The sequence below is a fragment of the Eubalaena glacialis genome, chromosome 15 (assembly GCF_028564815.1).
Source record: "Eubalaena glacialis isolate mEubGla1 chromosome 15, mEubGla1.1.hap2.+ XY, whole genome shotgun sequence".
Lineage (NCBI taxonomy): Eukaryota > Metazoa > Chordata > Mammalia > Artiodactyla > Balaenidae > Eubalaena > Eubalaena glacialis.
Window position 1 is genome coordinate 56,101,808 of NC_083730.1, and position 144,179 is coordinate 56,245,986.

Here is a 144,179-nt window from a genome sequence, read left to right on the forward strand (position 1 = left end):
CCCAAACTGAGCCTAGCAGCCTTACTGACTTGAGAAGACTAATATTAGTGTTTGAGGAGGCCAACGTGGCTATAATTTGAGAGGCAGAAAACAGAAGGATCTCTTCTAATCTTTGGCTGAGTGTGGGTATGTGTGGATATGCACATGAATGAGAGGAAACTATTCAAATTTGAGGAAAGTCACCAGAAAGGAATAGGCAAAAAAATTATTGGAGGTTGCACAAGGTAGGGAATGGTACCTATTCCTGCCAGCCAGAGTGAGAAGATTTAGTAATACATGGGGCATCAGGTAGAATCCTCAATGGGGTATTGGCTTACTGGCAGAAAAAGTCTCATAAGACTAAAGATTGTTTTGGATCTAACAGAGCTTGAATGCAAAACTTGGAAGGATTCAACTGATTGCAAGTTAAGAGTAGATAAAATAATACCTGGAGTTTCCACAGGGCTTAAAATAGTTCCTGTCCCCACGAGCCAGGGTAGAAAGTGTACATGAATCAAAATTCAACATTATTTAAAGGAATGCCCCCCCTCCAAATTCTAGCAACCAAAAATTACAATTTATAGTGTCGAGCATCTAATCAAATTTACGAGGCATATATAAAAGCGGGAACATATAGCCCATGAACAAGATAAAGGTCAATGAATAGAAACAGACCCAACAGTCCTAAAATTCAGACAAGGACCGTCAAGATGGAAACTACAAGCATAAGGAGGAGAGGTATGAAAGATACAAAAAAGAAAAAAATGAAAGCTACAATTTCTAAGATTAAAAAAATACACTGTATGGGATTATAAGCAGAAAAGACACTGCAAAAGAAAAGATTAGTGAATATGAAGACAGAGCGAAAGAAAGTATCCATAATGAAGCAAAAAGAAGGACTAAACGCAAAAAGAATAGAACAGAGCATCACTGACCTGTGAGACAATAGTAAATGGCCCAATAGACACGTACAGTTCCAGAAGTGAATACAGAAAACAAACTGAAAAATAATGGCCCCAAATTTCCAACTTTCATGAAAACTATAATCCACTGAATCAAGCATCTCAAACTCTAAGTAGAATAACCTTTAAGAAAGTCATGTGAAGGTACATCATAAATAAATTGCTGAAAACCAGGAATAAAAGGCTATTTTTAAAACATTCTGGAAAAAAAAAAAAAGACACTACATTTAAAGAAATAAAATTGAGGACAATAGAAGACTTTTTGTCAGGAATAATGCAAGTTAGAATACAGTGAAGAGACATCTATAAAGTACTAAAGGGAAAAAAGAAAACCCTGTCAACCTAGAATTCTTAACTGAACTAAAACATTTCAAAAAGGAAGTCAAATAAAAACTTTTAAAATGCAGTACTATCAGACCTGTGCAACAAGAAATATTAAAGGAAGCACTTCATGGAGAAGGAAAACGATATCAGAAGAAATCTGGATCTATGCAAAGGAATATTACCAAGGATAAAGGGAAATATTTAATAATGATAAAGGAGTCAATTCGTCCTGTGACACAATAATCATAAATGTATATGCACCTAATAAGAGTTACACAACACATGAAACAAAAAAGATAGAATTAAAAGGAGAAACAGAAAAATCTACAATTATAGTTGAGGATTTCAACATTCCTCTTTCAGTAATTGATAGGAAAAGCCAACAGAAAAGCAATAAGAATATAGAAGACTGAGCAATACTATCAATTAATTTGACCAAACTGACATTTCTAGAACACTCTAGCTGACAAAAGCAGGATGCATATTATTTTCAAGTACAAACAGAACATACATCAAGGTAGACATATTCTGGGCCATAAAACAGAGTTTGAATACAGTTATACATTTGAGAGGATTGAAATTATACAAAATATGTTCTCTGGCCAAAACAGAAATAAACTAGAATAAAAGAGAGATATCTGGAAAATCCCCAAATAATTAACAATTAAATAGCAAACATATAAATAAGCCATGAGTCAAAAAAGAACTCAGAAGGGAAATTAGAAAATATTTTGATATGATAAGAACATATCAAAATATGTGGAATGCAGTTAAAGTAGTATTTAGAGGGAAATTTATAACATTAAATGTTTGCATTAGAAAAGAAGGAAAGTCTCAAATCAATGATCTGACCTTCCACCTTAAAAAAAAGCTAGAAAAAGAAGAGTAAACTCCAAAATGACAGAGCAAATAAAACCCAAAAGGATGATATAAGTGAAGACAGGAAATCAGTGAAACAGAACACACATGCACATGGGTGATTGTGCACACATGCACACATACACACACATAAATACATGCATATAGAGCAAATCAATGAAACCAAAAGCTAGTTCTTTGAGACAAATCACTAAAATTGATAAACCACTAGCCAGACTAATGAGGAAAAAAAAGGAGAGAAGACACAAATTACCAAGATTACAAATAAAAGTGGAGGCAGCACTACAGATCCTACAAACACTAAACAATAATAAGGGAAGATTATGTACAAACCACCAAAGTTCATTCAAGAAGAAATAGATAAATAATCCTATAACTATTACAAAATTTAATAATTTAATTCAAAGTGAAAAATTTTCCCTCAAAGTAAATTCCAGGCCATCTCAGCTTCACTGTTTACCAAACATTTATGAAACAATAGCAATTCTATGTAAACTCCTCAAGAAAATATGAGGGAACATTTCCCAGCTTTTAAATAAAGAGGTTAGTATTACCCTGATACTAAAACAAAGATATTATAAGAAAACAAAACTGCAGAACAATATCACTCATGAACATATACACAAAAATCTTTTTAAAAAATAGCAAATCTGACACTAGCACTATATAAAAAAGACAAAACATCATGACTGGGTAAGATTTATCCCAGTAATGCAAGGTTAGTTTAGCATTCAAAAATCATTAATGTAATTATTCTTCTTAATAATAGACTAAAAAAGAGAAACTATATGATCTTCATACAGACTGAAGAAGTATTTGACAAAATTCAACAATGATTCATGATTAAAAAAAAAAAATCTCTTAGCAAAGTAGCAAAAGAAGAAACTTCTTCAACCTGATAAAGGACATTTGGAAAAAACTATTGCCACCATCTCACTTTATAGTAGAAAATTAATGCTTTCCCCCTAAGATTAGAAACAAGGCAAGGATATCTGCTTTCACCACTTCTATTCAACATAGTTCTGAAAGTCCTAGTTAGTGTAATATAGCAAGAAAAAGAAACAAAAAGCATATTGGAAAGAATAAAGTAAGCCTCTTTATTCTTGGATGACATGATTGATGGTCTCTGTAGAAAATCAACTTTGACTCACAGACATAGAGAACAAACTTACCGTTACCAAAGGGGAAAGTGGGGGTGGGGGGGAGGGATAAATGAGGAGTTTGGGATTAGCAGATACAAACTACTATATATAAAACAGATAAGCAACAAAGTCCTACTGTATGGTACAGGGAACTCTATTCAATATCTTGTAATAACCTATAACAAAAAAGAATATGAAAAAGTATATATATATATATATGTATAACTGAATCACTTTGCTGTATACCAGAAACTAACACAACATTGTAAATCAACTATACGCCAATAAAACTTTAAAAAAGAAAATCAACTTTGTAGAATTTACCAAAAAAGCTACTAGAATTAATGAGTTTAGCAAGTTTTAGGATTCAAGGTCAATTTAAAATCAATTAGGGACTTCCCTGGTGGTCCAGCAGTTAAAACTCCACGCTCCCAATGCAGGGGGCCCTGGTTCAATCCCTGGTCAGTGAACTAGCTCCTGCATGCCGCAACTAAAATAGCCTGCATGTCACAACGAAGATCCCGCATGCTGCAACTAAGACCCAGTGAAGCCAAATAAATAAATTAATTAAATATTAAAAATATAAAATAAAATCAATTACATTTAATATAACTAAAAACTGGAAATTAAAAAACAATACCTCTTTGTATTAAAAGTCTGGAATACTTAGACACAAATTAAACAACGACAACAACAACAAAAAAGCAAGATCTATACACTGAAAACTTAAGACCTAAATGTACAGAAAGTTCATAATCTTGGATTGGAAAATTCAATATTGTTGAGATATCAGTTCTTCCCAAATTGAACTACTGATTTGATGCAATCTAATCAGAATTCCAGCAGGATTTTTTGTAGCTATTAAGGACTTGATTCTAAAATCCCCATGGAAACTTAAAGAACCAGAATAGCCAAAATAATCTTGAAAAGAAGAACAAAGCCAAACAATTTAAACTACTTGATTTTAAGACTTAACTATTATAAAAGCCACACTAATTAAGACAATGTGATATTGGCATAATGATACATGTATATCAATGAAACAAGAGTCCTGAAATAGACCCACACATATACAGTCAACTGATTTGAAGAAGATGCCAAGGAAATTCAATGGGTAGAAGTCTTTGCAACAAATGGTGCTGGAACAAATGGATATTTGTATGGAAAAACAAACAAAACACCACCCTTGGCCTTTACCTTATATCATATACAAAAGTTATCTTGGAAGATGTAAACATAAGAGCTAGAATTATAAAACTTCTGTAGAAGACAATGGAGAAAATCTTTGTGAACTTGGGTAAGGCAAATTTTCTTAAGATACAAAGAGCATAAATCATAAAAGGAAAAACAATGATAAATTGCACTTCATCAAGATTGAAAATGTTTTCTCTTCAACAGACACCATTAAGGACATGAAAATGAAAGGTGCAGAATGGGAGAAAACTATTTGTAAAACATGTGTCTGGTAAAGTACTTGTATCCAGAATACTGAAAGAATTACAACTCAGTAATAAGACAAACAACTTGGTATCAAAAGATGGGCAAAACAGACCCTCCACCAGAGAAGATATATGAATTTGAAATAAGCTTATGAAAAGACTCTTTTTTAATATAGCAGCCTTATTCATGATAGTCCCAAACATCCAACACTTCGTAATTGGACAAAACCAAATTGTGGTACATTCATACAAGGGGAAATTTCTAAGCCATAAAAAGATGAATCTCAAAAGCATGTGCTAAGTGAAAGATGCCAGACACAAGTGACTACATATTGTGTGATTCCATTTATGTGAAAACCTAGAAATGTAGAACTGGAGTGGCAGAAGGCCCTCAGTGGTTGCCACGGGTCAGGAGTGAATGGAGAGGACTGACTGTAAAGGGGCATGAGGGAACTTTTTGGAAAGACGAAAAAGTTCTAGATCATGATTCTGGTAGCGGTTTCATGACTGTATACGTTTGTCAAGACTCATCTAATTGTACACTTAAAATGGTGAATTTTATTTTATGCAATTATACCTCAATAAAACAAACAAAAAAATGTTGCTCTAGGGCTCCCTCCTCCTCTTTTTATTTGTTGATTTTGAGTTTGAATTCTCTGAAATTGCACTTAAAACTCTCCAAGAATTTTCTCTTGTATTTATTTTGGACTGGGTTTCTTCTGGTTCCAGGAGTTTCTCAAAATTTCTGGATTGATGTCATCTTTCTAATTTTCTAGCAGTGGTAAGGATTACGAAAACAGACAAACCAACAACCCAAGATCTTTGATCCTTTCAAAGGGTTTGGGATCGGGAGACGTAAAAGCATACATGTAGTTTGCTAATTCCACAGTATATTCTCTCAATGTTTTAGGAGACCAAGGCTGTCCTTGAAAACAGTAATTATAAATAGTAATTGTAAGTAAAAGGACTCTCATAACATTTAAGGGACACACCACTTTAAATAATTCAGTTTTTCTATTAGGATCACTGTCACTCCTGGCCAACTGCAAAGTTGTTTCTTTTTATTTCTCTTGTCCCTATTACCACTTGGGCTGGAGGCAATTTTTTACTTCAGATTCTCGAAGTCCTCCAGCTTTCTCATGCTAACCTGACCTTTAAGATGTGAGTGAAGCTGTACTGAACTGCTCCCCTGTGTATGTGGGAAACCTAGTGTCTGTCCCTCCCAGTGTCTCTGAAGTGCTTGGCGGACTTTTATTTCATCACAACATTTAAACTCTTACGTGTGAAATCCACCCCTCCCCGTTTTTGTACCTTGTCAACCCTCTGGACATTCCCCTAATCCTTTCACTTCCCTAAATGCCACCCACCCAGGGTGTGTAGCAGAGTTGAAGGAAAGTTTGTGGTAACAGAGGAGAGCTGATCAAGCATCTTAGACATCTTGTTTCTTGAAGGTCTGTGGACCTTTCCTGCTACTGTGGGGTCCTCACACCATTTAACTTGGCTTTTATTGCTTTACTAATTTTCTGGGTACCTCCTTTTTCTTCCATTTCCTCTTTTTCTTAGGTCAGCACTCCCACCCCCTCATTCCTATTCATCTTTCATTCTACTCATGAATTGAATGATTCATTCATTCTTGAATTGGAGTGTTACATCTAACTAGTCTGTTCAATGGAGTTTTAATATATATGGCTACCAATTTTTGAAAAATAGAAATTTAACTGAAAAATTCTTAAAGGTTCCAATTTAGAAATTAAGAGTTTTGAATATGCTCAACATTTGGTATGTTCTCTCCACTTAATAAGGTCTTACGGTAACTTTACATTTAACAGAATATTGTATATTGCTACTGTACCAAAAATGTTACTGTTTTGTATTAACTCTCACTTTGACACATAACATAAGAGTTTCCAGTTTTCTACTGATACATCTAGTGGTGGCATGATGGGCATCAGTCAGGGTCCCAGCTGGAATCAAATGGCACACTCGAATTAAGATAATCAAGGATATTTACAAAGAGGGGGGCAGGATAAGGGAACCACAAGAATTAATGCAGCAACCCACATTAACAGAAGCACCCCTAAGGCAGAAAAGATAGGGGATGGGAGGTCCCCCAAAGGAGAGGAGGTCCCTTCAGTTGGAGGACATAGCCAGCCCAACCTCACGGGGAGTGAACCAGGGGAATAAATACCTTGACCTCTCTTTCAGGTTTCCTCCGGTCTTCTGCTAGAGCTCCTCGTTGGCTCAGCCCAAGAGGAATCCAGAGCGAGAGAACCCACTGGTGAGTACAGGTCAGCCTTCCAGCAGAGTATGGCTGTGGAAGGACAAATGGAAGATACCGGGCACACATTGCTTATTTTAATCAGAAATATTCCTTTCTGTATTGACAATTTGAATGTTAATTAATCGGGACTCTGATTGCTGTTGAAGGAAACTCAACTTGATGTCTTAAAAAAAAAAAAAAGTAAAGATAGAAAGAAAATGGAAGAAAGGCAGGGGAGGAGCTGATTTTAGGGAAATAAATGCTGTTCGGGCACACACTCTCCTCCTCATCTCTGCATATGCTTGTTTGTTTTGTATCCAAGTGGAGACCTGGACTCCAAGAGCATTGGGGTAGATCTTTAGAGCAGTATAATCAGACAAAGGATGACTCATCTTCCAACTCCATGGAGAAAAGTCTCAGAGAACTTTACTAGGAGATTTAAATCTTGATTAAAAGAATAAATCAAGGGATGAATAAACATTTGAATAGACGGGATGGGAAGACTGATTGGAAAGGTGTTATTTCTTACAAATTAACTTATAAACATAATGTAATCCTAACCAAAATCTCACTTGAACTTTTTTGGAGTATGAAAAATAAAGTCTAAACTTCGTCAAGAATTTGCCAGAATACCAAGATGAAGAAAAAAAAAAAAGGAATCGCAAAGGCAACTTGCTTAATTATTAAAATGCATTATCAAGTGATTAGTCATTGAAAGTATTATACTGACGTCAGAATGGCCAGTTAACTGGACAAAACCAATGCAGTGGGCATGGATTAACCAATAATTGGTGCTGGGAAAATTAACTGTATGGGAAACAATCATGCTAGACTCGTAAGTCACATTTTATACCCAAATAACTTCCAAATGAATTAAAAAGTGATGTAAAACACAAAAGCATAAAATGTAACAGATGAGATGAATATTTAATCTTGGGATGCAAAGGACTGTTTAGGCATAAAAAAGATTTGACAACATACAAATGTACAACTTAAATGTCAAAAAAATTACATGCAAACTTAAAAGGCAAACAGCAAACTAGGAAAACATTCTTAAGTTGAGAAACTTACTATACTGTATAAAAATATTTAATAAATGTTTACTAAATGATGTGTTTGTTGATTAAATGTTACTTTTCTGAAATCATTAGGGAAAAACAAAGCTAATAATTTTGATAATATAACAGTAAACGGCAATTAATATTATTACCTTATTGAAAATAACAAATGCTTTTGATTGGCCATTCATAATTTAGTATCTTATTTTCATTAAACCTATAATAGAAGTGTAAAACACACACAGAAATAAGGCTCACATATTTTTCATTTTTAGATAATTGAATCCCTTATGATCAAAAGTAGTTATTCTATCTTATACCCTTCACACAGATTCTTCTGTGAATAGCTTCACTTGAATCACTTAGGTTTCTCTGTACAATACATTAAAACTGTAGTTGCTGATATAATTAAAAAAAAAAAAAAAAACCTGTAAAAATAATGTCACTCACCTGACATGGAAAATTAACCACACAGAATGAGTTCAATAATGTTCTGAATTTAATAAAGAATTGATTTAACTCTGCTCAAGAGTCATAACTCAACACTTTTTTTCCCCAATGGAAGAAGAAACAGAATATACTTTGCTTTAAATACCAATTCTTAAAAAACTGATGAGAAAGTATGAGTAGTGGCTAAAAAGAGAAATGGGTGCATTCAATTAAAATTTTTATTTCAATTATCCACAAAACAATATAATAACACTTTATAAAAATATTAAGTTTTAGGCTACCATTATTCATTTAAAAAAGTGTGCTAGAAGGCTGTTTTTGCCAACTTCCTCTTTTGGTAAGGAAAACACATTAAGAGGTTGAAGAAGAAAAGCTGTTGGAAAAAATCTTCAAATGTACAAAGTTCTTTATTTTTCTCAGCAATTTAAAAATACATAACCATTTAAACTGAATACACATTAAGTTAGTGTTTTATTTCCTAACTATACAATTGATATTATAAAGAACTGCTCCATTCAGTTAAAACCTAATGAATACCATCAACTTTTTCTGGCCTATTTTTCTGAAGAGAATTAGTACATAAACATATAATTTTATCCTTTTTAAAATGCTTAGAAAAATTGTAATATCATAGTTCACACAAAGCCCTTTAAAACTCTGATGTCACAGGTTGTAGACGTTAAAGGTAAGTGATGACAGGAGTCTTCTTGGGAAAATCCTCTTGGAAGAGGGATTCAATACTAAGCAGGTTACGTAAACATAAGAAAGCCACCACAATTTTTAGTACCAGAACTGTTGCCAACCTGCATGAAGTTCATCTGCCACATTTTAAAATGGTCTGAATCTCAACATAGATACCACAGCACAGAATTTTAAATTTAATGATCAAATCAGGTATGTGATGGTAGTCAGTAATAATATTCCTAAAATACTGGGACCTGATGTGTTGCTTTATTTAAAGTGTGACTATAAAAGAGAGTATTTTAAAACGTAAATACCAGACTTTCATTTGTCAGATTCAGTCCCTTTGCTAGGCACTTAAACTAGTGATGCTGCTATTCAAATTCGTATTTTGGAATTTTCTTTTTGAGTTAGTCATAAAAATCAGTATTATTCTGTACGTTTCACTTCTGTCCTTTAAATAGGCAAAATCTGTCCCCCTCTTTTCACCACTGCTATTATTCCGAATATGTTTTCCTCCTCAAATCAACTAAATTCTAGAAGGGAAAAAATGATAATCATTAAGTATATTTAAAAAGTGAATGTAGATTCAAACACGGATTTGAAAACTGGAGTTCTAAAAATGTTTTACATAAAAGCTGTATCACTGGAATTAGTGGGAAGCCTTAACTATTTTGAGGTTATAGCACTCATTTAGTATTTATGTTAAGAAAGATTAGCTTTATAGTCATACCTTATAACTCTTAAAATCTCAGAAAATAAGTGAGGAGCTTTGAGTGCCAGCAAAGCCATTTTGTCACTCTGTAACGTCAACATTAAACATTACATTCCATCTCTCTATCTGTAAAACTTTCACATTTTCTTTTCTCATATTTCTTTAAATACATTTTCCTCTCTGTTAGTCTATATTCAATAAGACCAAAAGTGCATTCAAGTCCCTGATCTAGTGATATTTTATATTTGTGGCACCCATCATCATAAGTACATATTAGCAATCTCACAGTACCAGTCTGTTTTTCAAAAAGGACTGTTTAAATGCTGGGTTTATTTTTTTTCATGCTATCTAAAGATTAAAAGATTTCCCCTTTGATTGGATAGTATGATTTCAATTATATATTGCATTTAAAAAAATCAGTGCAACCTTATAAAAGATTAACCCATATTCTAGTTACCTTCATTATTTTAAACTGAGCTATTCAGAAATGATTAAAGTGAAAATTTTCTTCTACTTTCCAGTTCCATGAGTATACTGAGTATTAACATAGTGCATTATACTTTCAAATTCCACTGCTGTTGTCTAACATTTAATCAAGTTTTAGATGCTGTTTATATTCCTTTTTGCTTCTAAAAACCTGGCCCCCCCCCCCAAAAAAAAAAACCTGGCCCACTTCCATGCAAACAGAGGCATATATTAAGGTTGCATATTAACTGTTCAACTTAGAAAAAACTTTTAAGAATAATAAATGCAAGAAATTTTTAAAAATTGGAATGGAATTGTTTGGTCCCATGAAGTTCTGTAATTCTAGATTTTATTATGGTATAACTTTTTAATCTCCCAAGTTTTGTCTATACTGATTGATAAATTTCTCTTAATTATGCATTTGGGGAATAAAAGAAAGGTAGTGATTCATAAACAGTAGCCTTGTTGCTCTTCATTGTCACGCTATCACTCACACAGTCATCAATATCTTAACTATACTTTCTTTGGACCCTGAAATAAGCTGAAAAATTCATCATTGGTACTTCAGAGTTTAACACTTGGGAAAAAAAAAGTGGTTTTGTGCAACCACATCTGTAATTCCAGTTTACCATCAAAAACATGCAGGGTGAAGAAGATTTTCTTCTTTTGATTCCTGTACGTAAGTGAGGAAGTCTACACAAGTTCTTTACATTTTGGCAGATTTGTGCATATAAAATTGGCTTCTTGGATTATAAATTTTCTCCTGGCTGGTACTGTGGCTCTGTAGCAGTGAAGTAGTCTTCCAAGAAGGACTGGATATATTCAAACGTTGGTCTTTCATCAGGGTCCTTCTTCCAACAAAGATTCATCAATTCATGTAGGGACTCTGGACAGCCCTGTGGGCACGGCATCCTGTACCCTCGTTCCACCTGTTCCAGCACCTCGCGGTTTACCATACCTATCACGCAAGATTCAAACACCAAAAAACAGTGACGCCAAACACCACTAGCAAAAAGAACAAATTCCCTAACCACTAACTAATTGGAGGTATATTCGAGTGAGTTTATTTAGTGAAACGATTCTTTCAACAAAGAAATAAATTTTAAATGTCAAAGTACATCAACAAGAGCTTACAAAATGCTAATCTGTTTCAACATATCTTTTTTCATTCCACCTAAAATCTGGCTTTTAATACTAATGCCTTCAAAATTAATGAGAATTGAGAGTGCTACTCTGAGGTACTGATACTTTCTGATACTAACAGTTAATAATGACCAAACTTGGGCTAATGAGGAACAGTGGCAAGACAGTGTCTGAAAGAACTTTCAAACAGGAATTCAGAAGAAACAGTGCTAGTCCTGGTTTTTGCCAAATATACTAATTATGTTATTTTATATCAAGTCACTTCCTTGAAACAGTTTCCTTATCAACTGTCACCTGTTTGACTTACCTCAAGTTATTACACAGTTCCTTTCTTGTATTCCTCTGTAATCCCCACCAACCCCAACAGCAGTGCACCCTGTGTTATCACAGGGTAAGCATACCCTCAATTACCTGGGGAAGGAGAGGACTAGGATATATTTATGTTCATCTCCTAAGAGAACAGTAGAGCGAAAAGGCCCTTTTAGAAAATGCCCTAATGGGAGAAAACTGCGCACACCTTACCCTATATCTCAAGGATTGTGGCTCTCATAGACTGCTCCCCATCCAATGACCAAAAAAAAAAAAAAAGAGAGACAGATAGAGAGAGAAATATAAAGGTCTCCCCAACCCCTTACACTTTTGCTCGTAATAAACTCCAGTTACATGAAATGCAAACTTACCTGGATATGGCACTCTGCCCTTTGTTACCAGTTCCGTCTGTAGAATTCCAAATGACCATACATCAGACTTTATTGTAAATCGACCATATAGTGCAGCCTCAGGAGCTGTCCATTTGATTGGAAATTTTGCACCTAAAACAGTATTGACAAGCTTGCTTCAGTAACTTTTTTTTTTCTATTTGTGTAAATATGGCATAAGCAAGGTTAATTTTTTGTCATTATCCCTACTGTACATGTCATCAGTGTCAAATTCTTCAAAAGTACAAGATACATGGGAAAATTTTCTTTAATACTATTTAAAATTTGCATTAATAAAAATCGCATTTCTTTCTGATAACATATTCAGTGACAGAATGGCTGGTGGGGATAGAAAATCATTCAAGAAAACAGAGGTGGGGGCTTCCCTGGTGGCGCAGTGGTTAAGAATCCGCTTGCCAATGCAGGGGACACGGGTTCAAACCCTGGTCCAGGAAGATCCCACATGCCATGGAGCAACTAAGCCCGTGTGCCACAACTACTGAGCCTGCGCTCTAGAGCCCGCGAGCCACAACTACTGAAGCCCATGCGCCTAGAGCCCGTGCTCCGCAACAAGAGAAGCCACTGCAATGAGAAGCCCGTGCACCTCAACGAAGAGTAGCCCGTGCGCAGCAACGAAGACCCAATGCAGCCAAAAATAAATTAATTAATTAAAAAAAAAAAAAAAGAGAGGTAAAAACTCTAGTAAGAAGCAACCAAATACATGGGTTATAGGATCTATAACTTTTAAGTCAGTCTAGCTCCTAGTAGTTCTAACTGTTAGTTGCCAAGAACCTATTCTATCGGTTCTAACGTCTTCTGGTTTTCGACCACAATCTCCTTTCTAAATATTTTATGATATCTCTCGGGAAAATTTTATTGTACTATCATTTTTAAAAGCCTAAAAGACTAAAAAATATTTAGTCAAATACTTAGTGTATACTTACTTTTTATGCACAAGACATTATGCTAATTGTTATAGGAGACACAAAAACATAGCCTTTGTGATGTTTATACACTTACAGTGAAAATGAGATTATAGGTGTCTTAAATACTTGAAGTTGCTTATATATGTATATAATGTTGTAAAACAGTTCTTTAGATGTTCAAACAGAAGATCAATTTTCATTAGCACAATCACAAAAGGTTTCATTTAAAAAGTGGAGGCTAAGTTTAGCCTTAAAGAATGCTTAGAATTTTTGCAGGTAAAGATTAAAAAGAATAGGAAGATATTTCAGCTGAAGGGAACAGCACAAACGTATGGAGATTGAAAAGAAAGCACTGTGTTGAAGACAGGGTTTCTCAACCTGGGGACTACTGGCATTTGGGGCTGGATAATTCTCTGCTTGGTCGGGGCTAGCTTGTACTTTGCAGGGTGTTTAGTGGTATGCTGGGCCGCCCCCAGTAGATGCCAGTAGCAGCCTCCCAGTTGTAACAACTAAAAATGTCTAAAGGGACTTCTCTGGCGGTCTAGTGGGTAAGACTCCGCACTTCCACTGCAGGGGGCACGGGTTCGATCCCTGATCGGAGAACTAAGATCCCTCATGGTGCGTGGCGTGGCCAAAAAAATAAATAATAAAATAAAAATGTCTCAAGACGTTGCCAAATGTCCCTTGGGGAGCAGTACCACCACCCCTGGTTGAGAACTGTGATTTAGGGAACAGTTCCCAGTGGTTTGTGTACCAATATGGTCAGTGACAAAAAGATACAGTCCAATGAAAAAAAGAGACGAAAGATCACATATCAATTCATAAAGCTAAAATCATTAATTTATAGGTATATCCTTTATTCTGAGATTACATTCTTCCCGCTTGTGTAGTGTTAAAATGCTCTTTGTTTTATGAAATGATGGTAATAGTGGATAGCCGAAAAAAGTTTTTTTGGGTATATCTACTAAATAAATCTTCGCTAACCTTTACGTTGGTCTTACTAGTTTGTATTGAAATAGTTTGTTTATAATTCAGCTGCAGACAGACATTAGTCAGTGAGCTCCTTGACAGCAGAAATCATGCCTCTTACAGCTGTGCCCTCACGTCCAGCACGTGGAAGGACTCAAATGTTTGTTAAAGACAAGCTGGAACTAGACAGTAGGAGATGCTGAATGCCAAGGCATCTTTTTTATAGGTGTGGAGGCCTGAAGGTTTCATCAGGATGAACAACCTATGTGCTGATCTGCACTCGACCTTACTTACTCTCTGCCTGTCAAAGTTACACTCTTTCTTTGCATAGTGGACTGAGCGTCCACTATGTTAGGTAATGTCAGGCACTCTACATCTATTAATTCATTAAGTTTCACAACAATCTTGAAAAGTAAGTATTACCATCTAATATTTATAAGTGAGGAGACTGAGGCCCAGTCAAAAAGGCTAGGTAACTTGGGTGAAATCTCTGGGCTAACAGGAGATGGAACTGGAACTCAAAAACCCATACTCTTCCTGTATGCATTTATTTTGTCCTTTAAATGTGTACTGAATGAGAGCTCAGAGAGATAGACACCAAATAAAAGAACTGACCTGTGTTAATATCTGTAAGCTCCCCTCCCTCACTGTTTACAGTGTCAATCTTATAAGTGTTTTTATTTACTACAATTTTATATATAATAAAGAATTATTGAAAATCTGGCACGGAAATGGTTTCCAAAGCCTTTATAAAATTGTATGCTATTTCTTAAGATATCAGCTCCTAGTCCTTAGTGTAGTAAAAACTGGATGGTTCTGAAGTTTGTTACAAAAGTTATTTTAAAATGTTTCTTATTTGTTGGCATGCCAAAGGAAGTGTGAAGAGGAGAATACTGCTTGCTATATTTATAATGCAAAGAACACCCACAGTCAGATTCTTCCTTTGGGGAAATAACTATCAGAAAGCCACAGTACTATGCACCGTGTATAATTTTATGAATAAAAATCAATGTTTTTATGACTCTTTTTTTTTTCTTTTCCTTTCTTTTTTATTGGAGTACAGTTGCTAATGTTTCTATGACTCTTCTGAGCAGACCGAGAGCTGTTCTTCTTATTCTGTAAAACCCTGTATATTCAAAAGAATGGTAAGAAATACCCATCGAAAATGAGGTTACAAGCGTTTATTAAAAAGTCATTTTACCTTGTCTAGCTGTATACTCATTGTCTTCAATTAACCTTGCTAAGCCAAAATCTGCTATTTTGCACACAAGGTTTTCTCCTACAAGAATGTTAGCAGCCCGAAGATCTCGATGAATATAGTTCATTCTTTCAATATATGCCATACCATCAGCAATCTTGGGAAGAAAAAAAACATATATGATACAAAGGGAAGGAGGGAGAGGACAATTCTGGTTAATGTTAAGTCAGATCGCTGAAGAATCATATATCTTCAAAAGAGATGATGGTAACAGGGCATAGTCTAGCAGATAATAATAAGAACAGAAAACCTTTTAATGGAGGGGGAGGGAGAGAGGGAGAGAGGGAGAGAGGGAGAGAGGGAGAGAGGGAGAGAGGGAGAGAGGGAGAGAGGGAGAGAGAAGGAAGGAGAGAAGGAGAGGGGATAGGGGAGTAGGAGAAAGGCCCACAAAGCCTGAACCATTTACCTGGCCCTTTCCAGAAACAGTTTGCGGGCCCCTAGTATAGAGGGGCTCAGAGCCTTGAGCTCAGGTGTGTGGACGAGGCTTGACATATGCCAAAGTCTCACAGGTACGGTTTCTTGGTATAAAGTTCCTCTACATTGCTAGATCCCATGGACATCTGGACACTCACTGAGAGAGGAGTCTTAGACCCAATGTGTCAACCAAAGCCAATAAAAGGCCCCTTGAATACCTACCACACATCTGAATATAACTTTTAATAGTTTTCATTTATATTTAAAAACAAAAATCCAGAATAGTAAAACTAACCCATCTTTAACTGTATACTGCCATCTTAATTCTTGTTTTGGACTATATTAAATAAGAAATTCAGCATATACTTTATCTTTATTTATTTATTTAAAGACCAATATTATTAATTATTTTAGGTATATTACTTTCCAACCTTCTATCCTGGTAGGATCAGTATGATTCTATGTTGCTTAATATCTGCCTATCTACGGCACCCCACTCCCAGCTTTGTTCAGGGCCTTTTGCAGCACACACTTTAGATTTCTAATATTTTCTTTGGAATAGCGATCATTCATTGTCTTAAAATTTATCTACTGAAATATAAATACATATAGATTTTATATTTGTGGATGCATATGTTTCTGAAAGGCCATATGATACAGGACAGCACTGTACTGGGAGTTACTCACCTGATTCTAATACTAATAAGTTACATGACTTTTAGATACCTGGGTCCTCAAGATACTACAGTATCTGTAACATACAGAGATCAGACCGGATTATCTGTAATGTTCCTCCCAGCTCTAAAATTCCATGATTTCACTATTTGAACAATAGTCTCTACTAAGATTAGTTTACATTTTTAATGTACACTTGCAATTCAAATGGACACATGTATAAACACACAAGTACCTGAGCAGCCATGTCAACCAGTTGTGGGAGCTTCAAGTACTTTCCATCTCCCTCCTTCAGGAAATCTAATAAGCTCCCTGTAACAGACAGCAAGACATTCATGAAAAATAAGCAAATCTTAAATCAGAATTGCAACAAACATTCCCCTACCTCCAAACAAATCATATCACAATACAAAACTTCAGCTTTTTATTCTTCAATATTTTTTGCAGCTTTGGAATTTCTGAATAATTATCTTTAAGATTCTAGAAGAGGGCCCTAAACTGAATTTTTTAAAACTTCTGATAACATGAAAAAAAAAGGGAAAATGCAATCATCTCACCAGATTATAGACATTCTTTCCTTGTTTGCTTTGATCAAAATCAGTCCAATTTTTAGTCAAAAAGTAGTATTAGATACTTATATTTTTAAGTCAATCTGTAACAAGAGCTCAGACAACTTGAGGACATCTTGGGGTACTTGAAACTAAAGCTAGGTGGCTAAATAAAAGAGTTGATGTGAAGTGTTAGTACAACCAACTTCTCTCAATTTTAGCAGAAGATACCATGCAACAGCAAAGTACTATGCATTACAGCAGAGATAAAGGCTGGAAAGAAAACGTCTAATTGCTATTCTATTACAGGTTAAAAACTTACCATGTACCTGAATTTAATCAAGAGAAAATATCAGACAAACCCAAATTAAGGCACATTTTATAAAACAACTTTGTTCTCTTAAAAAAAATAACAATGTTATGAAAGACAAGAAAAGCTAAGGACTGCTCCAGATTAAAGGAGACTAAAGAGATGGATGACTAAAAGCAACGCATGCCCACGAGCTGGATATCAGATCGGGGGGAAATTGCTATAATCATCACCGGGACGATCGGTGAAATCTGAATATGAACTGTATTTTAGGCAACAAAATTGTATCCATGTTACATTTCTTGAATTTGATCATTGTACTGTGGTTATGTAAGACAATGTTCTTGTCTTTAGTAGACAAACTGAAGTATTTAGAGGTAAAGCGAGCATAACGTCTGCAATGTACTCTCAAATGGTTCGGGAAAAAACCCTCACATTTATTCATACATATATATAGCAATTGGCGAATCTGGCTGAAACATACATGGGAATTCTTTGTATTATTTTTGCAACTTTTCTATAAGTTTAAAAGTACTTCAAAATAAAAGTAAAATAAAACAAAAAACTAGGCAAGGCAAAGAAAGCCCTTTCCGTGTTGACAGGACTGTGAAGCAAGGCATAGTCATGACTTAGTCTCTTCATTTATAGAGATTCAAAGTCAGGGAATATCTCTTTTCCTCTGGTCCGTCTATGGCAGGGAGGACATGTTACTGTGTTTGTCCATTTATCTGCCCTTTCAAATATTTACTGAGGGTCTACTACATGTGAGGCACTGTAAAATGCATAGAAGATACAAAGATAAATAAGATCTTAAAATACTATACGAAAGTATAGTATATAGATCTAGAAACTATATGCACACAAATAAATATTGTCCAGTAGGTGTTATAAAAGTTACTGTAAAAACTACAGTGGAGACACGATGGATCTGGTTAATTCTATGGAGAAATCAGGAAAGGCTTCACAGAGGAGATGCATCTTGAAGAAGAATGGGAGCAGATAGGGAATTCCAGGAAGAGAGAATAACAAGTACAAAGGCAGTAATTCATGAAACGGCACAGTAAGTTCAAGGAACTGAAAACGGTCCTTCCTATGCAAGAACATGGGCACAAAGATGGGAACTGATGAGAAAGAGGCTGCAGGAGTCAGAACACAGAAGGCAATGCATAAATGGACTTTATCTTTTTTATATGAAGTTTTATACTGAGAAGCAATATGATCAGATTTATGTTGAAAAGCAATTACTCCGATTGGATGAATGAAATTGGACTAAAACTGCATAAAAGGAGTAAGTTTAAAAGTTCCTGCAATAGTCTAGGAAAGAATGAGAAGAGGAACATTTCCAGAGACATTTAATAAATGGAATTAACAGCACGCAATGGACTATTATTACATAAGGGGGTGGGAAAGTGAAGACTGCGGGGCCTCATTGCCAGAGTCTGTGTTTCTAACAAGTGTCCAGGTGATGCTACTGCTGCCGCACCCAATGTTCCAGAGTCTCTTTCCCCTTTCCAAAAACGGCAAGTACAAGAATATTCACTGCAGCACTGTCTGTGATGGTGCAAACTAAAAGCAACCTAAATGTTCACTGGGAAAGGAATGAATAAACAATGGAATACTCATACAGAATTTCATTCAATAGTTAAAAGTACACAAATGAGATCTTCCCTTATCCACATGAATAAATCTCAAGCACGTACTGTTGAACGAAAATAAAGCTGGTTAAATTTATGTAATTTAAAAACATACAAATACTGTTAATAGGTAACTATATATTAGTAAAAGTATATCAACATGAAAAACAGAGATGGGAAAAGCAACAACTTCAAAACTGAGGTTACCTCTGAAGGGAATGGGCTCAAGGAGGGGTAAAAACAAGGATTCAGTTAGATCTTTAATGTGTTGTTTTCTTAGTAGAAAGATCTGAAGCAAATATGGCAAAATGTAAACATTAGTTAAATTTGGATGGTAGGGACACGGGTGTTATGGTATTCTTTGTATGTTTGAAATATTCTGTAATTTAAAAAGAGTAAAATGGCTAGTTAGGAAGTAAAGATGTAATATTGTCTGTTCTTTAAAGAATCTTGGGGCTTCCCTGGTGGTGCAGTGGTTAAGAATCCACCTGCCAACGCAGGGGGACAGGGGTTCAAGCCCTGGTCCCGGAAGATCCCACATGCCGCACAGCAACTAAGCCCATGCACCACAACTACTGAGCCTGCACTCTAGAGCCCACGAGCCACAACTACTGAAGCCCACGCGCCTAGAGCCTGCGCTCCCCAACAAGAGAAGCCACCACAATGAGAAGCCCACGCACCGCAACAAAGAGTAGCCCTCACTCGCCGCAACTAGAGAAAGCCCACGCACAGCAACGAAGACCCAATGCAGCCCAAAATAAATAAATAAAATAAATAAATTAAAAAAAAAAAAAAAGAATCTTGGCTGTGAAGGGAAGCAAAAGGTGAAGAGAAGTCGGTGAAAAGCAGATGTTGGGACCAAGAGAGGGTTTTCTTTTTCAATGAAAGGAAGGATTTAACTGTCCTTAAACAGAGGAAGGAACACTTCTTTTTCTTAGCCTGCAAGACAGACTGATGTTATATAAATACTCTGCATGACAATGCTGAATATACAGAAAGAAGTAAAAGCTACAGTTCTTTGTTTCGGGATTTAGAATCTAGATAAGGAGCCATGATCAATCCACTATGTAAAACATCATTCAGTGTAATGATAATTGCTAAAACAGTGCAAAGGCTGCAGAGCACAGAAATCCAGGACTGGAATGTGTGTTATTTTGACAATTCTTTTTTTCTGATCTTTAACTAATTACAACAAATCCCCCCTCCCTTAAAAGTTTCTTATATCCATTTATCAGAGCATTTTGGATCATTATCAGTGGGTCCTTAACCTTTTTTTGGTCATGGGTTATTTTGAGAATCTGATGAATGAGAGAGTCTATGGACTCTCTCTCTAGAAAAAATTTTGCACATAACTGTGCAAAAATTGACAGAGAACTTCAGAGGAAGTTCACTGACCCTCTGAAGCTCATTCATGGCAGAGAGAGCATGTACTTGATAAGTAATTATGAAACCAATTCAGAGCAGTCCTTAAGTTTGTCTCATATACCTCTCTGGCCTTATTTCCAACCAGTTACCTTCTATACTTTCCACTACCCATGGTTTTGTTCCCCATTTCCTCATAGCTCTGCAGAAAAACACTGGTACCCTTCACTTTACTTGTTCGTGTCCTTCATATTAAAGGGTAGTTCAAGGCTTGTCTTTTCTACTGATATTTCTCATTTTGTTCCAACCTATGTTATCTCTTCAATTTCTATGTTACTTACTGAATGTGTCAAAACACCTAGAAATCCATTATGCTTTGAACTTGTTTGTTTATAGCGAGCTGTTATTTACTTTTATACTGAAAATTAACTCATCGGGTTAGGTCTTTTCTCTCCTAATTCAATGTAAGTTAGTTAGATGGCTTTATTTCTTTGATACCTTGTAATACTGGCACACTGTTTATATATTAGAAGCATTCAATACATTTTAACTGTTAACAATTTCTAGAGTATTCTGATTATAAAGAGAACACACGAGGCAATGAGTTTGGATAGATTATGGAGGGCCAAGTTCTAAGTGCCTGAATAGCAAGATGGGGAATTACAGAGTTTAAAACTAGAAGGGCCTCTCCTTCGCCTCCTTGCTTCTAAGATGACCAAGAAAGGAAGGAATAATGGTCGTCCCAAAAAGGGCCGCAGCCAAGTGCAGCCTATTCGCTGCACCAACTGTGCCCGATGCGTGCCCAAGGATAAGGCCATTTAAGAAGCTCGCCATTCGGAACATTGTAGAGGCCGCAGCCGTCAGGGACATTTCCGAAGCAAGTGTGTTCGACGCCTGTGTGCTTCCCAAGCTGTGAAACTGCATTACTGCGTGAGTTGTGCCATTCACAGCAAGGTAGTCAGGAATCGGTTCTCAGGAAGCCCAGAAGGAACGAACACCTCCACCCCGATTTAGACCTGCGGGTGCTGCCCCATGACCTCCGCCAAAGCCCATGTAAGATGCCAAGTCCTTAAAGACTAAAGAAATACTGTCCCCTGGAAAGACAATAAAATGGAAATTATACTTTAAAAAAAATTAAAAAATAAACTAGAAGGGGCATTTGTGATCTTGTATTCTAAACCTCCCATCTAGAAATAATCCTAACCCAGCAATCTGACAACATAGACTTCTACCATATTCCACAATTAAATACTTCTTGAAATCAATATACAAAGCTAAACAGACCATTAGCTTTTATCTCCACTATATTCTTATGCTATCAATATCCTGATTTAAACTTTCTCCTTGTCCCTTTTCTCCCTTCTAGTTCATCTAATATACTCTGACATGGAATATTTGGCAGTTGTTTGAAGTAGAGATTCTTTGCCAAAAGTGCCATGTGCTTTGGGAGCTTTACGTAATGTTCTGGCTCTCAATCAGTAGGCTAGTCAATTCTTAACTTTTGGTTTTTCTGTTTCTGTTGAGGGGGAATATTTTCTTATGGTCAATGTGTAGCTTGTAGTTGGTCCTGTCACCACAAGATGGAACTACATCACTGACCAAGATGGACAAATGGTGAGGGATGACTCCATCAGTGGCTTTAACTGCAGATTAGTGACTCATTAAGACTAAAAAAAGGAGATAAAATTCAAGAGGATAAAAAGCAGGCCTGTCAGCAAGCATATTTGGTGACTTACTAGTTCCTCTTCTAATGCATCATCAGCAAAGGGAAAAAGAAGAGCGACAGCCTTCCCTTCTCCTTTCCCTGGCCCTAACCAACCCTGTTACTGAAGATCCCACACCTTGGGGTCTGGGGTCTGGGGTCTGGGGTTTGGGGAAACGGAGAAATTTCAGTAGTGGAAAAAAGCAGTTTCTAGGACTCCTGAGTGAGATTATATTAAAACTAGATAAAGTTAATTTTCTTAACTTTACCTGATTTCTTTGCTTTAGTACTAAAGATATAAATAGCTTTCTGATTGCATTATTTTAAATCAACTAGTGTGAATACTTTCTTTCTTTTTCACCTTCCCAGCTATTCCACTGCCTTTAGTCAAATGCAATGAAGGACTATTTACTTTCAAAATAAATTCAGTGCCTTATTTCCTTTTTAAACTCTGTACTATCCTTTGGAATAACTGGAGCTAATTTCAATTAAACAAAATGTCAGGTTTTCTCTTTTCACATGTCTACATAAAAAATCTTAAGTTAGAAAATACAGTAAAAATCTGAATGCATAAAAATAGAGATGAAGACTTAAAATTTATTAATAACATGAATACCCCATGAGATACTAACATACACATACCTTTTGACATAAATTCAGTGACAATGTAAATTGGCTCTTCAGAAACAACAGCATATAGTGGAACAAGTTTATCATGTCTTAACTTTTTCATTATCTGAGCCTCTTGAAGAAAAGCTTCTGGCATCATTGTACCTGGTTTTAGTGTTTTGATTGCTACTTTTGTGGTTCCATTCCATGTTCCTAGAGAAACAACCCACATTTCACTATTTTAACCTATATTTTAAGAGATTTACAACAAACTTCAATGAGCAGCAGTAACCTTAAATATTTCAACATATCTTATCATAAACTGGGGCATTTTAATCTATGGCTAAACAATGACAAAAAACAAAAGTTCAGGCTCCTTACCCATCCATACTTCACCAAAACATCCTTGTCCTAGTTTAACCTCCAGTCGCAAAGATTCTCGAGGGATTTCCCAAGCATCTTTTGCTAGACCTTGAGTCTGGGGTTTCACAGTTGGACACACAGTTGTTAACTTATGGCATAAACCATCAGCATGTTCTAGATAAATGAATAAACTATACTGTAAAATGAATAACTTACAAAAATTAAGGTACATATAGTTGTACCAGTGTTTTTAAAAGTTTAAGTTATAGGAAATAAAAACAATGTTCTATCAGTTTTATTACAAAAGCATAAACACAAAAAGGGAGTTGCATAAAAGAAACAAAACATACAAGAAGTGAAACATTTTATTAAGTACATTTTAAAAGTTATTATTTATTCTTCCCAAAGAGAATGTTACCATTAATTGTTATTTCTAAAAACCACAAGCGAGGGACTTCCCTGGTGGCGCAGTGGTTAAGAATCCGCCTGTCAATGCAGGCGACACGCGTTCGATCCCTGGTCCGGGAAGATCCCACATGCTGTGGGGCAACTAAGCCCATGCACCACAACTACTGAGCCTGCACTCTAGAGCCCGCTCTAGAGAAGCCACCACAATGAGAAGCCCGCACACCACAATGAAGAGTAGCCCCTGCTCGCCGCAACTAGAGAAAGCCCACGTGCAGCAACGAAGACCCAACGCAGCCAAAAAAAAAAGAACCCAACTCAATAGTAAGTATTATCTGTTCCTCATTTTAAAACTAAAATACATTGGGCACATACTGTGTATAAAGTAGCATGCTAGACCGTAAGAGACATGAAGACATGAATGCTGTCCTCATAAAATTGAACATGAGGAAATAATTTTCACCTCTGAAATATTCACGTACCTGTATAGTGTTTTACCAATTTCTGCAGAGTATCAAATTGTGCTCTGGTTGTGATATAGTATCCACCATTGTCAAGTTTCCTAATTTTGTAGTGTTTCACATTGTCACCCCTTACCTCATCCCAATCACGAATAGAGAGGGAATAAGCACCTAGAAGGGAAAATGAACACTTCTACTATACCTTTCTTAAAATACTGCCCAAGAAAATTTTTATACTTATATTAACAATATTCATACCTTTAGTAGTTTCACTCTCTCTTACTAAGAAAATACCTCGTTGATTCCCAGGATTCAGAAGTAATCTTTCAGCATCTTTTCTCCCCATTTTGCCAAAATACCATCTGGAAAAAAAAAATGAGTAGTGTTCTGAGTTAGAAGGGTGTAATAAGCATCAGAAAAATTATACATAGATATTAGTAAGAATGGAGTGGGATAGGGAGGATGGCAAAGAATAGAACAGAGCTTTAAAATACAGTAAAACAGAATAAAAGATCTTTCTTAAATAAGAATATTACAAGTATTACTATCAGAATATATTCTGTCATAGTATTTTCATGTATTAACTACTCAACATGTCTCTTAAACTCCACCTGGCAGTCACAGGAACCGTAAATACAGAAAGAAAGGCAACAATGACAGCCTTTTAGTCAATGACAGATGAAAATATTAAGATTATAGTAGGAAGAGTAAAAGTGGTTCTCTGGCAACAGTGTGATCATTTGTATTCAGTAAGATGCAAGTAAACCATATCCAAATTATTAGGGACTCTAAATTAGTGTGGGTTTATTTAATACAGTTTTGTGAATAAAAAAGCGATTTTTGCTGAGGGGGACCCACAGAATAGTGGAGAAGAAAGACCAAAGGACAAAATGGAAAGTACCAAGTGCCAAAGCAGAACAGAGTTATGAAGACAAATTACACATCACTAATAAAAAAGCAAACAAATATTGATAGAGCACCTACTATGTGCAAGATGCTGGGTTAAGTGCCGTGATATGAAGATGATGTATTATTTATGGATCCCAGATAAACCTGCTTTGACATAAAAGTACACGCATACCTCATTTTATTGTGTCTTGCTTTATTGAGTCTTTTTAAAAATTGTAGGTTTGTGGCAACCCTGGTCAAGCAAGTCTATCAGAGTTATTTTTCCAATAGCATTTGCTAATAACTTCACGTCTCTGTGTCACATTTTGCTAAGTCTTGCAGTATTTCATTTTCTTCCACATAAGACAGCAAACTTAACTGATAAATGTTGTGTGTGATCTGACTGCTCCACCAACTGGCTGTTTCCCCAACTCCCTCTCCTCATGCTTCCCAACTCCCTGAGATACACAATGTTGAAATTAGGCCAAGTAATAACCCTACAGTGGTCTCTAAGTGTTCCTTTCTCTGAGTCAAAGGAAGAGTCGATCAATGTGGCAAACTTCGTTGTTGATTTATTTTAAGAAACTGCCACGGCCACCCCAGCCTTCAGCAGCCACCAATCCGATCAGCAGCCACCAACATGGAGGCAGGACCCTCTACAGCAAAACAATTATGGCTTGCTGAACGCTCAGACAACGGTTAGCATTTTTTAGCAATAAAGTATTTTTAGTTAAGGTAGGTACATTGTTTTTTTAGACACAGACTGTTGCACACTTAATAGACTACAGTGTAGTGTAACCATAACTTTTATATGCACTGGGAAACCAACTCACTTTACTGCAATATTTGCTTTATTATGGCTGTCTAGAACCAAATCCACAATATCTCCGAGTATGCCTGTAATATGTCACTGAAGGTGAACTTTAACTTTTTGAAAGTTGTAAGAATGGTACATAGAACTCCCATATACCCTCCACCCAGGTTTCCTGTTAATTTTCATTTGTCTTATTCTCTCTTTCCCTGTGTGTGTGTATGTTTGTGTGGGTGTGTGTATTTCCTTCTGAACTGAATGATAGTTGCAAATATGCTGAATCATTACCTCTAAATGCTTCAGTGTGTACATCCTAAAAGACAAAGATACTCTCTCTCCATAGCCATGGAGCAAGCACCTAAGTCAAGAAGTTAACACTGATACAATAACATCAACGGAGGATAAATTTTTGAAGTGAAAGGGTCTGCAGAATATAAAAAGGGTTAATGCAATTATTTTAAAGTGAAAAAATAAAGGCTAGGGACTAGGCATAATGCAGTATTATAAATGCAGATTCATTTATGATCCTACTGTAAGCAAATACTATGGCATTAATTATTAATTTTCAAGTAACATCTCCTATTAATACGATACATTGGCTGTATTAAGACTGGTATGTAATTGTGCGTGTGTAAAGTTGTGGCTAAGTAGAATGTGCATTAAGACATTTTAAAAATTAAAATAATTAATAAAATATGAAGCAGTGCCATACTCTTCTGCCTGAATGGAATCTGCAGGGGCTACATAATTGCTAGGGATATAGCCATTCTTTCCTGTAGCAATTGATCTTGCTTCCCACCAGTCTCCTTCCCTGCAACACATAAAACAACAATTACCACAAGGTAGACCACAGCTCAGGACACGATCTATTGCAGTGCCATCTTGTATCTGAAATAGACAAGAAGTATTACTTCCATTTTTATTTATGCATTCATTTGATCAAGAATTAAACTCGAAGAATAATATTAAAAAAATAGGTTACAGCACATCCCTGGTGGCGCAGTGGTTAAGAATCCACCTGCCAATGCAGGGGACATGGGTTTAATCCCTGGTCCAGGAAGGTCCCACATGTCGTGGAGCAACTAAGCCCGTGCGCCATGACTACTGAGCCTGCGCTCTAGAACCGCGAGCCACAACTCCTGAGCCCGTGTGCTGCAACTACTGAAGCCCGCGTGCCTAGAGCCTGTGCTTGGCAACAAGAGAAGCCACCGCAATGAGAAGCCTGCACACCACCACGAAGAGTAGCCCCTGCTCGCCGCAACTAGAGGAAGCCCGCGCGCAGCAACAAAGACCCAACGCAGCCAAAAAAAAAAAAAAAATAGGTTACATGAATTAAGGGAATAAGGCCAAGCAAAATCACAATTGCATTATTTCTGCTTCAAACCAAAAATCAAAACAAAAACCCTGAAAAATAAACAAAAAAACCCACTTTAATTTTAGTTATAAAATCTCTTTTTTACGTAACCTAACCTTTCAACCTAAGACAATAAACTATGCTGAATAAAACAATTTGGGAAGCAAATCTTTCAGATTACTCAGTTTCAATGAAATGTTTTCTCATTTAAAAGCTTTACTGAGATAAAATTTGTATACCATAAAATTCCCCCATTGAAGATTTTTTAAGAGTTTTGCAGCCATTACCACTATCAATTTTAGAACATTTTCATCACCCCCAAAAGAAACCCTGTACCCATTAAGAGTTACTTCCCATCCCACCCCTCCCCCACCATTTCCAACCACTAATCTGCTTTCTGTTTCTATGGATATGCCCATTGTGGGGGCATTTCATATAAATGGAACGATACAATATGTGGTCTTTTTGACTGGCTTACTTCACTCAGCATAATTTTTTCAGCATTTATCAGTTGCTCATTCTTTTTTTATTGTTAAATGATTTTCTTTTTTTTTTTTAAATTTTTTTATTCTTTTTTTTTTTTTTTTGGCTGCATTGGGTCTTCGTTGCTGCGCGAGGGTGTTCTCTAGTTGTGGTGAGTGGTAGCTGCGGCGAGTAGGGGCTACTCTTTGTTGCAGTGTGCGTGCTTCTCATTGCAGTGGCTTCTCTTGTTGCGGTGCACGGGCTTCAGCAGTTGTGGCTCGCGAGCTCAGTAGTTGTGACTTGCAGGCTGTAGAGCACAGGCTCAGTAGTTGTGACTCACGGGCTTAGTTGCTCCCCGGCATGTGGGATCTTCCCAGATCAGGGATCGAACCCGTGTCCCCTGCACTGGCAGGCAGATTCTTAACCACTGTGCCACCAGGGAAGTCCCAATGATTTTCTTTTTAACAATGCATAAAATTACATTGTTTCTTTCTATCATATTAGGAGAAAAAATTCAGATGCCCTAGAACTACTGTAACCAAAATATTAGCAATGAGCAATAATAAAAAAATTTAATTCCTGGAATAAAGTATATTTACAAGAATGTTACCCATGAATATCCAAATAAGACTAAAATCAATTCAGAACATGAGAACTACATGTAGTTTGTAATAGATAAGCCTTGACTTTTCCAAAAGTAATGTGAAAGGAGAGTATATTATCAATCTGCAATGAGGAAGACATATGGGTTCTGCTACTACAGATTAAATGCATGTTTTGCTTTACCAGAGATAAGTATTGAAAATATTTTGTCTACATTGAAATTTTATAAATGCTTGAGGTGAATTTGATCTTTAAAAAATGAAATGGAAAATCCTTTCGTAATTCAAATGTTTACAAACTCATATACTTGGCTTGTAGCTTCCTAGTATACATTAAGTACTTTCAGATATACAAACTGAAAACTTTGATCCTGATAATCATTCACTGATTCATTCAAACATTCACTGAATATCTTTTAAGTAACAGACCTTACAATAGGGTGTGCTAGAAACAGGTAAAAAGTCCTTATCCTCAAGTAACTCCATCTAGAGCAGGATTTCTCAACCTCGGCACTACGGACACTTCGGGCTGGACGATGCTTTGTGGTGGGGCGGGGGGGGGCTGTCCTGTGCACTGCAGGATGCTGAGCAGCATCCCTGGCCTCCACCCACTAGATGCCAGTTGTAGCACCATGGATGTAACAACCAAAAATGTCTCCAGACATGGTCAAATGTCCCCTGGGTGATTCTGCCCCCATGCTGAGAACCACTGGTCTAAAAGGATGATAGGCAAGTGATAAATTATAATTCAAAACTGTGATGGCAGCTATAACTGAGGTTTGCACAGGTTGCTATGTAAACATGTAAGAGAGACACCAAATCCAGCAGGAGGTGGGGACTGGGCCAGGCAGGAAAGGTGAAAGAATATCAAAAGAGGCTTCCTTGAGAAAGGACACAGGAATACACACTTTGACGGATGCATAGAGTTGGCCAGATGAAGGAAGGAAAGTGGAGGGACAAGAAGTTACATTCCAGAAAAAAGAAATCGCATGTGTGAAAGCATAGAGAAGGGGAGAACCCCCAGTGTATTCAGAATCATAAATAAGTAATTCAGTCTGGCTGGGCAGTGGAGTGAGAAAGGGGAAGAAGCTCAATGAATGATGCCTGCTCTTATTGCTGTTTTATCTTGACAGCAGCCAGTAGCTATTGAAGGATTTTAAAGCCGAGAGACAGAATCATATTTCATGTTCTCAAAAGATAACTGGTAGCAAGTGGGAACAAGGATGGAAGGAAACATGACTGGACGCAAAGAGACCATAAATGTCTATTCTGAGAAGTTACAAAGTGGTCGCTGTGCCTGCTAATGAAATTATGGGATCTATTTTCCGTAACAAGCACTGAATTTTCTATGGTGGCCCACTAAATGACAAGAAGTCTGAGAGTCACATAAGGAAACAGCAACGTAACATGGTCAGTTTGGGACTGCAGGAGTTCCCTAGCCTTTCTAGTTTGTTTTTTTAAGAGAAAGAGATTAAGATCTTTAAATCATCTAGTACTTAGATAAATGGGATCATAGAAATATCTTTATAAAGGTTTTTTTTAAGTAAGGTACTTATTTACATATACTCCCTCAATCCTCACTCTTAAATCTCTACTGTTTATGGCAGAACCACAGTAACACAATTTGTAGAAATCATAACTTCTGGCTCCGGCAGTAGTATTATGCCGTGTGTCTAAAGAAACCAAATGTATCATCCAATCCAGTGGGCAGAGACCCACGCCCCACTACTCTCGTCTCTGAATCATCAACCAGCTCAGTGGTTTCAGTGTAAAGTAGGCTGCCATTGGTACTTCACCTTCGTAAAATGTTCATAACACTTACGTATTGTTAATTATTTGAAATCTTTCACCCTTCTTAAATGAAAGGTCTTCTGTAGTTCTAGCTTCATAATCATATAAGGCCACAAATACAGTAACACCACCTATTGGGGGAAAAAAAGACCAAGGTAAATTATATAGACAAATTAACAACAGAGAAATTTAAAAACATTGCCAACAACAACAAAAAATCTTAAGCATAGTTCTTTTCCTGGTCTCCAGAATCTATTTTTAAAAGTTGGAGATTTGGGTCACTGAAGTTTTCAAGTTATTAAGATGCTATCTTAAGGCCTTCCATGAGACTACTGTACTCTACAAATTCTAAAATTCTATAGACCCAGAGAGACATTTTTAATCTTGATTCATAGCTGCAACATCTCTAGCTTGAAAAGACAAAGTTCAAATCAATTCTTTGGCAGAAAAAGCATTAACGAGTATTATAAACTACTAGCATTGATCATCTCAATTTCTTAAAAACAATAAGTGAACATTTCCATCCTTAAGACTAATCATTCACTGTATAGCACAGGGAACTCTACTCAATACTCTGTAATGACCTATATGGGAATAGAATCTAAAAAAAGAGTGGATATATGTATATGTATAACTGATTCACTTTGCTGTACAGCAGAACACAACATTGTAAATCAACTATACTCCAATAAAAATTAATTTTAAAAAAGACTAATTAACAGTAATAACTAGGGTTTTATTAAGATTATTTATTATATTTAACACAAAGATAAAAACAGCATGTTTTTCTTAGAAATTAAATGGTATGGCTGATATGGATTATAAATTCCAAAAATAATTGTGTCATATAAAGCACTGTATGTAGTTGCTTAAGACATAAGCAACTTAAATAGCCAAACTATTATCTGCAAGCGAAAGAACAGAATCTCATTTATCTGGCTTCTCCCCTGAGGCCCGGTCATATATTAACTACCTATTTGACATCTCAAATGTCTATCAAGCATTTAAAATTTATTAGGTACAAAACAAAGGTGTTGACTTTTCTCCTCTAACCTGAAGTATTACTGAAGTCTTCCCTACCTCAGCGAACACTACCAGTCAGGTATTCAAGCCAAGTCCATTACCAGCACTGTCAGTTCTACCTCTAAAGTACCTTATCTACTTCCTTTTCATTTTCAGCGCTTCCACCCTAATCCAAGTCCCTGTCACCTCTTACTGGGAAAGTAATAGCCTAACTCACTTCTATATCTGGTTCCCTACGTCCACCCTTCACACAGCTGCCAGAGGGAAGTTTTTAGAAAGGGAATTCAATCGTGCAAATTCTTTACTGAAATCTCTTCAATAACTTCCTTCTAGCTTTGAATAAAACTCATACTTCTTACTATAGTCTATGAGGTCCTGAGAAATCCTGACTCTTCAACTGTGTATCATGTAATTCTACCCTCTGCCCACACTAGTCCTCAAACCTGCCAAGTCCATCTGTACCTCCTAAAGTGCATTTGTTATTCTCTCTTCCCAGAAAGCTCTTTTCCCATTTATGCACATATTTAGGTCATTCTCATCAATCAAACCTCAGCTCAAACGATTTCATCTCAAGATGGCTTTCCTTGATCATTTAAAGGGCCTTTGCCAATCATTCTAGTTAGTTCCTTCATAGTATTTATGAACCATTAATCATCCTGTTCAGTTGTTTCTATAATTATTATCCAACCCTCATTATAATGTAAACTCCATTAGGGCAGAAATCTTGTTTCTCTTGCTTACAACTCTCTATACCTGGCACACAGACACTCATCAATAAATTAATACCCATGAATGGACTATTTCCCGTAAATAAACTGCTTTAGGTAACTCAAGCATGTCTTCTCAACATTTAATCATTTTGGATTACTATCTTTCCAGAACATATAATCCTGAAAATAAACATTTACTGGTGACTGAGAAATACCATCACGACCAACTATTACTGAAGTATTTAGAGTTAGGGGGCTGGAATTAAGACTATAATTGACTCTTTGATGTCCATAACTTCTCAAATGAACAGTCTAACAGAATTAGTGTATGACATTCTCTGGTCACTATTTTTGGTCTGGAGGTGAGCAGAGTGAAGGGACACATTTATAGTCCATGCTTATAGAAGAGATTCTTCTTTTGTCCCCTCATGTTGCTCAATTTGGTGCTGGCAGCTGTTTTGCCAAGCCTAAGGATAAAGTGGACACTCCAAGGGCTGCAAGAGAGACACCAAAGAAACTCGAGTCCTTGATGACATCAAGGAACTGCTGGATCAAGGAATCCTGGAGCTCACCCTACCTTTTAAAGCCAGTTGTGCTTTGTTACTCAAGGGAAAAGCATCCCGATAGGGGACCCTTCACAAAAGAACCATCTCTCTTTTTAAAGTTTCTGACTACGTTTTTAGAGCATTTCTGCCTCCATAAAAGGTTGTTGGCCATCACTTCTTGCTGTTCTCTGAAAGGATATTGTAGGGTAATAAATGAAGTTCTAGAATAGAGCATTAAATCTGTGCCCTCCTGCTTATTATCTGTGACTCTGAAAAAAAAATCATTTAAACACTGAGCCTCAGGATTTTTCTTTTTTCAGTCAGTAGTATCTAATAGAAACACTGTATTACCATCACGAAACTGCCATTTACCTAACATTTATCAAGTAACTACTATAATACTTGAATAATGGCTAGCACTTTACAATCCTCAGAAGTTGTAACATTCTAGAGGGAGGGGTATACGTTTTTCGGGGTTGTTCTTTTTTGGCCGTGCTGCACGGCATGTGGGATCCTAGTTCCCCAAGCAGGGGTCGAACCTACGCCCACTGGACTGCCAGGGAAGTCCCCAGGAGGGAGGGGTATACGTTTTTTTAAAAATAGATCTTTATTGGAGTATAATTGCTTCACAATACTGTCTTCATTTCTGTTGTACAACAAAGTGAATCAGCCATATCCCCATATCCCCTCCCTCTTGAGCCTCCCTCTCACCCTCCCTATCCCACCCCTCTAGGTCATCACAAAGCACCGAGCTGATCTCCCTGTGCTATGCTGCTGCTTCCCACTAGCTATCTATTTTACATTTGGTAGTGTGTATATGTCCATGCCACTCTCACCTCGACCCATCTTCCCCCTCCCCCACCGGTCCCCAAGTCCATTCTCTATGGCTACATCTTTATTCCTGCCCTGCAACTAGGTTCATCAGTACCTTTTTTTTTTTTTTTTTTTTAAGATTCCATATATATGTGTTAGCATACAGTATTTTTCTCTCTCTGAGTTACTTCACTCTGTATGACAGACTCTAGGTCCATCCCCCTCACTACAAATAACTCAATTTTGTTCCTTTTTATGGCTGAGTAATATTCCATTGTATATATGTGCCACATCTTCTTTATCCATTCTTCTGTCGATGGACACTTAGGTTGCTTCCATGTCCTGGCTGTTGTAAAATAGTGCTGCAATGAACATTTTGGTACATGACTCTTTTTTTTTTTTTTTAATGAAAGTTTCTTTCTTTCTTTCTTTATTTTTGGCTGTGTTGGGTCTTCGTTTCTGTGCGAGGGCTTTCTCTAGTTGCAGCGAGCGGGTGCCACTCTTCATCGCGGTGCACGGGCCTCTCACTGTCGCGGCCTCTCTTGTTGCAGAGCACAAGCTCCAGACGCGCAGGCTCAGCAATTGTGGCTCACGGGCCCAGTTGCTCTGCGGCATTTGGGATCTTCCCAGACCAGGGCTCGAACCCGTGTCCCCTGCACTGGCAGGCAGATTCTCAACCACTGCGCCACCAGGGAAGCCCCATGACTCTTTTTGAATTATGGTTTTCTCAGGGTATATGCCCAGTGGTGGGATTGCTGGGTCATATGGTAGTTCTATTTTTAGTTTTTTAAGGACCCTCCATACTGTTCTCCATAGTGGCTGTATCAATTTACATTCCCACCAACAGTGTAGGAGGGTTCCCTCTGGGGTATACGTTTTTAATCTTTGTATTTCCAGTGCCTGCCAGTCAGCACTCAATAATTATTTGAAAAATGAATTAGTGAATAATTAATTATATAACCCAGTACATAATCACCATCAGATTACTACCAAATTTCCCAGAATAATATCCATGTATACAATAAGACTTGAATTTATGTTGGAGACTTTACTTTTCACATAAACTTATTTTAATAGTCCCCCAGTAAGTTATTTCTCTTACAGCAGGCAAACTTTATGTATGTATTGCCCAAGGTCACATTCTCAAACCAACAACAGGATTGTCCATTTAAATCTCACCTGTTAAACCAGCAGGATATGAACTTGGCACCACTGAAAATGAGGAAGATGCTCCTCCAAAAGGTGTCACCCCTGAGGATCCTCCAAATGGTGTCATGGAAAGGGTGCTGAAATTAACAGATGTGCTCTTTGTGGAGGATGTGGGTGCCACTGCAGTGTGCTCTGCTCCATAATGGCTGACACTCGTACTGACCGGTTCTGGAGTGTTTTCTGGTCTGTATTTAATGGCCGGACTTTTGTTCTCTTTACTTTTAATGCAGCCCATTATCAAATCTACAAAGGTGATAAGGCAAATTTTGAGAAGCAGTTAACATAAAGCATACTTCAAAAGGTGCAATTCAATAGTTGACTTTAAACGAGGCATTTTTCCCCTGCAAATAAGTTAACAATAACAAAACAAACCAAAAAGAACCTAGACAGCTGCAAATAAAGTCTCTCCACCTCATTTATCTTTATTACAATTCTGCTAACGTATCATTCCAATCATGTCATTCTCCAGCTCAATCTCCTTTAATGGTTCAATGACAACATGCCACAGTGTATTGGGAAAACCATGGGCTCTGATGCCAGAGACCAGAGTTTGAATCCTAGCTTCCTACTTCCTAGTGCAGTGACTGCAGGTATGTTACTTAACTTCTCTGCACCTCAGTTACTTGAAAAAGGAGAACAATAATATCACCTACTTCATAAGGTTTTCTATAAGGATTAAATTTCTTACAACTTCTAGACAATCTCTGGTTCTACATAGCGGGTACTAGCAAATTCTGGTTGCTTTCCTTCTACCTATACCAGCACTGTGTAACAGAAATATAATCTGAGCCATGCATATAATTCTAAATTTTCTAGTAAATACATTTTAAAAATAAAAACAGGTAAAATTAATTTTAATAATATATTTGATTTGACTCAATAAATCTAAAATATAATTATTTCAACATGTCATCAATATGAAAATTTTTAATGAGATGTTTTATATTCCCTTGTACTAAATCTTAGAAATCTGGTGTGCATTTTAAACTTACAGTACATCTCAATTTGGACCAAGCACATTTTAAGTGCTCAACAGCTGCATGTGGCTAGTGGCTACTACACAGGACAATGCATCTCTACATCTTTTCCCTTCCCTACCAATGGACACACTCCCAATGCCAAATTGGACTTCAATTTATCTTTCCCACTTTATCATTTCCTCACTTATCTTATGCACACATGGAGAAAAAAATTCCTGTTTCCCCAATACATATGCCCTGTGCTTTCCCATTTTTGCGTTTTCCCTCCTAAAAGTGCCTCTGTCAGTAATACTCTCCTCACATCTCTACCTGCTAAAATTTATCCATTCACTGAGGGTCATTACAAATGTTACTTTACCATTCAGGCTGTCTCCATAACTGGTAAAATACCTTCTTCCTTAAAACTTCTAATGTACTTTTGGAGAGATTTCTGTACGAGACTCTCACTTGCATCTTGTTTTTTGCTAATTCCCAGCCTACCCTCAAGTCACTGGCAACACACTTCTTAAAAAGCAAGTTTCTCACCTCTTATACACTGTACAGCCTACATAACTGGTAAAATACCTTCTTCCTTAAAACTTGTAACGTACTTTTGGAGAGATTTTTGTATGAGACTCTCACTTGCATCCTGTTTTTTGCCAATTCCCAGCCTACCCTCAAGTCACTGGCAACACACTTTTTAAAAAGCAAGAGTTTCTCACCTCTTATATACTGTACAGCCTACCAACATGACTTGCATATAGTATGTTTACTGATATTACAAAATTTGCATTATTCCATTCACTTCCTGCAGAAGAACTAATGGTGATTTCATTAATTCACTTTTTTTTTTCCCCTGGCTGTGACGCGTGGCATGCGGGATCTTAGTTTCCCAACCAGGGATTGAACCCGCACCCCCTTCAGTGGAAGTGCAGAGTCCTAACCACTGAACTGCCAGGGAATTCCCCTAATTCACTTACTTTTTACAGTATTTCCCTTCTTCTACAGCATTCAAAAGGAAGTAGGTGAGTGATAAGATGACTGCTTCATCAATTCTGAAAGACTGAACATTTTTACAAACTCAACTACATAATATTGATTTAAAATGTAGCTATAAATATTAAAAGAGAAACAGTCTCAGAAACTCAAAGTTGGAAGGTTTTCACATCGATCTTAAAACAGGTATATTCTGAAGACGTGACAATAAAGCACAGGATTGGAACATGACTGGGACTGGAAACTTAAATATCTACTGAAAACACTATGAGAGAATAATAAGCTAAATATATAAAAGGCGGTCTTCTAACTAAATGTGTTAGAAAAAACTAAAGGTAAGCTGTTTCATAATCTAGCAGTTGGAAAAGCCTTTAAAGCGTAAAAGTAGAAACCTTAAAGGAAAAGACTAAGAGATATATGATTAAGTTGGGGGGGGCAGATGTGGACACAGAAACTCTGAAGTGACACTAAAGACATGAGAAGTAGGGAGGATATCTTTGCACTTGCTCATGCTCTTACTTGCTCTCTCAACACATAAATGTACTCATATGAATACTGGTTGACGTTCTTAACACAAACAACTCTTACACATTAAAAAACATATATATAAGCCCCTTAGAAAAATAGGAAAGCCTACCAACAGGCAATTCACAAAGGAAATATGAAAGGCCAATTAGCATACGAAGATATGTCCAATCATCCCAGTCTTCTAATAAATGCAAATTTTTAGGGAATTCCCTGGGGGTCCAGTGGTTAGGACTCCGCACTCTCACTGCTGAGGGCCTGGGTTTCATCCCTGGTCGGGGAACTAAAATCCCAAAAGCCGCGCGGCACGACAATCAATCAATGAATCAATAAATGCAAAATTTTAAAGGTATCCTTTTTGCTTATGAGATTGGCAAATTTTGGCTCAATACTCAAGGCTGAAGGGTGAATTTTAATCAACAATCAATATATACCCACAAAATATGTTAAATTGCAAACATATTTTAAAATCTATACAAGACGTTCACTATTACCTATATCCAAAGTCTAAATATTAAAAAAATATTTTAACAATTACATAGACTTTGAAAGAACAGTAGCTGTATGACAGAGAAAAAATTATGAAAGCCAGTAACGGTGCTAACAATTTAAATTTGATAACAGACCAACTGAAATACATCAATTCATAACCGAGGTTACTATAACTATTTACCCACCCTCACTTCTATTTCCAGCTTCCTTAATGTCTCGTTTTCACCTTTTTCTTCACTCAGGATCTTTGCTAAGGTCTTTTCTCCCCATAAGACATCACTCCTAACTTAACTCCTCTTCCTTCAAAAGTCATATCTTTTTTCCCTCACTCTACCAGTTTTTCATTACTACTGTCCTCCAGTCTCTTTTTCTTAAACAGAGTCTTTGGTCCAGCTCCTCACATCTATCCACTCATTCTTTTCAATAGCTCCAGGACAGAACATCATCTTCAGTCCAGTTCCAATAGCACCCAGTATCAATACACAGGAGCCATCACTGCTGCCCATCTCCTTTAGAAACATTAATATATATGTATGTATATAAGTGTGTGTATATATATAATAAATGTATATTGGCCACACTGCGTTGCTTGTAGGATCTTAGTTCCCCGACCAGGGATTAAACCCGGGCCCCTGGCAGTGAGAGTGCCGAGTCCTAACTACTGGACTGCCAGGGAATTCCCTAGCAACATTATTATACATGTAGGATGTGATTTACATTTTTAAGGAAACTTCAGGTGCAATGAGTTATACAGATTTTAATGGACTGTCTTAGAAACATAACATTATTTAAAATATTTACATGGGAAAAGCCTCTTTCAAGTTCCAAGCTACTAACTTACAGATACATATTTATTAACAACATATATTTATTAGACACTATAAAGGGAGCTAAGGATGGCAAGAATGGTTCTTTTTCTTTAAAAAGGTCACAAATAAATGCAGGAAAAAAATACAGTATTGTAAAATTTGAAAAATGCCAGAGTGAAAAAAAACGCTAGAGCAGAGGTACATACAGAACATCATGGGAATACAACAGAAGTTATCAGCTCTGCCTTGAGTGCTTGGGAAAGAAAACTTTGCAGAAAATGGCATCTGAGCTAGGTCTTGAAGAGTTGGCAATTTAGGGAAGAAGAACTAGGATATCCCAGGAAGAATGAAGTGGGAAGAATGGTTCAGATGTTTGGAAAAGCATGGTGTATTTGGGGAACAGAAAACCCTGTGGCAGGGGTGTTTTTGAGAATGGTGGGACAGATGGCTAGTGTTAGAGGAGAATTTACACACAAAGAGGATTATTTGCTAAGCAATAACTTTTAGATTTATCCAGGGAGCATTGGAAAGTTAAGATTCTTAAAAAGGTGAATAGCAGAAAATATGTGTTTTAGAATAACTGTGGTGAAAGGACAAATTATAGAGTGGAAAGAAAGAAAGAATGGCGGCAGTTAGTCAAGTTACAAAACTACTGCCATGACCCATGTGAGGCAGGACAAAAGCAGGAATACTGGGGCCGAAGATGAGGGGAAATGAGAGGTACACACCAAGTAAAATAATCAACTCTAGGTGATCAGCTGGGTATGGACGGAGGAGACATTAAAAAGGAGTCATTTACTCAGTCCCTACAATTTACCGAACACTTTAAAAAGTAGTTACTATGTGTGTGCTAGGGGCTGGATGACTCCAAAGTTTCTAGTTTGAACTGAGTGGAAAGTAACACCATGAGGTAGAGAAAAGAGAAACAGGTTTTTCTGGACCAACGAGTTCAGTTTCAGATGTTAGTTTTAGGGGTCTGTGGGGCATGATGTTGAGAAGTCTAGTGGGGAATGACAGTAAGTGTAAAGCTCAGAAAGAGGTAGAAACCAGAGAAAAGTTAAAAATTTTTTCACAGTGTAACCACACTTTTGGAGATAATAAAACTCACCCAAGGCACAGATTTGGAGGGGTGTGAAAAATTAATACAGTGTTGCAGGACACCTACAGATAAGGGAACAGATAAGGGATAGATGGGCAAGGAAATTAGGAAGCAGCAATTAAGAGTTGGGAGCGCTTTCATAAATACAAAAACACAATCGGAAAGGATAATCATTAACTTCAAGATAGTGGAAAGGGTTGGGGAAGAGTTTCAACTGTATCCGTGGCACTTTTTTTTTTCTTAAAAGATATATGAAGCAAATAGAGAAAAATGTTAATGTGTTAAACGTAGGTAATAGATTTAATTCTTTTTGTTAGTTTGGAGTATTTAATACATTTTTAACAAGTAGAATAATACAGTGGGAATAGAGAAATAGACTTTCAAGAAGAAAATGACTAATAATGGTAAAGACCAACATGAAATCAAGTGGCATTTAAACTGATTTTAAAAGGCCAGCTGATTAGTAATTAGGAGCTCACTGATGACTTTCACAAGAGCATTTCTTAGCATCATGAAGATAAAAGTTAGAGCTCAGTTAAGTTGAATAATAAATTAATGACTAGGCCATGAAAATATGGTGAATTCTGGAATGCAACATCTTCATAAGCTGGGAACATATACTTTGTATCAAAACGTTTTCTATGATTTCTTTGTCTACTTCACAGATCCTTTCCTTCACAGTCTTGGCATAATCTAATTCGGCAGACACTTGGTTACTCAACAGCCATCCTGCTTTGATAAAAGAACCCTGATTTTGTTCACCTTCCTTCATTTGTCCAGCCCCAGGGAGTAAATAATGACTGATTTAAGCCACTCTTGGTCATATCCCTTTGCCATTAACTGTGTAAGCCATGACCCATGGGCTTCTAGGAAGTTTTCCTCACTTGTAAAAAGGAATACAAGACAGAAATATTCCATTTTCATTCCCTAGATGTTATTGTTGTTGATGCCTAAATCTGAGATTACAAAGCACCCATGTGAAAGGAGGACACAAACATAATGAGAAGGGGAGGGCAGAAAGATGAAAGGAACTTGGGTCCCTGAAGCTGCTGCTCAGTTACTGAACTATATAACCCTATAATAACCCGAGAACACAATTTAGCTCCAGAAATCTTACTATGTGAGATAAATATCTACTGTAAAAGTCAATTTTCTTGTTTGGTTTTCAGTTACTTGCAGCTGAAAGGATCTTAAATAATAAACTATTCAAATCACATGACAATGGTTAATATATTAAATCCCTTTTCAACATATCAAGATTCAACAGCTTAACAAAAATAGATCTTCTCTCAAAGTATTTACATAAATCTGAGCTATCCTTAAGACTGTAAAATTTATAGTCTATAAAAGTAAAATTCAATTTTTAAGCAAATGATTTCATACAGATATTTGCTTGAGTATAAGGTGCATGAATATTTGCTGAAAAACAAGGTTTTACTTCAATTTGAATATTACTGTTACTTTAAGATTTTCTGAGAAATATGAATTTAAAATTTAGATTACAGAAACTTCTTCCCTTAGACACTATCAGATATTCTTTCCTAAAATGTTCTTTTTAAAAAAAATTAGCTTCGGGACTTCCCTGGTGGCGCAGTGGTTAAGAATCCGCCTGCCAATGCAGAGGACACAGGTTCGATCCCTGGCCCAGGAAGATCCTGCATGCCGTGAGGCAACTAAGCTCGTGCGCCACAACTACCGAGCCTTCGCTCTAGAGCCCGCGAGCCACAACTACTGAAGCCCGTGCGCCTAGAGCCCATGCTCGGCAACAAGAGAAGCCACCACAATGAGAAGCACGTGCGCTGTAACTAGAGCAAGCCTGCATGCAGCAACGAAGACCCAACGAAGCCAAAAAAAAAAAAAAAAAAAAATCAACTTTGAGGTATAATTTACATACAATAAAATGCACCCATTTAAAGTGTACAGTTCAATGAGTTTCGGCAAATGTCTGTAACTGTGCAACCAATACTATAATTACAATATAGAAGATTCCAATCACCCCCAGAAGATTCTGTTGTACCCTTTTCCCAATAGGGAAAATCCCCAACCCCAGCCCTAAGAAATCACTGATTTGTTTTCTCTAACTATGGATTTATCTCTTCTAGAGTTTCATATAAATAGAATAATACTATAGTCTTTTTTGTGTCTGGCTTTTTTTTTTTTTAAATTAGGCATTGTGTACCTGAGATACTTCCATATTGTTGCATATGTAGGTAGTTCATTAATTTTTATTGCTAAGTAGAACCCCATCATATACCATAATTGTTCATCCATTCACTTGTTGATGGGTATTTGGGTTGTTCCAGTTTGGGGCTATTATAAATAAAACAGCTACAAACATCCCCATACAAGTCTTCGGGTGGGTAGATATGTGCCTCTCCCCCCTCTCCCCATAAATACCTAAGGAATGGAACTGCTTGGTCATATAAGGTTAAGTTACTGTAATAAGCTGCTAAACTGGTTTCCATAGTGACTGTACCATTTTGCATCCCCACCAGCAGTGAATGTGAATTCATTCTCCACATTCTCAACAACACTGCTAAGTCTTTCTTTCCCCTCTCAGAAACCCATCACATGTTTACTTGGGTTTGGATATGATCCAAATAGTCTACACAGCTCTTTGACTTTTTATTCTATCTAAAAAGCTTTGACAATTGAAATCTACTGATATCAAAGGTAGCTGACAATATAAAATGCGTATGGCTGAATTGATGTTACACACATTTACAACATGAGCATTACCAAAATCATTAGAACTGTTGATTAACCACTGATTTTAGTTCACTGATATAAACAATGGTCAGGACTTAGGTAACTGCCAAACACCTTTACCACCATTTAATTTGCCAATGCTATCAAGAGCATTTCAATCTCAAGCCTGCCCTCTAAAATCCAGTATTATTTCTACACTCAGATTAGATCCAATGGCAATCTAAGACTGCATGGTTACTAAGATGCAATGATGATTTTTTCATATCTTACTACATCAATAGGTCAGTTTCTCACTTTTAAAACCCTATCTTTAAAAATTAAGGCATAAATGTGTAAAATCCACTCATATTAGTGTACAGGTCTGCAAGTTTTGACACATGCATACAGTCGTGCAACTGCCACCTCAATGAAGATAAAGAACAGTTCCATCCCCACCCCCATCCCATGACACCTCCATGCACTTTTTGTAGTCAACCTCTCCCTCCAACCCCAGGCAACCATTAATCTGTTTTCTGTTCTTACAGTTTCACCTTTTCCAGATACCATAGAGCATGTAGCCTTTTGATTCTGGCTTTTTTCAGTTAGCATAATGCATTTGAGATCCACCCATGTTTTTGCAGGTATCAGTTCATTCCCCTCCCCCACCCCCCTTTTTTTAGTTCATTCCTTTTTTCTGCTGAGTGGTATGCATATACCACAGTTTGTTTATTCATTCCCCAGTTGATTTGGGTTGTTTCCAGTTTTTGAAAATCACAAATAGAGCCACTATGAACACATACACATGGGTTTTTCTGTGAACACAAGTTTTCATTTCATTTGAATAAATACTTAGGAGGGAAACTGCTGGGCTGTATGGGAAGTATAACTTTATAAAAAACTGCAAACACTTTTCCAAAGCAGCTTTAACATTCTGCACTCTCACCAACAAAATGAGAATTCCAGTTGCTCTATATCCTCATCAACACTTGTTGTCAGTTGATTTTTTTAGGTGTGTAGTGCTATTGTTAAGGTTTTAATTTATATTTTCCTAATGACTAAGCACCTGATATTAAGCATCTTTTCATGTTCTTATTTGCTACTCATATCTACTTTGGTGAAGTATCTGTTCAACTTAATTTTTTAATTGGGTTGTCTTCTTTCTAATATATTCTGGAAACAAGAATATTTACTAATATAATACTATTTATTATATTATTTAATATTCTAGAATCAAGTTCTTTGTCAAATATAATATTTTCTCTCAACCTATAGGTTGCCTTTGCATTTTTATAACAGTATCCTTGAACATGATTTTTAATTTTGATGCTCAATTAAGAAGCTTTAATTTTATGGTTTGTGCTATGTCCTAACTGAGAATTCTTCACCAGAAGAATTTCTCCTGTTTTCACCAGAAGTTTTAGCTCTTTATATCAGGCCTACTGAGCCTTTTTAAGTGGATTTTTGTATATGTTGTGAGGTCTGAGATCCCATATTTTTAACAGTTCTTTAACTGCCATTTGTTGAAAAGACTATCCATTTCCCATTGAATTATCTTGATACCTTTGTCAAAAATCAATTAGTCATAAATGCATGGGTCTGTTTCTATACTACTAGTTCCATTGTTTTATATTATATGTCTATGCTTATGTCAATTATCACACTGTCTTCATCACTATAGCTTTACAGTAAGTCTTGAAATTAGATAAAATAAGTCCTCTAGGGTTTTTTTATCTTCTCCAAAATTGTTTTGGATACTCTATGGAAGGGGGTCAACAAACTTTTTCTGGAAGGGGTCAGAGAACAGCCATTTTAAACTTTGCAAACCAAATGGTCTCTGTCACAACTACCTGACTCCACCATGATAGTGCAAAAGCATGTTAGTGCATAGAAAATACATAAGTGCTAAGTGTGGCAATGTTGTAATACAACTATTTCCAAAAACAAGCAGTGGGTCAGATTTGCCCTGAAAGTTGCAGTTTGCCTGTGCACTAGGGTCTTTCATTTCCATACAAACTGTAGAGTCAGCTTGTCAATCTCTAGAAAAATGCCTGTTGGAATGTTGACTGGGATGATATTGAATCTACAGATCAATCTGGGGAGAACCGACATCTTGAAAATATTGATCTCCTGATCCAAGAATACAGTACTCCATTTATTTAGAACTTTAAAAATTTCTCTCAGCAATGTTTTGCAACTTTCAGTGTATAGATAAGTTTAACAAAAATTGGACAAGACCTATCTCTAGGCATTTCATGGTTTTTTGTTATTACTATAAATGGCATTACTTTATTTCTATTTCTAATTGTTCATCACTTATATAAACATATATTAATATATTAATAATATATATACTTGATACTTATATATTGACCTCATATCCTGTGACCCTAATAATAATAAGTTCACATCTTAGTTCTAATAGCTTTTTTTTTAGTTCCATAGGGTTTTCTATATTCAAGGTCACGTGTACAAATAAACACTTTTATTCTCCTTTAGCACCTCTAGTACAATGCTGAATAGAAGTGAGGAGAGAGAACATCTTTGCCTCCTTCCTGATCTTAAGGGAAAAGCATTCAGTCTACCACCATTAAGTATATTAGCTGTAAGACTGTAGCTGACCTTCATTAGGCTGAAGGGCATTCTCTTCTAATTCTGTGTTTGCTGAGAGTTTTTGTCATGAATGGGTGTTAAATTTTGTCAGATATTTTTATATATCTACTCAGATGATCACATGGGTTTTCTCCTTTACTCAACTGATATGGTGGATTAAACTAATTGATTTTTCAGTATTAACCCCACCTTGGCACCTCTGCATTCTTGGAATAAAACCCATTTGGTTATGATATATTACCCTTTTAATATAGTCCTAAAGGCTAATATTTTGTTCAATGTTTTTATGTCTATAGTCAAAGAGATATCGCTGTTTAGTTTTCTTCTAATTTGTCTGTGTTTGGTATCAGGGTAATTTTGGTCTCATGAAATAAGCTGGGAAATGTTCCCTTCCTCCTCTATTATTTTAAAGAGTTAAAATTAGTATTACTTCTAAAATGTTCAAAAGAATTCACCAGTGAAGCCATCTGGGCCTTGAGTTTTCAATTACAAATTTAGTATCTTTAACATACAGGGCTACTCATATTTGATTTTTCTTGTGTTACTGTGGTAACTTTTTCAAGATTTGTCCAATTCACCCAAGTTATTAAATTTATATTAGCATAAAGTTGTTCATAATATTCCTCTATTAATCTAGTCTAGCACAACAGCCCTTTCAAGGTTTCTATTAGAAGTCCAGAGTAATCAACAAGGACTTTTTCCCCTCCAGTTGGTAAAACCTCAAATGCCTCCCAACCCTCTGTGATCTCAAAGGGCCACCAGCTCACAACAACAAACTGCTCTTTGCCTGGCTTTACAGTTTCACACTCTGCAGGTACCTTCCAGAATTCAGCAAAAAATCAGAGAGACTCCTATGCAGACTGTTAGCGTTATTTTTCTATATAGTGGTCTTTCTGCTGGAATTCTCCCCTGCAATTTCCAGCTGCCTTGGCCTCCATGAATTCTGATCTCCTCAACTTATTAAAGACCACTCTCAGGCTTCCCTGGTGGCGCAGTAGTTAAGAATCCGCCTGCCAATGCAGGGGACACAGGTTCAAGCCCTGGTCTGGGAAGATCCCACATACCGCAGAGCAACTAAGACCGTGCGCCACAACTACTGAGCCTGCGCTCTAGAGCCTGTGAGCCACAACTATTGAGCCCACGTGCCACAACTACTGAAGCCCGCGCACCTAGAGCCCGTGCTCCGCAACAAGACAAGCCACCGCAACAAAGAGCAGGCCCCGCTCGCCACAACTAGAGAAAGCCCGCGCACAGCAATGAAGACCCAATGCAGCCAAAAATAAATAAATAAAATAAACTTTTAAAAAAAGAAAAGAAAAAAAAAAGACCACTCTCCTTTGCCCAAGATCCCCCCTATCCCTGCTCTGCAATTCAGACCATGCCTCTAGAGAAAGCTAGGGTGATTAGGTGACTGTCCAGCTTACCTCATTTGTTTCCTGTCTTTCAGGGATCACAGTCTTGTATTGCTGTTGTTCCATGTCTGAAAACAATTGTTGCATATATTTTGTCCAGATTTTCAGTGTTTTGTTTTTGGGGGAGTGGTGAGGATGGTAAATCCATCATGGCCAATTTAAACGTTCTTAAAGGGGACTTCCCTGGCAGTCCAGTGGTTAAGACTCCACGCTTCCAATGCAGAGGGCGTGGGTTCGATCCCTGGTCAGGAAACTAGGGTCCCACATGCTGCGAGGCACGGCCAAAAAAAAAAAAAAAAGTTCTTAAAAGTTAATCCCTAAAAAACCATTTCATTCCTTGGTTTTAATATCATTAAAGTGCAGAGGGTATTATTTCCAAATAAATTTAAGTCAGTTTATATAACAGATAATGGACTTATTCCTTAACAATAACCACTTTCAGGGACTTCCCTGGTGGTCCAGTGGTTAAGATTCTGTGCTTCCACTGCAGGGGGTGTGGGTTCGATTCCTGGTCGGGAAACTAAGATCCCACATGTCACTCCACATGGCCAAAAAAATCATCATCACCATCATCATCATCATCATCACTTTCAAACAAATTAACATTTTAAGTGTTTTACTGTAATTGGTTAAAGTGCTCTGTGGTATTTTTATTTTAATTTCAAGAAATAATTTTTAAAGTAGCATTTATGTACCCACTTGGTAAGTCTAAAATTTATACTCAACTTAATGAGTTAGGCTCTTTTGGACTCAAGAAGGTTTTTATTCTAAACATAAAAACGGTAATAGGGAAGAGGCAAGAGTCTCATAAAAATCAGAAACTACAGAACAATCTGATCATACAGATTAATCCCAAAAGGCTGATGGTGTTCAAGTTTGAATGCAGGTCTTGATACTGGGTAATCATTGCTTTATTGTTAGGAGCTTATTGCTTCCCTTCTATAACGTGGATTCAGCATCTCTATTTCCATACCCCTGATGCTTCAACCAACTACTTCACTCTCTACTGGGGTAACAGTTCCCTACTTCTAACCCCTATTTACTCATAATTTTGATTCATTTATGGTCTATTCCAGGTTTCCTCAAACTCCCCCAGCCACTGCCTAATTCACTTATTTCTGAGTTTGCACTAGCATGAAGAAGAGTAAAAGCAAAAGAATGTAAGTTGCTATCTCATTGCCCTAACCTGCTGACCAGATTTGGCCGTCAGGTGCTCACCCCGTGGTCTCCTTACGAGATTGTGGGCCTAGAAGTTACCATAATGATTAGTCTGTTCAGCATAAGCTCTTGCTTTGGTACCTAGTAAAAATACATATATTTTAGCAAAATGTACTAAAAGTAAAAACTTTTCCAACTGAAACAAATTTCTGTGTTAGATTTTTTTTCTTTAGTGGAAAGGAAGTCAGAGATATGGAAGATTAATGTGTAATGCTGATCTAGCCCCACTAAGTCACCAGCCATTACCAGAGGGTAGAGTCAGGCGGGTTAACAAATGCAAAGTTTTACTTTGATCCCTCATCACGCCTAAACTATTGTACTTTCTCATCTTCCCTGGATAATGGGCAAGAGAAGGTACAGTGGAACTAAAAACATCAACAGAGCTTTGCTGACGGGGCAAATTCTCAAAAGCAGAGAAGTAAAATGGCCCCTTTCTATTTCTCATATGGCTGTCTTGTCATCCCCCAAAAGAACATAAATTAGAGTACTCGAAAACCTTTTGTTTCAAAATGCTATAGGAAATAAAGGATTGATAAGGTAGTGACAACAATAAGAAATGTTACCAGATATTTAAGATGGTCAGGCATTCTCTTTTCAAACCTCTGGCCTTCATAATCCTGTCCATTTCAACTTTCCCTCCTCTTTTCTCTCCACACATCCCACTTATTTTGGCAAAATTTTTTCTAACTTTCCTATGTTTCTCATACTCACTTAAAATATAATCCAAATTTTCTTGATTTCTGCCCATGCTTGCTGCTTCCACTACGTTAAAACTGCCCACTAAGGTCCCCAATTAACTTCACATTGCTAAATCAATTCAGTCCTCGTCTCACCTAACCAGTCAGCCACAGTCCACACTAGGGATCCCTCCCTTTTCCACCTAGTTTCTAGGACACACCCTCCTCACCTCCTGACATCTAAACACAGGCCTTCTCCATCTACACTCACTCCTTTGCTGGTACACCCAGTCTCATATCTTTAAATACCTGTACCATTTATACATCGACGGTTACCAAAGTCTCCTCACTTGAACTCCAGAATAGTTTTCTAAATATCTACTCAATATCCCCACTTGGATGTCTAAAAGCACCTCAAATTTAACATTTCCAAGACTCCTAATCTTTTTCCCCAAACCAGCTCCTGCAATCTTCCCCATATCAGTAACTGCTGTTCCTCCAGTCGTTCAGGACAAAAACTCTTTAGTATCCTTTAATCTCTTTATTTCACATCCTATATCCAACTCTTCAGCAAATCCCTAGGCTTTATTTTACAAATATATCCAGAATCTGAAAACTTTTCTCCACCTCCACTGCTAATCTGGTCCAAGTCACACCATCTCTCACTAATTCAACAACATGGAATTACTCCAACAGCCTAGATGGTCTCCCTGTTCCTGCTTTTGCACCCCCTCACAGGCTTTTCTCAAAGTAACAGAGCTATCCTTTTAAAACATGAATCAGGGACTTCCCTGGTGGCGCAGTGGTTAAGAATCTGCCTGCCAAAGCAGGGGACACGGGTTCGATTCCTGGTCTGGGAAGAACCCACATGCTGCGGAGCAACTAAGCCCGTGAGCCACAACTACTAAGCCTGCGCTCTAGAGCCCGCGTGCCACAACTACTGAAGCCCGTGCACTGCAACAAAGAGTAGCCCCCGCTTGCCGCAACTAGAGAAAAGCCCATGCGCAGCCACAAAGACCCAACACAGTCAAAAATAAATAAATAAATAAATAATTTATTAAATAAATAAATCACAAATCATTTCACATCACTCTGTGCCACAATCCGTCCAAGACGTTCCACTGCACTCAGAGTAAAAGCCAAAGTTCTTACAATCGCCTTCGAGATTCTACTACGGAGCCCCCATTACTTCTCTTACCTCATCTCCTACTACTGTGTCCTTATTTGCCCCATGGCCTTCTTGCTGTCCTTCAGACAGGCCAAGCAACTCCCATCTCAGGCCACTGCACCTTCTTTTCTCTGCCTGGAAAGCTCTTCTGCTACATACTGGCATGGCTCATACCCTCAGCTTCTTCGGGTCTTTGCACTATTACCACCTTCTCAATAAGAACTTCTCTGACCACCCTATATAAAGCAGCAGTACAACGATCCCTAGAGTACTGCCTATTCCCCTTTAACCTGCTTTATTTTTCTTGATAGCACTTATCACTATATAAAACATAAGCGCTGACAGCACAGACTGTTCTGTTATTTGCTTATTGGATGTACAGCACAGTGCTTAAGAACAGATTTTAGAAACAGAATGTCTGGGTTCAAAGTCTGAGTCCACCACTCAGCAGCTGTGTGAGCTTTGGCAAGTTACACAACCTTTCTGTGACTGTTTCCTCATCTGTAAAATGGGAATAATAAAAGTTAAGACTCAAGAGTTATTGTGAGGATTAAATGAGTTAATACATGTAACGCGCCTACAACAGTGCCTAGCATATAATAACCACTAATGTTTGCTATAATGGTAATGACTTTGAGGATAATGATGGCTCTCCTCTCCAGAATCTAATGGGCAAACTTTTTAAAATTTTATTGAAGTATAACACATATGCAGAAAAGTAAATATAACAAATGTACAGCTAGACGAATTAGCACAAATCAAACACCAATGTACTCACCACCCAGATTAAGAAACATACTTAACTGCCAGCAACCATCCTACTGGAAATATATCTTGCAGGAGATTTCTGGGTCACAGAATACACACTGCCGAACAGTTTTCCAGGGTGGCTGCACCAGTATATAATCCCATCAGCAGATTATAAGAGTTGCCATTGCTTCACATGTTCATCAATACTTGGTATTTTCAGTCTTTTAAAATTTATCTGTTCTGGTGGGTATGTAGTGGTCTCTCGCTGTGCTTTAAATTTTTATGTTCATAATTATTAATGAAGTGAGCACCTTTTCATATGTTTACTGGCCATTCTCTTTTGTGAAATGTCTATTCAAAACACTTATTCAGTTTTTTATAGGGTTGTCTCTTTTTCTTATTGATCTATAAGGCATTCTCTATAGTATTCCCAGAACCTAGAACAGAGCCTGGAACATAATAAGCATCAATAATATTTTTTAAATGAATGAATGCCTGCTCTGTTTTTCTTCAGATCCTAATCATCTGTTTCTGCAACTATGCTTCATAACTGGATAATTTATAGTGATTCTCAACCTGTAATCCAATCCAAGGAGGTTCTAACTTGTGAACTGCTTAATAATTTTTATAAAGGAGACCTCTGTCTAGAACACCGTCCAGGATTAAATCTTTCAGTGGCGGGCTTCCCTCGTGGCACAGTGGTTGAGAATCTGCCTGCCAATGCAGGGGACACGGGTTCGAGCCCTGGTCTGGGAAGATCCCACATGCGCGGAGCAACTAGGCCCGTGAGCCACAATTACTGAGCCTGCACGTCTGGAGCCAGTGCTCCGCAACAAGAGAGGCCGCGATAGTGAGAGGCCAGCTCACCGCGATGAAGAGTGGCCCCCGCTTGCCGCAACTGGAGAAAGCCCTCGCACAGAAACGAAGACCCAACACAGCCATAAATAAATAAATAAATAAATAAATAAAATTTAAAGGAAAAAAAAAAAAAAAGCAGCTCCCTCTTTCACAATGACATGATTTAAAAAAAAAAAAAAACATCTTTCAATGGCTTCCTACTACCTACAGAATAAGAACCCAACTCCTTAACCTGGTATTCCACGTTAACTTCCCCAATTTACCTTCCCAACCTGCTTTCCCTACCACCTGCTAATCTTCCCAAACACAGACCTGGGGTTGGGGGAGACAAAAAAGCCAATTAAACTTTAAGTATGCAAATCAGGGAGCAGAGACTGTCTTTTAGAGGCAGAGCTAGCAGGATGTGCAAAAGCCCACAGACAAGAGAGAACAAAGTGGGATTTTGAAACCATAAGTAGTTTGGTGCTGAAGTACGATGTGGAAGAGTAATAAGGGGAAAGATGAGGCCAGAAGAGACAGCAACAGGGAACAGAGCCTATACTACAAGGATCTTCTTCTGCTTAATACAAATTGCTTTAGATGCATGGGTATTCATTTAATTTTTGTTGAAAGAATAAATCAGGGACTTCCGTGGTGGTCCAGTGGTAAGACTCTGTGCTCCCAATGCAGGGGGCCTGGGTTTGCTCCCTGGTCAGGGAACTAGATCCCACATGCCGCAACTAAAAAAGGCCTCATGTTGCAACTAAAGATCCCGCATGCTGCAACTAAGCCCTGGCGCAGCCAAACAAATAAATAAATAAATAGTTAGAAAAAGAAAAAGAAAGAATAAATCACTGAATTGTAACTTGATCCTGACTTATTCTTTCCAACAACCTGCCTAACATTTGTTTCTCCCCAAAGGGCCAAGCATAGCAAGCATTCTAGAAATACTTGTAGGTTTTTCAACTATTTCCTTAACTTATCAATTCCATAAGTCAGATAAAAGTTTTTCAAATTTCTATCAGGCAGTCATATATCAGAACTGCCTATACTATATCAGAACCTGCTTTGTAACAGTATGTTTAGTAGAGCTGGAACAGATTTGAAATAATTTTTAAAATGCACTTGGCTCAATCATTAGCAAGTAACACTTCACATTGTACTCTATGTTAAGGTATTCAGTCTTAATAATATTTTACACTTTGACAGTGTTTTATGTCTCCAAAGTATTTTTTTATTATTTAATTTGACCCCATAATAATCCTAATATTACCAGGAAAAAAAAAAAAGTAGGTATAATCTCTACATCTTTTATTTGAAGAACCCGAAGTCTGGGTGGGTGAAGTCACTTGCTCAAGGAGATGAAGCTAAAAGTGAGCACAACTGGGGAACTGGGTCTGAGTTCTAGGCTGCCCTCTTTCCACTACCCATGCAGCCTCTGGGGAAGCTTGTGTATAACATTTTCTGTTCTTTGATAAGTTACTAAACATCAGCCCTTTAGAAAATGTTACAAACATGATAATACTATTGGCAGTCAGCCTCACTGCTCTACCCACAACACAAATCTACTAACTCTGAAAACAGCATCCCGCCCCTCTCCACCATAACCATGTTGTTTTATTATTAGTAATAGTGATTAAAAATTCTCAGATGACTTAACACATTTTTGAACTCTTAAAAAAATTTAAATATACATTATTTCTATAAACTAACTCTAGCAAGTTAACCAACTGTGACGTTATATGCTGTATCCAGTAAGGGGGTAAAAAGCCATAGTTTGACACAGTGCTCTATGGATCATAAACATAGTCAATGATTTTTTCTCTTAATTTCATTTTTAAATCCCTTCCCTTTAGCATAAAGCACAAAAGATAAGCAGCACCATGAAAGAATAGAAAACAGACGGAGAGGAGGAAACATCACACTACTAAAGGGCGTGCACTTTGTCTAGTAAAAGCAAACAAAGAACTTAATTTCCCAAGAGTCAAAGGAGAATAGAAAATGTGAGCAATGGAAAACTGAGCTTGCAGTCTCACTGATAGCAATTTTCTACCACCATTTTTTTCTTTTTTTGCACTTTAGATGTGCAAACAAGTGACCTTAAAGAAAAAGCCAACTCATTCTAAATTCTGGGTTGTTCCTCATGGCTTCTTTAATGAAGTCTGGCACAGGATCAGCCATAAGGACCTGATGTAAAGAACTGTAAAGAACACTTAAAATTTATTGTGTTAGGAAATATAGTAACAAATTACAAATTAATGTAAAGCCCCAAGATATTTATTACTTTTAAGTATTTATAAGCACCATTCTCTCTACAAATTCAGTCAACTCTTGAAAAAATAAGCTGATTTTATACCTATCTTAAGATTTTTTTATCGTTCTTTGTCAAGATTTTTGACCTAGAAATTATAGTAAACAATTAGTTAATACTTTCAAGTCCTATGGAAATTAAATGCTCCTCAGACACTGTATGGATTCTTCTTTCATCGTAGTTTTAAACCTTAAAAATATATCATTCAACTATTTCTATAATAATGTATATATCCTTTCTGTTTATCTCTTTAAGACTAAAGAGAAGAAATTAGATACACACACGATTTTAGAAACATCAGTTTATAAAACTGACCCAGAACTCTTTAGCTTTCTCCAAATTCCTGTAATATTTTTTTTCCACTATGCTTTTGCTGTAACAATATTTTGAGTTTCAATGCATGTTTTAGTCAACAGATATAAAACTGAGATGTTTATTTGGTAAATAAAATATACAACTGTAAACATGAAATTAATGCAGATCTGAGGAAAGGGAGCTTTGGCAACAGAAGCAACAGTAAGGAATAGTCAAATGTGTTTCAAAAATCAAAATAAATCACATGACGAGGGGCATGGCTGGAGATGAGTTTAGGGAAGCAAGGCGAGAAGCGAATCAGTTTAATCTGTTACCACTCTCAGAGACCAGGAACCTTTCTGACCTCTGATACCACTTGGTGCAGGTCTTATATTCTGTAAAATCACTAGCCTTTTATCAGGAATAAGCAGAAACTGTATCCTCGCCTCTCGAACTCAGGCTAGTATTTCTACTAGTATGAAAGAAGTTTTTAAAAACACATTTTGGGGACTTCCCTGGTGGCGCAGTGGTTTAGACTCCACCTGCCAATGCACGGGACACAGGTTCAATCCCTGGTCCGGGAAGATCCCACATGCCGCAGGGGAACTAAGCCCGCGTGCCTAGAGCCCGTGCTTCGCGACAAGAGAAGCCACCATGATGAGAAGCCCGCGCACCGCAACAAAGAGTTGCCCCCGCTCACCACAACTAGAGAAAGCCCGCACATTGCAACCAAGACCCAACGCAGCAAATAAATAAATAAATAAATAAAACATTCTGATTGGTATCCAAGAATTTAATTGTAACTGGTGCATATTATATAGGTTTAAAACCATCGTTTATTTAAAAACTACTGTGAAATAATTTTAGATGTATGGAAGAATTATAACCTTCTTTTAAAACACTGTCCTTTTTAGCTTATTTTGATAACTTCTCAAACAAGATGTCACATTATTACATGAAGTAAACAGTTTACCTTGGTTTTGTCAGAGGTTAATACAGTGTTTTAAAATGCTTGCTTCAAAATTTGAATTATCAAGTACGTTAAAAGATATTTTAATTTTAATTTTTAACTTCCACGAAGAAAGTTCTGTCCTGTCAGCAATAATTTTTTTTTTAAACTGTGGTTTTGTCATACAATATGTACTCAATAAATGTTTATTTTTCTCTTTCCTGGCACTGATTTTGAAGGAAATAAAAGCTAATATAATTCTCTGGATATCTACTAGGTAAAAGGATACATGAAGTACCAATTTTGCCTTTAAATAGGTTTGTTTTTTTCTTCTAAACATAAAAGTCTACAGAATAATGGTAATTACACAGTAGAATGGCAAAGACAAGCAATGACTTTCTAGCGATTTGCTGGAAGAGACCATGATTTTACTTTTTTAAAATTAATGGAAAAAGTCTTTCAGATCCTCTAAAATATCAAAATTCATTAGATACCTACAGGCATTGCCCTCCAGAAACATGAAGGGTGAAGATGAAAGACTAGCTCTCATTTTGTCAAAATATCCACTCTCTGCAGGAGGCTTTGTTAGCTGGGACAGCTATCTTCCAAGAACTCGAATTCATCACGTCCGAAATGGAACCTGCCATCTTTCCCCCCAAAATCCACTCTTCCTTCTCTGTCACCCAGGTGTCAGTGAATGGTGAGCACACTGCTCCAGTCCAACCCGCTGCCTCAGTCAGAAACCTGAGAGTCATTCTTAACTCATACTCCTCCCACGCTCCCACACATCCAGTCAGTCACCAGGAACTGACAATACTACCCTGTAATCTCCAACATTCTTCCACTTTTCCCTCAACTAATTACTACTTCCCTCGGTACTAATCATTTACTGTCTGGATTACTGCAAAAGCTTCCTTCGCTGACCTTCACTGCCTCTAGCATTAAGAATGTCTCCAGTCTTTTCTGGGAGTAGTGTGAAGGATGTTTGTGTTTTCTAAATAGAAAATCTGATTAGGAGCCTTCAATGGCCCTGTCCATATACTGCTCCCAATATAAGGTCTAAATTCCCTAATATGAAATAGGACACCCTGCATGATTTGTTTTATTTACCTCTCCTGGCTCACCTCTTTCCATCCATCTCCTTGCTCCCCGCATATGAATTTTTTTTAGATCCTCAAATGCACCATTTTCTTTTCATAAATGCTCAACACAACCTACCTCTTTCCTTATGCTTGGCTTATGACTACTCAACCTTCAGCTCTTAGCTTAAATGTTCAAGGCATCTTCCCTGACCTCTCATGTGCTCTTATAGCCCATTTTATTCCTTCCCCACAGCATTTACTAAATTGCCACTGCCTGTTGGTCTCTGTTGTACCTTGGCCTGGCGTCTAGCCCACAGAAGATGGTCAATAAATGTCTTTCGAGTGAATGAATAAGAACTGACTTGGGATTAGACCACATTTCAATTCTGGTTTTGTTTCTTATTAGCTACTGGGATTCTTGATCAAATTAGTTAATCTCTCCTAAACCCAGGTTCCCTCATTTTTCTGGAGGAATGTTACCTATCATGCAAGGTTGTGAGAATTAACTAATATTGTATGTAGAGCAGCTAGCAGTACCCTAACAAAAACAAGTGTTTGCTTTAGTTAAGACTATTCTGGCTACAAGGACAGAACTAACTAGAGGTAGATTAAGCAAAAAGAGGATTTTAAATAAAGGTTACAGCAGTGTCTCATGGAATCCAATCCAAGGTCATAAGAGAAAACCAGAATCAGGAGCCCAAGTCATAAAAAGTTAGTTTGTTCATTTTTCTCTCTTCCTCCTGAGTCCTCCTCTCTCTGCTCACTCCCTCCCCAACCCCCTCTTCTTTCCTCCTCTCCTCCCTGCCTATTTATCCCCCTCCCTTCTCCATTCCCTTCCTATGTTTGTCTCAGTCCCTCTCCATCTTTCACCTCTGCTACTCTGTTCATCTGTCTTATTCTTTTCTCCTGTGGGAGAATGGCTTTTTGGCTCTTGACTTCACATGGCAGAACATGGCTGTCAACAGTTCCAGAGTTATGATCTTCATTTTAGAGCCAGACAGAGGATTCTAAGTATCAATTCCAAATTCCTAAAGGACTCTGGCCCATATTGGGTCAGCTACCTGCCTCTGGGTCGGTCTCTCTAAGCCAAGAGGTAGGATCACCATCGGAAATGGCAGATCCCACTTTAACCATGAGATGGTGGTGAAGGTCCTAGAAAATGAGGGAGTCTGAGCAATCAAAACACTTGGGGTTTACTGTTCCATCAAGTGAAAGCTATTAACATTTAGAAAGAATTATTTTACTCGAGTGAATTAGCTACAATAAGAATATATTAGTAATTAGTCATGTTTTAAGTTATACTTCTTTGATTTTAAATTTTATATGAATGGAAAACTTGATAACAGCATATATAAAAAGGATTATTTTCTCTTTATTTCTAACTTCCTGAACTTCTGATCTCAAGAGCTAATGATGCAAAACAGACTACTAAGGTAAATTTATTTACTTAATTTTATTTTTTTATTGCCTCGCTGCACGGTTTGTGGGATCTTAGTTCCCGGACCAGGGATTGAACCCGGGCCCTTGGCAGTGAAAGTGCTGAGTCCTAACCACTGGAGGGCTAGGGAATTCCCAAACATTTGTTTTTTATAAAGGAAGAGGATTCAAGGATATTCTAAGAAAGTTTTAAAATTATACAGTATACTTAAGCTAGAGACCCAAAGACAAAGTTGAGAAAAGACCTCAAAAACACTTCTAAAAATTTTAACTAGCACACTCTAAATGCCTTCCCCATACCTTGTTCCAAATTGAACAGAAAAAAAAAAAACCTTAAGTGGAAAAACCATGTGGGAAAAACCATCACATAACCTTTTACAGCTCTCTACCAATAAATATGGATGCAATGTTATAACAAAATTAAATCTGAAAGCTCAATTTAGTTGATTGGAAACACTAGGAAAAAACAGTAAGAAGCGAGTTAATTTCTGCTTCTCCGCCCCTCCCAGATTTTCCTGAGCTTGTATCTCATGCTGGTCAATTTTTCACCTGATAATAATATATGTAATATACTTAGTTTTTCAGCTTTTTCCTTTATGGATAATAAAACTGGCATGATAAATTACTAAGTCTTCCAATCAAATTTCACATTGGCAAAAAAAAAGCGCCCATTTTTGAGATATATTTTGTCATACATATAGCCGAAACTTTTCTTGTAATTCTACATGTTCATAAGACACTAAATATAACTTCTAATTTCTTCTTGTAATAAAATAAAGTTTTTATTTTTCTCTTTTTAATTGTAAATTTCCTACATGCTCACCATATTAAAATTTAAATAATAGATGTATACAAAGTTAAAAGGTGTTGGATGCACTAACTTATTTAATCCAGACAATATCCATTGAAGATATGTCCTATTACCCCTGTTTTACAAATGAGGAAACTAAGGCCTGAGAGGTTAAGTAACTTGGCTCTGTATCACAAAAGGGCCAGAAGTTGAGCGTGAACTCAGAAGATCTTGTCTCAGCGTTTTCTATTTCTTTTTCTACCACAACAAATTATCCATTGATAACTTCTATGCAAATTACCTATTTCTATAACTGCCTTAACAAATTATCATAAATGTAGTGGCTTTAATTGACACAAATTTATTATCTTACAGTTTAGAAGTCTAGCTGGGCTGCTTTCCCTTCTGGAAAATCTAAGAATTGGTTTTCTCGTTCCTTCCAGCTTCTAAGGGCTGCTGCACTCCTTGGCTCATTGACTACCTTCTTCATCTTCAAAGCCAGCAGCATTGCCTCTCTCTGGCCTTGCTTCTGCCATTTACACTTCTTCCTTTGACTGTTCTGCCTTCTTCTTCCACTCTTAAAAACCCTTGTTCTTACATTGGGCCCACCTGAATAATCCAGGCTAACCTCCGTATTTTAAAACCAGTTTATTAGCAAACTTAATTCTGCCTGCAACTGTACAGTAATTCCCCTTGGCCGTGTTAACCTAATGTATTCACAGGTTCTGGGAATTAGGACATGGATCTCTCTGTGGAGCCATAATTCTGCCTGCCACAGTGCCCATACTTGTAATCAATATACTCTCAAAATCACACTGATCTGGGGGCTTCCCTGGTGGCGCAGTGGTTAAGAATCCACCTGCCAATGCAGGGGACAAGGGTTCGAGCCCTGGTCTGGGAAGATCTCATGTGCCGCGGAGCAACTAAGCCCATGCACCACAACTACTGAGCCTGCGCTCTAGAGACCACGTGCCACAACTACTGAGCCCGTGTGCCACAACTACTGAAGCCTGCACACCTACAGCCCGTGCTCCGTAACAAGAGAAGCTACCGCAATGAGAAGCCCGCGCACCGCAAGGAAGAGCAGCCCCGACTCGCCGTAACCAGAGAAAGCCCGCACACAGCAACAAAGACCCAACACAGCCCAAAAAAGAAAAAAAAAATCACACTGGTTTGTTAGGTTTCAGAGTTTATTATGATTTAAAGCTAATTCTGTACTAAGCAACATAACTTTGCTAAATTAGGAGAATGGTTGAATTTAACTAAGTAGAACAAAGTAGTTGGATCAATCATGAACAACTCATTCATTTAACTAGGTTTTACAGGGAAATAAGCCAATAAGGGTACCACCTTCCTCTTCCCTTACAAAGGGAAGTACTAGCCTTGGAGGAAGAAATAAAAACGGGCAGAGCTGGCCTGGTTCTAAGTGGCTGGAGGAGAGAGAAGCACTGTAAAAGGTCCGAGTCCTGGTAACAGGGCTGTGGTTGGCATTACAAGCAGCCTGTCTGGATGACACTCTGGACCCAACTGTTCTTTCAATGTCCCCTGAATGGGAATTCGGTAGTAAGCTGGTCTCAGCATAGCAATTACCAAAATCACAAGGACTCAAAAGATGGGGGACTAAGTGGGTGGGTGACTTCCTTGACAGCACACCACCAAACACGGAGGCATTTTCCTTTTTTCCCTCTATGCAGTGAGAGGGAGGGGTGCTTAATATAGGAGTACTGAATTTGGGTGACACATGCAGGAGAGCTAAGGAAATCTGAAATAGGACCTTTGTCTCTTGTGGTTAGCCCAGAAGATATTCTGCAACATACACTACTATAAAAATGTCATCATTAATAAATCCTCATTATCATGGATTCCATATCTGCAAAATAGCCTGCTTGTTAAGATTTATTTGTAACTCCCAAACCAATGATAACTTACGGTGTTTTAACAGACACTTGCAGACATGAGCAGAGCTGTGAAAAATGAGTTGCGAGATCCACACGTACCCAGCTCAGGGCAAGCAAGGCTCTCATACTGTAAACTAGTGTCCTTTCCACAGTCTATCCTTTCCACGGTCTATCTAGTGCCACTTTCTTTTCTTTTTTCTTTTTGTGTTTTTGTTGGTGATGTTACTGTTTAAAATAGTATCCCAGGTGTTGCTGCTGAAGCGCTGTCCTCTCTCTAAGCACAAGAAGGCTGTGGTGCACCTTATGGAGAAAATGTGTGCTGGATAAGCTTCATTCAGACACGAGTTACAGTGCTATTTGTTAGTTCAGTGTTATTGAATCAACAATACACATTAAATAAGGTGTGTTTTTAGCAGTTTTCTCCCTACTTGTTGAGCCTTCTAGGGCAGACTTAAGATGTATTACTGGAAGGAATCCTAGTTCTTTCAGGAGAGCTCAAAAAGAAGGCTAAATAACTGTAAACTTGGTGAAATCTAATTGTATTTCTCTGTTTTGCTAGATAAACTATTTGCCTCCTCCACAAAAAAAAAAATAAGGTGTGTTTTTAAATAGAAGCACACATAAAACAGATTATACATTGATCAGCTGACAAAACGTTGTAATCAGAGGCTCACAGGGACCTAACCTTGTATTTCCTCTAGGAGCAATGGTTCAGTATTCACTAAATCAGTGTTCAAGGTGACTTTCTAGAACATAACTACTGCAAATAATGAAAACTGACTGTATATAAATACTTTGATAGAAAAGATTTCCATAAGCGAGTCAATAGTTGTGCTTTTTGAAAACTGATTACATACTGCTAAATTTCCCTCTAATATATTTTTTAAAGGAAAAATCTAAAATGCTGTACTTTTAAAATGTATAGCTTTTTGTTCTGCTTTAAAATTATATCTTTAAATGTACTAAAGCCCTCCAACAATTTCTATACCACTTTTGCATTTTTAAGTGAATTAAAATTCATTCAAATGAATTGTTACATTATATTGTTTTGCTCCAAATAGAAAAGTATTGAATTTGCTAGCCATGTATTTAGTCATCAATTACTAAAACAAAAATCAATAATTTAGCAAATCAAGAACAAGCAGTTAAGACATTCTTTTTTTTGTATATCTAATATTGTGCACACCCACTACATTTCAAAATGTTTTTCTGAATAAATGAATGAGCAAAAGAAGTAATATACCCAAGGTAATATACCAAAAAGTAGTCTGATTAAGCATGTAGGGTAAAATAACTAATGAATTTAATCATAACCTAGTAATAAATATATTTCTCTTAATTAGATGACAATGATAATTTCAAAAAGAGCTAACACTTACTTAACAGTGTGTTATAGCCACTGTGCTTACCACTTAAAATGAATTATCTCATTTAATTCTCAAAACACTCTGAAAAACAATTACTGTTACTTTCTTCATTTACAGATGCAGAACCTGATACACAGAGGATTAAGTAACTTGTCCAACGTCACACAGCAAGTGAGACAGCAAGACTCCAGACCTCCAGTGGCTTACCACTGTCAAACTGAACATCTTTAAGGCTTCAAGTGGTATAAATGGGTCTCTATTTTCAATTTTTCCATACCACCTGCGTGATAATGGTCTGAGGTACTTATTACAAATGAAGATTCCTGGCTCTCAGTCCAGGTTTACTGAATTAGAATTTCTGGAAGTAGAACTCAGGAGGCTACACCTTAACAGACATCCCAGGGTGACGAGCAGGCACTCACTTTTAAGTAATGATGAGAGCCACCATTTTTAAGTACATGATTGACCCCTTATTCCTATGCTCCAAGCATACCTATTTACTATAACCAGAAAGCATCCTGCTTTCTCCATCTTCTCTGTGTCTTTGTTCCTATTACCAGCTCCCTATGGAATGTCCATTTTATTTATCCTTCAAAACCTTCTCAAATCTCACCTTCACCTGGCCTCTCCTGAATGGGCCTCTCTCTTGATCTGCCATTGAACTTTAAGACTCCAATACAATATTTCTCTCAGGTTATCTAAAGAAGTGGAATACTTAATTGATAAACAGAAAGGAGAGTTTCCTTTTTACCTCCTAAAAAGCCTTATTAATATGGTGCCTTGCCTGGAGTAGATGTAAATTTTTTTTAAGTTTGTTGAATTGAATTACAGATTCTTTTCCCCATCAATGTTTAGGGCTTGACCCAAAAGATAAATATTAGTCAACAAATTAATGTTTGAATCTGGCTTCTTTAACCAAAGGGAATGGAGATAAAAAGACTGTAGTACAAAAAAAAAAAAAAAATCATCTTAAGAAAAATAAATTTAGGGCTTCCCTGGTGGCGCAGTGGTTAAGAATCCACCTGTCAATGCAGGGGACACGGGTTCGAGCCCTGGTCTGGGAAGATCCCACATGTCGTGGAGCAACTAAGCCCATGCGCCACAACTACTGAGCCTGCACTCTAGAGCCCGCGAGCCACAACTACTGAAGCCCACACACCTAGAGCCTGTGTTCCGCAACAAGAGAAGCCACCGTAATGCGAAGCCAGGGCACTACAACGAAGAGTAGCCCCCGCTCGCCGCAACTAGAGAAAGCCTGCACGCAGCAACAAAGGCACACCGCAGCCAAAAAATAAATAATAAAAATAAAAAATAAACTTAATCCATAATAATTAACAAGATTAATTTACTAGTTATCTACATCTCCTTTAATCTGGGAAGACTAATAATGTTTATGACCTCAACAACTGCTCTAGCCTCAAAATGTCAGTATAAGGTAGGTGACAAGAAAACAGCAGCTATATGAGAAAGGCAAAATGCATGTTGACCATTTCCAGACATTTCTGACATCATCTTATCAATTCAAGGTGGCAACAACAATTGATAGTATCGGTTTTCTGTATTATTATTTAGCAACTGCTATTACTCCACTTAGAAATAGGTAGGAACGTTATAGACACTTGAGTAAATGAAAACTTATAGGAAAATAAGATTTGGTACTTATCAAAGTATTATATAGTCAAGCTCCAAGGACCATATCTGTATCATAAAATCAAACAGATCTACATGACATATTTTCTGAAGGACTTCATTCCATTTACATTTGAATTTCCAAAGAATATCAATTTGCCTGCTTTGGCTCTTGGGAGTAAAAAATTAATGTGGAAGTAGTGTGAATGGTTTTATTATAGTCCAATGGAGCTGTCACATTAAAAGGAGACATGAAGTTTTTGGCCTCTCACCTTCTGAGATGGCCCACACACTGTCTATGGAGTGTGTATATCCCTGATTAAACCTTCTTTCTTTAAAAAAAAAAAAAAAAAAGGGAGACATGAAATTTTTAATCAAAGAAGAGTTGATGTTTTCTTTCTTTCTACTTTCATACTACATGAGAAGCCTTTTACTCTGGGCTATAAACGATCACAGTCTTTAGTTCCTTAGCATGACCTAAGAATCAAAGCCAGAACCTTGGTACAATATTTCTGAACTGTTCCTTACTTCTGTGCTATACTATTGCAATCCTGAAGTCATTTTTAAAAACATGTATGTAATAACTATGTGAATATATATCAACATTTAAAACATCTTATTAAAAAGTTAAAAGACTGCATTTGATTTTTACAGTTTATCATATAAAGGAGTACAAGTTTCCAACCAGAGCCACAAAACCTGTATTAGAATAGGTTAAGATTTTTTGCAATACTGATACTATTTTGTGCTCTTACCAGAATATTACAGTAGTATTAACAGTATTTGCTTGCTTAGAGCAAGTATATAAAAAGGGTGGGTTGTATTATTATGGCCCACATTTTGTAGTATTATTTATTTGAGGAATGGGCATTTAAAATTCCATGAGACAAGTTACCTATACATGCATAAATTATTTCTGACTGGAAACCATTTTCTCCTGTTTATCATTTTTGAGTATTGACAACAGAATACTATATGCTATAAAACCTAAAGAAATGGCACACAAGAGTGTTTTTTCAAGTTTTCCTAAATAAGATGAATACATAAGATTTTTCATGATCCAATACTCTTGTGTCAAGGAGGAAATGCAAACTGAAATTATAAAATAAAAATAACAACTTCCTACCACATCAATGAGCTATAGCAAAGGTTGTATTCAGAGCAAAATTCATAGTCTTACACACCTATTACTAAAAAGAAATTAATACAAATAAAATTTAGGGAAAAACAACAAGGAAACTCAAAAAGAGGATTTTCACTTGTAAATCATACTGAGATTTCTTTTCCTGTTGTTTCTAATTAATTTTTCTTTTAATTTTCTTTTATTTCATTATTATAATGGAAAAACTTCCAATGTGATTTACAAATAAAAATCAATGAAATAGATAAATCACTAGATTTAATCTTAATCAAGAAATGAAAAGGGAGAGTACACAGTTTTAGGTGTGAAAAGAATGCTAGAGCAACAGAAGATTTGAAAAAACTATAAACGGGAACTTTAAAAAAGTTTTAACAATCAGATGAAAAGGATGACTATCTAGGCAAATGGAAATTAATAAAATTAACTCAGTTAAAAGATAGGAGACCTAAATAAATCAAAAAGCATGAAAAGGGTTTAAACCTTGTCAAAAATTCCATCAAAAATTGTTAAATATTTTATGGGTAAATTATCTGACACCTGTCAAGAATAAACTACTTCTATGCTCTTTAATCTCTTCCAAAGCATACAGAAAATAGTTTCCTTCTTATTTTTTACTGACAGCCAAATCCTGACAGTTGGTTTGGGGTCTCTACAGAGCCAAGAAGTTGGGGAAACAAGGGAAAGATCTAGTGAAGAGTTCCTGAGTCAGGTGAATCTTCACACTCTCTTGGACTGCTAGCAAATATCAGTCCCTAGCAAATGAGAGTTTTTCTGAGGAAGCAACAGCACTGAAAAGCCCTTAAAATACCCCAGCCACGAAGGACCAGCAGCAGCATGCTCCTCTAGCCCACCACGAGATGTTTGATCACTGACTTAGTATTGTTTTTTAGTTTTTTAGGTTTTTTTTTGCAGGCTTAGAGAATTTTTATTGAGAGTCTCGGACAGCCTGGAAAATGCAGTGCAAATAATAATATATATTTTCTACTTTTTAATCTCAAAATATATCTAATTTGTCTTCTGATTTTTCTAACCTTTTGATATAGATTTTTCCTAAGAGAGAAGTCCAGGCCACTTGTCTTTTAGGGATGCAATTTTCTTGGTTGTAATATTTTTTCAACAGACGTTCTGGATAATCAAGAAACCTCCTTCCCAGTCACTACCTACGTTACTCAAAAACTCTCCATATTCATTCATTCATTCAAAAAATACTTACTGAGAACCTAAGAAGTGGAGATATAGCAGTGAACAAAACAAAGTCCCAGGCCTCAGGCAGTGTGCACTCATATTGGGAATAGTAACAGACAACATTAGGCACTTACTATGTGCCAAGCACTGTTCTAAGTACTCTTGCACACATTAACCTACTCAATCTTTAAAACAACCCTGTGAGTTAAAGGCTTTTTCTTTTTACTTTTCCTTTAAAGATGAGAAAACTGAGGCATAGAGATTATGTAACTTGCCCCAAATCAAAGATAACTCCCAGGCAGCCTGGATCTAGAGCAATGCTATCCAACAAAAATATGATGTGAGTCACATATATAACTTTAAATTTTCTAGTAGCCGCATTAAAAAAGGTGAAAAATAGGGGAATTCCCTGGAGGTCCAGCGGTTGCGACTCCGCGCTTTCACTGCAGAGGACCGGGGTTCGATCCCTGGTGGGGGAACAAGGAAGGATCCCACAAGCTGCGTAGCAGGAAAAAAAAAAAAGGCAAAAAATAAACAGGTGAGATTAACTTTAACAATATCTTACTTAACCTAATATATCCAAAATATTATAATTTCAACATGTATCAACAAAAAAAGTTGAATTATTTTACATTCTTTTTATCATATTAAGTCTTCAAAATCTGGATGTATTTCACACTTACAGCACATTTCAACTGCTCAACTGTCCCATGTGGCCAGGAGCTACTTGACACATTGTGATTAACAATAAGAAATATGTATTTGGTTTTCCTCCCTATCCCTAGCCCAGAGCTCCTAAAACCCTTGGAATTTCCTGACGGATAAGAGCAATAAAGGTGAAGGAACACCTTTTGTTATTCACAAGTCCCTGAGTTTGTGTTAGTGGTAACTAGTAGAAAGCCCCTAGGGGTGAACCCACCACGTGGATTGAGTGGTTGGAACTTTCAGCCCCACCACACACTCCCACCTCAGGGGAGGGAAGAGGAGCTGGAGTTTGAACTAAACACCAATGGTCAATGGTTTAATCAGTGAAGCCTCTGTAAAGAGGCCTCCATAAAAATCCTAACTGAAGGGGTTCTGAGACCTTCCAGGTGCTGAAGAGACCTGGAGGTTCTGGGAGGGTGGCTCACCTGGAAGCCCCACACCCCTTCCCACATACCTTGCCCTGTGCATCTCTTCCATCACCTGTTTCCGAGTTGTATCCTTTTATAATAAACCAGTAACTAAGTAAATAAACTTTTCCTGAGTTGTTAGCCATTACAGCAAATTATCAAACCCAAGGAGGTGTCATGGGAAATCCCAATTTACAGCAGTTGGACAGAAGTTGTGAGTAATGTGTAGACTCACTATTTGCAACCTTGGTATTTTCATAAGTAATGAAATAGAGATAAATGAGATAGGAAATTTTAGGTGAACTCTTCAGGCATAATTATGTTTTAGGTATGTCTATTTAAAAACAGATTCTCCAAGGACTTCCCTGGTTGCCCAGTGGTTCAGACTCCACGCTTCCAACGCAGAGGGCCCGGGTTCCATCCCTGGTCAGGGAACTAAGGTCCCACATGCCACGTGGCGTGGCCAAAAATGAAAAAAATAAAATAAATAAAAATTGAAAATAAAAATAGTTTCTCCAGACTTTTGGTAACTCGAAACTTTAAAGTTTTGCTAAATTAAGTTAAATGATAGGAATTCACTGAATATCCAGGTCATTTCAAATAAGATAAAATACTGAAACATTAATTGCTAAACAAGTCTATCTACTTTTGTCTTCTTATGAGAGAAAAACTAAAGACGTTTGGGTTTATTAGACACATCCTGTACCACGTTGAGGAAAGAAACTATGTCATGAGAAACTAACATAATATTGTAAATCCACTATACTTCAATTAAAAAAAATTATGCTATGAGGAAATGTTATGTTTCTAGAGGTTATAGAATATGTTCATAAAGTTTGCCAATGGGGAAACGGTGGTATGACAAACAGTCCACAATTGCTTACTTCTTAGTTTTCATCAGAAATTCAGGTTTTTAAGAGTTGAGAATTTTAATTAATGTAATTAAAACTAAAAATTAATATGGGAAACATCTTTGTATGCAAGGAAAAAGGTATAAGGAATGGAAATGCATTTTGTTAAGGGAAAGAAAGTAGGGGACAAATTAATATGGATATAGAAAGTTGTAGAAGATTTGTAAGAGAAAATAAAGAATCCATAGAAAGGAATTCTGTGGAACTTCCCCGGTGGCAAAGTGGTTAAGAACCTGCCTGCCAATGCAGGGGACACGGGTTTGATCCCTGGTCTGGGAATATCCCACATGCCGCGGAGCAACTAAGCAGTGTGCCACAACTACTGAGCCCACGCGCTGCAACTACTGAAGCCCGCGTGCTCTAGGGCCCATGTGCTGCAACTACCGAGCCTGTGTGCTGCAACTACTGAAGCCCACGCACCGCAACGAGAAGCCACCACAATGAGAAGCCCACACACAATGAAGAGTAGCTCCCACTCGACGCAACCAGAGAAAGCCTGCATGCAGCAACGAAGACCCAACGCAGCCAAAAATTAAAATTTAAAAAAAAAAAAAAGAAAGGAATTCAATGTGTGGTCAGGATTAAGATCAGAATGAATTTAATTGAGTCAATGAATTTTCAGATTAAAGGTAATATGGTACAAAACGTGAATATGTTTTCTTTGTTAAGAGAACAAATTTTTTTGTGGGGAAAACTGAGCTGCTAACTTTACCTTTTAAATAATTTGTTCTAACTCTCTACATTTGCTTTTGAAATCTTTTACTATCACTTTGTTAAGTGAGTAAGTATTGTTTCATGGTGACCTATGATCCATTTGACCAAGTGTTTTGAAAGTTGGTATGCAACATTTCCATTCCCCAAATTGAGGCAAGAATACACCGTTTCAGCAAGAAGTAGCCAAAGCAGCTGTCGCCCCATTCCCTCAAAGATTTGGGGAAAGTTAAAACAGGAGTGGGGACTGAAACCAAATCCCCCTAAAACAAAGTTCCATTACCAAGTTTACGGTTAATATCTCTATGCAAAACTTTATCCCCTTTCTTGTCCCCTCTGACCTCAATGCAGTGCTAACTGAACACTAATCAACCAGAGTCAGATGCCTAAAACTGCTGTTGTAGATATCATCAGTAATATACAAACTCAGGTCATTTCTCCAGGGCAAGATGAGCTAACAGACCCCCGAGCCATGGACCACCTGGCTGGGAGAATCATAAACCAGAAACATCCTGAGTCCCAAAACTATGACTGAGAAATGTCACAAGACCATGGTTAATCCCAGCCTCTTTGCTCTTCCCCTTTAAGAATATCCCTAACTCAAAGACCAAGTTGGAGCGGACCTGAGGCTTGTCTCGCACTCCCTTGCATGGCACCCTGTAACAAATCCTTACTTTGCTACAAACTCCTGCTGCCAGAGTTTGGCTTTCTGCACCGCAGACACACAAGCCCTTTGCTCAGTTCCAGAGCCTGGGACATCTTACACCAAGAAAATTAAGTACTACTCAAAACATGATGTGGATATATCAAAAGTGTACGGGAACCATCTTGAAGAGGCTCTTGCTGGCTAAATATAGGATGAATTTGAGCATCAAAATGAATGACACTAATAGATTATAACCTGTTGACTAAAAAGAAAATCCAAAAATCACTCTGATATAAATAAATGAGGGAGAAGGGAAGATTTTGTTTCAGAATCCCAACTAATAAACGTAGAAGGAATTACACAATTAGAAAAGTATTACTTTGCAGCCATCATTTCAATAACCAATTCAGGCAAGACTCATTCATGGAGTCTAAAACTATTTTCCCACATATCACTTATTAATGAAAAAGAGAAAAATGCTAACTTTACAGTGGAGAAACGTGACAGATATCACCTTACCTAAGCAGAATTAATATTGCTAATAATGGGACAGACTAACAAGGTGTGCCTCCTGATGGGCTATACTAGGAACGACACAATACCCCTGATATATCAGTAGTATTCCTGCCCTAATTCATAATCTAAATCTAATCACGAGGAAGCACAGACAAATCCTCAATGAGGTACCCTGTACAAAACAAGCATTCTGATTTTTCAAAAATATCAACATCATGAAAGATAAAGGCTGAAGAACTAACTATTCAGATTAAAGGAGACTAAAGAGACATAACTAAATGCAGTGGGTTACATTCTGGATTTTTGTTATAAAGGAGACTATTAGGACAACTAGAAAAATTTTGATTATGGACTGCGACATTAACTCCTATGGGCTGCTGTTTAAAAAATAAGTAAATATGGGCTTCCCTGGTGGCGCAGTGGTTAAGAATCCGCCTGCCAATGCAGGGGACATGGGTTCGAGCCCTGGTCCGGGAAGATCCCACATGCCGCAGAGCAACTAAGCCCGTGCGCCACAACTACTGAGCCTGCACTCTAGAGCCCACGAGCCACAACCACTGAGCCTGTGTGCCACAACTACTTTAGCCCGCACGCCTAGAGCCCGTGCGTGCTCTGCAACAAGAGAAGCTACCACAATGAGAAGCCGGCGCACCACAACAAAGAGTAGCCTCCGCTCACCGCAACCAGAGAAAGCCCGCACACAGCAACCAAGACCCAATGCAGCCAAAAATAAATAAATAAATGAATAAATTTATAAAAAATAAATAAATTTTTTTAAAAAGGCTTGAAACAACAGAAATGTATTCTCTCATAGTAATGGAGGCTGGAAGTCCAAAATCAAGGTGCCAGCAGGACCATGCTCCCTCTGAAACTCTGGATAGAATCTTTCTTGCCTCCTCCTAACTTCTGGTTGTGGCTGGCAATCCTTGGGACTCCTTGGCTTGCAGCTGCATCACTCCAATCTCTGCCTCTATGTCACATGGCATTTTCCTCTTCTTATCAGTACACCAGTCATACTGGATAAGGGCCCACCCTAGTTCAGTATGACTTCATTTTAACTTGATTACATCTGCAAAGACCCTATTTCCAAATAAGGTCACATTCACAGATACTGGGGATTAGAACTTTTGGGGGAACACAATTCAACCTACAACAATTGTCTATCAGATAACTGTATTATAGTGATGTTAAAATTCCTGAATTCGATTGACTGTACTGTCGGTGTATAAGAAAATGTCCCTGATTTAGAAAATACACACTGAAGTAATTAAGGGTGATGAGAATGATGTTTGCAACTAACTTTCAAGGTGGGGATGTGGGGAGGATACCCACACACATATACAAGAAAGGAATGACAAAATCAAATGTGGCAAAATGTTAGCAACTCTTCTGAAACTTTGAAATTATTTCCAAATAACAAGTTTTTCTAAAACCACACATGAAATAATACCTATGAATAAGCTTAACAACAAATGTTCAGAGTCTATATTAAAAAAATAAAACTCTGTGGGATATAAAGAACCTTAATAAATGAAACAAACCATTTATTTTTAGACAATAAGATCCATTATTATAAAGGTGTCCATTCTTCCCTAAATAAATCTAAATAATTAACATTATCTAGATCAAAATCACAATGTTCATATGGAAAAGTAAATGCATAAGAATAGCTGAGAAATTTTTAAAAAAAGAAAAATGAGGAAATTTGTCCCACTAGTAATCACAACCTCATGGTTAAGAGTATAGGCTCTGGAGTCAGAGTTGGTGACAGTCCTAGCTTATAACTTGAATAAATATAACTTCTCAAAACCTATTTCTTCACCTGTAAAAATAAAGATATTGAGAATACTTAACTCAATTGCTTGCTTTGGCAGCACATAAACTAAAATTTGAACGATATAGAGAAGATTAGCATGGCCCTTGTGCAAGGACAGGCACATTTGTGAAGTGTTCCATATTTAAAGAAAAAAAAGAAAGAAAATCCTTTCATTAAATAAAATAGCTACCGGTCAGAACATTTAAGCCAGATTTTCAAAAGAAAAAAGAATACCTAACTCTGGGTTTTGTGAGAAATGAATCAGGTAAAATAGGTTAAAGTATTTACCACTGTGACTGGTACCCAGGTAATAATACGCATTAGCTGCTGCTCCTGCTGTTGTTATCGGGGTCATGATCATCCTCATCATCAAGCTATGAGGTACTGGCATAGGAATAAACAAGTAAATATCTGGAAAACAAAGAGTGCCCCCAAACAAGCCTGAGAGTAAAAGAATTTGTAAATGCTAAATGTGGCATTTTGAATCTGTGGAAAAAGGAGAGATTTAACAAACAGCATTGGTGAGCTCTATCATCTGAGGAAAGAAAAAAGGAATTGGATCCTTATCTCACAACATATATAAGTTTCAGAGTAAACAGTTAAATTATTTGTAACATAAAACAAAACAAAAACCTATAAATAGAATTTTAAAAATTATTGTCAGCTGTGGAAAGTATTCTTAGAACACAAAATTCAGAAGTTACAAAAGGAAAATTATTTGTAATACCTTAAGATAAAAGAAAAACATTAAACAAAATAAAGATAAGCAGAGATATGAAGTTTGTAACATAAAGGATTAATATCTATTGTACATGAAGAATCTGTAAAAATCTATAAGAAAAAGACAACCCAAGAGCAAGATTGGCAATGGTTATGAGCAAGCACAGAAAAATGCACAGTAGACTTCAACTGAAAAAGCAAATAAAAATAACTTTGAGGTATCTTTGTTCACATATATAACTAACAAAAATAAAACAATGTTCACAGACATTATGGGATAAACACACATGCTTATCCCATACTCCAGTTTAATTTTCCTTAAAAAAAAAAAATCCGGAAATACATAAAAAGAGTTTTAAACCTGTTAATATCCCTGACTCTGAATATCAAAAAGATAAAGCAAAGTCTATAGTGCCATTAGAAGACTTAATTACAGAAAGGGGAAAATAAAACAGACCCCAAAAAAAAAAAAATTGGAAAAGGAATCACTGACCCTTGCTGTTAGAAGGAAACTAAGCTTTATCAGGTCCGACCACTCACCAACACAGGAAAGTACCACTGACAGATGATCTAGAGCCAGTATTTACTCAGACTACAAAGAGGTGGTTCAACAATTCAAGAAAGCACTGCTGGACAACTAACTGTTAAAAATTACTTCTCTGTAACATTCCAATTGTTTATAAATGGTAACTGTTTAATAAACTGTTACAGAATTTTGTCCAAATTCAAAGGCAACTTTCAGTGTCTGCATTTATTAAAATTCACCTTTTAAGGCATCATTTAATCATTTTTCTTTTTTTTTGAGATGTCTGTCTCCATGATTTCTTTCTTTTTTTTAAATTTTGTTTTTATTTTTTGGCTGCATTGGGTCTTTGTTGCTGCCCGCGGGCTTTCTCTAGTTGCAGCAAGTGGGGGCTACTCTTCCTTGCGGTGCACAGGCTTCTCATTGTGGTGGCTTCTCTTTGTTGCAGAGCACGGGCTCTAGGCGCGCGGGCTTCAGTAGTTGCAGCATGCGGGCTCAACAGTTGTGGCTCGCAGGCTCTAGAGCGCAGCTCAGTAGTTGGGGCGCACAGGCTTAGCTGCTCCATGGCATGTGGGATCTTCCCGGACCAGGGATCAAACCCATGTCCCCTGCATTGGCAGGCAGATTCTTAACCACTGTGTCACCAGGGAAGTCCACCATGATTTCTTTCTATTACCAGTGGGGTCCTGGGAATATCAGAAATGTCTTTCAGAACCTTCAGATGGAATTCTTCTGGACCTAGAAGCCTGAAATCAGTCAAAGCTAGATGCCCTCTTACTATCTACTATCTAGTTTCTTATACTTTTTTCCTAGCTTTTCCATTAAAGAGCATCCTCTTGTTACACAAGTTAGGAGATTAAAAAGAAGACATGCTAGCTGTTTCTTATGATCTATCATTTCGACTTGCTTAAGTTGTGGATCTGTGGCTTCTTTCTTACTTCTGGCTGTGATTATCTCGAAGAATCGTCTACGTTGTCATTAGTTTTTCCTTCTTCTAAGCATCAATCATCCTAAAAATCCTATTCATCCTCTGACAACCCAAGAGGTTCCTGACTCTCTCTTCTACTTGACCTTTATTACGAGTTCCTCCTTCTGACTTAAAAAAAAAATCAAAAACAAAAACTAAGCCCCAGTAGGAGTGGCTTAAGGGGGTGGGGGGAAGGGGAAGTGTGAGGTGAGACTGGGGAAAGGGAGGTTTAGCTCCATCATAATTTCCACCTGCCACTATTCCCCCCCAAATTCTTTGATATGGCTAATTACTGTCTTTTCTCAATCACTAAAAGTGCTATCTAAATATATTTAGATAAAAGCCCCATTCTACTCTGACCCCCTTCCTTACCAGTGTGCTTCTCAAACTTTTCATATAAAAAAGCCTGGGGAATTCATTCCTTTAGGTGGTACATTGCCCATTAGAATCTTAAACCATCACCGTTAGTTTGCTTCTGTACTAATATTGTTGCCCGAATTAAGAAGATACCATCTGGGGGCTTCCCTGGTGGCGCAGTGGTTAAGAATCCACCTGCCAATGCAGGGGACACGGGTTCCAGCCCTGGTCTGGGAAGATCCCACATGCCACGGAGCAACTAAGCCCGTGCGCCACAACTATTGAGCCTGTGCTCTAGAGCCCGTGAGCCACAACTACTGAGCCTGCGTGCTGCAACTAATGAAGCCCAAGCGTCTAGAGCCCGTGCTCCACAACAAGAGAAGCCACCACAATGAGAAGCCTGAGCACCGCAACAAAGAGTAGCCCCTGCTCGCGGCAACTAGAGAAAGCCCGCGCGCAGCAACGAAGACCCAACGGCAGCCAAAAAAATTAAAATTAAATAAATAAATAAATAAACAAAATAAATTAAAAAAAAAAAGAAGATACCATCTGTGCCCACACCTTTCAAATAAATATTCTAATCATATTTATACAACTAAATAGTGTATTTCCATATACCTAACTCATTCAACTACTACGTTACTTCCTGTTCCCTTCTGTGGCAGAGACAGCTACTTTTCCACTAAAAATGCCTTCTTCCCTTCTATGGTGTAAAGTTGTCACTGGAAGGTAGCTGCCCTGTCAAGGACTATTTGTCTCAGTTCTACCTACAACCAGATACAAGCATATGACTCAATCAGTGTAAGGAGAACTGATGTGTGCCAGAGTTTTTAAGAAGCATGGCTGCTAAAGATAGAGATTATGATATAAAGAAAAGAAATCCACTTATTCTTACTTCTCCTTAACATTTACGAGTCACTGCTAAACCGAATCTCAGTTTCTTCATCAGACTCAAGTAGAGTGTTTATCTGAATTCATCCTGAGCATTAATGCCATTGTTTAGCACTGGGCCTGCCACTCCAAGGAGTCTTGAGGTTACTTACTGCATGAGTTTTCAGTGAGAAGCTGGCTGCTGACACTCCTTTCTCCTATGCCCATGGTAAGCAAATATTGCCAGCGAACTGCTGTACTTGCCCATACTTTAAAAATATTTAATACGTGCCTACTATGTGCTGTTGTTCTAGATACTTGGGATAACTTCAGTAAACAAAATAAAGATCCCCACCCTCGTGGAGCTTACCTAGTGGAAGTCATTCTAAGCTCATACAGTTGGTACAACAGGGTATTTTATTTATTTTTTGGCTGCGCTGCGTGGCATGCAGGATTCTAGTTCCCCCAACCAGGGATGGAACCCATGCTCCCTGCAGTGGGAGCGTGGACTCTTCACCACTGGACCACTGGGGAGTCCCTGGCACAACAGTTTAAAACCTATCTGCTAACCCTTATGTAGACTCAATAAACACAGGCAGTGATGGAACTGTTGGCAGTGATGTGTGGAGTTGTACTGCGGATATTCTGTGTGGGATAATAATGCAACAAAATCAAGCTGTATTCCCATAGAAAACAATGCTCCAGCTTATAAGAGAGAACAAAGGGTACATTCTTAGATACAACGGAAGAAATAAAAGGAAGCCAAAGAAGAAAAGGCTTCTAAGGTGGTGAAGGAAATCACTGTCAATGGAACTTGACACAGTGGCAAAAGAGTAGCAAACAAAATTTCCATTTAGAGCTTTAGATGAGACTCTTCATGCAGAAAGTGAGGAATTCATGGAACAATAAGATTTAAAGGAACAAACCAGGGCTTCCCTGGTGGCGCAGTGGTTAAGAATCCACCTGCCAATGCGGGGGACATGGGTTCGAGCCCTGGTCCGGGAAGATCCCACATGCCGCAGAGCAACTAGGCCCGTGTGCCACAACTACTGAGCCTGCGCGTGCCTAGAGCCCGTGCTCTGCAGCAAGAGAAGCCACCACAATGAGAAGCCTGCGCACCACAACGAAGAGGAGTCCCCGCTGGCCGCAACCAGAGAAAAGCCCGCGCGCAGCAACGAAGACCCAACGCAGCCAAAAAAATAAAATAAGTAATAAAAATTTTAAATAAATAAATAAAAGAACAAGCCAATGTGGAAGAATTCTACTGGATTTCCTTAAGAAGGAAATGCAGCTTTGAATGTTGGTGAGTCTGTACCAAGGTGCAGGAAACCACCATCCTACTGACAGAGCAAATCAGAAAGTGTGCTCTCTTTCTGCAGCATGTACCTGAAACATGATGGAGGACAATTTAGACAATACAGAGCTTCCATCTATTTCTACTAACTCATCTAGGAATAAATCATATACTTAGTAGAAAAGAAGGCAATATTGCACAGAAGGAAAACTGATTTGAGCATAAACTATATATATGTATATAAATATATATGGGGGGAGGCTGACTATAGACATACAGACTATATGTATACTTTACAAACCCAAACTTACAAAAGAACCACATTTACTCCAGTTGAGTTAGAGTAATAACCCACTTCTGCATGCTCCTTTGTTCCTATGATGAATTTTTTCTTTTTGGCTATGCCACACAGCTTGTGGGAGGCTTGTGGGATCTTGGTTCCCCGACCAGGGATTGAACCCAGGCCCTCGGCAGTGAAAGCGTAGAGTTCTAACCACTGGACAGCCAGGGAATTCCCTGATGAATTAAATTTAGATAGGAAAAAAACTTGATTGGAAGAACATGCAAACACTGTCTCTGTAATGTGGGCTGTAGCTACAGTTTAGTTAGTGTAATAACCCAATTTTTTAGCTCATATAATAGTTGACCTCAACACCCATTATGAAATATGCACCACAAAGCTAATTCCATTAAAAAGAAAAGTGTAAGTGTTGAAAATTCTCAGCCCAATACAAATGTACAGTTTAAGGAAGAAGGAAAAAGATAAAAAATCGCCCTTTCCATCATTGCTCCTTATCCCTAAGGAAGGTGTCTTATAGGAAACAGTCTTGCTGTCAGTTATTCAGTCACATCAACGAGTCATGTGACCTTAGCAAATTACATATACTTACTGATCCTCAGTTTCTTTGTGTGTCATAAAAGCCTATCTCCAGAGGGCTGTCGGCGCAGTAGCAGCGAGCAGCAGCGTCCGCGCGCTCCGGCGAGGGGCAGCAGGAGCTAGAGCCGAGCGCGGACCCAGCCCCGGACCCACCGCCGCCCCAGGCCGCCTAGCAGAGCCCCAGCCATGGCACACCAGCTCCTGTGCTGCGAGATGGAGACCATCCGCCGGGCGTACCCCGATGCCAACCTCCTCAACGACCGGGTGCTGCGGGCCATGCTCAAGGCGGAGGAGACCTGCGCGCCCTCGGTGTCCTACTTCAAGTGTGTGCAGAAGGAGATCCTGCCGTCCATGCGGAAGATCGTAGCCACCTGGATGCTGGAGGTCTGCGAGGAGCAGAAGTGCGAGGAAGAGGTCTTCCCGCTGGCCATGAACTACCTGGACCGCTTCCTGTCCCTGGAGCCCGTGAAAAAGAGCCGCCTGCAGCTGCTGGGGGCCACCTGCATGTTCGTCGCCTCGAAGATGAAGGAGACCATCCCCCTGACGGCCGAGAAGCTGTGCATCTACACTGACAACTCCATCCGGCCCGACGAGCTGCTGCAAATGGAGCTGGTCTTGGTGAACAAACTGAAGTGGAACCTGGCTGCCACGACCCCGCACGACTTCATTGAACACTTCCTCTCCAAAATGCCGGTGGTCGAGGAGAACAAACAGATCATCCGCAAACACGCGCAGACCTTCGTTGCCCTCTGTGCCACAGATGTGAAGTTCATTTCCAACCCGCCCTCCATGGTGGCTGCCGGGAGCGTGGTGGCCGCAGTGCAAGGCCTGCACCTGGGAAGCGCCAACAGCTTCCTGTAGTATCACCGCCTGACGCGGTTCCTCTCCAAAGTGATCAGGTGTGAGCCGGACTGCCTCCGCGCCTGCCAGGAGCAGATCGAAGCCCTCCTGGAGTCCAGCCTGCGCCAGGCCCAGCAGCAGAACTTGGACCCCAAGGCCGCGGAGGAGGAGGAGGAGGAGGAGGAGGTGGACCTGGCCTGCACGCCCACCGACGTGCGTGACGTGGACATTTGAGGGCGCCGCGGCGGGGGAGGGGCCGGCCCGGGCTCCGCGGACAGAGCCGCCCAGGCCCGGCCGCCGTCGGAAGGCAGCCTGCTCCTTAGTGTCTTGGTGTTTTCCTTTGCCCTTTCTCCCTTCTGTCTCTGAGTTAAGCAAAAGAAAAGAAACGTTCCCAAAAACCTATCTTTAAGGAGGAAAAAAAAAAAAAAAAAAAGGAGAGGAAAAAATAGAATTTGTATAACCCTGAGCTGGAGGGGGGAGGAGCGTTGTGCTACAAAAATAGAGGATGTTATAGCCCGTAATCAACTAGTTTTTATATTCACGTGTTTGTGTCTCTGTGTTATAAGGATAGGCGTTAACACAAGGAGCGAGTCTGCAGGGGAGGATTAGATTTGATTCTTCATGTGTTTCAAACAAACAAACAAAAAGCATAAAAACGTTTAAAAAACAAAATAGGAAAAAGTCCACAGCCCATTTTTAAGGTAGAAGAGGGTTTTAGATAGACCTCTACCCGTGTGCTTTTCCTAAGGGCACAGCTTTAAAGCGGTTCTAGGCATCCTGTATCTCGCTTATGCATGTAGTCACTTTATAAGTCATTTGTTTATTTTATTTCGTAGGTAGGCATGTAACCTTGACCTTGTCCATGGCTGATGTAACCTCTCGGCTAGGGTAGCGTAGAGTTCGGCATTTTCAAGGTCTGATCCTCTTTCTGCGTGTGGACCAACCACCTGAGGGGTTTGTCGGGCGCCAGCCTGCACCTCGGTGACGGAAGGCCACCTCCGACTCCTAGCGTCCGCTACTAGAAAGAGAAACCGCAATAGTGACCTAATATATTCTATTTTTATAATCTTCATATTTTTGTAGTTTCCTGTTTATGAGGTGCTGGTTTTTCACCCAACAGATCTGCAGCCTGCTCACATCCAGGTGAAATCTACAGCTGTTTTTTTGTTTTTTGTTTTTGTTTTTTTGTTCCTTCTCAATATTCCAAAACCATTCCATTTCAAAGCACTTTCAGTCTCTAGGTGACATCTCTGTGTATGTTGTGTGTGGAGGGGGCGGGGAACGGTTTCTTAATGGAATGGTTTGGGAATATTCCAGTACTTGGGTGCAGACAGGATGGCGAGGCAGGTGCTTGTCAATATGGTGTTAGCGAAAGGGAGATGATATTTTGGAGGGCTAGGTTCCGGTCCAGGAGAAGAAAACGTGCATTCATTCTCACACTGCCAGGATGATGTGTTCCTTTCCTTTTCTGTAGAGAAGTTGAAGTTTAGGGATCCTTCAGTGCCAACTGGTGTTTGAAAGTAGGGGCCTTAAAGGTTTACCTAGAGAACCAGCAGTTTCAGAGTTATCTTTAGATGTTTTGCAACGGAAGGTTTTTAAACACTAAAATATATAATTTATAGTTAAGGCTAAAAAGAATATTTATTGCAGAGGATGTTCGTAAGGCCAGTATGATTTATAAAGTAATGCAATCTCCCCTTGATTTACACACACACACACACACACACACACTCTTCTGCCTTAGATGTTGCAGGTGTAGGACAGTTTGTTAAAGTTAGGTCCTTTTATAAGAGAGGGAAAAAAATCCCGAGAAAAAAACACAAAGACGTGGATTTGGCTAATTTGGCCTGATTGGCTTTTCGCAGAGTGACCCAACTGGAGAGGTGTCAGAGTTATAAGCACAATTAGGATGCTGGAAACAAGTTCAGTTCCAAGTTCAGTTCCAATACGATCTCATCCCCGAACCCTCCTTTCAAAAAAGAAATTTAGCAACCGCTAGATAATTTGCACATCTTGGCTATGTACCTTTTTGTAATTATTCTGTAGGGAGTGTTGAAGGGAGCGAGGAGGTGAGGGAGGAAGTGTGCGGAGGGGAGGTGGGCGGGGACCACGCGAGGGACAGGCTGCGGCTCCATTTTCTTTATTCGCTGCTACCGATGACTTCCCAGTACAGTTTGGAAACAGAAAAAAAAAATAAATAAAAGCCTATCTTATGCATGATTCCTCTGTGTTTCTGGAATGCCTTTTCAAAGATTTAAGTTAAACGTGAAAATGTATATGAATGTATAGCAAAGCATCTGACATAAAACAGGCTTTCTTGGGACTTCCCTGGTGGTCCAGTGGTAAAGAATCCGCCTTCCAACGCAGGGGACGGGGGTTCAATCCCTGGTCGGGGAACTAAGATCCCACATGCTGCAGGGCAACTAAGTCCCCACACCACAACTACTGAGCTCGCGTGCCTCAATGAGAGAGTCCGTGTGCCGCAAACTACAGAGCCCACGTGCTCTGAAGCCCACACGCCACAACTAGAGAGAAGCCCGTGTGCCAAAACGAAGAGCCCACGCCGCAATGAAAGATCCCGCATGCTGCAACTAAGACCCAACGCAGCCAAAAAATTTTTTAAAAGAAAATAAATAAATAAAATCTAAAAATAAAAAATAAAACAGGCTTTCCTCCGTCTTTACCCAATACGTAACAGAAGGAGTGAATGGGTGGGAAAAAGAAAAAAGGACACAAAAAAGAAAATTATAAACTTCATACTACATCCACTTCTCATTTTTCCTCTTCTACTCTCCTCATTTTTGTTTCTCATTCCCAATCTTTTGACCTGTTTCCATTTCTCACACTGGGTCAGGGTAGGAAGCAAGTTTCACAGTGCCTAGCAAGCAGGTGGGAGGAACTAGGGAAGCTTCTGTCCTTAAATTAAGCTCAGAGTCCTAGCATCCTAATATGGAGCTCATAACAGTGATTTTTAAATAGTGAAAAGCAGGGAAGGTGGTGAGGGAGGACGACTGGCAAGGCTACAGGTTATCCACTGTATAATCAGAGCGTTTAGTAGGCCAAGTATTTCATTTGCTCAAAGAGCTCAGCAAATTAAAAAAAAAAAAAAAACACACACAAAAACACAAAACTTAAAATCAATCAGAACATATTTACCACAGAAACACTGTTGTATCTTTATGTTAGGTTTTTACAAGTAAACTCCAATGCGCTGCCCAGAAATCTAACCAAAAAGGCTAACCTTACAGAAAAGAACTTTTTCTGGGAAAAATATTCTGATTTTCCACCTTATAATTTTAGTTTCTTTTCTTTTCCTTCCTTCGCTTTCTTTCTACAAAATCTATTATGCAAACCTTAAAAAGCTAACCATTTTCAAATGCCCATGCTTATTTTGTTCTAAACGTTAACTACATGTATTAAAGGAAAATATCCAAAACAATTAGTCTGCGCTTTTGTCAATTAAAAAAGATGTTTTAATGTCAGTGACTCTTTTCCCGATACAATGCAGCAAAGCTGTCATCCAGTCATGACTACCTGTTAACTGACATCACAACTATGTGTGCCAATGAATCATTCAGTCCTTTTCTAATTTTACTGCAAAATAAATCTGAAATGTTTTTTTAAAAGCCTTGCTTTCAAATGTGTTTTCTTATAGTAAATCTTCTGTATAGGTGTTGTGGAGCCTGTGTATGTGAGTCACAAGTATCTGTAATGAAATAACATCTAGAAAAACATCAAGTCTTCCTGCCTAGAGAATTGAATCGGTTTACTTGAGGCTAAATCTATGTAGTACAAAGGGATTTATTAAAGCTTCAGATGTATCACACCCTAATACCATCAAAAACCAGAGAAGTATTCTAATGGATTATCACACTAAAAAGATCAATCTAAAAAATTTATAACAGCCTCATAATTATAGCCAGTTCCACCCAACTGTGAATTCCTAGAAGGTAGTAGTCATGCTGCAATCATTTTTATAACATCAAAACTGGCATAGTATTTGTTGCACCACAGGTTTAATAAATGTCCACTTAATGAATGGAATACACTTTATTTGCCTGAGAAAGTCCAGGGTCAAGTCTGTGGGTCAGTTTTTTATCCTAACTTTTATTTACCTGATATCTAATTGTATTTCAAATTCTAGACTCTAAAACATTTCCTTAAAATTTTATCAATATAAAAACTTCAACTGCAGTAGAGCCACATATTTAAATAAGGCTGAAAGAATATTAGAAAACATCTGGCCCAACTGTACCCCAGTTTCAAATGGTGAAACTGAGGCCTATGAAGTTCAATGAATTGACCAAGGCCACATAGCTCTTCACTGTCACAAGTGGAATTAAAATCCCGATGGTCTTCTACCTTTTAGTCTTGTCCTTATTACACCATGTTACCTTCTCTGTTCCTTTTCAAATGCCTGACTGCTATTAATTAAAAAGTATCCATAATGAGAAAATACTAATTGCATCAGAACAAATGTAAGAAATCAATAAACTTGGGACTTCCCTGGTGGCGCAGTGGTTGAGAATCCACCTGCCAATGCAGGGGACATGGGTTCGATCCCTGGTCCGGGAAGATCCCACATGCCGCGGAGCAACTAAGCCCATGTGCCGTAACTACTGAGCCTGCGCTCTAGAGCCCACGAGCCACAACTCCTGTGCCCTCGCACTGCAACTACTGAAGCCCGCGTGGCTGGAGCTCGTGCTCCGCAACAAGAGAAGCCCGCGCACCACAACGAAGAGTGGCCCCGCTCTCCACAACTGGAGAAAGCCCGCACAGCAATGAAGACCCAACACAGCCAAAAAAAAATCAATAAACTTGCCATGAAACAGTTTAAGGATTAACTTACGCAGCAAGAGCCACCAATTTTCTCCACCCCACCGCAATTTCTACTTAACGCTAAGAAACTAAAAGTTACATTAAAAAATTAGAGAAGTGACAAGCCTCTGTAATCAGTTTAAGAAAACCTAAGGTCTACATATACTGTTAGGAACAGAGGCTGAAACCAGACAATCTTTAGGTTTCAGTGGTCAGTCTTTTCCTCCCAGTACTTCCTGCCTCCACCCCCACCAATAATTCAGCAGACATACCCTATGACCTATGCATTCTTTCACAGATTACATCAAGAAAACAAGGATTTCTTTTTCTTTTTGTCCTTGGAATATACGAATATTATCACAATTATAATACTGACTGTCACTAATACCATGATAGGATACCCCCGCCAAAAAAAAAATTTTTTTTTAATTTTTGGCTGCACTGTGTGGCATCAGGATCCCCGTTCTTCGACTAGAGATCGAACCTGCACCCCCTGCAATGGAAGCGTGGAGTCATAACCATTAGACCACCAGGGAAGTCCCCCAGATGTACTTTTTTTACAATCTAGGATCTTGGGCTTTCAACATTCACTAAAATAGTAAAAAAACACTTATTTAAAATAAACCTTACTAGAAACTAGTATAACCTCAACTACAAAGAGTTTCCAGTTTATGTTAGAAATATCAAAATGACCTTTAAGTTCACATTTAAAGTTTAAACTTTTTAAACAGTTTTATAAGATCATTTTCTAGACCAAAACTTTTGAGGGTTAAAGATCTAAAGAACTTGTTTTAACATCAGCTTCTGAAAAAGTACTAAGCTACTTTTGTAAAATTTTACTACAGGTATACCTTAAAAACATGTTGTGTGTGGAGAAAGTCTGTATATATAAACTCATAAATATACACAGAACCACATCCCTGAATACAACTCAAAAGGATTTATTCTATTAGGGACTGTTCTCAAAGATTCATATAAAACAGTTCCTTGCCACAGTGAGTACTAAGTCAAGTATATCACAGTCATGGAAAGAAATAATTAGAATGCAAGGAGAAATGTGCTTTGATACCAGCGTTCTGTGGGAGCACAGAGAAGGGGGTCAACACACCACTGTCTTGTTAAGTATGTGCCACGATAACAATGTGTACTTGTTAATGTTCAAGTGGACAGTCTTCCGTACTTCTTCCTTCCTTCTGGTTATACCAGTTTGAGAGCTACTTCTCCCAATACTCTCTATTCCCCATCCCAAATTAGCCAAATCCTGAACCACTAAATTCCAAAGCCAGAACGAGCAACAGGAATTGTCTAGATTTTCCAACGGTAGTGGTAAACGAGAGGACAAGATGCTGCTGCTCTTTGCTTGGCACACTGAGCAACGTTTCAGAGGCAGCAAAATTTGCCTGCGGCCTCTTCCAGTCTGGGGCTTGCCATAGAGAGCTGATGCTGTATCTGCGTTTGCTGAGGTCCATCTTCTCACACCCCAGGAATAAAGAACAACAGGAAAAATAATCTAGGGTTCCTACTTGCAAAACTCCAGCAGTCACAGGGGATATGCCATGTGCAGCTAGTTCTAGAAATAATCCCTTTTGAAGGTCTTCCACTTCCTGGAAGAAAAGCAGGGAGTCCAAAGAACCTGCATATCAGCTCTGCCACCCGCCAAGCAACAGTAACAGCAGCAGCACTTTGAAGAGACAAGGGTTAAAACAGCACAGAGTATATGGTATACGCTTCAGAGAACCTGAAATCACATATATACTCAAATTAGGGAAACTGAAGGGCACTGCTGTCCCGGGCTGGGGGGCGGGGGGAGGGAGCAGAGGCATAGCTCAGCCCATCAGTATCCTCACTGTACCTTATCCTGTACTCTGAAATTACAGGATTCCCTTTCTTTCCTGGAGTGAGCGTCAAGATCTTAAAGAATAACACCAGGTAAACCTAACCCAGACCAGGATGTGTTGCTATCAAGTCTGCTAGTTCCAAGACAACAGTGGCGCTGCTGCAGCCAACGATTCCTTGGCACACAGACACGTTAAAATGATCCTGGCAGCGGCACTGGCTCTTCTCTTTCACCCTCTTGTTACTCTAGCTCCTTTTGCTAAATCTGCCTCTGAGTTTAGACAGGAGCTGGATGGTTCATAATCACCCAGCAGCTGTAGCTGAGCAATAGGCAGCCTAATTGTGGCGCCAGAGCAGCTGAGAGGAAGAAAAGAGAGACTACATACCCTACGACAGCCACACAAACCGCCGCACACACTACCAATCAGATACTAAGGTACTTTAACAGGAACAGATGATTTCCTTTAAAGAAAAGCAGTTGTACCTCGCTAGAGGAACTTGTATTTGTATTACAGACCTGTTTAAACGTGAACTGAAGGTGACCTAAGCCATGTAGGGTTCTGAACAATGGAAGATCTTAACTAAAACTTCCTGTAAATATTCACACAACAAAGCCAGCACCACAAACATCACCTTTGTAACATAACTGAAAGTTCCTGTGATATAAGAACTTGGTACAGCCATGATCTCCTCTTCAGCTCTACATTACCACAGTGCAAAGCAACCACACCAACAACTACCGCAGCAAGCCATTACACAAAGCAAGTAAAGTAGCATAAGGCAGCGATTCACAGCATTTTGGAAACTCCAACACCATAATGTCATTTGAAACAAAACACCATTTCTTTAGGTGCTATACAGCACATCTTCATAAAGTCTGAGTAAATGAAAACTTATTTTATGCTGAGAATTTTAAGACATCCTTAAGAATATCAAATCGCAGGCTGAAATTACCAATCTAAAGAATTATTGTTCCAGAAAACTGAAAATGGATGAAAGACTTATTACCTTGATGCCATAGTTAAATTTTGAGTCCTAACTGTCATGTTACCATAATCTTCTGAAAAATAGGGCATATTTTATATTTGATGACAGAACAGTGTTCCCTAGTTTAATAAACATATTTTGATTACCTACTATTTGTCATGTACAACATACAAAACTGAAGAGGATTTAAAGTTAGTTAAACCTGGTGTATTTCCTCAAAATATTAACATAATTAACATATGTTATTTACCTGTGAAAGTAGTTACATACGCCAGCTGGTATTTCCCAGTTATGGTTTAATAGGTCTAACCCTGTTTGCAAAGGGCAGCCCAGCAGTATTCTAAAGTCAGTCACCAAATAGTAAGTCCTTTAGCGAAACACCTTATACACTGTAAAGTACATTACACACAGGCTTCTTTAAAAAGGGGAAAAAAAAAAGTTTCACATAAACTAAAACACAGACACAGAAAAGCAATCATGGCTTAATGAACTATACGCTTGAACTATACCACCATCAGGGTAAAGAACTTTGCCACCACTTCAGGAGCCAGGTCCCAATCACCGCCTCCTCCCTCCTCTTTTATCTTTACTTTTACAGAAATCACTTCCTTGCAGGTTTTTAAAAAATACATAGTTTTACCCCCCGAGTTTGCATTCCTAGATACCAGACCTTAATACTGCTCTCTAAAAATTTTTGACGTTAGGCTTCTTTTTTTAACATAATGCTAATAGAAACTAATAATAAATAACGTCTACGCTAAACAGACTCACTAGATTAAGAGCTAAACATATTTATAAAAAAAATTACATTAATAAATTATTTACTGCCTAAAAGGATGCAAATTTGAACTCTACATAAACAACTCTTAAAGCATGTGTCGGTAATATTTCATTTACACTGGGTCCTTGCTATCTTTTAGGATATTTATTCTTTTAACATTACATACCATGAAGGAGATTTATTTGCATAGACGTTGATTTTTTAGCTTGAGAATTCACTGATTTAAAAAAAAAAAAAACTTGAACCATGTATTAATATTATACGTCAGCCATAAGACAAATTCCACCTATCCCAGAAGATAGGTCAAAGCTGTAATTTCACTTTCGGTTGAACAGAAAGGAGTCAATTTTGTGGTTTATGAAGTCAGCAAAAACGTACTGCAAAATTAAAGCTATTATAACATTATGGTGGTTACGGCAGAGTACATATTTTAAGAGCCCTTTTATACTTTATCCTGGAAACATGAATGTGAACTGTCTTGTACTTAGATTCAGATCAAAGTCATTTGTTTTTTTTCAAATTTAGGACCCAGTGAATTGTCAACCAGCATTAAAAATCTCCACTGAGGTTTAGCTTATGTCCCAAAATTAAAATACAATTACACTTCCTTTTCTTAAAGGGTCAACTATGGCAGGGGTCTAATATATTAGTAAAAACAGAACAAAACATAAATAATGAAATATAACTTTCTTACAGAATAGATGAAAATCACATGTGACACGTACAAGATCCTTGGCTTCTAATACAAGACACTCCTTCATTACCTGTCCATTCAAAATGTTTCCTGTCCACTGTGTGCCAACCATTGTGCTAGTTAATACATTAGATTTACCACATACTTTGCCTTAAATGCCTATAGTCACGTGTACCTATTTAGTAATATTTTCCTTAGCGTGTAATTTAACCACAGATAATTTAACAGGATGGTTTAAACACACTTAGAATTATCAAGTTAACTTTGCCACTGCAATCCTGCAGTCGCAATGCACGAGTATACCACCATCATACACATGTATATGTGAGATCATCTATGTGAACACACATTCCGGTGGGAACATATACACATAATAAATGGCTTGAACATAAAGTTTGATTCCAGTGGAGACTCAGCTTTTCATTTCCCTAACAATTTATAAATCGTCAGACCGTGTGTCATGCCGTGCCTGTTTTAATTAATGAAGCAGAAAATAATTCTACCAAATCCAAACCATGTTGGGTCCCACCCACCACAGAACAAAAATTAAAGCAGTCCCTACCCTACATCGGATTTGATTTTCTAAGAGCTTCTTAAAACAACGTTGCCCCATGCCCAATAAAGCAAAAGCTGGAAGCAATTATCAAGAAGAAAAACACCCATTAAAACAAAATTTTCTGTAACACATGTGGACAGAGAACCGAACCAAATGGCAGACGGAGCGTCATAACACTAAAAGTGCACGCTGAACAGCATATTTCCCAACCCCCAACCCAAAACAAAGGAAAACTTTAACATGTTGCGGTTTTCAATCAAACCTAGCGCAGCGAGAGGCTCACCCGCTCGCCCCCCCTCCCCCGCCCGCTCTCCCGGCACAGTTGCCACCCCACGTCCGCCGACAGGCAGACCCCCGACCCCGGGGACGGGAAGGGGCCGCTGCTCCCGCCCCTTACTTCGGCCAAAAGAAACCTCGCCGGCCCCTCGCCGGGCGGCCAGCACGACCTCAGAGACGCGGGTGCGGGTGTCCCGGCGCTCCCAGGACCTTAGGTCGGACTTGGGCGGGACCGGGAAGGAATGGACTGGGCGGAGACCGAGGCAGAGGGCGAGCAGGTAGCGCCGGCAAGGACACACGCCCGTCGGGCGAGCCGGGCCGGGGGAGGGGAGAAGTTTCTCCCCAACTTCCCGACTCGGAGCCGGCGGGGAGCGGCGGCGCCTCCCCGCGCTGGCAGGCGCCGGGCCTAGCGCTGCGGGGCCGGGATCGGCCGCCTCCTGCTCCGCCCGCGGGGCCCCGAAGCGTCCTTACCTGCGCTCCAGCCGCGCTCGCATGAGTCGCCGCAGCGGCGGAGAAGGGTGGCGGGGAGGGGGCGGCGGGCGGAGGGGAGGCCCGCGGGGCCCTCTCCGTCCTCCACCTCCTCGTCCCGGGCGCCGAGCGGCAGCGACGACGGCACAGCCGGCCGGGAACTCGCTACTTCAGGAGGGAATTCCCGGGCTCCCCAACCCCGCGGCCTCACGCTCCACCTCCTCCCCGCGCGGTACCCGCCCTCACTCCCGGCCCCGCCCCCCCGTGCAGGGGCGGGGGCGGGCTACCTGCGCGCGCGGCCGCCCGCTCACCGGAACTCGCGCCGCGCCCGACCGGGCTCCCGCGACCCCGCCTTCCGACGCCGGCGCGCGTCCCTTCGGGTTGCGGGCCGCCCTCCAGCTGTCCCGGTCGGCGGCGAGACCGAGTCACTAATCCCGACCCAACATGGCGGCGGGGTCCGGGGCGGATTCCCGAGGCGGCGCAGGCTGAGGGGGCGTGAGGAGGAGGCGCTTCTCCACACGGAAAGCAGGCCCACAGCGCCCCCTCCCCACGCGCGGAACCTGCGGCTCGGCTGCCGCGGAAGATAGGGTGGGGTGCCTCGGCCTTACTCCTTTCCCCTCGCCCCGCTCTCTGTAGTGCCGAGGGCTTTGTTTTCGTGGGGGAGTACAGGAGTTTGGGGGTTGGCTGTTTGCTCTTCAGTACTATGCTTCCGCACCCTTTGTCGTGGATAGTAAAATCTCAGCCCAGCCAGGGGGGTGTTACTAACATCCTCATCACCAGCCTGATCGCCGTCCAGAAACGCTCGCGTCTGGCCTCCTTCCGATCCAGGGATCCTGTCCCAGCCCCAGGAGCTTCCTGTTGACTGTAGGTCGAACCAGCCTTGCCGGGAGAGGGAACCGAAGCCGAGTTTTGTTGGCGACTCTCCCAGCAATGGTGGCTTTGGCTTGTCTTGGGACAGCGTGTTCTTAGGCGATGCTGGCAACGTCCCAGAGGAGGAACTGGGGCAGGTATTATTGTCCCGTTTGACAGCTGTGGAAACTGAGGCTGCCACCCCAACGAACGTGGAGCAGCCACAACTAGAATCCTGCTCATCTGAATCCAAGCACCTTTCCTACTGGCCTTGCAGCCAGTCGCTGAAGCAGAAGGAAGAGGGTCCAGAAGGTCCAGAAGGTCCAGAAGGTCCAGAATGAACTGGGAAAAAATGAGGGTCATTCAGTGTCCAGAAAGGCTGAATATTGAGTGTCTTCTGCTGAAATCACTTCTGCCCTGACAGACTCTTAGATTAACTTCCTCTTCGTATTTCCTCTTTGGTGGGGTTATCAGAACTATTAATGTTGGGATTGTTGGTTTCCTTTGTGGTTTTTAGCGAAATTCAGAATCATCTTCGACAAATAAGAAATGGTACAATCATATGTGTCAGTATTCTGGTATTCTAGAAACTTAGGAAATGCATATAAGGGTTTGAAAAAAAATTTTTTTTCAGCTCACTAAATGAGCCAAAGATAGGCATAGGCATTCACATTAACTAAAAAGTAACATCGTGCTTTATATGATTTAGCTGCTAAAACTTCATTTGCCCTTGACTGTCTTGGGCATTAAAATTTTCATGTAAATTTATATTTAGCTTTTTTTTTTAAACTAGAAAATAAATTCCTTGAGCTGCTACTTTTCTAAACTTCTATGTAAAATAGGGATAGTATTTTTTTGTTCTAAACTCTCAGCCTCAAAAAAATCAACTCAAAAATACTAGTTTACTCCAGTTCAAGGGATGAAGTGGCTTTGAAGATGTTCTGTATGGAGTTTTAAAGATGGGAGAGGGTGTCAAAATCCTACATGTTTTGTTATACTCACTTATCTTCACTTTTCTTCCCTTAACCCTCATTTTAATTCTTATTACTTCATTCCCTGTTTTCTCTTTTGGAATATTCGTCTAACAACATCAAGCTGCAGTCTGTAAATATTCTGGAGACTTTTCAATCTGGAGTCTCACTTATCTCCAGGCGTATTTAAAACAAACGGGACAAAGAGAATCTCTAAAGCCTCACTGAGTTTGGTATAATAGAAATTACTTTCAAGTTAAAATCTGTTCATTTGTGAAAAGGACAAATGAAGAAGCACACCCCTGTGGCCCTCCCACACAGCAGGGAGGTCTGGTTATGTACGGGTTAAGGAGTGATAAGGAACCTAAATCATGGAATCCCTGGGCGAGTCTGCTGGATGAAAAAGCTAGGGGAAAACTTGAAATAAATTAATGAAATAGGTTAAGTACCTACAAAAGTGAAACACATCGTTTATTTAAGTTTATTAATGCTTACAATTATTTGACTGATGGAAAGCCTGAAGGATTTGGAGTTTCGTTGGGGCCCACTCCCTCTCACCCTGGAACATGTGATTTTGCCAGGAAGTGGTTGTGTGTGGAATAAACCTCTCCTGCCTGTGTCGGTCATCTGCTGCCGTTGCTGCTTGCATCACTGAGGCTGTGATGGTGATTTTCTCTTCCTGGTAACTAGAGAGCCTGCAGTCCTACACAGGTGCAGGCACTGGTCTCTGCTCTTTAATGACTATCCTCACTACCACCCCCTCCCCCGCAAATGCCTTCCACCAAAACCATTCAAAGCTTGGATCTCCTTAAGTCACGGTGCCTCGGGTTATCTACACCACCTCAGCCTTGCCTCCTCCACCTGGCCAATTAGGGCAAATATGAGGAGCCCTCTAAACAAAGATAGGGAAAATCGAGCAAAAGGCAAGTATCCATCCTTGAATGTTAGGCTTGTTGTGCCAAGCTCTGTGGCGAGATGCCGTACAGTTTCTGCTGCCTTCATCACCTCCAGGACTGGTGCTCACCTGGGCAAGGTCTGTCTAAGAGAAGCAATCCACTGGATGTGTAAGGACACCTCCTACAATGAATAGATACAAGAAACGGCGATCTTATGTGAGCTGCAGCAAAGCCAGCCCATCGTTTTGCCCTGTTTTGTTGCTCTCTCCAGTGTCTAACTTATTGCCTGCCTGGTCTACAATCTTAGATTTCCACCCTATGCCTGGTGTGCCTCCGCAGCTCCGGGACTATTTGTTGAAAATCTAGTCTTTGCTGTTGGAATCTATTTCGGCGTCATCTAGGTTTATTTTTCTGACTTCAGTTCTTCCTAGTTCTCCTGTAGTTTCGTCCCAGTCCTGTTATACCTAGCGAAGTCCCTACCAGTGTCAGCAGCTCCAGCTCCCCGGGTACCACTCTGCCTGTTCCTAGATAGCCTTCGCCATAACTTCAGACTTTCATGCTCTCAACTTGGTTCATCACGGTTCTGTGACAGCAGTTTCTAAGCTGGATGGCACTTGGCATCTTCTCACATGCTGTCCGCCTTGCAGACTATAGCATGCAGTGGACACCTTTTGAGGGTGTCTGTTTAACCCAAGGTCCTCCACTCTGAGAACCAGTCCTCTCCCAATAGCCAGAGTGTAGCCCTTTGATCTGCGTACCCCCTACTCTCAGGCTCCAGCTTGGAATTTGGAATTTTGAGGGAGTGACACAAAGGTGACTCAGAGGTTATTCTTGACGGTGTGGTGGAGTTCAGGGTCCAGTGGCATAAGGTGAGTGTCCAGGGGTAGGGAGGGTCCAGGAGCAGCAAGTGTCCAGTGCTGCTGGCGCCTGCATCCTAAGCAGACCATCCCTATGGCAGGACCTGGACTCTGCCCCGCCTCCCTTGGTTCCTGCCTGAGCCTGCTCCACCAATCCTCCTGTTCATTCTCTGAACTTCCAAAATTAAGTTCTCTTTCTGCTTAAATTAAGTGGAGACCTTCTGTTCTTTGCAAATAAGAGCCACTATTAGTTTCTGCTACTGACTCATACTGCTGACAATAAACTCAAGTGCTGTGAGGGCAGCACCTCCTGCCCCCTGCACACAGTGGGGGTGGGTGAGGGCTGGGGGAACTGGTTTTCAGAGAGAGGATGAAGCAGATGCATAGTGAGAAGCTTTTCTGGGGATAAGAGCTTGTAGGACCCCAATGCTAACTCTAGTTGCCTTGAGCCACATGTAAGACCCCAAGAGTAGAACACAGCTGGCAAATCGGTCCCTCCTCCAGCTGCCAGGGGCAGTCATTGCTTTTTTTTTTTTTTTTAATTTTTTATTTATTTTTGGCTGTGTTGGGTCTTCGTTGCAGTGCACGGGCTTCTCATTGTGGTGGCTTCTCTTGAGCATGGGCTCTAAATGTGCAGGCTTCAGTAGTTGCAGCACACGGGCTCAATAGTTGTGCCTCGCGAGCTCTAGAGCACAGGCGCAGTAGTTGTGGCACACGGGCTTAGTTGCTCCACGGCATGTGGGATCTTCCCAGACCAGGGATCGAACCTGTGTCCCCTGCATTGGCAGGTGGATTCTTAACCACTATGCCACCAGGGAAGTCCAGTCATTGCTTTTACATCACAGCAGGCATCTACCCTTTCTCCCAGAGCACTACCTCCATCCTCAAAATCCTCAACACAATGATTCAGGCAGCAAACACCTGAAATTGATGTTAGATGTTGAAACCCCTTTGATACCTCTGCCCTATAGGCTTATAATTTCCTCCCAAGATCTATATGTGCAAGTCCTGTAGCCATTCCCAAGTGTTTGACCTGATACATTAAGCTGATGTGTGGTCAGTGTCTCTGACAGTGAGTATAAACACGACTGAAATTGCTACCAGATTGCTACTTCGTGGAAATCTTTACAAATGGGTTATAAAAAGTAGAACATAACTTTGCTTAAAGGCAAGAAGTTAGAATGTTTACCTACATCAAAGGTTTAGAAAAGAAACTATAAATCAGTCATGCTCTTATCTCTTAAATTAACATCAGATCATGGAACATAAAGGACTGGAATCAGGGAACTCTTTTTTATTAGACATTTTGCAAGCTAACACTGCAGTTGGGGTTTAAAAATATGTTTGGAATGAATCTATGTCTTTGAAAAACTCTTTTAACATTGTTTTAAAGCTAGGCTTTCTTTTTGCACTTTCAATGGTATAGATCATTATTTTTTGCATTGTGTCTGAGCAATTAAAATCTGACAAGATCTTATTATATGAGGTACACCATAATGCACTTTTAATTCTTTAGCAAAGTGTATTTACGCTTCTTTTACTTGTATATGAAGAAGGCTTTTGAGTACTTGAAATAGCTGCTTAATTGCTCTTCTTTCTAGGGGAATATCTTACATAACAAATATCTAACATAAGATCTATGCTTTGATGAAATGTCTTAGGTCATGTGAATGAATTAATGTGACTGCAACACCGATACCAGGGTTGTAAAAACCATGGCTGTCTCTTATTGAGCCCTTACCATATGCCAGATGCTTTACCTGAGTCATTCACTGAATCCTCATAATCACTCTGGAGGTTAGTAGTAGTATTCCCATTTGCAGATTGGATCCCATTGCAGAAAAGAAATTATTTTTTAAATGTATTTCAATGACTATGTAAAACAGCATTTGTTTCTCCAAATTCTAAAATAATTAAAATTGGTAAACTGCCTTTATAATTAGGAAACATAAATAAGAAATGTGGGATTCTACAAATTTCATAGGAAATTCTTTAATGTATAATCTTGTATCTCTAAGAAAGGGTTGCGGACAAACTTAAAAAGATGTATGAGATTAACCTAAAAAGAATGAATTCAATTCAGAAAAAACTATGAATTGAATATTAACTTTCTGGAGGTTAGTATTTGGCATCTATCAAGGCAGTCTTCCAATGACACCTCCCTCGAACCATGGTCTTCAGTTGAAGAACCAAATATCTGAGAAATGACTATATGTACAGCATATATAATTACCTGGCCAAATAAAAAGTATGTAGGTTAAATGAATGTTAAGGTTTATATTTTAATCTGCCAAGGCTAGGTAACTGTAGTTAAGCCTTCCATGGTAACATAACTCAGTGATTAGAGTCAGTAAAACAGCTAGTAACCCAAACTAGGTAAGGTTGTTTAATATTTTAAAAATCAGCTGATTCATTCATAAAGCATTCATAGACTATCTCCTGACAAATTCTGTATATTTCAGTTTATGCTGTATTAAAAGAGATCTTATGACTTTATTAACTTGAAGGATTGGATTAATGGCAGTATACTTTCTTTGTATTGAAATTCAACAAATTAAATATTAATAGATTTTCAAAGATTTTATGTGGATTTTTTTTTCAGGGAAAAAGGAATTAATATCCTACCAAATTTAATGTTAAAATACATAGTTTTCTTTTGGATATTCATTGGAGACTAATACAATCAGTTTTTACATTTTATACCTAATTTAATTTAAAAAATTTTTTTGTTTTGCTTAAAAGAGCTAGCCACTATTTTTTAAAATTATCTTTTAGCTTTATTGTCATTATCATCATTTTCATTTCTTTATAGTGGACTAATCTACAACCATTTCAAATTTTTGAGCCCTGAGTTCTGGTCATTAACTCCTGTGGGCCTATGTCCTTCTGAATATTTGAAAGCATGTTTACTAAAGAATCAACAGCCATGCACTGAAGAATCAAAGTGTACAATGACTCACACTAAAGAGGATGCTATTTAAATAATCCAAATGTGACTAACTTCAAAGTAGAGATTTTTTTTTTTGGACACCTGGTAATTTTGGCATAAAATAGAAAATTGGCATTCATGCTCATTTCACGTAAAATTAATTCCAACAAATTAAAATAGAAGCAGAGCTGGGGACCAAGGAATGGATGTTTTGTTTTGAAAACCAGACTGGAAATTCTGTTTATATTATAATAAGGCCCTTTTAAAATTTATTTGAACTTCTGTTCAGGAAAATATTTAGATTTTCCTTAGCCCTCTTAAGGACCTATTGTCTAGTTGTGGATTTTATTTGAAAACCTTGAAACAGAAAAAAAAATTCTTCCTTTTGTCAAAGTCTCCAAGCCTCACATATTCTCTTTAAAAATCACCAGTCTCATTTCCTTTGAGATGATGAGCTATACATCCAAAGAACAAAGCATTTCCTGAGTCTGTTTAGAGTACATAGGATTAGTTCCTAAGTGTTTGTCATGTACCCTCAAGAACCTGGTAGAAAGTAAAAAACAAAACAAGAAAGCCAGAAACCTCCCAAAGAATATAGAAATTTATATAAAATCTTGAGATGGTAAATAGCACAGAATTACATAAAGTCCTAGCAAGTATTTGATAAATTTGGTCATTTAGACGTATAAACACTTATTAAGTTTTACGTTCCTTAAGATAGAAAGCTATGACAGTGGAAAGATGTTTGGACTGGGAATAAATACTAATTCTGGTCCAACTGCTAGTGGATATGGGGTTTCTTTTCTTTTTTTTTTTTTAATTTGTCATTTATTTTTATTATTGAGCTGTAATTATTCTTTGTACATTCTGGATACAAGTGCCTTATGAGACATGATGATTTGCAGGAATGTTCTCCCATTCTGTGGGTTGTCTTTACACTTTTTAAAAATTATTTATTTATTTTTGGCTGCGTTGGGTCTTGTTGCTGCGCACGGGCTTCTTCTAGTTATGGCGAGCGGGGCCTACTCTTTGCGGTGCGCAGGCTTCTCATTTCGGTGGCTTCTCTTATTGCAGAGCACAGGCTCTAGGTGCGCGGGCTTCAGCAGTTGTGGCGCACGGGCTTAGTTGCTCCACGGCATGTGGGATCTTCCCAGACCAGGGATTGAACCCGTGTCCCCTGCATTGGCAGGTGGATTCCTAATCACTGTGCCACCAGGGAAGTCCTGGACATGGGGTTTCTTTAGGGGTGAAGAAAGTATCCTGGAATTGGATAGTGGTAATGGTTGCACAACTTTGTGAATAAACTAAAAACCACTGAATTGTACACTTTAAAGGGTGAATTTTGTGGCATGTAAATTGTATCTTGATTAAAAGAAAATTCTGGTTCCAGAATTTTATGCCCTTCTGTAACTATGTAATCTTTTTTTCCCCAGCTTTATTGAGGTATAATTGACACATAACATTGTGTAAGTTTAAGGCTTGCAAGGTGATGATTTTGATACCCGTATATATTGTGAAATGATTACCACAATAAGGTTAGTTAGCACATCAAACACCATTTATGCTACATAGACTAGATCAAAGGAATAAGTATAAAGTACATAAATGTAGGGAAGTAAATGCCATTATGTAATTTCCAATGGAAAGAGTAGGATACTGGGACAACTGACTATCCATTTGGAGAAAGAAAAATTTCTCTTGAAGGTTTTGTGTAAATTTATTGGCCATTCATATTTCTAATTTTGTGAACTGTCCTTTACCAACTTTGCATTTAGGTGTGATTGTCTTTATGAATTTGTAAGTGTCCTATTTTGAGATTTTGAATTCTTCATTTTTCATAAACGATGGCAACATTTCCTCCAAGTTTTCATGTGCCATTTAACTTTATTTGTAGGTTTTCTTTTAATACAGAGAACTTGAGAAATATTTTATTCCATTTATCAATCTCTTCCTTTTTGGTTTCTTTTAAATCACCAGTCTTAAAATTTCCTTTCCAACCTAAAATTATTTATATATATTTTCCTAGTATTTTTGTGATTTTATTTTGCATTAAAAAATTTAGTCCATTTGAATATGTTTGATGTTGTAGGACATGAAGTAGCAATCTTATTTTTCTTTTTTTTTCTAAATGGATAGTCAGTTGTCCCACTATTCTCTTCTTTCCACTAGGATTACATTTATCTCTTTTTCTTGCCTGATTGTTCTGACTAGGAGTTCCAGGACTAGGTTGAATAGGAATTGTGAGAGTGGGCACTTTTGTCTCATTCCTGATTTTATAGGAAAAGCTTTTCGCTTTTCACTATTGAGTGTGATATTAGCTATGAGTTTCTTAGATATAGTTTATATTATGTGAGCTATGTTCCTTCTACACTCGATTTCTTGAGAGCTTTGATCATGAAAGGGTGTTGAATTTTGTCAAATGTTTTTTCTGCATCTATTGAGATCATATAATTTTTATCCTTCATTCTATTAATGTGATGTATCACGTTTCTTAGCTATATAATCTTAAGTAAGTTTCCCAGGTTCTTAAGACTTCAGTTTTTCCACTGTAAAGTGAAGGGGTTTTATTAGAGCAATGCTTTTTACACCGTGGTTTGCAGTCCTTAGTGAGTGGCAAAATCAATTTAGTGGAGGGCAACCAGCATCTTAAAAAAAAAGAAAAAGAAACAAATATCTGAGTGTATTGCATATAAGAAGGATCATTTTGCCAAACTCTTATTTCCCTTATATGCGAATACATAAGGAGTCATGGTGTAAAATATGTTTTTTTTTCACTGTTGGTTACAATAAAAAAGTTAGCTGATTTGTAATCTCCTTCTTATAAAATTCTGTCAATTTACACTGTTCAATTTGGTAGCAGCAAAATCTCCAATCCTTACTGCAAACTATGAAGCAGTATAATCATTATGATCCTTCCCATTTTATGGGCAAAGAAAATGCGGGAAAGAGAAGTTAATAATTAAGACAAAAACATACAGCTAGAAGTGGTAGAGCTGGTAATTGAACCCAAGTAGCTTAATTTTAGAGCCGCCACTTTTAACCACTGTATCATTCTATCTAGAATTCTGGCAATAAATTTTTAAAGTTTTAAATTGACCTACAATCCTGTAGCCCTTCTCCACTTAATATTATAGAATTTTGTATTTTTGGTGGTGAATATTGGTTTAAAAAATATGAGTTTCCTTGATATTAAATAAACCTCATCTGAGAAATCATTAAAAAGGGTGGGGGAGAGAGTATCAACACATCAGTTCAGACCATCAACTCTTTTCTTAATGCCCTTTGTAGATCCCAAGATTTTGGCTGAGTAGTAGAAACTTTTCACTTAAAAACAAATAAACAAAGGTGTTTCTGCAATAAAGAATCTTCCCCTAAGAATAAAGCTCCTATAATTCCTTTGCTACATTCTATTGAAATAACGAGTTGTTCAACTTTAGTTCAGTTGAATTTGGCCACAAAAATATCTAGTATTTTTCCTCAGATCAGAATTGTTCTAATTAGCTCCCCAGGAAGGCAAAATATCATAAGAAGCCTGAGAAATAAGAAGCAGAATTTAGATGAAGCACTGAAGTCAATGCAATGAAAACAGTAACAGCAAAGGTCAAGTTCTGTCTTCCTATCTTTTTTCTTCTTGATGATAGCTATATCCTGTGACACACACACATACTCACTCTTCTACTAATTCAACAAACACAAAATTATTTTGACACGGTCCCAGCTTCTCAAGATGACTCCAATCTCTTGGCAATAAAAATTGGAAACCATCATTTGTTAAGTGTTTGTTTTTACTAGACTTTTGCCCTGATTTATATGCTGATTTAAATTGTCTTCACCACAGTTTGTGAGATTACTCCACTTTTAATTTTCTTTTTTAAAAAGTATTTATTTATTTATTTGGCTGCGCTGAGTCTTAGTTTCAGCACGCTGGAACTTCATTGCTGCATGCAGGATCTTCAGTTGTGGCATGCATGCAGGATCTAGTTCCCTAACCAGGTATCGAACCCGGACGCCCCACCCCCTGCATTGGGAGCGCAGAGTCTTAACCACTGGACCACCGGGGAAGTCCCTACTCTACTTCTTATCTTATTTTATTTTAAATTATTTATTTATTTATTTTTGGCTGCATTGGGTCTTTGTTGCTGCACATGGGCTTTCTCTTTTTTTCTTAACATCTTTATTGGAGTATAATTGCTTTACAATGTTGTGTTAGTTTCTGCGGTATAACAAAGTGAATCAGCTATACATATACATATATCCCCATATCACCTCCCTCATGCGTCTCTCTCCCACCCTCCCTATCCCACCCCTCTAGGTGGTCACAAAGCACCCAGCTGATCTCCCTGTGCTATGCAGCTGCTTCCCACTAGCTATCTATTTTACATTTGGCAGTGTATATATGTCAATGCTACCCTCTCACTTCGTCCCAGCTTACCCTTCCCCCCTCCCCGTGCCCTCAAGTCCATTCTCTACGTCTGTGTCTTTATTCCTGTCCTGCCCCTAGGTTCTTCAGAACTTTTTTTTTTTTTAAGATTCCATATATATGTGTTAGCATACAGTATTTGTTTTTCTCTTTCTGACTTACTTCACTCTGTATGACAGACTCTAGGTCCATCCACCTCACGACAAATAACTCAATTTTGTTTCTTTTTATGGCTGAGTAATATCCCATTGTATATATGTGCCATATCTTCTTTATCCATTCATCTGTTGATGGACACTTAGGTTGCTTCCATGTCCTGGCTATTGTAAATAGTGCTGCAATGAACATTGTGGTACATGACTCTTTTTGAATTATGGTTTTCTCAGGGTATATGCCTAGTAGTGGGATTGCTGGGTCGTATGGTAGTTCTATTTTTAGTTTTTTAAGGCACCTCCATACTGTTCTCCATAGTGGCTGTATCAATTTACATTCCCACCAACAGTGCAAGAGGGTTCCTTTTTCTCCACACCCTATCCAGCATTTATTGTTTGTAGAATTTTTGATGATGGCCATTCTGACTGGTGTGAGGTGATACCTCATTGTAGTTTTGATTTGTATTTCTCTAATGATTAGTGATGTTGAGCATCCTTTCATGTGTGTGTTGGCAATCTGTATATCTTCTTTGGAGAAATGTCTATTTAGATCTTCTGCCCATTTTTGGATTGGGTTGTTTGTTCTTTTGATATTGAGCTTCATGAGCTGCTTGTATATTTTGGAGATTAATCCTTTGCAGTTGCTTCATTTGCAAATATTTTCTCCCATTCTGAGGGTTGTCTTTTTGTCTTGTTTATGGTATCCTTTGCTGTGCAAATGCTTTTAAGTTTCATTAGGTCCCATTTGTTTATTTTTGTTTTTATTTCCATTTCTCTAGGAGGTGGGTCAAAAAGGATCTTGCTGTGATTTATGTCATAGAGTGTTCTGCCTATGTTTTCCTCTAAGAATTTTATAGTGTCTGGCCTTACATTTAGGTCTTTAATCTATTTTGAGTTTATTTTTGTGTATGGTGTTAGGGAGTGTTCTAATTTCATTCTTTTACATGTAGCTGTCCAGTTTTCCCAGCACCACTTATTGAAGAGGCTGTCTTTTCTCCATTGTATATTCTTGCCTCCTTTATCAAAGATAAGGTGACCATATGTGCATGGGTTTATCTCTGACCATATGTGCGTGGGTTTATCTCTGGGCTTTCTATCCTGTTCCATTGATCTATATTTCTGTTTTTGTGCCAGTACCATACTGTCTTGATTACTGTAGCTTTGGAGTATAGTCTAAAGTCAGGGAGCCTGATTCCTCCAACTCCGTTTTTCTTTCTCAAGATTGCTTTGGCTATTCGGGGTCTTTTGCGTTTCCGTGCAAATTGTGAAATTTTTTGTTCTAGTTCTGTGAAAAATGTCATTGGTAGTTTGACAGGGATTGCATTGAATCTGTAGATTGCTTTGGGTAGTATAGTCCTTTTCACAATGTTGAGTCTTCCAATCCAAGAACGTGGTATATCTCTCCATCTGTTTGTAACATATTTAAATTCTTTCATCAATGTCTTATAGTTTTCTGCATACAGGTCTTTTGTCTCCTTAGGTAGGTTTATTCCTAGGTATTTTATTCTTTTTGTTGCAATGGTAAATGGGAGTGTTTCCTTAATTTCTCTTTCAGATTTTTCATCATTAGTGTATAGGAATGCAAGAGATTTCTGTGCATTAATTTTGTATCCTGCTACTTTACCAAATTCACTGATTAGCTCTAGTAGTTTTCTGGTAGCATTTTTAGGATTCTCTATGTGTAGTGTCATGTCATCTGCAAACAGTGACAGCTTTACTTCTTCTCTTCTGATTTGGATTCCTTTTATTTCTTTTTCTTCTCTGATTGCTGTGGCTAAAACTTCCAAAACTATGTTGAATAATAGTGGTGAGTGTGGGCATCCTTGTCTTGTTCCTGATTTTAGAGGAAATTGTTTCAGTTTTTCACCATTGAGAATGATACTGGCTGTGGGTTTGTCATATATGGCCTTTATTATGTTGAGGTAAGTTCCCTCTATGCCTACTTTCTGGAGAGTTTTTATCATAAATGAGTTGGGCTTTCTCTAGTTGTGTTGAGTGGAGGCTATTCTTCATTGCGGTGCACGGGTTTCTTTCTCTTTGCGGTGGCTTCTCTTGTTGCGGAGCACGGGCTCTAGGCATGCGGGCTTCAGTAGTTGCAGTGCATGGGCTCAGTAGTTATGGTGTGTGGGCTCAGTACTTGTGGCACATGGGCTTAGTTGCTCTGCGGCATGTGGGATCTTCCCTGACAAGGGATTGAACCCGTGTTCCCTGCACTGGCAGGTGGATTCTTTTTTTTAAATTTATTTATTTCTTTATGTATTTATTTTTGGCTGCGTTGGGTCTTCCTTACTGCACGTGGGTTTTCTCTAAGTTGTGGCGAGCGGGGGCTACTCTTCGTTGTGGTGCGCAGGCTTCTCATTGCAGTGGCTTCTCTTGTTGCAGTGCACAGGCTCTAGGCATGTGGGCTTCAGTAGTTGTGGCACACGGGCTCAGTAGTTGTGGCTCACGGGCTCAGTAGTTGTGGCTCACGGGCTCAGGAGTTGTGGCTCACAGGCTCAGGAGTTGTGGCTCACGGGTTCTAGAGAGCAGGGTCAGTAGTTGTGGCGCACGGGTTTAGCTGTTCCGCGGCATGTGGGATCTTCCGGATCAGGGCTCAAACCCATGTCCCCTTCATTGGCAGGTGAATTCTTAACCACTGTGCCACCAGGGAAGTCCTCTACTCTACCTTTTAAAAACTGAAACTCAGTTAAGATAATTTGGTATTAAATGATCTGGCTTGAGTTAAATCCCAGATTCTTTGGGCCAAGCCTGGTAGTTTTTCCCACTATCCAGCTCTGAAGTGTTGCCCCTCCCTCAATGCACCTCCGTTCACAGCATACATGTATTTAGTATGGTTTCTGTTGTGATTATTTGAAATAAATGTAACATGTTTACCCAGACATTTCCATTTTTTAGCTTCCATCTGCTATAGGATCTATGTTTTACTAATACAGAATATTTAGAAGATTTAGTTTAAACACAGGGACTTTTATTCTTTTATCTTTGGTTCAGCTCAAATCTTGACTATTTCCTTTATATTTGCAGTCACATACACATTTTTTCACACTTCCTTTTTAATGCTTTGCTATGAATTGTTAAACTTAAATCCTGCAGCTAATGCCTAATGGGCCAGGAACAATGTAGCTATTTAGATAGAATTTTGCAAATTAATCGTGAAATTTAAAGAGGAATGGAGACCCCATGTTGAGTTTAAAAAAAAAAAAAAACAACCAACAACTATAATCCTATTCTTGGAGCAAGGCTTGAGATAATGATCCCCACAAAGAAGGTAAGTGACGTAAAGAAAAAGCATTTGTACAAAGCATAAAATAAAACATGAACTTCAAACTTATAAAACCTAGATTTCCCTTGTGGTCCAGTGGGTAAGACACCACACTCCCAATGCAAAGGGGCCCAGGTTTAATCCCTGTTCGGGGAACTAGATCCCACGTGACTGCTGCAACTAAGAGTTCGCATGCCACAACTAAGAAGCCCACATGCTGCAAGTAAGAGTCAGCATGCTGCAACTAAGACCCGCCACAGCCTAAATAAATAATAAATAAATTTTAAAAAATTATAAAAACTATTTTGGAAAAATCAGATTATAAACTTCAAGGCATAGGAAGAACACATTTAACGGAGATTTTAGCCAAGTAGGAATAACGCAGAACCAGTGTGAAAAATGTAATGGGTCTAGCCACATACAAGCTTTCTGGCCATTTATTTTCTAAGCAGATATCATTAATTTCACAATTACTAAGTGCCAGGCAAATTTCCTGTACTTTACATCATCTTAACCCATTTAATCCCTCACAACAATCCTATAAATTTAGGTATAAATGAAGCTAAAATCTCCAGAGAGTTAGAACTATTCTTTTGTGATGAATATCCTTTTCATTTTATACCGAGTAAGAAGATAGAGAATAAAATTCTTATTCTTTTTTTTGGCCACGCCGCGTGGCCTGTGGGATCTTACTCCCCCCACCAGGTGTCAAACCCGGGCCCGTGGCAGTGAGGGCACCGAGTCTAAACAACTGGACTGCCAGGGAATTCCCAAGAATAAAATTTTAATTGATGAATTTTAAAGAAACTAAGACTTAGTAAAGCTAATATGTCCAAGTGTGTGCAGTTATAACACGTGGCATCACTATTTTCCTCTGAGTCTGAGTCATAATCGCTTTTCTCCCCTGCCTCCACAAGTGAAAAAGGTGTTCCCAGTCCTGCCCTTTTCCTTAGAGAACTCAGGTCCTTAGCCACATATCAATAACTTTTAACTGCAAATTATATATGGCTTAGGCCTTTTTCAAAACTTAGAATTTAATTATTGATTAAATAAGATTAGAATAAGTAAGATTAGAATCCTTATATAAGGGACTACTTCTGGATATTTGTCATGAACAGGAGATATTTAATTTCAGTAATAGATGTTGATTAATTTCCTTATTGCCATAATGACTGTAAACAAATTATGATATTTTAAATTTATTTGGTTTTTTTTCCCACTTGGAAACCAATAATATTTTACATAAAATTTCCATTTTAAGTGTTTTCTTCATTGTGTAGCTTATGAAAAATCAGGACATTGAAATGAAGTGATTTTCCAGTTTCTTTTACTGAGTCAACAGTAGCAAATCATTGTTACTCAAGAAATGCTTAGTGTACTGAATGAAACAAAGAAATATCAAATTACATGCTGCTTGTAGAAGCTTAACGACTAGAATATTATATACAAAGACAAATAATATCTCATATTTGATACATGCTAACGAAGAGCATAGAGAAGAAAATCTTTGGGAATTTCCAGTTAGAGGAAGATCTGAGTACGGTGAGGCAGTTAAAAAGAGCTCTGAAAGGGCTTCCCTGGTGGCACGGTGGTTAAGAATCCACCTGCCGATGCAGGGGACACGGGTTCGAGCCCTGGTCCGGGAAGATCCCACATGCCGCGGAGCAACTGAGCCCGTGCGCCACAACTACCGAGCCTGCGCTCTACAGCCCGTGAGGCACAACTACTGAAGCCCATGTGCCTAGAGCCCGTGCTCTGCAACAAGAGAAGCCACAACAATGAGAAGCCCGCGCACCGCAATGAAGAGTAGCTCCTGCTCGCCGCAACTAGAGAAAAGCCCGCGCACAGCAACGAAGACCCAATGCAGCCAAAAAAATAAATAAATAAAAATTTAATTTAATTTAAAAAAATTCTTTTTTTAATAGGAGCGTGGTATGTAGTGGAAATAATAGTTTTTGTAATTTGGTGTAAGGGTCATATCCTTAACACCAATTTAAGACTCAACTTTTTTTTTGTTGAAATTATAATTTTGACAAGATGATAAAATAATTAGAATGACCCCAAGTCTGCCACTCTGATGGTGTAGTTATTTGGTATCATTGCATAATTTTCTCCTGCTAGTTCATCCCCCAAGTTGGTTTTCCAAAGCCCCAACAGAAATGGCTACCTGGTAGTTTTGAGTTCGAGGACCATGTCTTTCACATTATATGCCCTCTTACAGTACCCAGAACCATGCCCTGCATGCAGAAGGTGCTTAATATGTGCTTGAGCAATGAATATATAAATGAAGTTCTTTTGGAAGAGACCTGGGGATACTTCTTTTGTTAGAAGTAAAGATGAATAGATACCTCAACGCTGGGACGTCAAGAACAACAGTCCCGTGCAGAAGTGGAGAGAAGCTGCAGACAGCACGGGAAAGTGCAGTAGAGGCAGCACAGAGATGAAGCCCAAGGAAATGAAGGCAAACTGGGACCCGGAAACTAAAGACAGGGGCAAGTCAGGGAAGGGGATGATGTCATCAGAACAACAATAGAGGAAGACAGTTTTGGCAGCAGATTTTGAATAGACGTTGAAGAAAAAAAATGAGAGAGAGGGGAAAAAGGAAACGGGAAAAGGAAGTCTGCTCAGCACGCAGGATGACATTGTGGTGGGAGGAGAGCTTCCTGTCACAGCTTGATGTTTGCAACATCTGGTCACCTCTTATAACAAGGAAACTTTAGAAACTGGAGCCTTCTCAAGCAACCGGGTTAGAATATGTACGGATTCCATGGCCATTAACAGTGCTGGCAGACAGGCACATCCGAAGAAAGAAAAAAATATAGACGGAAGACAATTGTGTTTCTTACACTGAGAACACTCCCACTAGTTTTCCAATGTAAGTATTCATATTTGGAAAAGTATATGCTTTACGTGTTTTGGGAATTTATCAGTTTTGTATTAAAATTAAAGTGTTGTAAATTTTCTCTTAATTCAATGACCTCAAATGGCGAAATGTAGCTAAGAAATTTGCAAAGAAAACAGTTGTTTCCAAAGCTAATGATTTTCATGACCCATTTTTCTGTCGCATTGTTTAATTTTTGCGAGATTCCATACCTTGCTTCATTTACAGTATTGGCCAGTTTTCCACGACGCAATTGTGCCCTCTAGTGTTTCTTAGTATTTAACGATGGCTACTTTGGAGTTTTAGAAAGTGGTCACAGGTAGAACTGACTTGATGAGTAGGGAAAATAGTAAGGATTTCCACCTTATCATTTGTATCAGTCAGTAGAAGTGTGGCTATGTTATGGTAACAAATAAACCCCCGAATCTCAGTGGCTAAAAACACAATTTTTTTTCCTCACAGAAGGTCCAATGCAGGCTGGCCAGGCCTGTCTACAAGCAGCATCTTGAGAATCCAGGCTTCCTGATCTTGTGAACTCTGCCACCGTGTCAGCTGCCAGACTCAACAGGACAGGGAAACAGATGGAGGGGGCCCACTGGCTTTCACCTGCTCCATCTTGGAAGGGACACATGTCACCCTGCTACTTTCCACTGGCCAGAACTAGTCCCCAGCCCAATGGCAAGGTGGCCTGGAGGGTGGGAGAGGCAAATGGAGGTTCTGGGAGCACCAATGGCCTCTGATAAAGCTTCTACAAGAGCAGCTGGGGGACTTCCCTGGAGGTCCAGTGGTTAAGACTCCGCACTTCCACAGCAGGGGGCGCAGGTTCGATCCTTGCTCGGGGAACTAAGATCTCACATGCCACGTGGTGCGGCCAAAAAAAAAGAGCAGCTGGTAAGGAACATATTAGAATATTAGAAATTCTAGCTGTGTTATTCTGGGAAATATTTTTGATTTGAAGTTTTCCATTAGGAGATTATTCTATCAAAAAGAGAATAACAAGAGCAATTTTGATGTTCATAATTCTTCATTTTGACACTCAAGATTAAATATCCCCTTTTGTATAATGGCAGAAGTGTAGCGACAGACTTTTATATTACAATTTCTGTTCTGATTGACTTTTGTATAAAATAAAGTGTCCCTTACTCCCCTATTCTTTGAGAGAACTATCCTCCTCCTCCTGCATCTCTTCCTTGGATGTTTAAGTTACGATTTTTTTTTAAAATTACTTCTTTCCAACTTTAACTTGGATATATTGGAAAGCTGTTCCCCAAACCGTTGTCCTTATTGACATCCCATCTTGGAGACGTATATTGCATTTATTTATGAAATTTTACAAATTTTGTCTATTACTAGGAGAAATATATTTAAGGAAACTTTATAGTTATTTATTAAGTATTGAGCTTGATGGCTCTTCTTTTGATTTTTTTTATTGCGGTAAAATATATATAACACAAAATTTACCACTTTAACCATTTTTAAGTGTCTAGTTCAGAGGCACTAAGTACATTCCCTTTGTTGTGCAATCATCACCACAATTTATCTCTGGAACTTTTTCATCATTCTGAACTCACACTGTACCAATTAAAAACTAGCTCCCCATTCCCTCCTCCCCCCGTGCCCCTGGTAACCAGCATTCTACTTTCTGTTTCTATGAATTTGACTACTTTGGGTACCTCATATAAGTGGAATCATACAATATTTGTCATTCTGTGTCTGGCTTATTTCACTTAGCATGTTTTCAAGATTCAGCCATGTTGTAACATGTATTAGTACTTCATTCCTTTTTAAGGCTGAATAGTATCTCATTGTATGTTTATACCACATTTTGTTTATCCATTCATAATGGCTCATCTTTGACAATATCACATTAATTTTGTTTAGTCAGTAAATCATTAATACATCTTTTGAGAGTCTTCCATAATCTCTAGCACATCTTGATTAGAGAGACATAAAACTGTTCAACCCTTGGTCATCTGTGTCCTCTTAGACTGTATATCTGAAATACCTTGTTATTTCTACCTTTTGTTAGGTCTTCTGGCAAGGCTCCACTTTTCAAAGGAAGTTTTCTTCTGGGGATAATCAACCATAGTATTTGGCTTCCAGTATGAACATGTTCCATCATTAAGCTTTTCCTTTTCTACTTCAATATTTAAGAGACTAGTTTTTAAAGTTATCTTAAATATGGAGATGCTGTAGAGTGACAGATACTTCATCTCTGGCTTCACCATATTTCTAAAAGTCTTTGTCATAATTCTAGTATTATAATTTTATTATTAATAATATTATTAACCCTCATAGAATAATAACAGCTACTAGGCACTGTTCTAAGTACCTGATACACACAGAACATGATGATGCTGGCTTCTGAAATAGAAAACACAGGAGGAAAAGCAGGGTAGAAAGAGGGAAAATGAAAACTCAAGTTTTGGACGTGTTGGCTTTGAGGTGCTAGAGGAAAGTCGGTGTCTTGTGTAAGACACCTGAATTTGCATCAGGACTCAGGAGCACTGCTGGGGCTGGAGGGGGATTTAGGAATGAATAATATGTAGAGAAGAGCTGCAGCTGTGGAACAAATGAGATTTCTAAGGGAGAGAGAGAATGCAGAGGGTCCACTTAGCCCAGCAGCAGCCAGGAGCTGAGCCGGATTGATGAGCAGGAATTAGCCAGGCAGGAAGGGACATCTCGGGTGATGGTCTGGAGCCTGTATGGCCCCTGGTGGCTCTGTTCTACTTTCCGTCTCCATGAATCTGACTACCTGGGTACTTCATATAAGTGGAATCGTGCATATTTACCATGGGAGCAGGGAGCAGTGGTTCTTACCCTGGCTGTGCAGCCAAATCACCCGAGGAGCTTTGCAAAACTACCCCAGAGCCAGAGATTCTGAGTCACAGGGTCTGAGATAGGCTTCAAAAAAACCAAGTGAGAACACTGTTGTGGAAGAAGACCAGAGGAGGACAGTGTCCTGTAAGCTCAAGGAGGTGAGGCTGCAGGGAGGGGACAACGGTGACAAAGAAGGGAGAGGAACGGGGCACCCACTGGGTCTGACAAACCAGACTTATCAGGAGCTTCAGTGGGGCAGTTTCCGTAGAGGGATGAGGGGAGAATAATTGTCCTCTGGGACACTGAGAGACACCGGGATCAGAATTACGGGTAGAAAGGGAAGGATTCAAGGCTGGGGGGAGATGCAGATAATGATGAGGTAGAAGGGATGGAAATGGAGGGACTGTATGCCTGGTAGCTTGGGTTTTCTAAGAGAAGCTGCAGGCACATTCACTGGAGGCCACTGCTGGGTGTGTTAAGCCCTGGGGATAACACAGGCTTGAGGCTCAAACTGCAGCTCTGCCATTTCCCCACTCTGAGATCTCTGTGCCTCAGGCTTCTCATCTGTAAAATGGGGATTTTATTTAATTAAATTAAATTAATTTATTTATTTTAAAATGGGGATTTTAAATACTCTGTTCTGCCCTATAGGACCGCTGTGAAGGTTATGATGAGTTAGTACATGTAATACTCTTAGGACAGCACCTGGAGGACTCAGGTGTGTTCTGTGCTACGGAGGCAGGGGTGGTGGCTGGGTGTCCTCGGAGGGGATTAGAAAAAGAAACATCCAGAGGAGAGAGGTTGTTTTGGTTTGAAAACCACTGCCCTTTGGTGGAATGAATTTGGGATTGACAGTGTTGACACAAGGACTTTGATCCTGCCTTCGGCAAAGTATCGCTGTGGTTTGGGCCGGGTCCCTTACCTTCTTTGGGTGGCAGTTTTCTCCTTGGTGAAACGCGTGGGCTGCTCTCTGGCACCCCTGGTTCAGGCTCTCAGAGGGTGGGATTCCCAGCACAGCCGCGCAGTGCCTTTCGAGGTTCGCGGGCGCCACCCTGTGGTAGAAACGGATAGTGTTGTCAACAGGCTCCGCGAGGCTGAAGACCCCGGGACCCAGCTTTCTAGATGGGTTTTTATGTATATACAGAAAAATCTCTCCAGGGACAAGGGGCCCTATCCAGGGTGGGAGTGCTCTCTTATTACCATACATGGAGCATGAGTTGGGCATGGCACAGTAGCCAGGATTTCATCATGGCCGTGATGAATAACTTAACACACGTGAATAATTTATAGCGTGCTCAGCCCATTGGAGCGAAAGGGCCAATAACACTAGCTAAAACTTGGAATCTGTTTACTTCAGTGCATTTTTTCGTTGTTGAAACAGTGACCTTGAAAATGACCCCATCTTCATAGTTAGGCCTATCTCACGAGTTTCCCAGTAGAGTTGTAAATCTGCTCTGTGTGTGTGCTGTTTCTGCCCCGGCATTTGTTGAGCTGAGAGAAGTCAAGGTCACTCTGCCATGAGCCCCAGCAGCCTCTTCTGTCTCTAAAGGATTTTTAAATGACTGATTAGTAATACTGGAGAACCAGTTGTATGATTCAGAAAGGTTATTGAGACAAAAGCTTCTGGGAATGGCCTTGGCTTATGAATTCCCTACCATGGGCAGAGAGAATGTCTGCAACAAAGGCTGTCAGGAAACAAATATAATAAAACGATAATAGACCGGAAGCCAGAGGGAGGTTCTCTGTCATTTTGCAAATTTTTGAACCCTGGAAGCACAAGAGCCATGCCTCTGGTTTGGGACTGCATATATCCGCTCCCTAGGTTTAATCCCACTTTTTTTTTTCCCCAGCAAAACTTCAGACTGAAATTTTACCGTCCAAAGAGCTAGCTTCAAAAGTTGCTCAGAGGACTTCCGTGGTGGTGCAGTGGATAAGACTCTGCGCTCCCAATACAGGGGGCCTGGGTTCGATCCCTGGACAGGGAACTAGATCCCACATGCATGACGCAACTAAGGAGCTTGTGTGCCGCAACTAATGAGCCCACATGCCACAACCAAGGAGCCCACCTGCCACAACTAAGACCTAGTGCAACCAAATAAATAAACAAATATTAAAAAAAAATTGCTCAGAATATCTCCTGTTCCTTTATATTGGGTTGGCCAAAAAGTTCATTCGGGTTTTTCTGTAACATCGTGAGGAAACAAATGAACTTTTTGGCCAGCCCAATATTTACGGTCATTTTATTCCCTTGATAAAGAAATTTGTGGATTAAAAACTATAGCATCCTGGGAGTTCCCTGGTGGCCAAGTGGTTAGGATTCTAAGCTTTCACTGCTGTGGCCTGGGTTCAATCCCTGGTCTGGGAACTGAGATCCTGCAAGTGGTGCGGTATGGCCAAAACAAACAAACAAACAAACAAACAAAACCCCTCAACCCACCCCCCCCAAACCAGATAGTATCCAAAAATTGTTACAGGCCGATATCAAATCAATCACCCACTTCTGTAGTTCCGTAGGTCAATCCTGTCAACCTACCCTTCAATTCCTTGTCCCTCAGTCTCAGATCTAACTTCCCAGGCAAATGTAGTACACCCTGAGAAATGTAAACTCTCTACTCCCATCTGTAAAAGGTTAGGATATTCATACTCATTCGTATTTCCTTCTCATTTTGCAACAAAAGGTGTGCACCCTCCACTCGTGCTCTGGGTCCTATGACCTCTTACCTCCTCCCTATACATCAACTATCATCCTCTTCTGTATTTTCAGCTTCTCCTCAGCATATAATCATGTGTAAGTGATTCGCATCTTTAAACAAAGATGCAAACTTGATCCTATTCTCCACTTCAGTTACTGTCTTGGGTCTCTGCTCCTGGTCTGAGCCGACCTTCTTAACAGGGCAGGTATGTTATCTTTCTGCATTTCCACGTATGAGAATAATTCCTCAGATGATAGTCATAAGGCTTCCAACGCAGCCATGATAGTGAAGCTACTCTGATAAAATGACCATGGCCAGGTTCAGTGGTTGCTTTTCTGAGCCCTCTTACATACTCACGTGTAACGATGGCAGAACAACCAGATACTCACGCCGTGACTTCCTTTCCTGAACATCCTGAGATCATTTTCTCTACTAATTACATGTCTCAAAGGGGTGATCTGATATTTCTAATGACATTTCATTCATGAAGGTCAGAGGATCACATGTTAATTACTGGGCTAGATGTCAAAATGTAGAATTCAGCACTGGTTTCCACTCTCTGGTTTACAGTAAATTCTGCACATCATGTGCCCACTTAATATCAAAATGTCTGTCATCTTTCATAAGGATACAAGGACAATAAAAGTTAAAGCACTTATTTAAAAAAACCCATTTCGCACCGCTGACCACCTTCATCTTTTAACTCTCTCCTCCTGGCTTCAGTGACACCAGACTCTTCTTTTTCCTCTTTAGAAATTCCTTCTCAGTTTCCTTTTTAGGCTTGTGGGTGTGTGTGTGTGTGTGCACGATGCTTGTGATTTATCAAGCCCCTACTAAATGCACACATTATCTCATTTAATCCTCAAACAACTTTATAAGGTAGGTGTTTTTAATCTCCATTTTATGTGAGGAAGCCAAGACTCAGAGAGGTTAAATAACTCTGAGTAACATAATCAAACCCAGGGTCATCTGTCTTGAGGTTAAGTTCTTACCCTCTGATGTTATAGCGCCGCTTCAACTTTAACACACCTGAAGGCCATCACACATGCTATTCTCTTTTACTGCAATGTTCTTACCACATTTGGCTCCTTCTCATACTTCATGCCTCAGCCTAATTGCCATCTCTTCAGAGGAACTTTCCTGATCATCTGATCTGTAGAAGTCTTTCTCTCTTTAGTTTTTCTCCATCACACCATCATCTATAATTATTTTGTGTTTGCTTGGTTATTGTCTGTCTGCCCCCCTAAGAAATAAGGTCATTGAAGTCGAGTCACTTGTCCAGGGTCACCATGAACATTTGCACAGGTTGTGCACTGTATAAGGATGCCTAGTTGAGGTAAGTGAATGGGCTAAAATCTGCCTTTACTTACCCACCAGAAGGGTTGTCTTAAAAAAAAATTGTCCAAAGATATCATCCAGGCTGGCAGTGGATGTGATTTTGCCTATCTTGTTCAATAGTTTATATCCAGAGCCTAGAACAGTGACTGGTGTGTATTGGACTTTCATAAAATATTTAATGAATGGAAGGGAGTAATGTAGCTGCAGGACTGGTTTATACTAGAAAACAACCAAGGAGTCCTTAATAAATAAAAAGTCTTCCAATGAGTTTCATTATACGTAGAGTAAAATCAAAATTCTTTTTTTTTTTTGGCCGTGCTGCGAGGCATGTGGGATATTAGTTGCCTGACTAGGCATTGAACACGTGCCCCCTGCAGTGGAAGTTTGGAGTCTTAACCACTGGATTGCCAGGGAAGTCCCCAAATCAAAATTCTTTGCATGGCCCATTGCATAGCACCCTCCTGCTGATTGTGATGAAAAATTGCAGTAGTTCTAACCTACTTCACAAAAGACAACCTTCCAGGTATCTTTTGATAATCAAATTCATGATAAGTCCAGAGCCCACACATAACACAAGGAATGCTGTTTCCTGCTATATTTCAACTTGCATGAAGGGATAGTTTGTATTTCTTTTTCTTTATTTCTTTTTTTATTTTTGGCCACACCGTGAGGCATGCAGGTTTTTAGTTCCCTGACCAGGGATGGAACCTATGCCCCCTGCAATGAGAGCACGGAGTCTTAACCAATGGACTGCCAGGAAGTCCCAATATTCCGTATCTTAGGACTCAGTTGAAGATGCCTTGAACACTTGCATTTTCTCCCTATTATAGGATGGCTTTTGATGGGACTCTTCACCAAAAAACTACCTAGTAACATTAGTTCACTCAGGTCTTGTGATTCCAATCAAATTTCCCTGGGAATGTTTCCTTGTCCATTTTGATTAGAATAGCCACTGACATGGGAATTCTGTACCAGTTCTGGAATTTCTTTGACCCTTTCTTTGATAGCTGTCTTGAACCACTTGGACCCTTAAGGTACGTAATTCCTCCTTAGATGTCCACTTTAGCTTCCTCTTTGTGGATGACCCAGCTCTTTTACTAGATTCTCATCCTCATCAAATTCCATTCCAGCAGTCACATAACCATCTGCTTCTGTCTGACTTTTTACTGTGTTCTTGCCCTTATCCATTTTTACAAGGGTTGCTCACCAGTGCAGGGGAGACTCTGATCCCAGTGGTAATAGTGATTCAGCAACTGTGGAATCACCTCCCTTCAAGCTCCCTGGGCAGATGAGGTTTTTTCCTGATTCTGAAGGTGACTGGGAATTCATTGCCTGATGACTAACTTCCTCTTTTGTAATGTGACAGGAGGGGAAGCAAGGCAAAAATCTCAACCTCTAAACTCCCTGTGAGGCTTTAATAAGACGTGTTTACAAAGGAACAATTTTAGAACACCAAACCAAGCCAAACAAAATCCTAGGGCCAAAGTTTTCGATTTTTCCTTGTTCACTCATCTGGAAAAGTAAGTGGCAGCAGTGGTGTTTGGCGTGGCCAGGATGGCCTTAGATAACATCAAGAACATGTGATTTCTCCTAGTCCGTATTTCCGGTTAGTCCTGCTTGAACATACACACGCCTCTTACTGCTATGCATTTAGAGCTTCAGATCTGGAACAGATGTGATGACCTCCGAGGCCCTCATTAGCTTGCCTACTAACTTTAGGAAATTTGGGCACTGAGATGAGCACTGGCCCCCTCTAAGCCTCAACCACAGGAAGCGTGGAGTGGAGAGACTGCTTTCCTAGGGCCCGTTACTCGGAATACTTGCCTGAACCAAATGGAAACCATCTGGCCAAGTGGATTTATTGTCATGAGCTAACAACACTGTATATTCTCATGTAGATTTAAAGGGCTAGGTTTCTGAAAAAATTTAAAAATTGGCACTTTAATCCACTTAAGCCATTTATTACTTATTTCAGTTTGCGGTAGATATTTTATTTTATTTTTTTGGCTGCGCTGCGGGGCTTGTGGGATCTCAGTTCCCCGACCAGGGATTGAACCCGGGCCCTTGTCAGTGAAAGCACCAAGCCCTAGATGCTGGACCGCCAGGGAATTCCTGAGGTAGATATTGTAGATCAAATTAAAAGTGATCATTTTCCTTTTTAAGTACATTTGGCCCCTCTATATTGCTGCTTTTCGAAAGTGTGTCTGACCATCCTCAACACAAATAGTAAGATGATGATAAAAATGCTAAGAAGAAGTAGGCATCTTTCTAATCCCATGAGTAAATTTTCTACCCCAAGTGTTTCTGGCAGAGGATTCCATTTTATATAGTAACAACATTTTAGACAGTCTGGAAACAGCCTAGATTACCTGGTGTAATAAAAACTATCAGTTATTAAGCATAGAATGCATGCTTTGCTAAATATATGTGCTAAGTCTTTTACATGAGCTATAGCTCATTTAATCCGTATACTGTGAATACAGGGTAGTTACTAGTTTTATTTTACAGATAAAGAAATTAAAGTTTGGAGGAACAGAGTAACTTGCGTCAGGCAAGATGGGTGAAAAGCAGGAAAGTGGGACCTGAACCAAGGTCTGTCTGACTCTAAACATGTACTCTGCCTGCCATGTGCAAGACTGATAATTGTGCTTATTTTTTCTTGGCTCAGAGCGGACAGGGCATTAAAATAAATCCTAAACTTGTGAAATAATGACAATTGCTTTGTAGATATGTTATATTGTGTAATTATCATGCTTATATTATGTAAGGGGTGTATTATTGTGACTGTTTCACATATATGGAACTGAATCTCAGAGATAATTTATCACACAATTATTGATTGAATCACATGCAAACCCAGATCCGTCCTGGCTCGCAAATCTCTTCCTGGGAGCTTGTTAGATGCAGAATCTCAGGGCCCCTCCCCCTCCCTCACCTGTTGAATCAGAATCTGCATTTTATGAATTTGGTAAAGTTGCAGGATACAAAATTAATGCACAGAAATCTCTTGCATTCCTATACACTAATGATGAAAAATCTGAAAGAGAAATTAAGGAAACACTCCCATTTACCACTGCAACAAAAAGAATAAAATACCTAGGAATAAACCTACCTAGGGAGACAAAAGACCTGTATGCAGAAAACTATGACACTGATGAAAGAAATTAAAGACGATACAAACAGGTGGAGAGATATACCATGCTCTTGGATTGGAAGAATTAATATTGTGAAAATGACTATACCCCCCAAAGCAATCTACAGATTCAATGCAATCCTTATCAAATTACCAATGGCATTTTTTACAGAACTAGAACAAAAAATCTTAAAATTTGTATGGAGACACAAAAGACCCTGAATAGCCAAAGCAGTCTTGAGGGAAAAAAACAGAGCTGGAGGAATCAGACTCCCTGACTTCAGACTATACTACAAAGCTACAGTAATCAAGACAATATGGTACTGGCACAAAAACAGAAATATAGATCAATGGAACGAACAGGACAGAAAGCCCAGAGATAAAGCCACGCACATAAGGTCAACTATGACAAACGAGGCAAGGATATACAATGGAGAAAAGACCGGCTCTTCAATAAGTGGTGCTGGGAAAACTGGACAGCTACATGTAAAAGAATGAAATTAGAACACTCCCTAACCCCATACACAAAAATAAACTCAAAATGGATTAGAGACCTAAATGTAAGACTGGACACTATAAAACTCTTAGAGGAAAACATAGGAAGAACACTCTTCGACATAAATCACAGCAAGATCTTTTTTGATCCACCTCCTAGAGTAATCGAAGTAAAAACAAAAATAAACAAATGGGACCTAATGAAACTTAAAAGCTTTTGCAAAGCAAAGGAAACTACAAACAAGACGAAAAGACAACCCTCAGAATGGGAGAAAATATTTGCAAACAAATCAATGGACAAAGGATTAATCTCCAAAATATATAAACAGCTCATGCAGCTCAATATTAAAAAAACAAACAACCCAATCAAAAAATGGGCAGATGACCTAAATAGACATTTCTCCAAAGAAGACATACAAATGGCTAAGAAGCACATGAAAAGCTGCTCAGCATCACTAATTATTAGAGAAATGCAAATCAAAACTACAATGAGTATCACCTCACACCAGTTAGAATGGGCATCATCAGAAAATCTACAAACAACAAATGCTGGAGAGGGTGTGGAGAAAAGGGAACCCTCTTGCACTGTTGGTGGGAATGTAAATTGATACAGCCACTATGGAGAACAGTATGGAGGTTCCTTTAAAAACTAAAAATAGAATTACCATATGACCCAGCAATCCCACTACTGGGCATATACCCAGAGAAAAACCACAATTCAAAAAGACACATGCACCCCAATGTTCATTGCAGCACTATTTACAATAGCCAGATCATGGAAGCAACCTAAATGCCCATCGACAGACGAATGGATAAAGAAGATGTGGTACATATATACAATGGAATATTACTCAGCCATAAAAAGGAAGGAAATTGGGTCATTTGTAGAGATGTGGATGGACCTAGAGACTGTCATACAGAGTGAGGTAAGTCAGAAAGAGAAAAACAATATCGTATGTTAACTCATATATGTGGAACCTAGAAAAATGGTACAGATGAACCAGTTTTCAGGGCAGAAATAAAGGGACAGATGTAGAGAACAAACGTATGGACACCAAGAGGGGAAAGTGGTGGGGGTGGTGGTGGGATGAATTGGGCGATTGGGATTGACATGTATACACTGATGTGTATAAAATGGATGACTAATAAAAACCTGCTATATAAAAAAATAAAATAAAATTTAAAAATTTTTTTAAAAAAGGAAGAAATAAACTATCCTTATTTACATGACATGATTCTTTACATAGAAACGCTTACGTAAATCCAAAAAATAATTCCTAGGACTAATAAGTGAATTCAGCAAGGTCACAGAATATAAGATTAACATAAAAACCCAAATATACTAACAATGATCATGTAGAAGCTGAAATTAAAACAACACAATTTACAATTGCTCAAAAAAAATTGTATATAAATTGAATAAAACATGAATGGGACTAATATGATGAAAATCCTGATGAAAGAAATCAAAGATCTAAATAAGTAAGAGATGTACCATTCTCATGGGCTGAAAGACTCAACAAGGATGTCAATTCTTCCAAATTAATACAGTTCCTATCAAAATTCCAGCAAGACTTTTTCTTTGGTAGATAAGTTTATTCTAAAATTCACATGGAAAGGCAAAGGAACTAGAAGAGCTAAAAGAATCTTGAAGTTCTTTTTCCTGTTATTTTTCTGACTCTATTAAGGAAATTTTATGTCTTGAATCTAGTAATTAAAAAAATTGGAACGTGAAAAAAAAAAGAATCTGCATTTTAACAAGATTCCCAGGTGATTAGTGTGCCCGTTAATGTTTGGAATTAGATTACATAGAGATTTTGGAAGCTACCTGAGGTCTCCCTCCTCTGCCTCCCCCCCCCCCATTTTTTCTCCTTAATCTGTTAAAATAACCAAAAAAAAAAAAAAATCTGTTTAGTTGCTATCACTCACCAATACTTCACAAACACAGTCTCATTTAAGCCTCATAACAACTCCGCAGTGTCAATACTATCATCCTCACTTACAGGTAAGGAAATTGAGTCTTGGGGAGAACAGAGTGCTAATGTAGGAACCGGAAAAGGTACTATAATCCTTCTCAGGGGAAATTAAAGTTCAAAATGGTAATAAAATACTGCTTCTTTTGATTTTCCTTTTTTTTTTTTTTGATTTTCCTTTTAACTAATGTTTAATAATAAAAAAGCTGAAAATTGTAGCTATTTGTTGAGTACTCATAATTTACTAAGCACTACACTAAGTGCCTTACCTTATCTAAATATGTAAAACTATTATATAAATGGAATTTATTCTCTCTGACAAGTAGACAAATATCATGGAAGCATTTGGCTTGTTTATCACAAATTAATGGGTTAAAAGAAGGAATGATAACTGTTGATTAACTGTTATCAGCAAGACCATCTGACCATCAGCCAACGACTCAGACAGGTGTGGGGTTCCCTCCAAGGGACATTTGGAACCATACGGCGGCCCTTTATGGTTGTCACAATGCATGGGAGGTACAACTGGCATTTAGTGTCTTGGGATGAGGGATGCTAAATGCTCTGTCAAGTGTGGATTCCAGCACAACCAAATATCATCCCTCCCCAAATGCCATTGGTACTCTCCTTGAGGAATGGAAACCTTTACCACAGTTTTTGTGTTTATAAAACAAGACTCAACCTTGGAGAGAACTGTACTAATTATTTCCGTTCCCAAAGACTTAACACGTTCCGCTACCAAACCATTGTGATAAACCCACTAGGACACAGATATACTGAGAACCCGGGGGCTGTGAGGCCCTCAAAAATGATTTAATGGTCAGAGGGACCACTTGGATAAATCTCTTCTCCACCTACCTAGACTTCCACCGCCTCTCTCAGACAGGAAACCTCCGCTTCCTCGCCACCCTGGCCGGTGTTGGAGAATCAGGCACAGCCGGGTCCCACCCATTCCTGGCATGAGGCGGGACCAGTTTGAGCGTGAGCCTCGGATCCCACTGAGGCAGGTTTTCCTAGCGGGTGGGGTTACGTGCTTGAGCTCACCCTTCCTGCTTCACTTCCTACGGTAGGAGTTCCTGCCCGAGCCCCAGGCTAAAAGGCGAAGGTCAGGAGCGGGGCCAGGGGCAGCTGAAAGTGATGGATCTCGTGCTGTTCTGCAGGTTGCTCTGGCACCTGGAATGCAGGCGTTTCCAACTGGCCTTTCCTGGCGCCGCAGTAGTTCCATCTACCCTTGGATTTGCAGGTGAAACGGGCAGCTATGTAGGGGGAAAGCGGTCGGAAGCTGCACTCTACCCTCAGGCCTAAACCTTTCTCCAGACCTGCTTTTAAGAGAATTTATGTTAACGGGCTTGCTTAGCTATTAACAAAGAGCCACTGTCTTTCCTTCTGTGTTCCTTCCCACTGCGCGTGCGTCAGTCAGCCTGGGAAAGGAGCTGGGGGGAGGTGGAGGAGGGCGGCACAGAGGGGCAGCTGACCGTAGAGCACGTTCAGTCGCAGTAGTAGCTGCCATGCCCATGAAGTGCCTACACTGTCCTCAGCACTTTTATTTACACTATTTTCTTTCCTCAAAACAACTCTGATAGGTCTTGTTCCTGATGTGGAAGGAGAAACTTTGAAACATTAGTAACTTGTCCAGGGCTACTTAATTATTAGATACAAGAGTTGGAATTCAAACTGTTTTCTGTAGTCCAAAGACATTAAACATTTTAAAATCAAAAGACACAGCTGGGCTTCCCTGGTGGCGCAGTGGTTAAGAATCCGCCTGCCAATGCAAGGGACACGGGTTTGAGCCCTGGTACGGGAAGATCCCACATGCCCCGGAGCAACTAAACCCGTGCGCTACAACTACTGAGCCTGCGCTCTAAAGCCCGTGCTCCGCAACAAGAGAAGCCGTGGCAATGAAAAGCCTGCGCACTACAACCAAGAGTAGCCCCTGCTCTCCCGTAACTAGAGAAAAGCCTGCTTGCAGCACCCAACGCAGCCAAAAATAAAATAAATAATAAAAAAATAAAAAGACAAAGCAATTTCTTCCGTGTTTTATGATACAGATTTATCAACAAAGCACTTTTTTTTGAGTTTATGAGTAGATCCTGTTGACTGAAATAAGAACACATGATGCAAACGTTGTGAATTAAGTTTTATTCAGGGACCTTACTGAGGACTATAGCTCGGGACACAGGCTCTCAAGTAGCTCTGAGGAACTTCTCTGAAGAGGTGAGGGAGGAGCCACGTTATAGATGAATTTTTTTGCTGGGAAAAACATATAGTCACGCATAAAAAGATGACTGCTAATCCCAAAGAGCAGACATCTCAAATTAATGCTTTTAGTGTTTTTCTAAGTATGGGAAGATGCAAGAATCTGGGGTCATTGAAATTTTTCCTTAGATAAGTATCTTATCTAGGGACCGGTATATTCAAAGCACAGAATGCTTCCTGTTTTTCTCCATCCTGAATTCCCCTCAGGATGCACTGTCTGTGGGTGACTGCAGTGACTAATGGCTTGATCCCTGTAGAACTGGAATGGCAAGCAACAATTTTTTCTTTACAATCCAAAGCTGTATTTTGAGAAAAAAATACATGGTTTCTGGTAGCTTCCCTAGGAATGTAGGCTGCTCTGTCTCTGGCAAGAATGTGAATCAGGTTCCTAAATTTTCCCAACACTTTCAACTGTGCCATCTGCACGTCTGGGATCTAAAGCATATGTATTTTCCTCCATTCAACAACACAGAAGACTGGCATTTTAGTTATTTGTCACTACGAATTGATTGCAGTTCAGCCCTTGCCAGAGTTTGCTTGTGACATCTGATAAGAGAGAGAAAGAGAAAGGAAGAATATGAAAAAAGATTTGTGGGAATTGTGTTTATCTGTTCTTCCAGGGTCTCCAAGTTATTGGACTGTATTATCTTAGGTAATCAGAGGATAATGTTCTTGAGTCTGTGTGTGTGTGTGTGTTTGTGTGAGTGTGTGTGTGTAATCACAGTTCCTTTAAAAATATCTTTATAGGAGTAACAAAACAATGCTTTTAGGCTAATCTGTCATTTTACTAATTTCTAGGGCTGCTTTAATTGCTCTTGCAGAAATGACAGGTGTCCCTTTTTCTCACTGTTTAAGGTCTGTTTCACAAAATTGGATGTTTGAGGGGGGAAGACTTTTTTTTTTGGCCTCGCCCCATGGCTCGTGAGATCTTAATTCCCCAACCAGGGATCGAACCTGTACCCTCGGCAGTGAAAGCACAGAGTCCTAACCACTGGACCACCGGGGAAGTCCCAATGGAGGAAAACTTCCTTTTCAGATACAGAAGGCTGGTTCTTCAGTCAAGGTATACAAATGTCCAGGCTTTTACAGTATATGAATAATTATCCATTATATTTTTCAATGTATTTATATAAGGATCCCTTTGAGACATTCCTGCTGGAGTCTAGTTCACCTTTATGGAAGAATTCATGTGCCTTATTCTATTTGGAAGTGAGACTTCATATGAAATATCTTTGCTTCATTGTTTTGGTTCCCAGAAAACTCATGGCCAAATGAGTACTTGACTATATTGCTTAATTAATTCTAGATGCTAAGTATACATATTGTTCCTTAAAAATTACATTAAAAATTTTAATTGTCAGCTTGTGTCTTAATATTTGTATGTTATCTAAAACACCCTCTCCCACTTAATTTTTTTGGCAATAGGTATAGAATTACCCTACGGATTACTTGCTAACTGCCAAGGGCAAAAATACCTAAAATGGAGAGATCTGGCTTTCACCACCGCAACCCAGTGATCAATTTTACAATCAGTAATAGTAGGACAATCAGGCATTACGTGCCTCCTGATGAGATGCAATATGATGTACATATTACCACTTGCCAAATATGTTAACTTGAATGTAATTAAGTCTGTAGGTCTTACTTCCAGTTCCTGGAAATAGAAGGGATAGAGAAATTAAACAACATCATGAAGAAACGAAGTCAAAAATAGAATGTGGGAGATTGTACAATGAAAATAATTGGGGAGATAGAGTCAGTTCTAGATTAAAAGAGATGGGAGAGGGAATTCCCTGGAGGTCCAGTGGTTAGGACTCCGCACTTTCACTGCTGAGGGCCTTGGTTCAATCCCTGGTCAGGGAACTAAGATCCAGCAAGCTGTGCAGCGTGGCCAAAATAAATAAATAAATAATTAAAAGAGATGGGAGAAGGTACAGAAACTAGATCAACAGTGATTATTTTTAGGCATGTAAAAGTGCAGCCACTTTCGAAACAGTTAACAAGTTAAATGTAAATTTGCTCTGTGATCCAGCAATTCCTCTCCTGGGTGTCTTCTACCCAAGAGAAAATATATATCCACACAAGGACTTGTATGTCAATGTTCATAGCAGCATTATTAACAAAAGCCAAAAACTGGAAACAATCTAAATGTCCATCAACTGATAAGTGGATAAACAAAATGTGATCTATCCATACAATGGAATATTACTCAGCCATAAAAGAAACAAACTATTGATACATGTTATAACATGGATGAACATCAAAAACCTTATGCTAAGGAAAAAAGGCTAGATGCATAAGACCACATATTGTATGATTCTATCGATATGAAATGTCCAGAAAAGGCAAATCTAGAGAGACGTTGGGTAGATTAGTCGTTGTCATGGGCCGAGGATAGAAATGAAGATTTACTGCATATGGTCATAAGGGAGCTTTTGGGGGTGGAAAAAGTGTTCTAAAACTGGATTGTGGTGATGGTTTGTGCAACTCTGTACGTTTACTAAAAATCATTGAAACGTCCACTTATAATGAGTGGATTTTACAGTACATAAATTGTACCTCAATAAAACGGATTAAGAAAGGACTATGGCAGATGTGACGTTCTGTGAGCCTTGCAGCTTTCCCCTTTCTCCTACTGATACTAACCCTGAGACTGTCCTGGAGGAGAACTGAGGGGCTCAGCCAACAGCCAGCACCAACCGCTGCACCTGGGAACGAGTCCATCTTGAACCTTTGGGAGCCTGGCCGACCTTCTAGGTGAGTGAGTTCTTCGGGAGTGAGCTCAGGTGAGACCAGCGGAGGAAACACCCAGCTGATCCACAGATCATGAGGTGTAGTAAGTTGTTTTACATTAATTCTATATTTAAATATATACATTTAAATAAAAATATATATCGGTGAAGTGATATGGCAAAAGATTAACAGCTGTATTTAAATGGTGGATATATGGTTATTGTGCTGTTTCTATTTTCCGTCTGTTTGAAAAATTTTAAATGAAAAGTTAAACTAGATACATAGGGGAAATCATACCTGGAGAGGGAACTAAGCATTTGGGGCAGATACAAATCCTTCCCTAAATTCATGTCTGCATTTCCACCCACGCAACTCTTGGACATATGAGATGGGTCTTGAGTGAGTAGCTGCGGGGGGAGCAGAAGGGATTCTAATTAGAGGAAAGAGCAGATGCAGTGAGATAGAAGCAGGGAAGGGTTCGGTTCATTTGGGGCTTACTCGCTTATCTATTCCACAAAAATTATTAGCATCTACTATGTGCTCGGCACTGATAAAGGTACTAGGGATTCAGCAGTGAACAAATGAGCTAAAATTCCTGCCTAATCGGTGCTTAAACTGTAGTGAAGGAAGACAAATAATAATAAACAAACAAATGAATAGTACATATGGAATATCAAATAATCAGGAGTGGATCCAGGTTTTGTGAAGTTATGCAAAGTTGGAGTATTCATTACTCCAGAAAAACCCCAACATCATCCATGAAAGTAGGGAGTTCTGATGCTCATGCTTCATGAGCTTCATAGTAAATCTGCTCAAGTGTCTTTGTGTGAATTTCTCCAGAAGAAGAACCAGGACAGGTAAGTGGTGGATGTGGGAAATAATTCCAGGAAATACTGGTAGTGGGTGGGGCCGTGAAACAGAAGAAAATTAAGTTGATAAATGTGGTTACTCCAGCCTGGGGAACTGGGAGATGGTATAGAATGAAGGGCAAGGATCCTGGGGTATATCTGTGCACCATCCCCTGTCAGTCATGGGTTCAAGCTTGCTCTAGGCTGGCCAGTCAAAATTTCTAAAAGATAGACTTACACAGGCTGGTTGGAAGCTCATACTGTAGCTTCCTCTGCTGTAGTTAGTCCCCAAACTGCAACAAACATTCACCACCTTTCTCACCTGCTACCCATTCTAGATTCCCCTCACCTGTGGCTCATCTTTCTGCTGGTCTAGGTTGTTTGCCCAGGGGGAAATCCAGACCTTTACCTGGAGGGGTCTGAGCCCTTAGCTCCTGTGTTCTTGCCAGGCATGGTTGTTGTATATGGAAACAAGTGGTAGCCTGGTGAATCCCTGAGTTCCAGACACATTCTTCCCCGCCTTGATTATGTAGCAGCAATCTTATTTCCTCATGCTCTCTGGGTCAATTACCCCCACCAGCAGAGTAACTCCACTCTGCTTTCTGATCCACTAGCAGGAGAAGCCCCAAATGCAGTCAAAGCTTTAGGTGCAGTGGAACTCTTGCTTGGTTTCCTAGGTGAAGTGTTCCTGTAGTCCAGGAGAGCCTAACATTGCAGGGACAGGAACTACTTCCGCTCTTTGGTTCCAGGACCTGTGTGCTCTCCTAACAGAGCCACAGCACCTCTTCACGGCCAGTGCTTCAGAGCAATTTTACCCTTTCAACATGGATCGAGAAGCAATACTGCACAGGCAGATAAAACCAGGTTGTTTAAAGGGAGCAAAACATAGGCTTAGACCTCTACGAGTACCAGAAGAAAACAGATCATTGCCAACACTCCTTGTAGAGAAAAGTGTGCAGTTAGAGAATTTTATGCTTGGCCAGATTGCTGTTTGTTTGGGACGATTAAAGGAAGATGTTATTATACATGCAAAAATCCTGGTAAAACACTTGTATTAAAAAGAAATTACTTGGACATATAACTCAGTTCATCAAGAGATAAACCAACATTTAAAATTTAAGAATTAAGATACCATGTACAGTGGAATATTACTCAGCCATAAAAAGGAATGAAACTGGGTCATTTGTAGAGATGTGGATGGACCTAGAGTCTGTCATACAGAGTGAAGTAAGCCAGAAAGAGAAAAACAAATATCATATATTAACGCATATATGTGGAATCTAGAAAGATGGTACAGATGAACGTATTTGTAGGGCAGGAATAGAGACGTAGACGTAGAGAGCGGACATGTGGACACAGGGTGGGGAGGGGAGGGTGGGATGAATTGGGAGATTAGGTTTGACAAAAATACACTACCATGTGTAAAATAGCTAGTGGGAACCTGCTGTATAGCACAGGGAGCTCAGCTCAGTGCTCTGTGATGACCTAGATGAGTGGGATGGGAGGGTGGGAGGGAGATCCGAGAGAGGGGATATAGGTATACATATAGCTGATTCACTTCATTGTACAGTAGAAAGTAACACAACATTGTAAAGCAATTTTACTCCAAAAAAAAAAAGAAAAAGAAAAAAGATATCATGGCATATAGAGAACAGACTTGTGATTGCCAAGGGGAGGGGAGGGATGGACTGGAGTTTGGGGTTAGTAGATGCAAACTATTACATATAGAATGGATGGACAAGGTCCAACTGTATAGCACAGGGAACTGTATTCAATGTCCTGGGATAAACCATAATGGAAAAGAATATAAAAAAGAATGTATATATATATGTATAACTGAGTCACTTTGCTATACAGCAGAAATTAACACAACATTGTAAATCAGCTATACTTCAATTTAAAAGAAAGATATCATGGCATAAAAGACTGGTATCAGTTAAACTTAGATTACAGGACCAAATGCAAACTTTATTGAAAAAACTGAAGAAGACCTAAATAAATGGAGAGATAGAGCATATTTAGAGATGGAAAAACTGTGTTTTTACTGCTTAATTACTTACCGTTCTGTTGGTGGACACTTAATTTTCTTTCTTAATACAAATCGGACAGATGTGAATGTTTTTTCATATTTCTTCTTAGGCACATAGGCTAGAGTTTCTCTATATACGTTAAAGTGGAATTTCTGGTTCAGAAGACATTCTTATATTCAGTTTTACGAGATGTTCCTAAATCACTCTCCAAAGTGGTTGTAGGAATTATACTCCCTCAGGCAGAACATGAGAGTCCTTGTTTCACATTCTTACCAATACTTAGGTCTTTATCATTGTTGAAATTTGTGTGAGTAGTAGCAAGGCCCAGCACCATGTCATATGTTCATTGTCTATTTGACTTTCCCTTTCTGCCAATTGCCTGTTCATTTTTTTTTCGTTTTCTTTCTTTCTTTTTTTTTTTTTGTGGTCTTGCCCCGCGGCTTGTGGGATCTTAGTTCCCTGACCAGGGATTGAACCTGGGTCATGGCAGTGAAAGCGCCGAGTCCTAACCACTGGACCACCAGGGAATTCCCTCTGTTCATTTTTCTATTGGGTTATTTGTCTCTCTCTCTCTCTTTTTTTGTTTTTTTTGCTTTTGATTTGTAGCATTTCTTAATATGTTCTAGATACTAATCATTGGTAAGTTATATGAATTACAGGTATTTCCTTCTCCTACCACTCTATGGAGTGTCTTTTGATTTTATTTATAACTTTTTGGGAGTTTGTTTTTTTGGGAGTTTGTTTTGTAGCATTTGAGCCTTGAGGCATCCATTGGAGGGGGTCTTGGTAGATAAAGACCCGGAGATTTTGATCAGGGTGATGAGTGATATGGGTGGATGTGGGTAGGCTCTCATTCCAGACTGCTGAAATTTAAATCCCACTACCACTTGTGTAACCTTGGGCAAGTTATTAATCTTTCTGTGCCTCATTTTTCTTGTCTGTAAAGTGGGAATATTAATAGTACATGGATTATTATAAGGATTAGAGTGTATTAGTTTTCTATTGCTGCATAACAAATTACCACAAACTTAGCAGCTTAAAGAACACAAATTTATTATCTTACACTTTCTGTGGGTAAGGAGCTGAGTTAGGAAACTCAATTCTTCCTCCTATGTCTCTTTTACTCTCACTTTACTAGCAAACTCACAACAGTTCTGTACCCGATGTGTGGGTTCTTCCCACCAAGCAACTCTCTGTGACACTAGCTGGGTATCCTACAATTTAACTCCATTCTGACACTATCTACCTGGGGATAGAGTCAGACCCCACAGGTTAAGGGCTCAGTCCTACAAGACCGCTCCCCCACCCTTTTTTTTTGGCCATACCACATGGCTTGGGGGATCTTGTTTCTCCCACGAAGGATTGAACCCAGGCCCTTGGCAGTGAAAGTGCAAAGTCCTAACCACTGGACAACTGGGGAATTCCCTCCCCCACCCCCTTTTAGATGCCAGTGGCAAGTCCAGGTTGTCACCTGTGCTTCTGACCTAAAGGCTATAAATCGAAGGTTCCCACAACCCCCTCTTTGGGTTTGATTAATTTGCTACTTGCTGTTGGCCAACTGGGCAACCTTCTCATATCCTAGAGGCAAACTGCCTTCCCTGCCACGTGTTCCTCTCCCCAGCATGGCAATTTGCTCCTGTGAGATCAGTAGAAGAATCTCTCTCATTCTCTGAATCTCTTCCCAAAGGAAGTGCCCATCTGATTAGGTCAGGCCCACCCAGGAAGATTCCCCTTTTGATTAACTCAACATCAACTGATGAGGGAACTTAATTATATCTGCAAAATCCCTTCTGCCATGTGTTGTAATACAACCATGGGAGTAACTATCCCACCATAGTCACAAGTCACATCCACACTCAAGGGGGATGTGTACAATGGGGAGCAGGAATCTTGGGGACCATCTTACAATTCTACTTGTCATAACATTTCTTCTCACTGGTTAACCCACCATAGGTTTTCTGTCTATTCCATAAACACATTTGTATTTAGAACTTGAGGAATTTCATATTGGACTTTCCTATTTGTTACCCTCTGGGCCCTTTGGGAAAGGGTTGTCTTGAACAGAATGGAAAGTAATAGTAAGAGTAATTGGGAAGAACCCCCCTGCCGCCCCCAAGAAGTCATGGAGGATCAGGACAAAGCCAAGGAGCCCTGCGCCTTCTTTTCAGGGTGGGACTGACAGCTGGAGCCAATGACACATCTTGTGTCTGACAGTTGGTTGCCCTATTAATTACACAGATGAATAACTTTTCATTACGTTTCCTCCTTCAAAGTTGAATATGTCTTCATTCTCTTTAGAGTCTTTGGCAAATTAGATTTCTGAGTCATTTTATAAAAATTTAAATTCGTTATTTTTAATTATGCCTGGAAGAAGGAAGAGAAATCATCATTTATAGAACTTTTAATGGGAAAAGTAATTTCTGTATTCTTTCGGGTGAGCACTTTTGGGCAAAAGCTAGTCACAGAATCCCCATTATTATTACTTCAACTATGAACCTGAGTTAAAAGAAGAAAGATTTGCTGATTTTTGTGTTTGAGATTCGTGTACCCGAGGTACAGGGAGTGTTCAATTTATTTGTTATACCATAAATTATGAATTAGATTAACATTTTTTGGTGATTCATTTTCTCATTTATTAATTTAATGAACACAATTTTTCAAAGTAAGATTTAATATTGTGAGTAATACAGTGGTAGTAAGGATCAGGAGAACAATTCATCCTGTGTTAAGTGAGAACACCTTCATTTTCATAACTTAGAGCATTATCCCTCATATAGAGAGATTGAACTAAATGCCAAGCTTCCTGTATTTGCCCAGAGAGCTTATCAGGATGGTTTGTTAAAGAGGAAACATCTTGTGTTTGGCTGAAAGTAGCAATTTAGAAAAAACTCAGGAAACTTTTAGGGACTGAACTGGTTCCATGCTTTTAAGAATTTATAAATGAACTAACTGTGGAAATGAAAAGAAATGGTTGTAAAGATTATTTCTCAATTTGAAAGAATATGAACCAGTGTCAAGAACTTAAAAGCCAGTTTTGGTGATACATATGGTATATAATAAATAATAAAATTCTGTTCTATCTTTTATTCTAAGTAGCTGTAAGTATAGAACCAACTGCAGATACCATGCCTAGCTCATAGTGAAGCCATGAGTTGCTGGTCTTTATGAAAAACAAAATTCGTCAATAAGCTTTAGAAGAAAGAAAACATACTCAACCTTGGATCCTATGATATGATAATATTACCCAACGTGCATGTTGAAAATGCAATTTACTAACATTCCATCTTAAAAACAAATCATAGAGTATTCATTTCTGGGGCGATTAAACATAATTTGAATAGATTTCACCTCAACACATCAATCAGGTGGGATACTTTCAGGTGGAATGATTTTGCTGAAAAAATTTAAAAACTAAGTTATAGTTTAGTTCTAGTTAGTTTAGATTAGTTGGTTTAGTTTTTAGTTCTAGTTCTTGGTAGTCACAGCTCTGTCAGCTTGCTGCTCACTGCTACCAGATCTCATTTTTTTTTTTTTTTAAAGATTATTTTTTTAAATAAATTTATTTATTTTTTGTTTATTTATTTTTGGCTGCGTTGGGTCTTTGTTGCTGTGCGCAGGCTTTCTCTAGTTGCGGCGAGCGGGGGCTACTCTTCCTTGCGGTGCGCGGGCTTCTCATTGCTGTGGCTTCTCTAGGCGCGTGGGCTTCAGTAGTTGTGGCACGCGGGCTCTAGAGCGCAGGCCCAGTAGTTGTGGCGCACGGGCTTAGTTGCTCCGCGGCACGTGGGATCTTCCCGGACCAGGGCTTGAACCCATGTCCCCTGCATTGGCAGGTGGATTCTTAACCACTGCACCACCAGGGAAGCCCCCAGATCTTCTCATTTTTAGAAAGGATTTGATTTATGTGTTTATTGAGAAATGATTGCCACAATAATTTAGTTAACATAAATCACCTCACATAGTTACAAATCTTTTCCTTGTGATGAGAACTTTTAATTTTTACACCCTTAGCAACTGTCCTTTTTTAATTGTAGTTGACACACATTATATTCATTTCAGCTGTGTAACATCATGATTCGACATTCATGTACATTATGAGTTGATCACCACGATAAGTCCAGTAACCATCTGTCACCACACAAAGTTATCACAATATTATTGACTATATTCTCTATTCTGTACATTACATCCCTATGACTTATTTATTTTATAACTAAAAGTTTCTACCTCTTTATCTTCTTATTTCACTCAACCTCCCACCTGCAACTTTCAAATATACAATATTGTTAATTATAGTCACCGTGCTGTACATTACACCCCCAGAACTTATTTGTCTTATAACTGGAAATATGTACCTTTTGACCTCCTTCACCCATTTTGCCCACTTCTCACCTCCTGTCTCTGGCAACCACCATGTCTGTTCTCTGTATCTTTTTTTTTTTTTTTAAGATTCTACATACACCTGAGATCATATAGTGTTTGTCTTTCTCTGTCTGACTTATTTCACTTAGTATAATGCCCTTAAATTTCATCCATGTTGTCACAAATGGCAGGATTTACCTCTTTTTTTTAAAATAGCTGAATAATATATATATTTCTTCTATTTCTTGCCTATTATAAAAAACATTGTAATGAACTTGGGGGTGCAGATATTTTTTTGAGATAGTGATTTTGTTTCCTTTGGATAAATACCCGAAGTGGATTTGCTGGATCATATGGTAGTTCTATTTTTAATTTTTTAAGGAATCTCCATACTGTTTTCTAATTTACATTCCTACCAACAGTGCACAAGGGTTTTCTTTTCCCCACATTGTCCCCAGCACTTATCTCTTGTCATCTTCTAACAGGTGTGAGATGATATCTCTTTGTGGTTTGATTTGCATTTCTCTGATGATTAGTGATGTTGAGCATCTTTTCATGTGCCTGTTGGCCATCTGTACATCTTCTCAGATCTCCTCATTCTTAATAGAAGCAGAAATCTGTGCTCTGTTTTGCATGAGATCTTCTAATTTTTAAATGTTGGCTCAATTTTTATAAAAAGTACCTTCTGCCTCAAAAAACCCCACAAAAACCCTGTGTGTGGCCCACTGGGGAGAGAGAGCTGTGTGGGGCATTGATATTGATGTGAAATAGAAAGAGAATGGATTCAGGGCTGCTGTGCTCAACTACCTGGACTCTTAGGGAAGCCTCTTCATCTTCTGAACCCCAGCTTCCATTTATACAAGAGGGGATCTGCAAATGTGTGGTTCCCAGAGATGGGGGTAGGGGTTGAGGGAGGGGGAATTGGATAAAGGTGGTCAAAAGGTACAAACTTTCAGTTATAAGATAAATAAGTACCAGGGATGTAATGTGCAACATGATGACTGTAGTTATGGTGTATTTGAAAGTTGTTAATAGATCCTAAGAGTTCTCATCACAAGAAAAAAAAAAAAATTTTTTTTTCTTTTTTTTTTTTGTATCTGTATGAAATGATGAATGTTAACTAAACTTATTGTGGTAATCATTTCACAATATATGTAAGTCAAATCATTATGCTGTACCCTTTAATACAGTGCTGTATGTCAAATATATCTCAATAAAAGTGAAAAAAAAAGAGAGGGGATCAGATGCCATATTCTCTAAAGAACCCTCCTCTAAAACTCTTGAAGAATTGCTTTTTCTGTTTTGTACCGGCGACATGCTGTTCAGTCAGCATGTTTCTTGATGAATCTTCTACCTAATACATGAAATTCATGAGTTACTTGTTTTTTCATTTATTTGTCTCATGCCCGTTATCTTTCACATAGATGTTCTCAGAGCAGGAGCGTGCTCTGGACCATCTGTAGCTTATTACTCTTTTGTTTTGACATTTTAGGCTTTTCAAGGATTAGTTTCTTCAGATATAGTTCAAGAAACTAACATATCTATAAAGAGAATTAGCATAATAATTATTTTCTCTCTCCTCCCCTCCTTTTCATTTTGTGTGGCATTATCTCTTGGGCCACAATAGGTAGCAGAAATGAAGCTAAAGTTAGTAGATATTTAGTGAATGTTAGCTTTTCAGGCAGTCATTCTGGTTGATTCAGTTCCAGTTTCTACTTCACCTTTAACAGTGTACAAATTCAAAAAAATTCTAGAACTAGTTGTAGTAATTACAGTTTTGCAGGTTAGGCCACAAAATATGATTTTTATTAAGACTGATTTCTTAGATTGCTGGAATTATTTCCGTGCTACCTGGGCTTGTTATGCCATCTAAAAGCATTATACCATTTATTATTATTATTTTAAAATTTTATTGGAGTATACTTGATTTACAATGTTAAAAAGCATTATACCATTTTAAAAAACCACACTCAGGTGTAAGAAAAACAATATGAAACAGGCAGCCTGATGTAAAATCCTATTCAGCATCTCTAACCTTTTGTCAAAGTCTCTCTGCTTTACATATTTGTTGTGAAAAGGTATCCTTAGCAACAAAGATCATTGGCTTGTTATATAAAAGAGACCCCAGACTGTTTTTATGAAGATTCAACTGCTTGACACTGGATTTGCTTTTCCTTCCCAATGATAATAAGCACCCAGATGGCAAGACTGGAGACCTGACAGCAAAAGCACATGGGCCACAGCATTTGAACAAAAAGTAGGATGTGCTTTAGGCCATGTGCCCACGTGCCTGAGGGCCTCCCCTTCTCAGCCCTCTCTTCTTGTCTTTCATCAGAGCCTCTTCTAGCAAAGCTGCCCAACAAAGGCAGTCTGGCATTTCATTATGGCACCAGGGAAATCAAAGGGAAAATAAAAAGGCTCATGAAGCATTTAAAAACTTCAAAATGGAAATAGTTGAGTTCCACCTGAAAGCAAAATGTATATTCTTACAAATTGTCATTATTGAAAAAAAAGAATAATAATGAGAAAAAGGAATGATGAGCCCCCAAGATGATCATATTTGGGTGCATTTGAGAAGTAATAACATGGAGGCTGTTTTCTAATTTTTATTCTGAAATTGGTGATTTCTCTAATCAAAGAGAGTTCCCCTGCTTCTACGGTGGTTCTAATTAAGTCGGGGAAAATGTTCAGAAAGAGGGTATTACCTTTGAAATTCCTTTGAGACATTAAATGTCCTTCCCCCTTTCTCCTGCAGGAAACAGCAGCAAGTGTCCCGATTTGAGGCCGTGAAAAGAAGCAGGGTCTTCCTGACTAGAGGCTGCTTTGACGCTACTTAATTTCCTACAGGTCAGAGCTACCGGCTAATTTTGTGAATGAGAAAAGTGGGAGAGGAAGATTGCAATAAAAACAAAACCCTTCCTTTCTTGGCACTCCTGTTTTGGTAGCCATTTTCGGTCTCTGGGTTGGCGCCTAACTGCAGAAAAATTTCCTAGAATTGGCTGTTCACACTTATAGGAGAAACCTCTGCACTGCCCCCCCAAAATTGAATTTTTTTCACCTTTTCTTGGCTGCCTGACCATTAAGTGACATTTATAGTTCAGGCAATGCTTTGTGTTTCTGCCCTACCCCTTTCCAGGTGGAATAAGGGCGAGCAGCTTGGGGAATCTCACTCTGAACAAGGCTACCCAGGCCCACAGGGAACTCTGTGTTCCTTCATGAAATGCAGAAATAATGAATTAGCCCAGGTTGTGCAAAGGAGTTTCTCAGACTGTCTCCTCTTGTGGGATTCAGATCTGGTTTCATAATCTTCCAGTTTCTGAAAACCCAAGGTGACTTTCAACACAAGGCATCTGGGTGTAATTAAATAATTGTTGGCAATTATTTGCGGAGTCATACACACAGGGAAAACGGGAGACCCTCTGATTGCAGCAGTGTTGCTTACACCTGTGGTTTTTGTTATTTAAACCCAGACACGACTCATTGGATTTCCTTCTTATTAATGAGTCCCCCTTAAGCTACTAACTCAAGCAGTTCTATTATCTTTCTGTCTGAAATGACCAAATTTGCTCTTACCTTAATCAAGTAAGTTATCTTTACAGTCTTTCTCAGGGGGAAATCACCCCTTAGAGAAGCACAAACTTCTTTTATGTGGAATAGAATGCATATACTACCCAGAAGATAAGGCGTGTAAAAGCAAAAATGGTTGGCTGTGGACTTGGGACCAGTCATCCATCGAAGTCTGCTTCAGGCTTGATCCCTCAATAATCAATCAGTCCTTAAGAGGGAGGGTATTCACTTTTAAAATATGTTATTTTGCCTTACATCAAAAGAACATGAGCCCAAGTAAACACAAAGCACAAGAACAAGGGCGTTCAGGTTCAAAGTTAGGATTCCATTAACAGCCAAGTAAACCTGGGGAAAAAAATCTGATTTTCTCTCTTTCCTAACTATAGTCAGAGATAATCAAGTGCTCCCTTGGCTCAAGACACTAACTTCGGTAAACACATACATGTTATATTTTTCTGTTTCATTTTTGCATTTTTCTTTCTGTCTCATTGAGGGTTTCTGTGAAATAGTGCACTTCAAATCGCTGCTGTCAATTCCAGTTTTGCCTTCTTTTACTCAGACAGCAGTTGGGGGGAAAAAAGTGCAATTTAAATAACTGAGATATTTATTTAAAGTGAAAGATATGGGGACTTCCCTGGTGGTCCAGTGGTTAAGATGCCGCGCTCCCAATGCAGGGGTCGCGGGTTCTATCCCTGGTCAGGGAACTAGAGTCCGCATGCCGCAACGAAGATCCCGCATGCTGCAACTAAGACCTGGTGCAGCCAAATAGATAAATATTTTAAAAAAATAAATAAAGTGAACGATAATGAAGACTGAGGATCCTGCTCTGAATTGCTTGTGGTCTCCGTCGCCTTTATGATAGATGGTTCCTATTTGCTTGCTGGATTGTGATCTGTGAACCAGAGGATTTCCTGTAATGATGTAAAAGTCGTTTCAGGACCCTATCTTGATCGCTATGCTCGTAAAAATAGTTCGCCAACCCAGAAAGGCCAAGGGCGGTGGTTTTGGCAGAGAGCAAGTTTCTCAGAAGGAGCACTAGGTGGCGGTGCTGCGCCGTAAGTGCTAGAAGGCCGAGGCCCGCTGCACTTCAGGGCTGCTAGGATTTCTGTGGAGAGAACCCTGATCACTGATGTTTGTGCCCCAGAGCGATCAGATTAACCCAAGCAGAGGTGGTCCTTACAGGATATATATCTGGAAAAGGAATTTTCTGTTAAGCTTTCGTTAAGGCTCTGATTTGTTATATCAACAAACCATGGGACTTCCCTGGTGGTCCAGTGATTGAGACTTTGCCTTCCAATGCAGGGGGTACAGGTTTGATCCCTGGTCGGGGAGCTAAGATCTTGCATGCCTCCCGGCCAAAAAACCAAAACATAAAACAAAAACAATATTGTAACAGTGAGTCAATAAAGACTTTAAAGACGGTCCACATTAAAAAAAAAAAAACTTTATTATAAAAAACATTGTTTCACAGTCTAAAGGCAAGGGTGTTTTGTTTTGAAAAATTGGAAAGGAAATATAAGGGCAAAATTCAGAGTCTGTCAAGATTATAAGTAAAATTTTACATTTTTTCTTTTTTCTTTATTTATTTAAAAAATTGAAGTATAGTTAATTTACAATGTTGTGTTAGTTTCAAGTGTACAGCAAAGTGATTCATATATATATATATTTTCCACAATAGGTTATTATAAGATATTTAGTATAGTTCCCTGTGCTATACAGTAGGTCCTTGTTGCTTACCTATTTTATATATAGTAGTGTGTATATGTTAATCCTAAACTCCTAATTTATCTCTCCCAACCCCTACATTTTACATTAATTTATGTTTTCCATTGGATGATTAAAATTTTCCTGAGGCTGAAGGCTTTTGATGGCTGACTGGAAAAATAAAGAGCTGGTGGTGGGAGTGGCACTGTGGGTTCTGAAGGAGGAGGGAGAAGGTAGCTGGTGAGGCATCTACTTGTCTCACCTGTTCTCAGCTGCAACAGAAGATATCAGGACTGGAGACCACAAAGCTCCCTTCAGATTCTAACGGTCTGTGATTATTTGATTTTAAGCAGTTGCAAAGTATGAGCTCCTGAAAGCCATTTAATTTGATTCCAGTTTACTGTAAAAGCATGTGAATGTTTATAATATGGTGTATATGTGAATACTACTCTTGTTGAATGTCAGAAGGGATGTTCATTACTGGAATTCCAAGATATGGAAGGGAAACTTTGAAGTTTTGGTTGAGGAGGTAATGGAATTGTCTATAATGATATTAGCTCAGTGCTTTATCTTTGCTCTAAATGTTTTGGAAACTGCTGGCCTTCTATTTGCTACATGTAAAATTACATTACGAAGTCAGACAGAGAAAGACAAGGACTGTATGTTTTCACCCATATGTGGAATCTAAAAAAGCTGAACTCAAAGGAGTAGGGAGTTGGAATGATGGTTGCCAGGGGCTGGGGGGGGGGGCGGGGCGGGAAACAGGAAGATGTTGGTCAAAGGGTACAAACTTCCAGCTGTAAGATGAAGATGTTCTGGGGATGTGATGTACAGCATGGTGACTATAATTACAATATTGTATCATATACTTGAAAGTTGTTAAGAGAGTAGATCTTAAAACTTATCACCACACACACAAGGTAGTTATGTGAGGGGATGGAGGTGTTAACTAACCTTATTGTGGTAATTATTTTACAATATGTACTTGTATCAGATCATCACACTGTATACCTTAAACTTACATATATTATATGACAATAGTATCTCAATAAAGCTGAAAAAAAACCCAAAATCACATTAGAATTTTTGAATCATAAGTCTGACATTACAGAATTATGTAAGTTTTTCTTCTAGGGGCATGATATATTTTACACATATATATTCTGTTTAAATTAACTTACTAATTTTCTTTTAAATAATTTGTTTATTTATTGAGGGAACCAGTAATGAGCTCTGCCTTCAAGGAGACTACATTTTTCTGGTCAGACAGTGAGTTGGGCAAGCAATTCCAAGAATGTGTGGTAACTGAGCTAAGTGGAGAAATACAAGATTCTCTGAGAGAACATAGCAGTAGATACGAAAATTACTATCTGTAGACACTTCACAGGAAAAACAATGTTAGATTAGATTGTATGGAGATTTTTAGAGAAAAAAAATAATCCTTTAACAGAGGAAACAGAAAAAGACATTGTGTGTCTGTGTTAAATGCTTCTTTTCTTTATGGAAACCTGGAAACATGTAAAATTCTTTGACCACTTTGATCATAGATGCCATAGAAAAGCTAATACTAAACACTAAATAATATTAAATACGAAGGGAAATACTAAGTACTAAGGGAATATTTTTCTCTTAGTTTTCAAGTCACATAGACAGTTGAATCTGAAAAAAAAAACTTTAAATATCAATAGGCTTTCTATTCTCTGTGAAACTTCTTTTTTCCTCTTGTTATTATTCATATCCTTCCTCTAAGAGAATTATGAATTCCTAATTAGAACTGCATGGTTACTCTAAATTTGAAATTAAAAGGCAACAATTTGCATTTGCAATACAGATCATTTCAGGTTAATGGCAACTTTTGCTAATGCAAGAAATACACTGAAATCGCTCATTCATACTGTGAACAAAACAAGGGAGAAAATATTCATAGAACCAGTGATTCATAGTTATTTTTGTTGGGGTGAAAAACCATCTCCTGAGAAGGACAACGGTTCAATGAACAAATGCCATGGTGCATTGGATGACACAGGCAACGCTCGTAGCTGAATGGAGGAGGACAAAAGTTTTTTTACAAGGACGGTTTTGATGCAATTGGAATATTACATTTATAATACCCTACTCCTTGTTGATGAGTAATCTGATTTCAGTGATGACCCTTTGCTTGAGATGCATATATTCTGGCAACTGACTCCTCTTTCCACCCCCCAAATAGAATGTTTGAAGTCTGACATTGTCCTTTATTAATATTTTCAGTATTACTTCCACAACTTGGGCTTCTTCTAAGTGCTACATCCGGTTCTTACAACCAGAATGTTTTGTGAGCCCTTTTCCCAGGGAAAATTTTCAGGGTGATCCTCTTGAATCAGAAAATGTTAGGGGTGGACATGGTTTTAAAGATCGTCTATCTAATCCCTTATTTTACAGATGAAAAATTAAATCTTGAGGAGTTCAGTTACATATCTGATAGGTTGTGGAGCTCCAACTAGAACTCAGAGAGGAGAAACCAGGTGAGAATTTGTATGTATGAAGAATCTACTGTGGTAGCTGTGGACCCATCTTTTTTTTTTATAAATTTATTTATTTATTTATTTATTTACTTACTTACTTACTTACTTATTTATGGCTGCATCGGGTCCCCGTCGCGGCGCGCAGGCCCCTCACCGCGGCGGCCTCCCTCGCTGCGCAGCACGGGCCCCAGGCGCGCGGGCCTCAGCAGTTGTGGCTCGCGGGCCTAGCCGCTCCGCGGCATGCGGGATCCTCCCGGACCAGGGCTCGAAACCGTGTCCCCTGCGCCGGCAGGCAGACTCCCAACCACTGCGCCACCAGGGAAGCCCCGGACCCATCTTATTTAATTTTAATCCTTACCATAATCTTACGTCACAGGCAAATCCTTTTTTTTTTTTTCTTCTTTTTTGGCCATGCCACTCAGCTTGCGGGATCTCAGTTCCCCAACCAGAGATTGAACCCAGGCCAGAGCAGTGAAAGCACAGAATCCTTACCCCTGGACGACCAGGGAACTCCCGGCGAATCCTTATTTTTAGACAAAGAGGTTAAGGCTAGAAAAGTAAGGGATACTAGTCCAAATTCAAGTTCGCTGGCTTTTCACTCATTCACTCATCCACTTAAAAAATATTGAGAGGCGGTCTGTGCCAGGCGCCAGGCTGGGGACACAAAGGTGTGCAAACAGAGGTGGATTCTGGTCTTCAGTCGTTTACGGTTTGGCTGCAGAGACAGACACTAATTAAACAATCACACAAAAAAGATGTAAGATTACACTGACGAGGGCTGTGAAGGACATGACGGGTCATTTGTGCCACATCCTGATGTGAAAGCAGCAGAGTAGTTTCCCATGAAGGTGGTCCTCGCAGAGGCTTGCCCAGCCTGGTGCCAGCCTCTTGGAGAGCCAGCTTGGGGGAGAGGCTGGACGGGTTGGTGGGAGGAGAACAGAGGGACAACGTGCTGCCCTTTGACTAATTTCTCTGGGGTCTCCTGGTCTTGCTTTCACATGGCTTCCTCTACTGATTTTTCTGTCATAGTTTGAACAATTGCCCTGTCAATATATTTTTCTTGAAAAAATGGTAGACAAGCCTTTGCTCTGTGAAATTGTGCTCAGGAGGGTGACAGCTTGCTTTGCTCTCTCCCAGTCACACTTCTGAGTCTTGGTAACACTCTATGGAAATTGTGACATTGACAGTGACTTCTCCTTACTATGAAGTATGATTCTAAAAGGTTAAGTTGGCCTGCTTATCTATGGGTGAATGCCCGTCTATCCATCCGTCCATGCATCCATCCATCTTTCCATCCATTCATCTTTCCATCTTTCCATCCTTTTACCCATTTTCTTAGTGGTTTTTCCCTCTTTCTGACACAATTGCATCCTAAGGAATTTTTGCCATTGGGTATGATAACTCCATCAAATTTTGTTTGCTTATAAGACAAATCAAAGAGAATATGGAGAATGAAATGACTTTGTTTTGACAAAATGGTGGAACCCTGAATGAGTGTTGTTTTCATTTTCACTGTTGTCATCATAAAGTCTGTGCAACACAATTTTTTTCTCTTTTGGTGATATCGTTCTAGATATATTTCCTTGCAAATATGTGCATATGCTTACTCATTTCATGAAAACGAAATCACATCCTATAAACATTTGTGTCTCCCTTTTCCCTCTTAGCAATATACCATGAACATTTTAAGTTCAAATTAATAAAGCTCTTCATAATAATTTCAATGGTTGCATGGCATCCCATTGTCAGAACGTGCCATAATTTATTTATTTAATCTCCTGTTGTTAGGGACAGTTTGGAATTTCTCCATTCTCATAAACATCGCTGCAAGGAACATTCTTGCATGTTTAACTTTGTGCTGTTGTCAACAAATTTCTTTCTGATAGATTTCTGTATTAAATTCTGATAGAATTGCTGTATTAAGGGCTTTTGATACATGCTGCCAAATTCTCATTTTTCATGAGTTTCTCTCAATTTATAATCCCCCCCAACAAAGCATGAGATGTCCGTCTCTCCAATGATTCCCCGCCATAGTAACACTAAGCAATGGCAGTGAGCATTTTTAACTATTGAAAACTTTTCCATGTATTATTGACTAGTTGCTTTTCTTGTTTTGTGAACTGTCTGTTCTATATCCTTTGGCCAATTTTGTCCTGAGCTGTTTATTTTTGGTAAGGTCTCTTTACATAGAAATGACATTTTCCCAGTTTATTATTTATATTTTGACTTTGATAATGATGTTTTTGAGTTACAAAATCATTTGAGATAGTCAAATTTACTTACTTCTTTCTTTGTGGTTATTGCATCTGCTGTCATATTGAGGAAAGACTTCCATGCTCCAAGTTTATATAGTTATTCTACATTTTTTTTTTTTTTGCTGCACCGCATGGCTTGTGGGATCTCAGTTCCCCAACCAGGGATTGAACCCGGGCCACGGCAGTGAAAGCCCCAAATCCTAACCACTGGACCACCAGGGAACTCCCTAGTTATTCTACATTTTGTTCTAATAATTTATTTAAAAATATTTCTATATGACTGGAACCTATTTTGGAATATGGTGTGTATTAGGAATATAATCTTCCATTCTAAAATAGTTAGTAGGTTGTTAAAGAACCATTAATGGACTATTTTATTATTTCCTCTGACTTGAAATGTCATCTTTATCATATACATAGATTTCCAATTCACGTATTGTGGCTTATCTCTCTTTTATTCAGGTTTAAATAATTATGCCCTCACTAAAGTTTTGAGCTTATTAGTATAGCTCCTCTGCATTTTTTGCTAAGACTATTCTTAGGTATTTTATAATTTTTATTATTAGTTATTAGTTACTTTTAGTGGGATAGTTTCCATTTTATTTTCTACTGCTTATTGATGGGACATAGGAAAGCTATTAATTCTTGTATACACATTAATTTGTGTTACCAAGTGCAAACTCAAATAATGTGTATATGATAAATTTTAAACTGTTAGCTAATATTTTAAATTGAAGCACACTGGAATCTTTTATGAATGGATTTTTTTTCGTATTTACTAGATACATATTTAATAGAAAGAAAATTTGCTTTAAAAGATGAAATTGTTGCTGAACATCCATATCATAGGGAATAGCAGCATTTATTTTAAAGGCAGGCAGCTCTCTTCTTTAAGAATAATCTTAGTGAGTTTTTGGTCATGGAGGTCCTAGATTGGTGGAGGTTGAGGAAAGGAAAATGAAAGGGACTTCCCTGGTGTTCCAGTGGTTAGGGCTCTGCACTTCCACTGCAGGGGGCATGGGTTCGATCCCTGATTGGGGAACTAAGATCCCACAAGCCCTGAGGCAAGCCAAAAAAAAAAAAAAAAAAAGAAAAAAAGAAAATGAAGCTGTTCTGTTTAGTAAAATAACAGGAACATTCCTAAATTCCTCTGCCATCTGAAGAGGCGGGGGTATGGGGAACCCCAAGGATGAGAATAGAAGAAACCATGGGGAGTAATGACCTCAGTGGGGGGAGGAGTACCATGAAAATAGAACTGCTAAAAAATTCCTTGTAAAGGGATTGTTCCTTGTAAAGAACAGTGATATTTATTAATAAATTATAAGTTGATTCCTGTTCTGAACCCTGTTGTGATCTGTTCTAGAATAGAGTATATTCACACAAAATTTGAGATATAGTAAGGTCAACAGATCAGCAAACGATTGCCACTGAAAAGATAGTTTATTGCTCACAGTTCCGGAGAGAAGTGGGCATGCTATACCACCTGGGGCCACATGAGGAAGCAACAGGGTTGGCCATGAAGAAGAAGAAGGGAGAGGAAGTGTGGGTAAGTGTTGATTGTGGTTTCTTTGGAAAGAAGCAATTAAGGAGGGGTAAGCAGGCTTAGATTGCTAGTTTGTATAACTTTAGCAGGCTCTGGAATACAGAGGTGGTTCCTAGATGTCTGGGGTGATTGGGGCAGGTGGATAATGGCCAAGGATCTGAGAGCCCTATAAAAAGGTGATTGGGAGTGTGGACTCTGTATTGGCTGGTGTATTTGAAAGGCATGTCCCCAAGCAGAGAACTCCTCTTGAGGGGGCAGGGGTGTTGAAGGAGGCAGAAAGTCAAGACAAGGGGACTCAAACATAAAGCAGAACAAGGTATGTCCAGCACATGCACATAGGGCAAATATTAAAGCACTGAGTTTACAGAAGCTAGAAGCATGCTTAATATTGATACGTAATCCTTCTCAGTTTTTTAAACTTTCAGTAAAGTTCTGTTATATGCAACTGTCTTATATTAATGGTACTTTGGGGAATACAGGAAACAGGGCTATCTTCCATGTTGCAGGTGTTGCTACAGAGAGTGAATAGAGTAGGAAATCAAAGTAGGAGGTGATCAGGAGAAACATAAGCGCTCCCACCAAGAATTCTCAGAAATATTGAGGAGGGCTATGTGGATAGAGGCTCAAGTCAACTTATTTGGAAAATAAATGCTTCAGGGGACTTCCCTGGTGGTCCAGTGGTTAAGACTCCATACTCCCAATGCAGGGGACACAGATTCGATTCCTGGTCAGGGAACTAAGATCCCGCATCCTGCATGACACATGGCGCGACCTAAAAAAAAAAAAAAGCTTCAGGAAGGCTGGAGGAGGTGGAAACACCCAACAGCAGCCCTTTGGGTTATGATGGTAAGAATTATAAATTCTGGAGGCTTTAGGGAATGGTTTGAGGGCTGGTCTGTTCCTAGAGAAGGGCTCTCTTACAAAAGTGATTCTTAGGGCTTTTAAGAGTCATGGTAATGAATTTTGGGAATCTGATGAAACTGATATATTTTCTCTCCATAAAAATGTACAATATTTTATATATCATGTCAGGAGATTTACAGAAGCCCTAGAGCCCATCTGTAGATGCTGGTCCATGAACCTGGGGAAAATATCTCCCAATATTAGAGTCATAGTAAAAGACGTGAACACTATGTGGTCTCCTTAAATTGGTCACGACACCTCTAGTCCAATTATGCATCTTTGATACTCCCACATGTTGAATGAAAAGCTACTTTTTCTTTAATCAAGGTTGGTTCCTTACCTGTAATGTAGTGTAAAGTCAGGTTGACTTAGAATGACAGAGGTGGGACTTTTAACATAAATGCCAGGACAGTTTTCTAGTATTTATTATTAAGACTTAAGATTTTTCTCTATAGTCAATGAAGTTAAGGACTCATTTTCATACCCTTGTTTCTATCTAAGAGTATGGATCACATCAGAAAATCTAATTCTTTTTGGTTCTGAGTAGAAGAGAAGAAATATGATTATCAAAAGAGAGATTTTATCTTCAAATTATTGAAAGTTTTCTGAATAGTTCAAAGGAGAAATAAAGATCACATAATGACATAATGAAAACCTGCTTGACATTTTTCTTAAAATTTTAATAAGAGGTAATTTGATAACTTATAGCTGTTTCATACCTGCCTTGGGACCACGAATTAGAAGTAATTTCACTGGTAAAATGACACCTAGAGGGAATAAAACAAAGCCATCTATAAGGCTTTCATAAGACATATTTCAGGAGCCTCCATTTATCAACTTATCTATCTTAAGTTAGAAGGTGTTGTATAATAAAGAATTTGTCTGTTCTTTGCCCTAGGTTCCTGGGGTGGAGATTTTAGGCCCTTGGAATTTTCCCAGTGATAGAGGTAACTATTATTCTTAGGGCACCCCTCGGACCACACTTAAGTTTATGCTAATAAGGTGACCCACGGGGCCCCTTAGATGGCTTCAGGGTGGGGGCTGGCCTTGCTGGAAAGGCCAACCATGTGATTAGAGGGATGCAGCTCTGAGCCAGGTGATAGCAGCCCAGCCTCTGGCAGGGTGGAGAGCAGCTGGAGACTGAATTCAATCACAGTGCCAATGACTTGATCAATCACACCTACCTAATGAAACCCTAATAAGAAAGCTAGACACCAAGTTCGGTCAGCTTCTCAGTTGGTGAACATATTGATATGCCAAGGGGGTCATATGTCCTGATTCCACAAGGAAAGGACGTGGAAGTTTCATATTTGTGAACTTCCTAGATCTCATCCTAAAGGTTTCTTCTTCTGTCTGGTCTTGGTCTACATCCTTAAATAAAAACCACAATCATAAATATAGAGCTTTCCTGAGTCTTATGAGTCTTTCTATTAAATTATCAAACCTGAAGGGAGTAGAGGGAACCTCCAAATTTTTAGCCAGTTGGACAGAAGCCTGGGAACTCCAGGTCTTGCATCTCATGTGAGGGGGTTCCTGTGGAGGTTTGCCCTCTCAACCCACGAAGTCTGTGCTAACTCTGGGTAGTTGGGTAGTTAGCATCTAAATTGCATTGCAGAAGGAGTTTCGGTGGACATAAGCAGAACTTCCTTCAGTAAGGTAGTTAGACATTTGAACTGGCTACACACTGAATAGGTCTGATCTCTCCTAGAACCTCTGGAGGATGCACAGCCCTGCCAACACCTTGATCTTGGTCTTCTAGCCTCCAGAACTGTGAGAGAGTGAATTCTGTTGTTTGAAGCAAAAATAAAAATTAGCTTTTTTTTTTTTTTAATGGATCTTTATTGGAGTATAATTGCTTCACAATACTGTGTTATTTTCTGTTGCACAACAAAGCGAATCAGCCCTATTCATACACATGTCCCCATATCCCCTCCCTCTTGAGCCTCCCTCCATTGCAGCACTATTTACAATAGCCAGGACATGGAAGCAACCTAGGTGTCCATCGACAGATGAATGGATAAAGATGTGGCACATATATACAATGGAATATTACTCAGCCATAAAAAGAAACGAAATTGAAAAAATTAGCTTTTATACAGTAGTTTATGTTGAGATGGTGCCAGCTGGGACTTTCAAATTTTACCCCATTGCATTAGGGAACCAACAATTACCCCTTGTTATCCTGTTTAACTATTTTTTTTTTTTTTTTTGGCCACGCTGTGCGGCATGTGGGATCTTAGTTCCCCGACCAGGGATCGAACCCGTGCCCCCTGCAGTGGAAGCGTGGAGTCTTAACCACTGGACTGCCAGGGAAGTCCCCTGTTTAACTCTTAAACAATAATCCCATGAGATCGGTGTGGGGAATGAAGAAAATGGATTTCAAAGAGGTTAAGTAACTTGTCTGAGACCAATTAGAGAGAACATAATGGATCTGGAATTCGACTATAAACCTGTCAGACCTCCTCAAACCCAAGGAAGCTTTGTTACTGTACATACTATGGTCAACATGGAACAATAGTGGTTTCTCTGTTAGAACTTTATAACTGTAGTGACACGAAAGGCTGAATCAAGGTTCCCTCCACTTTAATTTTTTTGTCGAAACTTTTAACTCATTATATCAGTGGAACATTGTTACTTTTGGCAAAGGGTGATACAGTCAAAATAAAAATAATCTTGATAAAAAATAACCTTAGAGTTTCTTTTACAGAGACAATAGATTAGCAAGAAAAGTCTCCGAACACTGAAGCGAGGGTCTGTGCATGTACCACTGCCCCATCAGGGAGGATGAGCTAGTTGGAAAAATTAGTGTTTAGTGGTAGCCAAGGATAGAGTTAACCATTGGTGAAAAGGGTCCCAGTGTCCTGCCTCCC

The 144,179-nt window shown here is 38.9% G+C and overlaps 2 protein-coding genes and 2 pseudogenes across 6 annotated transcripts; 3 read left to right on the forward strand and 1 right to left on the reverse strand.

Moving 5' to 3' along the window:
- Window positions 1-8,620: 8,620 nt before the first annotated feature.
- YES1 (YES proto-oncogene 1, Src family tyrosine kinase) lies at window positions 8,621-87,347 on the reverse strand. Of its 5 annotated transcripts, XM_061170178.1 has the most exons (13): window positions 86,942-87,154; window positions 35,979-36,061; window positions 34,010-34,282; window positions 29,771-29,870; window positions 26,243-26,341; window positions 24,090-24,193; window positions 23,853-24,002; window positions 22,984-23,139; window positions 22,636-22,815; window positions 16,673-16,749; window positions 15,292-15,445; window positions 12,178-12,309; window positions 8,621-11,312 (listed from the first exon to the last, which is right to left on the reverse strand). In XM_061170178.1, the coding sequence occupies exons 3-13, from the start codon at window positions 34,272-34,274 to the stop codon at window positions 11,104-11,106; spliced, it is 1,626 nt and encodes a 541-aa protein (XP_061026161.1). In that variant the 5' UTR covers window positions 34,275-34,282; window positions 35,979-36,061; window positions 86,942-87,154; the 3' UTR covers window positions 8,621-11,103. The 5 variants fall into 5 exon arrangements, with proteins under 5 accessions (XP_061026161.1, XP_061026162.1, XP_061026164.1 ...); XM_061170179.1 differs by lacking the exons at window positions 35,979-36,061; window positions 86,942-87,154 and adding an exon at window positions 87,250-87,347; XM_061170181.1 differs by lacking the exons at window positions 35,979-36,061; window positions 86,942-87,154 and adding an exon at window positions 86,592-86,611.
- LOC133075807 (small ribosomal subunit protein eS26-like) lies at window positions 21,003-21,348 on the forward strand (annotated as a pseudogene).
- On the forward strand, window positions 70,121-70,220 carry LOC133076056 (U6 spliceosomal RNA; annotated as a pseudogene).
- Window positions 75,741-76,825, forward strand: LOC133075808 (G1/S-specific cyclin-D1-like). Its single transcript, XM_061170182.1, has one exon. It carries the CDS (start codon window positions 75,869-75,871, stop codon window positions 76,541-76,543), a length of 675 nt encoding a protein of 224 aa, XP_061026165.1. The 5' UTR covers window positions 75,741-75,868; the 3' UTR covers window positions 76,544-76,825.
- Window positions 87,348-144,179: the final 56,832 nt, after the last annotated feature.

Excerpts from the sequence above, each read along its gene's own strand:
- YES1 (XM_061170179.1), bottom strand. The coding sequence starts at position 34,274 with ATGGGCTGCATTAAAAGTAAAGAGAACAAAAGTCCGGCCATTAAATAC. Across the intron at positions 24,003-24,089 it reads AGAGAGTGAAACTACTAAAG|GTGCTTATTCCCTCTCTATT; the intron begins GTATGAATATTG and ends TTTCCCTTCTAG. Across the intron at positions 11,313-12,177 it reads GGGCAGAGTGCCATATCCAG|GTATGGTAAACCGCGAGGTG; the intron begins GTAAGTTTGCAT and ends CTTGCGTGATAG.
- LOC133075808 (XM_061170182.1), top strand. The coding sequence starts at position 75,869 with ATGGCACACCAGCTCCTGTGCTGCGAGATGGAGACCATCCGCCGGGCG.